At 41.5% G+C, this 144,179-nt stretch overlaps 5 protein-coding genes across 6 annotated transcripts; 2 read left to right on the top strand and 3 right to left on the bottom strand.

Moving 5' to 3' along the window:
* Window positions 1–5,758: 5,758 nt before the first annotated feature.
* Window positions 5,759–13,031, bottom strand: LOC124132094 (protein unc-93 homolog A-like). The gene is made up of 4 exons (XM_046495726.2): window positions 12,919–13,031; window positions 11,006–12,002; window positions 8,914–9,181; window positions 5,759–6,815 (listed from the first exon to the last, which is right to left on the bottom strand). The coding sequence occupies exons 2-4, from the start codon at window positions 11,816–11,818 to the stop codon at window positions 6,502–6,504; spliced, it is 1,395 nt and encodes a 464-aa protein (XP_046351682.2). The 5' UTR covers window positions 11,819–12,002; window positions 12,919–13,031; the 3' UTR covers window positions 5,759–6,501.
* A 13,521-nt stretch (window positions 13,032–26,552) lies between these two features.
* On the bottom strand, window positions 26,553–43,824 carry LOC125379990. Its single transcript, XM_048395939.1, has 4 exons — window positions 43,443–43,824; window positions 41,177–41,267; window positions 27,690–27,887; window positions 26,553–27,105 (listed from the first exon to the last, which is right to left on the bottom strand). The coding sequence occupies exons 1-4, from the start codon at window positions 43,749–43,751 to the stop codon at window positions 26,645–26,647; spliced, it is 1,059 nt and encodes a 352-aa protein (XP_048251896.1). The 5' UTR covers window positions 43,752–43,824; the 3' UTR covers window positions 26,553–26,644.
* A 12,373-nt stretch (window positions 43,825–56,197) lies between these two features.
* Window positions 56,198–60,481, top strand: LOC124132093 (phospholipase A2 phaiodactylipin-like). Its single transcript, XM_046495725.2, has 5 exons — window positions 56,198–56,507; window positions 57,087–57,211; window positions 58,167–58,332; window positions 58,692–58,874; window positions 60,342–60,481. Exons 1-5 carry the CDS (start codon window positions 56,362–56,364, stop codon window positions 60,391–60,393), a joined length of 672 nt encoding a protein of 223 aa, XP_046351681.2. The 5' UTR covers window positions 56,198–56,361; the 3' UTR covers window positions 60,394–60,481.
* Window positions 60,482–76,768: 16,287 nt separating this feature from the next.
* Window positions 76,769–111,919, bottom strand: LOC124132027 (ABC transporter G family member 22-like). Of its 2 annotated transcripts, XM_048396471.1 has the most exons (16): window positions 111,782–111,919; window positions 110,872–110,930; window positions 109,612–109,785; window positions 104,182–104,351; window positions 102,903–103,008; window positions 102,100–102,200; window positions 93,225–93,386; window positions 92,472–92,565; window positions 90,817–90,880; window positions 89,364–89,557; window positions 88,261–88,508; window positions 87,608–87,665; window positions 86,359–86,573; window positions 84,826–84,916; window positions 82,707–82,824; window positions 76,769–81,266 (listed from the first exon to the last, which is right to left on the bottom strand). In XM_048396471.1, the coding sequence occupies exons 3-16, from the start codon at window positions 109,745–109,747 to the stop codon at window positions 81,071–81,073; spliced, it is 1,953 nt and encodes a 650-aa protein (XP_048252428.1). In that variant the 5' UTR covers window positions 109,748–109,785; window positions 110,872–110,930; window positions 111,782–111,919; the 3' UTR covers window positions 76,769–81,070. The 2 variants fall into 2 exon arrangements, with proteins under 2 accessions (XP_048252428.1, XP_048252427.1); XM_048396470.1 differs by lacking the exon at window positions 110,872–110,930.
* Window positions 111,920–117,522: 5,603 nt separating this feature from the next.
* LOC124132026 (ABC transporter G family member 22-like) lies at window positions 117,523–140,216 on the top strand. Its single transcript, XM_046495603.2, has 14 exons — window positions 117,523–117,864; window positions 119,634–119,780; window positions 121,284–121,453; window positions 122,248–122,353; window positions 123,431–123,531; window positions 126,013–126,174; window positions 129,130–129,223; window positions 130,004–130,073; window positions 130,761–131,046; window positions 133,518–133,575; window positions 135,732–135,949; window positions 136,224–136,314; window positions 137,145–137,262; window positions 139,319–140,216. Exons 2-14 carry the CDS (start codon window positions 119,651–119,653, stop codon window positions 139,515–139,517), a joined length of 1,803 nt encoding a protein of 600 aa, XP_046351559.2. The 5' UTR covers window positions 117,523–117,864; window positions 119,634–119,650; the 3' UTR covers window positions 139,518–140,216.
* The last annotated feature ends 3,963 nt before the right edge of the window (window positions 140,217–144,179 follow it).

The raw sequence follows: 144,179 nt of genomic DNA, 5'->3' as shown, positions 1-144,179 counted from the left end.
ACGGTCGTCTAGTCTACAGGTCTCTCCAAGAAGTAAGGCAATTAGTACATCCTTCTTCCTCTTTTTTGGAGTAACCTCCATGTTACAACTTGCATTCTTCAAATGACGAATTAACCCAGCGTCATGGTTGGTTGGTTTGTTGTTTAACGCCGCACTCAGCAATATTTCACCAAATGACGGCGGTCTGTAAATAATCGAGTCTGGGCCAGAAAATCCAGTGATTGATATCATGAGCATCGACCCACGCAATTGGGATCGATGACATGCACCAACCAACTCAGCGAGCCTGACCACCCGATCCCGTTAGTCGCCTTCTACGACAAGCATAGTCGCCTTTTACGGCAAGTATGGGTTGCTGAAGACCTATTCTACACCGGAATCGCCACGGGTCCCAGCGTCATGGTTATTGAGCCGAGTGAAGTAATATGACTTCAATAAAAACGAGGTCGAGGTTACTTAGAACAAGTTAATTGAGTCTGTAACAGACATATAATCCTACATGCAACATTGTGTTATGTGGCATTTTAACTTATTTCTGATGATTGCACAGTTGTTTCATATGAACCGTAACTCTAACTTTAATTGCTGGCGAGCTATGGCTCGATTTATTGTACTGGCAAATAGTTGTTTTGTTTGTTTGTTTGTTGTTTAACGCCGCACTCAGCAATATTCCAACTATATGACGGCGGTCTGTAAATAATCGAGTCTGGACCAGACAATCCAGTGATCAATATCATGAGCATCGATCCACGCAATTGGGATCGATGACATGCATAAACCAAGTCAGCGAGCCTGACCACCCGATCCCGTTAGTCGCCTTTTAGGACAAGCACAGTCGCCTTTTACGGCAAGTATGGGTTGCTGAAGACCTATTCTACCCCGGCATCTTCACGGGTTGGTAGATGACTACTAGGTTGTATACAAATATGTGATATTCTTGTTATTTTACTGTCAATCGTTGACAAGATTTTAGACATTAGTATTGTAGAACTTGTGCTAGTCACGATATGGCTGGAAACGTGACAAACTCTAATGATAGTAGGCGGCAAATTGATTGAGGCGCTCGTATGATATTAACTTGGCACGTGATCTCAACTTGGTTGTGTTTTGACAGTATTAAATGGACAACACAATTCCTATACTTTCTGGAAGGCTGACTGTACCTATATAAGAACGAGACGACGGGAATTCGAAGCCTCCCTCCTACGACCTGAAATCAAACACGATTGTCAATGAATAATCCACAGATTATATTAAAACACACTTGAATGTTTACGAATGCCGTACAATAAGCGGCAGGACCAAGAAGTTGGTTGGTTGGTTGGTTTGTTGTTTAGCGCCGCACTCAGCAATATTCCAGCTGTATGACGGCGGTCTGTAAATAATGGACGATAAACGACAAACAAACAAACAAACAGATGTTAGTTTTTATATAATTGCAGATGCAATTTATGCCAATTAGCCTTGAGTACTTTGTCCGTGTGTGATTGGAACATGCATATTGTATTGATTTTTTGTGTTTCTGTTTTTATCTACTTACAACACATTAATACAAAATTAAACCCTCGTGTGACTCATGTGCTTGTTGTAAGAGACGACACACTTGATCGTGTGTGTCAAGAACATTAGGTACATTAGGTGAAAAAAATATTTTTTAGTATGTGGAGATGTTTCATCTAATATGATGTACTGTATTGGCCTTTAAAGCACTTTGTTTGTTTGTATTGTTTAACGCCGCACTCACTGATGATGAAAGCACATTGGGCGTTCTGCCCCAGGGACGTTTTGCACCCATTGACCCCAAGCACGGAGGCATGACAATCTATATGACGTCACGCTATAAGTAGCTCGTATAGTACATTCAAACCTGTCGAGAGCGTGAAATCGGGTCATACAGCCAATCGTCTGTCAGCTGTGTAAACAAAATGCTGTGATAAACTAGGTCACATATATAGCAGCATTGTCTACTGCAGGCAAACAGTTGTGTACTCAAACCTTTGAGAAGGCCGTCCTCTGTATCCACGAGTTAACACACACATATACAACACTAGCTCACCAACAGGCCCTCAAGATCTTCTCAATGTTGTAAATCAGTATTCATATAAATGCCAGCTTAAGAACAATGTCACGAAAAGCGCTGTTCAAATATTTGATGTGCAGCGTAAATTTACCTGCTCTTAATCACTGTACTTGGGCAGTATGTGTGTTCCACTTCAGCAATCTATAATATATGCAGGTGTCAGGATTAGCTCTGATAAGTCTTCCTCAGAACGAACACAATTAGTTTGTGAAAAGTTAAAAATGTTTGGAGCCATGAATCCAATCCCAGCAAAATGGATCTAGGATCTCCCATGCGGGCTCTATGGATGTAATGTCTAGGGACTATTAACCCTCAAAGGATACGATATGCTGGAAGTTATTCAACGTTATTTCAGTAGAAAAATACAGGGCTTTCCACAATGTACATCAGGTACTGTTGCTGTGTACAACATGGGCTTGATATCTCTCCAATCCTTTATTAACAAACAGTCACTGTTACTACTTGGAAAACTATGCCGGTCCAGTTACAGCTATGTTTTTAAAAAGGTATTCGTTACTCGCCTTGGGCAGTTTAGATACGAAATAGCGTTGGATAACTTCAGAAAACGGTGTGCTTTGTCACCTGTATATAACATGCTTAGACTTGTCAAAAAATACAATCTCTATGCAGAAATAGAAGATTATCTAATTAAATGTAGCTTCCCAAGTAAAAAAGCATGGTCTGATATTAAGGAAAGGATTATGTTTGCAGACCAGGAAGCTGAATGCTCTAAACTGCTATCTAGACTTAACTTAAATAGATATGTTTCGCTACGTAATGATAAAGAACACAGACTCTGGCTGCTTGCACTTGAACGTCCTGAACAGTTCCCAAACCTGTCTCGTCTTGTACGGCTGGGATGCCTAAATATAGAATCTAGGGAATGTCGATGTAGAATTGTAGCTCATGATATTATTAAGCATAGAAGACATAGAAGGGATAAGCATTCACCAACACCAACACCACAATTTACTCCACCACCACCACCACTAAATTGTGGTGGTGGTGGTGGTGGTGGGGTAAATTATGACGGTGGTGGTGGTGTAAATTGTGGTGGTGGTGGTGGGGTAAATTATGACGGTGGTGGTGGTGTAAATTGTGGTGGTGGTGGTGGTGGGGTAAATTATGACGGTGGTGGTGGTGGGGTAAATAATGACGGTGGTGGTGGAGTAAATTGTGGTGGTGGTGGTGGTGGTGGGGTAAATTATGACGGTGGTGGTGGGGGGGGTAAATTATGACGGTGGTGGTGGAGTAAATTGTGGTGGTGGTGGTGGTGGGGTAAATTATGACGGTGGTGGTGGAGTAAATTGTGGTGGTGGTGGTGGTGGTGGTGGGGTAAATTATGACGGCGGTGGTGGAGTAAATTGTGGTGTGGTGGTGGTGGGGTAAATTATGACGGTGGTGGTGGAGTAAATTGTGGTGGTGGGGGTGGTGGTGGGGTAAATTATGACGGTGGTGGTGGAGTAAATTGTGGTGGTGGTGGTGGTGGTGGGGTAAATTATGACGGTGGTGGTGGAGTAAATTGTGGTGTGGTGGTGGTGGGGTAAATTATGACGGTGGTGGTGGGGTAAATTGTGGTGGTGGTGGTGGTGGTGGGGTAAATTATGACGGTGGTGGTGGAGTAAATTGTGGTGGTGGTGGTGGTGGTGGGGTAAATTATGACGGTGGTGGTGGAGTAAATTTTGGTGTGATGTTGGTGGGGTAAATTATGACGGTGGTGGTGGGGTAAATTGTGGTGGTGGTGGTGGTGGTGGGGTAAATTATGACGGTGGTGGTGGAGTAAATTGTGGTGTTGGTGGTGGTGGTGGGGTAAATTATGACGGTGGTGGTGGGGTAAATTGTGGTGGTGGTGGTGGTGGTGGGGTAAATTATGGCGGTGGTGGTGGGGTAAATTGTGGTGGTGGTGGTGGTGGGGTAAATTATGACGGTGGTGGTGGTGGGGTTAATTATGACGGTGGTGGTGGGGTAAATTATGACGGTGGTGGTGGTGGGGTTAATTATGACGGTGGTGGTGGGGTAAATTGTGGTGGTGGTGGTGGTGGGGTAAATTATGACGGTGGTGGTGGGGTAAATTGTGGTGGTGGTGGTGGTGGAGTAAATTGTGGTGGTGGTGGTGGTGGGGTAAATTATGACGGTGGTGGTGGAGTAAATTGTGGTGGTGGTGGTGGGGGGGTAAATTATGACGGTGGTGGTGGGGTAAATTATGACGGTGGTGGTGGGGTAAATTGTGGTGGTGGTGGTGGTGGGGTAAATTATGACGGTGGTGGTGGGGTAAATTATGACGGTGGTGGTGGAGTAAATTATGACGGTGGTGGTGGAGTAAATTGTGGTGGTGGTGGTGGTGGGGTAAATTATGACGGTGGTGGTGGAGTAAATTGTGGTGGTGGTGGTGGTGGTGGGGTAAATTATGACGGTGGTGGTGGAGTAAATTGTGGTGGTGGTGGTGGTGGGGGGGTAAATTATGACGGTGGTGGTGGAGTAAATTGTGGTGGTGGTGGTGGTGGTGGGGTAAATTATGGCGGTGGTGGTGGTGGAGTAAATTGTGGTGTTGGTGTTGGTGAATGCTTATTCCTTCTATGTCTCAGCATAGCATCTTTCCTAGAAAACTGTTTCTCACAATCAGGACACGATGTGGAGTCCATGACGAGTGGAGAGTAAATGAACATTTTCTCAAGAGGAAGATCCTTATACACTCTGAAGATCAGTCTCTGGGATCCAACTGTTTAACATTTTCGGATAGCCCGTCCATTTCACAAACACCTCTTTTACGCCAACTCGCTTTCTTTTCTTCAATACTTTCTCCACTCGCCACACAGTGTCAGCAGGCTTGTCTATTCTCTGTAGTTCATTTGCATAGAAACTGCCTTGTATAGGATCCTCTGCCATATCTTTCAACAGATAGATTTGTATACCATTACGATAGTACCTTCTTCTTATGATAAAGATTTCCTCAGTCCATTTTTCTTGATAGTCTCTTTGAAATGTATGTATCAAATGTGACAGTCTCACTTGATCACCCACTTTAAACTTAAAGGGTTTCTTCATTGACTTCTGTTTGATTTCAACTTTCGATTTGACTGGTTTCACTTAAGTGTCAACGTATTGTTCTCTCCAAGAAATATATGTATGGTCTAGTATACGTGTAACATTTCACTCAGTGATTTACGTGATATTAACAAAAACGGCAAAACCTTTTCTATATTCATAAGAATTGTATGCTACATGCGGGATTCACCATACGACTCCGGCTACATCATGAGCATTTGTTTGTGATCACTATCAAATTGGGATGACACCAAGTGTTCGCGAAAATTATGTTTACTAGACACACCTATAAATAGTATTCGGCACTATATCGACGTGTTTCATAACTTGTTACCCTCAGTATATACAAATATAGTGACAGTCGGATATCCCATGATGGTAACACAAAAGAAAGATTCGCGAAACTATGAGTACATAATCAAATGATGAGGCGACTGAAGGGATCGGGTGGTCAGGCTCGCATGTCATTGTGCCCTATTTGCTTCGGTCGATGGTTACCTTGGTGACAATCAGTGGATTGTATGGTCCGTGTAAATGTTATATTGCTAAGCGTGTCGTAAAACAAACAAACAAACAAACAATCACACAAAAACAAAAGAATACTGATAGGATTATCACGTACATCAAGGCACTGCTTAAATGTGGTTTAATATCCAGTGAGTAAGAATGGAAGTTTTTAAAGAGTGGGTGAGTATGGTTTTACGCCGCCTTTAGCAATGTTCCAGCAATACCAGGGCGGGGGGCACCAGAGATGGGCCTCACACATTGTACCCTTATCGGGAATCGAACCCGGGTCTTGGGTGTTACGAGCGAACGTCTTAACCACTAGGCTACCCGACCGCCCAACCTATAACAGACATATCCAATATTGTATTATAAAGGAAACACAATGACAAGAAGACAAGTGCATATAATTATTCTATGTACCTCAGAAATAACAAATACCATGATTACAAGAGTGAGTATAATTTTACGCCGCTTTTAGCAATATCCCAGCAATATCACGGCGGGGGACATCGGGTATGGGCTTTACTTATTGTACCCATGTGGGGAATCGAACCCGGGTCTACGACATGACGAGCGCATGCTTTAACCACTAGGCTACCCGACCGCCCCATGATTACTAGAAACAATATTACATTCAGTAAAGTACGGTTATAACGAACTCAAAGGGACTACTAATGTTAGTTCGTTATAACCGTAGTTCGTTATAATCATATATACAGCATAACTACAGCAAATAGTCGGGACCAAAAACGTAAGTTCGTTTTATCCGTAAGTTCGTTATAAGCGTGTTCGTTATAACCGTAGTTTACTGTAGTTACGTAAAGTTCACGCCATGGTAATATTATTCACTTCACATCAAAGTTGTTTAGTTAGGACGACTGCACTTTTACACTTTGTTGTCTACAATGAGGTAATCTCAGTGTGACGTCATCCCCTGCAGCTACAGTCACACCATGATGGGCAGAAACGTTGTCCTTTGATTCGGTGATGAGTACAACCTCGAGAACAATGTAACTGACAAGTGCCGCCGTCCACAGAAATATCGCGACATACAACTTGATTCTCAGGCACATCATTCGATCTGTGATGAGGACAAAGGTGAAGCCAATATCACCCATGGCAACAATACTTGAGAAGCCCGCAAGCTGCTGGTGTCCCCCCGAGAAAGCGACGGCAACGAGAGCTGAAAGTAAAATACGTACCATAGAAAGGGGGTTAAGTCACCCTCGATATCGCAGTTATCTGATTAATACCCCGTAAACCAAAAACTTTTCCACAAGCATACGACATTTTGGGGAAGAGCAGAGTCCATTTTGACGTGAACATTTGTATCTCTCTCCATCGCACAGAATTACGTTCGCTCTTGGGTGTATTTCTCGCTTTGCATATCTCCTATCGGTTGGTTGTTGGTTGGTTGGTTGGTTGTTTAACGCCGCACTCAGCAATATTCCAGCTATATGACGGCGGTCTGTAAATAATCGAGTCTGGACCAGACAATCCAGTGATCAATATCATGAGCATCGATCCACGCAATTGGGATCGATGACATGTATCAACCAAGTCAGCGAGCCTGACCACCCGATCCCGTTAGTCGCCTTTTACGACAAGCATAGTCGCCTTTTACGGCAAGTATGGGTTGCTGAAGACCTATTCTACCCCGGAATCTTCACGGGTCTTTCGTATCGGACACAATAAGAATGGGTCAAGGGTATTTATCATAACAGAATGGAGAAATATTACAGTGAGTTGTCGAGGATGGGATTAAATATATCAATACATCCGTTAGTGGGTGAAAATTAGTCTCAAACATCGATTCTTTATAAATTACATTATATGATAAAGATATTATGATATTTTTCGCACTGTACATAGCATATGCCATTAATAAGAATATGTATTGTGCTTGCCACGTGATCGCATCAGACAATATTTATTTCTGATGTATGATGCGGGCACGGATGGCCCAGTCGTCTAAGGCGCCGCAATAAACAAAATTATTCGTTGTTTCGTCCCTTGGGCACGCCAGAAACCTATGGCTGGGTTCGAATCCCGGCTCGACTCAGTTATGTTTCTAGGTTGGTCAGCACCATACCCACGAGTGGTAAATGTCTGAGACCTGCATCACCTCGGTTTTCCTCTCACATTAAGCTGACACGTCGCGATATAACTGGAACACTCTTAAAGGCGGCGTTAAACCAAACTCACTCACTCACTCACTCTTGATGTATGATATTTATTTAGCTGAATCGTTTAGGTTGAATTTTATTAAAATGCTAAATAGACACATTAATACGACCCAATTACATAGACATTCCTCACTGTTCCACACACATTCCTCACTGTTCCACACATGAGCACCCTACACGTAACTTAACATAATGTCAGTTATTGTATCGCGGATATGGAGCGGTGACGTCAAGTAAGATTAAAAATTCAACTGTGAAAGACACGGCGCTATGCAAACAAGGGAATTAATTCCAAAGATGTCTCAAAAGATTACAACAGTTAATTTGGCATGGTAGCTGACAAGTGCGCCCAGCTCTAATAAATGGGAACTAAACCACCTCGATTTGTACAGTTACATTAAATAATAAAGATTTCAGAAAGTTCAATACTCTTAATACATACAAGTGGCCATCCTTTGGCCGTTTCGTCGTTGTTATAAGGTTGCGGTTGATAAATTCAATCATGTTTTATTTAAGTTGTAATTGGAGAAGAGGGGCTTGAACCTTTCGAGGTGAGTGACCGAGTTGGGATTAATGCTGCTTTGAATAGTATTTCATTTATATCATGGCGGGTCAGATTGAGGTTGGAGGAAAGTCAGAAGTGATGTGCACAGCTCTTACACTTTTACTACTTTTGTAAAACCCACGATCACGGGTATTGTGCTGAAAACCGGGATTCGAACACGCCTCTTAGTTGGTTTGTTGGTTGGTTGGTTGGTTGGTTTGTTGTTTAACGCCGCACTCAGCAATATTCCAGCTGTACGACGACGGTCTGTAAGTAATCGAGTCTGGACCAGATAATCCAGTGATTAATATCATGAGCATATATCCACGAAATTGGGATCGATGACATGCCTAAACCAAGTCAGCGAGCCAGACCACCCGATCCCGTTAGTCGCCTCTTACGACAAGCAAAGTCGCCTTTTACGGCAAGCATGGGTTGCTGAATTCTACCCCGGATCTTCACGTGCCACCCGCCTCAGGGCACACCTGTGCACAAAGAAATGGGGCGCCTCAGATGCCACCCGTGTCATTGATAAAATAGTACCACCTTACACATGATTTGACTCTTCCAGATGCCGTCACCAACAGCCCATATTGAAGGAATTATGAGAAGGAGGTACGTTTCTCCAGAAATCGGTTTCCATAGTAACAGAGACAATAGGGTGATGACATCCGTGCCTAGTGTTATGCCCATCAGAGGTTTCCGGCCAGTGTATTTTGCGGCATGGCCGAAGGTGACAGCGCAAATAGAAGACACCAAGCCGTACGTCATCATGACAAAGCCGACCATCTTAACACCGGCAGAGCAGCTCACGTAGGCCTGTAATGAAAACGTTTGTGAATCATTTGATGATAGATGGCTCCGACGTTTTACGTTCGAGACAAAACCTGAGCAATGAAAAAATAAAAATATAGATTTTCAAATGTAAAACCTCAGCTGGATGTTCAGAGAAACGCCCGTCATTTATATCTTGTTCTTTATTATAGTGGTCGGTGGGGGAGTCTCTAGGTTAAAGCGTTCGCTCGTCACGCCGAAGACCCGGGTTCGATTCCCCACATGGTGTCCCCAGCCGTGATATTGCTAAAAGCGGCGTAAAACCATACTAACTCACTCTTTATAACAGTCATCGTCCTTTTCTGAAGTAATGTAGAAAGATGCGAGTTTCCTCATCTTAATTGTTGACATTAACTTAGTCATTCGACGTTTGTGACGTCATGAACAATTGATTGCGTTTTGGCGATAATGTCATATGACATCACGTTGGTTTGGACCTCCTTGCAAACAAAGGATTGAATTCGTACAAAGTTGCCAAGATCAGGAAGTACAAACAATACTGTCCTGTGATAATTCCTGAAACATTATTGATCGTCTCCGTGGTGGAGTGGATAGAGCCTCTGCCCGGAAAGCGGAAGTTCGTCGGTTCGATCCCCTAGTCGCGTAATCACGTCAAGGCGTTAAAATATGGTACTTATGTTACCCTGCCTGGCGCTCGAACAAGGATTTAATTAATCGATTTTGATCATATGTAAGTAACAGTAGAATAAAATACACCTTCCTTATAAATACCATCCTCAATTATCCAGAGAATGTATCTCAATTCTTTTTTACCAATTATATGGAATTTGAATTCAGTTGACTCCATTGCTTCGTTTCAAAACCTCTATCGCCCTTATCGCCGTAGCACAGAATATCACTTGTAAAAATTCGAAAGAATTATTTGAGAAATGAGTGAGTGAGTATGGTTTTACGCCGCTTTTAGCAATATTCCAGCAATATCACGGCGGGGACACCAGAAATGGGCTTCACACATTGTACCCATGTCGGGAATCGAACCCGGGTCTTCGGCGTGACGAGCGAACGCTTTAACCACTAGGCTACCCGACCGCCCCGACAGAACAATGGGAGCGGTTACGTTTACATCTATTTGATAAGACAAGATCACCAGCCGTTTTGAAGACAGAATGTCATTGTTGAAATTACCCGAATGAACATGACCTGTTAGGTCCTGCCCATTAGTCAGCTAGCAGTATAAACATCTCCAACCACACCCTCAAATTCCCCCCTGATTATTCAAGCGTTATGTAATGGCTCGGCGTGACGAGCGAACGCTTTAACCACTAGGCTACCCGACCGCCCCTATTTGATAAGAATGATATATTACGCGTCATACTATTCGAAGTGGACTTATAGCCAAAAAATTAATTGGTTTTTTTTCATAATAGAATTGAGATATATTTCACTGTGTAAGCGAGGATGCATTATGGCCATCCTTTCCTACCTTAGTGAGGTGAGGTGAAATGGGGTTTAACGTCGCGTCCAAGATTATTGCACTTATATAGTGACGTACATGCACGTGTGTGTGTGTGGCTGCTTGTACTAGTCCGGACTGATGCCGATTTATAGTGCTAGCCCACTGAGATACCATGCCGGAGTTTAACATGAATACCCCACTCAGACACAGTATACTTCGAGCCGACCAGTCCTTGTTTTAGCTCCTTAATGCCAAGCGTCAGACAGGGTAACAACAAGTACCATCTTTTAACGTCTTTTGGTATGACGCGGACGGGGATCGAACCCCGGACCTTCCGGTCTCTGGGCGGACGCTCTACTACCAGACCACCGCAGAGGCGGTCCTTTTCCTACCTTGGTAAATCCTGTGAACATGATAGAGGTGTGAACCGCCTGGGAGAGTTTCAAAGGAATCAGCAGTAATAACTTCTTTTGCTTCAAAACCACGCAGCAAGACAGTGATTTCTTTATCGGGCTCTTCTGGTCACTCCCTTCCAGTTTCAACGGTCTAAGAAACAACATGGCTGCTCCCAGCCCAACTAACTGACATGCCAGATAGATCCCCAACAACAAGTTGACCACAGAAGTGTCCGGACGAATAATTTCCGTTGTCTTGTTCTCGATCCCTGGACAATCGTCCGCGCCACAGATCTTTGCCTGTTTCAGATCTGTTTGGTCAGCTGAGCTTTGATGTAGGATAGCAGACGACAAAAAGTTTCCCGTCACTTGGGCTAAACTAAAGCAAGCGAAAAAGATTCCATTATGTTTGCTGAGCGAACCATGGATCCCTTCCTGCTTGCCCTGAATGTCTTGTGTTCCCATTGCGGTGACGTACAGATGTCGGGCAATCCACATGGGCGATAACGTAAGACCTAATAGGACAGACGATGGTATCAATGTCCACCATGCTGGATGAAAGTTACTGAGACAATATAAACAGTGGGCAATGAAGGCAAGAATAAAGGATGGTTTTAACCCTACACTGTGTATATACAAGGGACTGAGCATTGCCGTCACAATGCAACTGGAGTATATACAAGAAAGGGAGGCAACTCCAAGTCCCTTATCCTGGTTAATGCTGCTTGCAATATTTTGTATTCCCTGAAAGGCGGTGAAGACAGCGAAGAATGAAAAGGCGAGGACAGTAGTGTTCTTCATAGGCTGCATTTTGGTGGTGAGGTCGTCGGCGATGCTAATGTCCTTATCCACTATATCGAGGTCGTCGAGGTTCGCTGGATTGTGTTACCGACCTCCACCCTTATGTTGTGACAGTCAGCACAGTAATTGATACATATGTTGAGAAGAGGTACATTAGATCCAGCTGGGTCAGGGAACATCCAGTAATCAACATCTGTAATGTTAAATGTGTGTTAATAAACATTGGAAGCATCAATTTTCAACACTCGTAGGTCCTAAATCTAGGTCACTGCTAGTGGAATCTATATTTTAATAACGAAGATGTAGTTCGCCATCTGTCGCCACGGATCGATGTTCCCCTTTCCTCGATAAGGTTTCACAGCTCGTGCTGTAAGGTTCATCAATGTAGCCCTGGTGTTTACTTGTTAGTTGAAGGGAGGACAGAACAATGGGAGCGGTTATGTATACATCTTTTGGATAGGACAAGATCACCAGCGGTTTTGAAGACAGAATGTCATTGTTGAAATTACCCGAATGAACATGACCTGTTGGGTCCTGCCCATTAGTCAGCTAGCAGTATAAACATCTCCAACCACACCCTCAAATTCCCCCCTGATTATTCAAGCGTTATGTAATGGCAATAAACTCACATTCACTTCAACTCACTCACTCATTTACAGATTCACAGATATTTACTTACTCACTTTTATGATATTGAATGTCGACATAGAAACCTAACCACCGACACTCTAACTCACTTGTATAATATTGGGTGTTTACACATGAACCAAGCCACTGTAAATAATCGAGGCAATAAATCAAACAATCCAGTGATCGACTTCATGCGCATCAATTCACGCAATTGGGACACGATGACATACGATGACCACCCGATCCCGTTAGTCGCCATTTACGACAAGCATAGTCGCCATTTACGGCAAGCATGGGTTGCTGAAGACCTATTCTATGCTAAAGCGTCTATGTATCATAGAGCTTCAATGTACATGTACATCCTCTTGTATATTCCATATTTGCAGCTTTGAAAGAAACGTACGGTCATGCACATGTTACGGTATTGCACCTGCAGAACCCACAGACATACAAACATACAAACATACAAACATGCTCACATTTTCCACTGGCTGTGAAACAAAGGCAACTCCCGCCAACATCTGTGCAGGTATGGGATTCTGAGTTGTATGGCAATGTTTGCGTATAACAGTTGCAGCCGAGTATTGCTACATCGTGGCCATATGCATGCAGACCAGCTTGCCCTGGGAATCAATACGACCTCAAAATGCAACATTGCGCTTGATATATAATCAATCAAAGTCATATGTAAAGGATTTTCATACATGTATATTAAAATATGTATAAAAAGCTGGGTATTGGCAGGTTTTGATATTTTTATGGATCTTACTGAAGATATTTCAGATTTAATCATAATCAAGCGTTGGTGCAGTAGCCTTATGGTTAATGTGTTCGTTCATCAAGGCCCGGATTCGACATGGTTTTCATGTACCTTACCTCTTTGCCACCTTACAGTGAGTGAGTATGGTTTTACGCCGCTTTTAGCAATATTCCAGCAATATCACGGCGGAGGACACCAGAACTGGCATTCACACATTGTACCCATCTGGGGAATCGAACCCGGGCCTTCGACGTGACGAGCGAACGCTTTAACCACAAGGCCGCACGTTACACATTACGAGTATTCGTTACATGGAAAGGGCGCTGTATCAATGCACATGTTATTACTATTTATGCGTTATTATCATGTGTGTGTGTGTGTGTGTGTGTGTGAGAGTGTGTGAGTGAGTGAGTGTGTGTGTGTGTGTGTGTGTGTGTGTGTGTGTGTGTGTGTGTGTGTGTGTGTGTGTGTGTGTGTGTGTGTGTGTGTGTGGATGGATGGATTCGTGTGGATGGATGGGACGATGGGTGGATGTGTTCAGTTTTTTAGGTGTTTTTTTCTGTTTTGGGGGGGGAGGGGGAGGGGGAAGAGAATATTTATCAAGCAATTTCGGGTACAAAGATATTTTTTCATATCCCCTAATATTCAATAAAACGCTTTCCATAATCTTAAGAAAAACCCTGCTAAAAACAGAGTCCACTGTACGAGTCTAACTGTATCAATACAGGCCCGTAGGAACAGGGGCTACCTCAACCTTTTTGTCAGTAGATTCTTGGAATGATTGCACAGGAGCTATAAGTAGGCAGTCACGACCCTATTACACAAACCATAGTCTGAAGATACGACAGTTTCACAAACAAACCGTAGCTCGATCTTAATTCTATGTGTCAACCTTACACGACCGTTGTTGTTTTTTTCCTATTTCTCACACAATTTGTGAGTGCCAGTTTCTTCACATAATCGTCAGATGTAATTTCCAAACATTAACGGTTAGGAAGCTATCGCTACCTTCCTCCACACTGTAACCTAGCTTTCTTTATAGCATGCTCAAGAGTTGTTTAAATCCATGTGTAAGAGCTTTATATAATTAATCCTTGGTATGAGCATACAGCAAAGGTTCTGGATAAACAAGATAGAGCAGTTCCCCTCAACTACCACAAAATGAATCCAATCGCGGAGAGAATCTCCAAAAGTAGACGCATGCTTCGTTATTTTATCGGAATGGTCATCAGACACTTCAAGATGGAGTGAAGTCAAGTTTCTTTGCACAGAATATCTGGTAATGGCTATTAGTGAGTGAGTGAGTGAGTTAAGATTTAACGTCATATCGGCAGTATTTCAGCCATATCGTGACGAGAAGTACATTAATAATACACATATTTAGACAATATAAAAAGCTGTCAACGATGGACAGTACAATAACTAGAATATCACACAGTCTATTAAAACTAGTTGAGAATATATAAAAGTCATAAGTATTAGGGAACAACACAATATAAAAAAAGGCTAGAGATCGTCAGTAACTAAAGGGAGATCACCATACCAGGGACCATGGGGACTTACAGTGCCTTTGCTTCCTGCATTGACACTGGCTGGAGGTAATGGCTTTTAACACGGGTAGAAATGTTGGTACATGTACTATTGTTGTTGGTTTTTTTGTTTAACGCCGCACTCAGCAACTTGTACGAAGAGCGTCACTAAATATACATTCACAAGGTACTACAGATGTCGGACCTGTGAAGGTCTGGGGTAAATTAGGCCTTCAGCAACCCATGCTTGCCGTAAAAGGTGACTATGCTTGTCGTAGGAGGGACTAACGGGATCGGGTGGTCAGGCTCGCTGACTTGGTTGATGCATGTCATCGATCCCAATTTACTTTTTGGTAAATCAACGGATCGTTCCTTGTCATCAAAAGATTAACAGAAAATACGTTGATTGATGAATCACTGTTATCTTGCACAGTGGATATGTCAAAAGTGAGTGTTTACATGTCTAGGTTTACTAAAGCAAAGGGAATACACTCATATCATGGTGTTAAGTGCCGATGTAAAAACAACATACTTTGTTCAAAAGGTTAACCAATAATACGTTGATTGATTGCTCATTGTTATCTAACCCTATGGATTTTTTAAGAACCGTGGACATTATGAAAATAGTTGTCACGTGGGCTTTCTCAGCTGACCTTTTAGACTTGACACCTATGTGAAACAACTGAAACAAACTAAGTGATCAGTTGAGAAACGAACACGGTTTATAATATCCCGAAACGATATTTTAAAATATTTGATTGTTACAGAGACACGTGACATCGAATAAGTTTCTTTGTACAGCTACAGGACGTTTGGGATTGTTCCTTTAAATGGATATTCACGGATACATTCCTCGAAGAAGGAAGCTGCCTAAAATTATACATATAAATTTGTTAGGTTGTAATTATGATATTTGCATTTTCTTTTCCTTCATTTGCTGTAGCATTGAACAGATTCATTCTTGTTCCTCTACGTCTTGGTTGGGAAGTTCTTCGAGGCGCAATAGACATTGTTTTCACAACTCTTTTCCTTTGTAAGCGTGTATATATTACAGTCAATTTGTAAAGTGTGATTCTCTCAGGCAATTTATAAAATGTCTATATTTCTAAATATTTCTATATACTTTGACTGAAAAATCTGTCTATTTCTTTAACAGGTTGACTGAAAATGATTACGACGACCAAAAGGTATTAAAAACATCACCATAAATTATTATGTAGGATTAGAAGCCAAACAATATAGAAATGTACTTTTCATCGTAACATTTTCCGTCTCTTGGTGATGATATTAAACATAAAAATGTTTGGAATTCGTTGTCATAATAATACAGATGGACATGTTTCAGTCAATTTGTAAAATAACTGGATATTTAAGACTTTTAATAAATTTCCTACGTGAAAATTTTGCACATTTGTGACTGTAAAAATATAAACACGATAAAATAAGCAATGCTCAGGTGAAAAATTTACTTTGTGTTGCAAGTCAAAATAGTGTAAACGAAAATCGCACAATTACCAAGCAAGTTTACTTAACAAAACCTCGTCACCATTACCGATGCTACCCACAAAGATACCTACATTTCCTTATTATTTCCAAAACTGTATTTCATTTTGTTGATCAATGTGTCCATACGCCCTTATACTAACAATAAAAGTGACAAATGTGCTCACGAATGGCGCAGCACAGGTCGCGAACTAGTCTAGATTTCTGCTATATCATCCGGGTACTCACGGGGAAAAACAAGAAGAAAGGCAACAACCAGTCCCGGGGAATTGCTTTAAATCAATGCCCCTTTTAGCATAAACTTTCTTAAAAGTTATTTTGACGGTTATTCTGTGGCATTGAAATAAACATTAACAAACTAATTTTAAAATTAAGGATAATATAAATGTTAAGTATTGTACAATGTCTAGGGTTTGATTTGAGCATGAATACATTATGGTAAGGCATCAAAGAACGGGAAGTCAATTCGTCAATTAATCAATATCCAACGTGAGTTATGCAAAATGTCCTTCAGTGTATTTCCCCTGTTAATAGAGCCAGTATCATAAATGTCAACAGGTGTCACTTTTTTGCGTCAACGACTGTGATTTGATCATAGCGTCTGTATATTTCGGGGTACAAAAAGTTACATATCCGAACTGGTGTGTAGGAATAAGTTTGTGAACAAGTAAAGGATAACACTGGGTTGAAGGGTGAGAAATAAAACTCTATTATGAGGTGCTTCAACGATAAGAATATTACTGCTCTCGGCGGAAGAGCCTCGTTCCAGAATTATCAACATAGGTACTGATACTAACGTGATTTATAACAATGGGTTTAGTTGGCGACCATTGCATGAATTTCTGGGTCCCAGCAACCGGTCCTTTTCCCGCAGAGATGACGCCATTCTTCCAGCTGAGCCAAAATGGTCTGTACTCGTTACATGATACAATAGATGATTCAGCATGGGAATCCATGATACTGCACTGTATGCATTCACCAATAAAGGACTTCCTGTTCCCATACCCACCAAAGCCCACTTCATACACATCAGTGGTGTAGGTGTTAGGATTTGTGTGCAGGGCAAAGTTGGCATCGTGGCACGCCTTGACCAGAAACACCACGGTGGAGGTGCCGCCTGTGATTGTGTGTAGGTTGCTGGCAGATATCTGCTGGAAGGTGTATGTGCTGATACTAGGCGTGGTCAGTCTGATGTAGGGACCTGGAAATGAAATGATTAAGACATGATAATAATGAACAGTGAAAGTCACGAAAAGCGTGATCATTTAATTAACGTTGCTTTAAACTGATGTTCAACTGTGCAAGCCAAGACTGCTTACATTTTTAGTAATATACTAGGATCTGATTCGGGTTTCTTTCTTACGACCAGCAGGTTTTGGCAATGAAGGGACCCTGAATCGCTGCACTTCGGCTAACACTTGTCCATGATTACACGACTTGCTATTTCTATGAAACAAATAGTTGCTGACTAAACAAAGCCACAATGATTTTTTAAAGGATCAAGGTTTACCTGTGCAGTTAATCGTGGGTGGACTCAAGCTGCCACGGACCAGGCAGGTGCTGTTGACTCTGGCGACGTCGAGATATACATCTCTGTAGGTGCTGTGACAGGTACAAGATCTGATACTCCCTGCTAACGTGGACTCAGAACTGCAGGTAGCGTTTGGAATCGGGTCTCCTCACTTTGCCACCACCTATTGTTTGGAATAGGTGATGCAGTCATGTGTGTTGATTGGAAGAACAATAAGAGTCACCAGGGCTCATCTCAACACTTTATTGCACATTGGTAGATAACTACACATGTTATACAGATTATTTTATGAATTTTATGATATATTTTTCAAAAACAATAAACATGGAAGTGTAAAAAATGGCATTTGCAAGTCATACTGCCATAACAAAATGGCTAATGCTCAAGTTAATGTTCGATTTGTTGCTAACTCCCAAGATGGACAGAACTTAGTTTTCAACGGGCACAGATTCCAAATTAAGAACAGAAGAAACACCACCATACATTGGCGTTGCTGCAGGAAGGGCTGACCGGCGACAATCAACACTGCACACAACATCATGACGTCCACAACCACCCAGGAGACAACAAAGTTGTCTTTGAAGAGTTCCTGGCAAATTTGAAAGACAGAGTTCGGACAGAGAGCAGACCTGTTCCGACCGAAGTTTGGCTGAATGCATTAGAAGATGCTGATCTTGAAGATGCAAGAGTCCTTAAGTCTGCGGATTATGTGACAGAACAGTGGGTGGAAGCTGACAGGAGAGACGTGTGGAACCATTTTGGGACCCTGGGTTCCAGGACAACCAATCACTCAGAAGGCTGGCACTCCAAGCTGAAGAAATCGGAGGAGACTGCCACCAAAGAGAAGGAAATATCTCCAAATTGACGACAACATCCTGATAGAGAAGGACAACTTGTTGACTGTCAGACTGCCGCCAATTGAATATGCTGACGCTGTGGCTAATATGTTGGATTGTAAACTGAATATTTCTGCTGTAAAGTGAATTTGAAATGTATATTTGTTTATGCAATACGTAATTTATCAATATGAAATATATGAAATTTTATGAAATATATGCTTCTGTAAAGTGAATGTACTGTTGAAATGTATATGAAATGTTATGAATCTGACAGATAGTAATTTTCTCTATCTAGACATGCAACAGACTATAGGTAATCCCCCTATTGTTACCCGCTTAACCACGGTTGACAACACCTGAACCCTATAACAATAGGGGAGGGCACAGTGAGGTGGAATCGTTAAAGATTTCGCTGGAAAAATGAGTTATGCCAACATATAGCTGATAAGGCTTGCTAATTATATAATTATGATAAAAATATCGCACATTACATTTTTTATAGAAAGACAGTACATGCTTAAGCTTAACCTTATCACTCATCTCTCATTTTCAGTGATCCATTCACATAATTCTCACCGCTAGGTTGCCTTTTACGTCCTCTTCGGCAGATAATCGAGACAAATTATTCTCTGGCGTTGACGTTTTACATTTACAGTCATACAATAATATTGTGTTCAGGTATAACTGTGTATATTTATAAGCACTGAAGACATCCATGATAAATTTAGGTTTTGTTAACTTAATATATATGTAAGTATGCTGATTGACAGGAAACAGCTCCACTTGAATGTCGTTGTAATATTGATTACATACATTCTTCGCGTTATACTATACATCTGTAACTTTAACCTTTCACGGTAAACAGACAAACATTTCAACTGACTATTTATTGTTTATTGTATTTTGACAAAAAGGTTCATGGTTAAATACATTATGCACTTGATCGCTGTTCTAGATTTGCTAGCGTCAAGATATTAATAAAGACCTTCCATTTTAACTGTTATCTCCCATTAGTTACACGTCCCATTTGCCAAACACGTCTATATTCCCAGTTGTTACACGGCCTTGGATGAGGCCAGGAGAGGATTAAGTACGACTACGCCTGCTGAGTAATGGACCAGTCCTAACTGGAGTACATAGGATTACCACAGAGACCAAGTGAAATGTTATGAAATGTATCACTCGTTGTACATCTAGTTGTCCAAGTGGATTAGGAAAGATGCACCCAGTTGACGCAGCACACCAGTAAATATTCAAAACAATGAAGTGAGAGCCCGGACATATACTGGAAGCCATGTAGCTTCAATTTATTAATTGGGGGCACGGGTGGCCCAGTCGTCTAAGGCGCCGCGACTCGCTGTGCAGTGTTGCGTCCCTTGGACACACCAGGAACCTACGATTGTGGGTTCGGATCCCGGTTCGCCCGGATTATGTTTCTAGGTTTGTCAGCACCATACCCGTGCCGGTTTCATCGAAGTGGTAAACGTCTGAGACCTGCATCACTTCGGGCTTTCCTCCCACATTAAGCCGATACGCCGCGATATAACTGGAATACTGTTAAAAGCAGCGTTAAACCCAACTCACTCACTCATTTCTGTTGGAATTGATACAGCCTGTTAACGAACTAGCACTTGTTTGGCAGACAGGTATTATTGTGACTTGTTATCTTGTTGTCTCTTGGACCATGGGTGCCCAAGACTTCCTTAATCACAAGTCAATCGGCTTGAATCCCAGAGCCATATTTGAACAGACACCAATCGATGAAAACCTATCAATGATCTGTACGCACACAAATCAGTAATCTGCTTAAAATGAAATATTATGATCCTGGCAAGGGCTCCGACAGGTTTGATATTGATTGGCGTGAATCTAAGTTAATTTGTCGTTTCCAAGTATGAATCGTATACCACATTATTATTATGACAGTAGTCATAGTTTTAGTCTTTGTTTTTCTCGTTCTAAATGGTTATGATTATATTATATATGCATTACCTTTTCAAGTGTTTATATATATTAAGTTGATAGTATGAGTGAAAGATGCATGTTGCCTGTATCAAAACTGTTATTGCGCTCTACATATAATTTCATACTTTAAACTTTACATTGTTTCCTTCATGCTAATTGGCTGAAGGGGTAGTCACGTGATCTGCTATTTTGTAGTTCACACATGTGACCGGACAGAAAAGTTCACACGATGAGAACATTTTTTTGTGAAATTGATCGTGTGAACTTTTGCCGGGGCTACTTTCCAGGGTTTCCCCGAACTCTCGATCGGTGTTTCAAATCAGCTTGTTTTTTTTGTTTTTTTTAATCCCTGCATTTATCAGCGATATGACACGCATGCAACAAGTTCTCTTCTGGCTGGAATTGTTCTCAAACACAGCAAACCACCTCCTCATCATCATATTCTGATCCAGAATCGGAAATGGTGTTTGTTTGATCCGAAGCAGCAGGCTGTCGCCTCAAAGTGCCCGATGTGTAGGGCTGTGACTTGGAGTCCCGCGCAACGCCACACGGTCAGAGTTCCTCTTCTTGGAAGGGACTGACGGTTCTGTGACAGCTTTCTCTCCGCCAACTTGAGCTTAAAAAGTGCATCCTCTCTTTGTTTTAACATTGAAATATGGTCGCCAACTAGTGATTTAAAAAAGATGCACGACTTTACAGAGTTTACAACCCAGACATCATCGGTACGTACGATCGGTTTGATGCAAAATTGCAATCGGTGTGTGTGTGTGTGTGTGTGTGCGTGCGTGCGTGCGTGCGTGTGTGTGTGTGTGTGTAAACATCAGTCTTTATATACATGAACTGACTACTAAAACAAGCCTATAGTTTTTATTCTGTATATTCTGTCGAGTCTCTACATAATATCAGCTTTTTTAATCTTTCTTACAACATGTACAAACGTGAAACCCACACGCATATAGCTATAAATTAAATGAATTCTTGAAAGAGGGATGTGTCCTGATAAGTTAATACCTCACCATAACAATATAACAAGTGTTATTTTCAATCTGTTCCCCTAGATCAAAATCACCAGCATCCAACTGTCGTTCCCGATTCTCCTTCAAACTCAGTTCTGTACGACTAGGGATCGTATTCAATAGAATGCATGTAGGTGAATGTGTTTTGTCCAGGTGACTGCAGCACAGATTACCGGTGCTGTGTTTTCCTTTATTATTCAAGTTCATGTCCCATGTTGTTTGTTACTAATGTTGATTCTTCCTTCATCATACACAAAACGTGTAATATACATTTAAGGGTAACGCTATTCAGGAGGCCGAGGGGGGCACGGGTGGCCCAGTCGTCTAAGGCGCCGCGATTCGCTGTGCACAGTTGCGTCCCTTGGGCACGCCAGAAACCTATGATTGTGGGTTCTAATCTCGGTTCGCCCCGATTATGTTTCTATGGTTGTCAGCACCATACCCGTGCTCGTGGGGTTCACCGAAGTGGTAAACGTCGGAGACCTGCATCACTTCGGTCTTTCCTCCCACATTAAGCTGACACGCCGTGATATAACTGGAATACTGTTAAAAGCGGCGTTAAACCCAACTCACTCACTCACTCAGGAGGCCGAGGTCTTCCATTTACTGCCTGACGAAGGAGGGCAGTTGAAAAGACTGAGGGCTTCTTCAAATGATAATGCCCTGAAAAATAGCGTTACCGTTATTATAGTTAAAATGGATGGAATTTGTTATCAAATACAAAGAAACAACAATATCCGTTTCAAATATTTACTGCAATCAGCGCGAATGGCACTGACCCACATTTGCAAATATGTAAACGTCATAGAACAAACCAAATGACGTCACTATTGAACGTGACATCACCTATCCCTATGACGTCACCTAACAACGGGCGTGATTCTGGCCCGTCGTCAAGCAATATGAGGGCATTATCAGGTTACATTGGCCCGCTCATTTCTGATAACATGCAGGCGGTTTAATGATAATTCTATCCACTTAGCTTTAATCATACAGTTGATTTAAATCCATAGGTTATTACGTTTAAGTTGTAAATGCTGTTCATAAGTGTACTTTAGAACTGAACGTCAGTTTGGATTGGTCCATTAAAGTGGGAACGATTTACAAACGCTGGTTAAACTGTGAACCTACGAGCTTGATATTAACATCAACAAAAGTTCATTCTCTTAACAATTTGACAAACAATATTTAGGATCAATCTAATCTTAAAAATAGGTTAGAGGAAAGTGAACAAAAACATTAACATGATTCCATGCGCCAAGGCGAGCTCAACCTTCAAGTGCGGATTTATATATGACGTCATATAAGTTTGTAAAGAGGTGCATTTCGAGTCGAACGGGAGCATATGAGGATGAAATGCAATTACTGCTGTTAAAATGAAGTTTATGGAACAGTTATGGAAAACATCCCGAGGCATGAATCCTCCCATGGAACCAGCAAATTGGGAATATGACTGTTTTGTGAAGGTGTTGCTTGTGATTGGATAGTCGCAAACCAATTCAGACGATGTGGAATTGGCTTACCATTGAACATTTGTAGAGCCCATTTAGTGTTTTTCATTGTAGACTTGCTGTGTCTTGGTTTCTCCAAATCTTAGGGTTTGGTGGCTGATTCCGGTCATTTCCGAAAACAGGCCATCAAAGTCAATATCGCTCAATAATGCAGATTTCATCGTCTTCACTTGCGTTACTAGTATTCATTAATAGCTATTCCATATCTGAATCACCGTAAGGGCAATCAATTTTGTTTCATGTTGCAAACTACGTCAAACACCAGAACCAAAGCATTTATTCATTTAAAGTCAAAATACAAAATACAAAACTAATTATACCATTTGTGTGCTAAAATGGAGTTATATGCGTATGTATAACGACATGCATTCAATGCAAAAATTAGCCTATTGTAAATGACGAAAACTGTTTTTTTTCTATGACGTCAAAAGGCAACAGAGTGAGTGAGTGAGTTAACATTTAAAGTCACATCGGCAATATTTCAGCCATATCGTGACTAAAGCAATTTATACATAAAAACAACAACATTAATTTAGACTATATACAAACCTGTCAGCAAAGGACAGTAAAATTACTAGACTTATCACAGATATCAATTTTTAAAAATAGTATGTGACCATAAAAAGCTATTACTAAACAGAACAACACGTTGTAAAAACGGGCTATAGATCGCCAGCAATTGAAGGTAGATCACCATACTAGGGACCATGGGGACTTATAGTACCTTTGCTACCTACATGGAACCCAGCAGGATTTACACAATCCCTTCAGTCGCTGGCGGTTGTATGCAAGTTTAGCCACTGATTAAAACTAACAAATATACTACGATTTAAAACCGATGTAATAATAAATGTACTTTGAATGATGTGGTCTTACATATCCTCTCAGGGGGAAAAAGGCAACAGAGAGGTTCCACACGTACCAAGTACAGGGGGCACAACTCCGCTATGCTGAGCACTAGTTTATTGTAACTCAGGTCACCTGGTGAGATTTAGCTGTGGGTAAGGACAATATATTTTCATGGTGTTTTGTTCACGAGGAAACAAACTAGTCCAACACAAATATCAGTATTGAAACTGTTTACGTTTAGGTATAAACAAAACCATGAGAAATGATGAAATCGTACTTCATAAAAAAAAGAAGTAATAACGACATGGATGGCCCTATCTAACCTAAAAATTAGTCCTTATATTCCAACATTCTCCTAACTGTGCAAGTGTAATTTGACTCATGTTGCACCATTATTAATGGCGCACTAGCCGTATCCCCAAATTAATGAAGTACTAAAAACATGACACCATTCTATGCGACGTCGTTGCTGGTTTTATGTCTTTTGACAACGTCGGGGAAAGACGACGTTGGTATTTTGATAAAAATATATATCCCCTAATTTTCGTTCATGGTATGGAAAATCTCGATGTGTAAAACGGAATTTGACGCTTTTTCCATACAACATAAAATGACTGCTTTAACCATATAAATAATGTCTTAAAAAGATAAACAAACGTTTATCTTAAATGGACAAGATACATACCTGTTTGGCATCAAATTTACGTAATCAAATACACAAAAGAATATTTCAAAACAAACAAAATTATATTCAATATTGTACATGTATTTGTTGGTTAGTATGTCATATAAAGAGAGTTCAATTGGTATAGCATTATCAGGATAATCAAATAAGGTTCGACTAACGGGGTACATGGCACGGGTTATATTTTTATACTTTTTATAATTCTTGGAGAAATAAAGAAAACTGTTTAATACCCTATGATCACACGATTTAAGAAAAGGTGAACCAATTGATTATATAATGCAAAACGGGAGGAATAATTCGTATTTCGTTTGTGACAAACGCGCACCTGGCGAATCGTTAGATCTCACTATTCTGTATATCAAACGACATAAAAGACAATTCCAAGACCAAGATAATTCTTCTAGGAATGTGTGCATATATTTTAACCGAAAAATATTATCCATTTTGTTAAAGTAATATATTCAGTTTTAGTCATAAAATAAAATGAAACGTCTATTCATGGAAATTGTTTATATGAACTTATAATATTTATTACACTCCCAAAAATACATACATGTTGCAGTTACATTTAATCTTTTTACACTTGTCCGAAGTAAAGAAATATCGTATATACGACATTATAAACTTATCAATTTCTTATGTAGACAATGTTCCAACAAACATTACGAGACTAGCCAAGGTTATTACATGTTGTGGCCAATATCTACGTATGATATCATATTGAACATTTACAAATATCCAAAGTGAGTGAGCGAGGGAGTTAGCTGGGTTTAACGCCGCTTTAACATTATTCCAGTTATACCACTTAATGTGGGAGGAAAGCCCGAAGTGATGCAGGTCTCAGACGTTTACCACTTCGGTGAAACCCACGAGCACGGGTATGGTGCAGACAAACCGAGAAACATAATTTGGGCGAACCGGGATTCGAACCCACAACCATAGGTTTCTGGCGTGCCCAAGGGACGCAACTCTGCACAGCGAATCTCGGCCCCTCAGACAACTGGGCCACCCGTGCCGCCTATCCAAAGTGTAATTGTTTGAAAAAAATGTATAAAAGATGTGGAAAACCCACATCTGTACACAACAGAATACAATGACCGTGTGTGCTTTCATTCAAGGACCTTCACCTCAAAGGAATTACCAAATATGTACAACAATGTTGACGTATGACATCACTACCGGTGACCGACTTGCTACTCGGATCTCCAAGGGTTGGGTGAATCGAGTAATGGAGCTTAACATATTTGTTCCGTTTTAGGCGACCTTTCAATTTTGACCTTCATTTGAACTGTGCACTTCAAAAATACCGAAAACCCAATATTCTGTAATGGCCATGAGTACCTGTTCGTAAATTTCCTAGAAAAGGATTTCGTCATTGATTGAAACAACCATGTAAAGTGTCAGCCTCACTGGTCCAGTACGTAGCATCCGAGGAGGATGCTTACAGCGCAAGGAAATGCGTTTTGAGAAAATTTGAGAAGAGCATGATCCAGAATGTTGTTCTCCAAAAGGATCAAATGCAATATATATTGAAAAATATGCAACCATTAACTAATTATATGCAATGTACCAAATGTCCATGTTGTTATGGGAAAGGTTTTGTCGCTTTTATTTATACTAACTTGACATTAACTTTTGTAAAAAATAAGTTGACAGTTATTCTGTGCTATTGAAATAATCTTTAAAAAAAAGTAATTTAAGATTAAGGATATTATAAATGTTATGTGTTGTGTATGTGTGTGTATGGGGTTCGATTTGGGCATGAATACATTATTGTAACGCATCAAAGAACGGGAAGTCAATTCGTCAATTAATCAATATCCAACGTCAGATATGCAAAATGTCCTTCAGTGTTATTTCCCCGGTTAAAGCAAGTATCATAAATGTCAATATAGTGTCTCTATATTTTGGAGTATAAAAAGCTGCATATCCCAACTGGGGAGTAGGGAGAAGTTTGTGAACAAGTAAAGATAACACTGGGTTGAAGGTTATTATGAGGTGCTTCAGCAGTATGTCACTGCTCTCGGAAGAGCCACGTTCCAGGATTATTAACATAGGTACTGATACTAACGTGATTTATCACAATGGGGCTTGTTGGCGCCCATTGCATGAATTTCTGGCTTCCAAGCACCAGTCCTTTTCCTGCAGAGATGACGCCATTCTTCCAGCTGAGCCAAAATGGTCGAAACTCGTTGCATGATACAATAGATGATTCAATATGGGAATCAATTTTGCTGCACTGTATGCATCCAGAAATAAAGGACTTCTTGTTCCCAAATCCACCAATATCCACCTCATACACATCAGTGGTGTAGGTGTTAGGACTTTTGTGTAGAGCAAAGATGACATCGTGGCACGCCTTGACCAGAAACACCACGGTAGAGGTGCCGCCTGTTATTGTGTGTAGGTTGCTGGCAGATATCTGCTGGAGGGTGTATGTGCTGATACTCGGCGTGGTCAGTCTGATGTAGGGACCTGGAAATAAAATGATTAAGACATGATAATAACGTTACCACGTAATTAACGCTGCTTTAAACTGTTGTTCCACTGGGCAAGCCAAGGGTGCTTACATAATAAGGAACATACACGCATCTGATTCGGGTTTCCTTCTTACGAGGTTTTGGCAATGAAGGGAGGCAGTAGTTCGCAGTGAATCGCTGCCCCTTCGTCTAACAATTGCCCATGATGACTTGCTATTTCTATGAGTGGGTGAGTGAGTGAGTTGGGTTTAACGCCGCTTTTAACAGTATTTCGGTTATATCACGGCGTGTCAGCTTAATGTGGGAGGAAAGCCCGAAGTGATGCAGGCCTCAGACGTTTACCACTTCGGTGAAACCCACGAGCACGGGTATGGTGCTGACAAACCTAGAAACATAATCGGGGTGAACCGGGATTCGAACCCACAATGATAGGTTTCTGGCGTGCCCAAGGGACGCAACTCTGCACAGCGAATCGCGGCGCCTTAGACGACTGGGCCACCCGTGCCCCCCTATTTCTATGAAATATATAGTAGATAACTGACAAAGGCGACACTGATTTATCAAAGGATCAAAGTATACCGGAACAGTTAATCAAGGGTGGAGTCCAGCTGCCATTGATCAGGCAGGTGTTGTTGACACTGACGACGTCCAGCGGTACATCTCTGTAGTTACTGTGACAGGTACAAGATCTGATACTCCCTGCCATCTTGGACTCAGAACTACTGGTTGCGTTTGGAATAGGGTCTTCGGAACATACATCTGGTTGATAGACATCAGCTGTGGAGTAGAAAAATTCCTTGAAATGAAACTGTATGATTCTGTTTGGGTTTGAGTCTGCGCATGCGCGTTTTACATCTTGACAATGAGATTAATTGATTGACACACCAGACGGAATATGAGAATATTTAAACAGCGACAAGAAAACATTTCAATAATCACAAGAAACCAGAGTCCATTGTATGATTATGACTTTATCATAAGCATGTGTTTATGAATAACTATGAGAGTGATGATGCCATGTTTGCGATAGGTAAACGTATCGCGACCACCTGTGCCACTCGTCACAAACACATGCAATGGCATGCCAATTGTTTACCTTAGAAAACACGGGAACATTGGGTACATGACAAACTCGGACATCAATTTGTCACTGAGGCATTAAATTTGGAAATATCGTCCGCACACCTCTACCTTAAACTTTTTGAAAGCTTTACTAAGGCCTTCAACGTTGTAATCCGGATCAAAAGTGCGGTCGGGTAGCCTAGTGGTTAAAGCGTTAGCTCGTCACGCCGAAGACCCGGGTTCGATTCCCGACATGGGTACAATGTGTGAAGCCCATTTCTGGTGTCCCCCGCCGTGATATTGCTGGAATATTGCTAAAAGCTGCGTAAAACCAAACTCACTAACTCACTCCTGATCAATAACTCTTGGGCAAACTTCGTAAGACAACTTCGTCGAATTAAAATTACTCGATTCACCCAACGCGTGCAGATCCGGGTTAGCACTGGTCTTCAGCAACCCATTCTTGCCGTTAATGGCGACTATGCTTGCCGTAAGAGGCGACTAACGGGATCGGGTGAACAGCTGGCTCACTGACTTGCTTGATGCATGTCATCGTATCCCAATTGTGTGGATCGATGCTCATGTTGTCAATGACTGTAGTATCTGGTCCAGACTCGATTATTGACAGACCGCTGTCATGTAGGTGGAATATTGCTGAGTGAGGCGTTAAACAACAAACAAACAAACACGTGTTAAAATGAAGGCATCAAAGGATGGAGTTGCTGGACTAAAAAGGGAAAATTGACTATTCGAAGTTGAAGTCATACCTCTTGTCAAACAGGATTGAGGATATGTTCTCGTCACTCTTAATATCTATGCATACATTTGTATTTATATATTGTATATCCAGCTCAGCCCCAGTGGAAGGGTATTTGCTATTTGACCGTTATATTGAACGATCACCCATATACCCGAATCTTAACTTAACTTTTTTGGCCATATTCCAATCATAGCAGAAAGTTTGATCTTAAGCATAAAGAAACAGTTCAGCAAAGAGAGGGTACAGTTGGTACCTCTTGTCTTATTGTCTTACCCAAAAATATGTCATCTATGTAATACTTAAATTTTCGTTGTGGTCAATGTGATTCCTGCATTCTGATCAGCTGAATTAATTACATGTTATTGCATGTTTTCCCACCTTAAGTAAAATATTAAGCCACGCCCACGGAAGCTGATCGCTTTCACCACTACTGAATGCCGTGTGTCCCATATTTACAGTCAAAGAATTCCCTTTCGGTTCACATATTATCATACACATGACAATTCAGCTAAATTCGTGCACATTCACCGTCCACACCACAGGGGTAGAATAGGTCTTCAGCAACCCATACTTGCCGTAAAAGGCGACTATGCTTGTCGTAGGAGGCGACTAACGGGATCGGGTGGTCAGGCTCGCTGACGTGGTTGATGCATGCCATCGTATCCCAATTGCGTGTATCGATGCTCATAATATCAATCACTGGATTGTCTGGTCCAGACTCGATTATCTCCAGACCGCCGATTTATTCATAAGCACTATTCATGATAAAACGGGGTTTCGTATACTTTATAAATATGTAAGTTTGCTGATTGACAGGAAACAGCTCCACTTGAATATCGTTGTAATATTGATAACATACATTCTTCGCGTTATACTATACATTTGTAACTTTAACCTTTAACGGTAAACCGACAAATCATTCTCAGGTGGAGTCAAAGGGGAATGACTTGTTTCACAAACCCATGTACATGTGTCTGCAAGTACTGGATTCAACATGCATGGTCATAAGCTTTGATCACACAAAGGCCATCAGTGTGTACACCGTCATAATCTATATTACTTGTGTTAAGTGGGGTGGTGGGTGAGTTGGGATACACGCCGCTTTTAACAGTATTCCAGTTATATCGCGGCGTGTCAGCTTAATGTTGGAGGAAAGCTCGAAGTGGTGCAGGTCTCAGACGTTTACCACTTCGGTGAAACCCACGAGCACGGGTATGGTGCTGACAAACCTAGAAACATAATTGGGGCGAACCGGGATTCGAACCCACAATCATAGGTTTCTGGCGTGCCCAAGGGACGCAACTCTGCACAGCGAATCGCGGCGCCTTAGACGACTGGGCCACCCGTGCCCCCCCCCCCCCCCCCCCCTTGTGTTAAATATAACAGATGACTTTACCCAATTTCTCTGACAGCGGATCTCAATGGGTCTCTTCTTTACGTCCATAAAAAGTATCGATTTCGGAATACCCGAGGCATTGTTAGGAAATTTGTAAACTGCCTATTTATTGTTTATTGTGTTTTGGACAAAAAGGTTCATAATAAAATACATTATGCACTTTATCGCTGTTCTAGATTTGCTAGCGTGGGGAAATTAATAAAGACCTTCAATTTTAACGCTTCTGTTGCCTTTGAAGTTTGTCATCTATAACTGCGCATGTCACGAAATGTAAAAAATTATAGTGAGTGAGTGAGTGAGTGAGTGAGTGAGTGAGTGAGTGAGTGGGTTAAAATTTTTCATCGCATCAGCAATATTGCAGCCATATTGCGATGAAAACAAGTTCATTATTATTAAATACCCGTCAACAAAGGACAGTAAAACTGTAAGTCATGTATCACAGCTTAGGTATAAAACAAACCAGTTCACAATAAACACAAAGAATACTTCAGTAGATTAAGTAGCAAGATGAAACTAGGCTATAGGCCACTGGCATCCAAAGCCAGACCACCTAACTTGGGATCATGGGGACTTACAGTGCTTTTGCTTCCTGCATGATTCCCAGCAGGATTTATGTCATCACTTTGGTCATAAGCGGTCATCTTCATTGCTAACCAATATTAAAAGATCAAACCATAGTCAAGTAATTAAAACACTAGTTGACATCATACACTTTTATTTAGATGGTAATACCTTTAGAATAACGCACTCGGTACGAGTGATTCCGCAAAATATGTCATGAGTGTCGCGAGTGACCTTTGTAATCCCTCGTACCACGTGGGTTATTCCCTTTATTATCAATAATCATATTAAAGGCATATTTCAAGAAAAAAACTGCCATTGGTCAAGAAGGAATTGTTTTGTATCAATCTGCGTGTGAAACAACACTGTCCACTGACTCCAATCGCATAACTCCGTTTGTGTGTTATGCGTGAACAAATATTGTTCTGTTAAAATAATTTAAAAATCACATTATTGCTGTTACATTTCTGTCTGATTACACCGCGTACACTATATAGCATTGATAAAGGAGACAAGTTTCATTCTAAATGAATAATGGATCAAAAATAAGGGAGGTGACAGATTGTCTCCTTGTCTAACGCCAGTTAATATCTATATGCTCTTTATGTCTATCTTCTACGTTCATGTTTAACTGACTTTACAAGCACTTATCAGTGTAATGAGAGAGAGAGAGAGAGAAACATGGTAAAAACATTTGGCATAGTATGATTTCAGAACAAAAGCTTGTACATCCAGCCTTATTAGGCTTATGAGACACATTAAAATACATGTGTATCCATTGTGTAATAATAATAATAATAATAATAATAATAATAATAATAATAATAATAATAATAATAATAACAATAATAATAATAAAGAAATAAATTACTAAAATATTATAAATGTACTATACTAATAAAAATAAAAGTGGTGTTTATCTTTTTTTAAAGTAACAATAATAATTGTAGTAATAATGATAATTAACTAATATAGTTTTGTCATCTTTTAAATATATAATATAGACTTTTAGCTAAAATGTGTTGCAGTGATTCCTCTTGCATAATAAAAATCAATTTGTCTGAGCTGCCTAAATTAAAAAAAGCACTGTTAATAGCAAAAGCTTCTTGTAACAGATCAAAACGTAAGTCATCATAAAAGTTACATTAGATTAAGAAATGGCATTTATCTTCAATATAAGTGGGGGGAGCATCGTGATGATGAGAGTATATACAATATTTACATATTCTTTGAGATAAAGGAGTGGGAGGCTCGGAGTATCGGCCGGTCTCAATATGCAGTGGAAGATTACCGCATCCTTCTATGATCTTTGAACTTTACATTCTTGACATAAAAATCGATATCCGGAAAACATTAATAAGTTCTATAAGTTCGTAATTTATTCCCGTTTGGTTTATTTCTGTCATCCAATACAGCGGCAAGCCATTTATCGTTATCATCAGAAGTGAGAACATTTCTAACATGAGCGATGCATTCTTTCATAGTCAAACCCGATCTCGATAAGAAGTCCACATTAAAATGAGTTAAAACCTTAAGAAATCTTTTATCCCAGGACTGTACTATCTTAGAAGACCATTTGTGAACAACATAGGGGATACGCGAATGAGGCATATTATATAGTCTAAAATATAACCGACAACATTCAGTACGTTGTGTGACCTTCACAGAGCCCCATCCCATGCATATCACCTCTCATAGCAATAACAGATGCATTCTTTTTTACTCCTAGAAATAGTCGACAGGCTTTATTTTGAACCACTTCAATCTCTTTATATGTTTTTAAACCCCAAATACCAGCTGCATAAAATAAAACAGGCTCAACAAGAGCTTTGTAAAACTTGTCAAAGACATCATCAGACCTGCCACCAGCCTGAATAAATGTTGTGTACAAAGCAGCAAGAGCTCTACTGGCTGATTTACATAGTTCTTTTACTATTTTATGCATATCAAGATGTTCATTAAAAATCAATCCCAGATTCTTATAAGTACAAGCATACTGAACAACATGTTCACTGAGGAAGAAAACCCGCTCAGATTTTATGACAGATTTATTCCTAAAATGAACTATTTTTGTTTTCTCTGAATTTATGTTTAAAAATCATTTTTACACCAATTATTTAGAACATGTAACATTTCCTGGAGAGAGTTCTTATCCGCGGCAAGCAAGGCAATATCATCAGCATATAACAATATTGAGAGAGTAGAATCATCAGTTTCAATACCACATTTTAACGCATTAGCTTCAGTGACGAGGTCATTAATATATATGGAAAACAATGTGGGCGACAATTTGCATCCTTGTTTTACACCAAGTGTTACATTTAAAGAATCTCTGATAAAATCATTTACCTTTACGGAACATGTCACATTCATATATAAACCTTGAATAACCTTTAACATTTTGCCATGTATACCGACTGACATTTGTTTGTACCATAGGCACGTTCGATCAACTCTATCGAATGCCTTCTTAATATCAACATAACACACATAAGTTGACAACTTTGAAGTTTGACGGTTGTTAATAACGTTATACAGAGCATACAAGTGGCCAACACAATTTCTGTCAAACCTGAAGCCATTTTGCTCTTCAGCCAATATACAGTATTTTCAAGCCATTTTTGTAGTCTACAGTTCAATATACATGCGTACACTTTACATGGTATGGAAATTAGGGTGGTACCACGATATGATAACGGGTCTGTGGGTACACTTTTGTCCTTTGGCATGGGCTTTATTAGACCGGTTTGGTGATCGATGGTGACACTGAGCGTTCAAAACAATTATTAATTATACTGAATAATAAGTCTATACAGTGTCGGTTACGTAAGACTTCTATAGGAATTCCATCTTGCCCAGACGCTTTCCCCGTCTTCATCTGCATAACTGCTGATTCCACTTCCCGTACAGACACTGGACAGATCCGATACATCGAGCTGAGGGGTCTCAACTGAACCGTTACGCACACGTTCACTTACAAAATCACGCTGAACTTGTGGAAGTCCGTGTTCTGTGTACCGTTATAAAGCGTGCAGTACGAGTTTTTCCAATGGTCTAGTACGACGACAGTATCACTTATCACGGACCCGTCGTGGTCTGACGTTTCCATGGGGATAACATCAGTCGATTTCCTGTCATTTGCTAAACCAAGGTGGCCAATCTTCTTCCAGAAATCTTTCCCGTTATTCACATTCTGAAGATCAGTCAGTTCTTGTTGCTTACAATGTTGATGACGTCTCTTTGATTTCCGGTTTAATTTGTCAACGTTTTTTCTCTCAGTTTGAAAGTCCACAACTAGTGATGTATTATTGAGTACTTCCGTCATAAGGTGTACATTAAAGTCAACTATATCATGTAACTGTTCGTGGGGTACAATGATGTAATCCACCACAGCACTGCCCCTGTGTGACACCGACGTGAAATTATCTTTTCCTAGCCTGCCGTTCACAACACCCATATTGCAGTCAATCAGGAAATCCAACAGTAAGTAACCTGATGCATTTGTGCTTTCCAATATGTAATATTATCCACACCCTCAATATAGTCTGAATTGCTCCCAATTCGTGCATTGAAATCACCGGCAATAATCAGTTTACCAAGGTTCTGGTATTCATGGACATTAAGTAAAAGTGTGTCGAAGAATTCCTCAGCATCACGCGGTCTGCTGGATGTAGACAAAGGCAGGCATGCTACACATAGACACGTGTTTTTCTGCTGCAGATTCACCACACAAATGTAACCACAGCACGTAGTCCTGGACCTTATCAAGTACTTCAACCCGATACTTAGACAATAACGTTTTCTTAATTAGAACTACAACTCCACCCGACCCACGCTTTGCTTTAGGAGGCAAATGTGTCCTGTTATGTTCGTACCAAATGTACCCATCCATGTTAATTCTATCATTATTTCTTAAAAACGTCTCACAAACACATATAATATCATAATCGTAATAACTAATAGTGTTTTCCCTAAATTGTTGATTATCTTCATTAAACAGGGACCATCCACCGACGTTCCACAGTCCAAGCATTAACCCCTAGCTACGAGAGTTGGTCGTGGTCTTCTGTTAAGATATGAATCCACTTTTGATACCATATAGACATTGTCCTTCCCCATCTCCTTCAGCAAAGTTCTCATATTGTTGTTGTGCATTCTTTCCTCTAAAGACGAACTATGCTCAATATAAATGTTGCTGTATTTCCGAGAAGATTTAAGGGAGGGTTGTTCTTTCATATTCTTTGAGCATACCAAAGGGTTTACATCGCCTTACGCGCGTCTGTTTGCCTAATGTATTATACAACAAGGCAATTTATTACAATGCTTTCTACAATGCCTTCCAAGACGAATGTCGCATTTGTATTAAGAGAGGATTAGTTGAAAGAATTCTTTTGTTGACATAGTGGCTTTGCCGGCCTGTAACCGTTCAAAACGTTTTTCGCTTTGCAGCTTTGACTCCGATCAGACGAAGCTGATGTGTATGTGGTAACTCATGACTACGACAAGATACTTTCAACATCTTGCGTTATAAGAAGGATGGTGTTTGAAATTGAAGAAGTTAAAACGTATACGTAGGTCAATGCAGATCAATTTTCTCCTTGATTGATAACCTAATGCTAGGATCTCGCTGTGTTTTGACAAGCAGCGCATGCGCACCACGTAGCCTCCTTTTCAGGTAGCGATTTGCCGTAGCCGATCCAAAACATATCGCTCGCAAGCAAGTAAATTTCACAGTCACTAATATTTTATGATCTTGAGATAAGTTAGCCTATCCGATCAGCATTGCCATTACCAATGCAATATGACATTATCCAACGCTCAATATATCAAAGCTGAAACGTCATATTTCTGTATTATATTTTCACAGAAGAATCCCACGTATCTTTTTGGGAAAACACATGCTTCATCTGGCGTTGTATCAACTGTGGAAGGATTGATCGGAAAACATTAATAATGCACAAGACTGTGTCAGTTTGCAGTTCACGAGTGGCTGATTATTGACGTATCGTCCTTCAGCTTCTATAAGATGCGTGGGTTAACGTTGTTTTTTCTGTCGATCAGCATGGTTGTAAGAGTTTTATTAGCGCTGTGTATCATTGAAGCGCGACACCCAGGGTCATGGCCAGCATGACCTTCGCAAACTTGGTGTTTTGATATGTTTTCGACGTTTACGATCTGTACAGTTTTCCCAACAACATTAAGCTAAGAGGCCATGATATACAATATATCGAAAATTCTGTTCACAAACGGCGTTAAACCCAACTCACTCTCTTACTTGTAGTGTCTGAATACCAGGCATTTTTCAAAGATACTGACATGAAACACACTTTGTGAACAATATTAATAAGTAAGCGAATAAGCCCTTTTCCCTTTCTCAAGTTAGAAATATCTCTCTTGCGAAGCATGTATTTGAGCTTAGCATGCGCAGTGTTTCCTTTGCTCGGAAATTTAGGATGTATAATGTGTCCTCTCGTTTCATTTCCCAAATAATATAACAAATGGAAAATCACTTATCTGCACATGCGTGTCGCTCATGTCAAGCTGATTAACACACTGTGTAAATATTTACCAGTCCCCTGTGACATGACAAGACATGAGCAGTACTCACACAGTGATGGCCTATACATTAAAGTTGTGTTAAAAAATGAAAGCAAGCACATATTGATTCTTTTGTAACGTTTCTGAAAGAGAAAGATCAATGTTACCCTTTGCGGTAACAATTGAAAGTATTTGTGAAGATATATTTTGGGAAGTGAACTCGATAGAAATCGACAAGAGAGTGAATTTCCAGGTTTCAGGCAATTTACCTATATCCGACATTGATGTTACATATTTTTCGTTACAATGAGTGAGCATTGCAAGTCTTGCTGAGGTTTAAGGTGAGGTGAGGTGAAATGGGGTTTAACATCGCGTCCAAGATTATTGCACTTATAGAAGATAGAAGAATCCCTACAGGCTGATCAAGATATCAACTCGGCATACGAGAAACTGACTGAATCAATGATTCATACAGCACGAAATGAATATCAAGTTAAAGAGAATTAGAAGTGAACAGGGTGACAGCAACAATAAACTCTTCTGTGGAAGAAGGTGAAGTGAAATGGGGTTTAAAGTCGCGTCCAAAATTATTGCACTTATATAGCGACGTGCATGTACGTGTGTGTGTTTGTGTGGCTGCTTGTACTAGTCCGGACTGATGCCGATTTATAGTGCTAGCTCACTGAGATACCATGCCGCTGTTTAACATGAATACCCCACTCAGACACAGTATACTGACTCCGAGCCGACCAGTCCTTGTTTTAGCCCCTTAATGCCGAGCGCCAGACACGGTAACAACAAGTACAATCTTTTAACGTCTTTTGGTATGACGCAGCCGGGGATCGAGCCCCGAACCTTCCGCTCTCCGGGCGGACGCTCTACCACTAGGCCACGGAGGCGGTCGCTGAGGTTTAAAGCTTGATAGTGGATAAATATGGAACGACAGGGAATGGTGCTGCAGGTTATGCGGGTACTGTGTTTTGGACCTTAGGCTTGCATCGTTTCGACGACTGTTGTCAGCCTTGTTTAATGTTTTGATGACGTTTGTAATTTTTTGCCTCAAGCCAAGTTTTATGTGTTTACTTTCTTTCCCCGGCACTTTATTCCCGAGATTGTTTTATTTCCAAGTCTTTTTCATTTCGGGTCACAGTGTATGTTCTTGGATGATAATCAAGTTTTGGCTAACATTGTGTAAATATGAAATTTACCGATGTTTTTCGTTTCGTTTCAATCAAAAAAATTAAACTAAGTTGTGAACTTGTTGGCCATAGACGGTACTCATTGACACATAAGCCCGTTTAGCTCACAGATCGATTTCTGTGTATTGTCGGAATTTGATTGGTTACAGCGACATGTTCAATTCAAGATTGTGTATGAATAAAAAAAAACTGACTTCACTTTGGTAATGATTATTTATTATTGGCGGATGTGGGGTAATGATTATTCGTATGTTGTGGGAACATGTTGTGTGAAACATTTGCCCAAAATAAACATGTTTATTATAAACAGTATAGTTCAGATACATAAAATTGTTGCAGATAAACTCCCAATCTCATAAACATGTGGGGGAGTGTACCCACACGTTAAGTATGTTTAAAGTTTTCATATCCACACCCTTTACATTAAACTCACTATAGATATTGTTAAATCAAAACCTGGTAGCAATTCAATGTAGTGCAGGCGCCGCGATTCGCTGTGCAGAGTTGCGTCCCTTGGGCACGCCAGAAACCTATGATTGTGGGTTGGAATCCCGGTTCGCCCCGATTATGTTTCTAGGTTTGTCAGCACCATACCCGTGCTCGTGGGTTTCACCGAAGTGGTAAACGTCTGAGACCTGCATCACTTCGGTCTTTCCCCCCACATTAAGCTGACACGTCGTGCTATAACTGGAATACTGTTAAAAGCGGCGTAAACTCACTCACTCACTCAATGTAGTGCGTCGGTGAAGTCTAGGTTAACAAATACTCAGCACACATGTCCAACTTCAATGGTCTGTGGTAAAGTGATCTCCTCGCCGTATGTTACTAATTGATCATTACGTCACTGATGTGGTCCCTGCACACTAACGAGTCAATGCTGACAATATAAAGCAGTTGTATTATCGAAACATTGAAATATATGCTATTTACCTATGACCGAATATTTCGGAGCGTATGAAATAAAGGATAAATCTAAACCTTGTCAGACACGATTTCAAGGGTAATGAAATATGTGTCACATATGAACAGCATTCACGATTATTTCACACATTAGACAATACATGAAAACGATGGCTATATTTACACACCTCTTTCTTATATGTTCATATTGACTCGAATGCTCTTTCATGACGTAGTTGATGTAAATTTGACAGCCAAATGATACGTTCATTTTAACGCTGGTGTTGGGGGCCTCAGATGACACGTAAATTTCCTAACAGGCATTAATTTGAGAAACCCAGTCCCTTCGTGTGATGTCAGTTTTCTTTGGTCAATCAATCAAAGAAGAACCACCCACGGTGGTACTAGCAGCATATTATACATATCACTGATGTATTACATAAAACGCAATAGAAGATAATATTGCCGGTAAACACGCAGAACTGTCTCGTGTTTACAGTAATAAATATCAATTGTTACATTTATACATGTTTGCAGTAGCTTTTTTTCTGTGAAGATTTTTTTGTTTTGTTTGTTTGTTTAACGCCGCACTCAGCAATATTCACGCTATATGACGGCGGTCTGTAAAATAATCGAGTCTGGACCAGACAATCCAGTGCTTGACATCATGAGCATCGATCTAAGCAATTGGGATCGATGACATGTATCAACCAAGTCAGCGAGCCGGACCACCCGATCCCGTTAGTCGCCTTTTACGACAAGCATAGTCACCTTTTACGGCAAGTATGGGTTGCTGAAGACCTATTCTACCCCGAAATCTTCACGGGTCGTAAAGATAAGAAAAGTTAGATACACGTCGTACCCATGGGATGCCCACTCTCTCCTATCCTAACTGAAATCGACATGACCTTCTTTGAACAGCAAGCCCCTATTACATCACCCATCAAACCAATTTGCTGGTACAGGAAAATCGACGACACCTTTGTCATTCAAAAACAAGACAAAGACCCGACCCTGCTACTACAACATCTAAACCAACAACACCCCCGAGTACAGTTAACCATCGAAATAGAAAAGAAAACTGCCCTTCTCAGATGTCCTTGTTACCAGGACCCCAACCAACAGAAACCAAACCAGTGTCTACCGGAAACCCACCCACACCGATCAATACATCCACTTCAACTCAAACCATTACCTTAGACCTAAGACTGGCATCATCTCTACCTTCATGGCGGTCGTGTAGCCTATTAGTTAAAGAGTTTGCTCGTCACACCAAAGACCCGGGTTCGATTCTGACATGGGTAAAATGTGTGAAGCCCATTTCTGGTGTCGCCCTCCGTGATATTGCTGGAATATTGCTAAAGCGGCGTAAAACTATACTCACTCACTCACTCATGACGAGCCATCAATCTATGTTCTGCTGACCCCGAACCCGAGATCGAAGACCTCCGTGGTCTTCACCCACCTTAACAATTTCCCCCATGATCTTGTCGACAAAGTCATCTCCTCTGTACTTCATCCCACACCCCCATCTGCGACCCCTGATCCTGAATCCGCGCCCTTCCACATCGCCCTCCCATTCATAGGAAAAGCCTCCCACATCATCAACCGCCTCCTCAAATAGCAATCCAATATTGACACCGATTTCACCAGTTACACCTCCCTCAATACCCGACTAAGACCCAATGGCAGAAACACAATCAAGCGCCAAGAACCTAAAGGTGTAGTTTATAAAATAGACTACGAAGGTGAAACATCCCGCCCCTTCAACACCAGAATCAAAGAACACAAATCTTCAACCATCAAATCAGCCATCTCGTACCACATCAGCAACTGACCCAGTCACAACATCAACTGGGAAAACGTCCAAATCCTCTTCCACAACCTCCATGACTTCACCAAAGGACAACTAACAGAAGCAGTCTACATTTGCCAACACAAGCCATCAATCAACAGAGATCAGGGCTATTTGACCCCCTCTGCCTACTATGAACTAATTAAGCAACAATCACCACACCTATATCAACTTTTCCTGTTTCATAAGCTTCCTGTCTTATTGACTTCCACATCATGGGTTCTCTGGCCATCACGTTGTTGCAGTATTAGCCTTCTGTTGTCATTCCTTAACCTACTCGTGTTATCCCACGCATGTATGCAATTGTTGTTACTGGTAATCCACTACTGGTAATCCACCACCTGCTTTATATATTCTGTACAATGGTAAGCAGAGGCACTGTATATTAAGTTGGTCTCGTCGCTATAAGGCTGAAATAATGTTGAGGCAACGTTAAATTTTAACTCACTCACTAATCATTCACTCTTGCTTGACAAGGGTATAAGGGTCGAAACGTCGCCTTAACAGTAATGACAGAAGTCGTTATCCATACATTGTGGCTACTTTGTCATCCATCCACTTCTAAGTAATGCGTATCAAGGAATGCGTCACACAATTCATTAAGTCAACTTTCACAACCAACATACAATAATTCTAACCCTACTTCCAACGGGGGCCACAATCAACTGATTCTCGAAAACAGTGAAGAGCTACTGTAAACTGACGTCTCTCTGGACGCAGATGCTAAATTCGTTTTGTTATTGTCAGATCCAATCTCTCAAATCACCAAAGATGTCTATAAGATCCAAGTCCTACCTTCCAAACACAGCGGCGCCTCAGTCACACGATGCACACTGCATCGCCTCCCTGACGGACACTTGTGATCTGCGCACGGACCCATCAGCTCCTTGGAATAAAAAAAATATTCTTAACAGTTATCTACATTCCCATTGTTAATTAGAAAGTAATTTTGGTAAATATACTGAACCAAATTAAAAACTTCACAATCCTAAAATTTTAACATTTTGACCAGTTATCATTGTGGGCCCTTATTGTGTATTTTAACAGTAATGGCCACGTATTGTCTTCAGATAACACCCGTTTTTGTGCAGGTGAATCGATCAAAATTATGCGCACAGCACTATAGTGGCAAAAGTGGGTTTTCACGTGCAACTGGTCATGTGGCCATAATACCGCACGTGTTTTCAGCCATACTTGTTAGCAGTCATTAACAAAAAAAGAAAAACACAAGAAGACAAAAGTCATGCCACGCCTTTCAAATGTGCAACCTGAACGTGCCATCGGCATATTACAGACAGGAACGTCCGTAGCTGAAGTCGAAAGGACGATGGGTTGTAGTCGACGGACTGTTTATAATTTACAGACGCGTCTACAGCAAACGGTTACCACTGCAGATCGCCCTCGGCCAGGTCGACCACGTGTGCCGTCAGATGCAGAGGATCGTCAGATTGTCTTACGTCACCTCCGTAACCGATTTTTGACGGCTACATCAACCAGAAATGAACTGTTTAGGGGTAGACTGAGTGCGGAAACTGTTCGAAACCGTCTGAGAACTGCTCACCTTCAAGCACGACGGCCATACTGCGGGCCGATTCTGACTCAATTACACAGACGTCAACGTCAATTGTGGGCACAGCGACACTAACGATGGACTCAGAGGAATTTGAATCAAGTCGTCTTCAGTGATGAATCCCGATTTAATCTTCGATTTGCTGATGGTAGGGCGAGGGTGTGGAGGCGCCGTCATGAACGTTACGCCCAGTGTTGTGTACAGGAAGTTGACAGATTTCGAGGCGGAAGTGTCATGGTGTGGGGTGCTTTCTGTGGCAATACACGTTCCAAGCTTCTTGTCATCCGTGGCAACCTCAACTCTGCTGCTTACCGCGACCAGGTACTGGCACCAGAACTTCTGCCTTTTATGGCAGCACATGGACCCGGTTTGATCTTCGAACACGACAATGCCAGACCCCACACAGCAATTTTGACAAGGAATTTCCTTCAGAATGCGGGAGTCAACGTCATGGACTGGCCGTCAAGGTCTCCCGACCTCAACCCCATCAAACACGTCTGGGATGCTCTTGGCAGAAGTCTACGCACTCTCCAGAACCAACCACAGAATTTGCAAGATCTTGGCACCATTTTGCAGCAACAATGGCGTCGTCTTTCCAATCATGTGTTCACAAGCATCACAAGGTCCATGCGGAGGCGTTGTGTGGCAGTTGTCAACGCACATGGTGGCCATACTGAATTTGTGTGCCATCAGATTCTAGTGCTTGGGACTTATGATTTGAACTGTTGATGTTATTACCGAATACCGTAGGTGCTTGGAACAAATTATGGTTACCACCGTTAATTAAAATCCTTCTTTTGACATTAATGATTAAAAATTACCTTCTCTGATACATTTATCCGTTGTATATCATATATGGGATTACTTTTAAAAATGTGAAGTTTTTAGTTTGACTCTTATTGTCAATGCAAAGAGAATAACCAGCCTATATTGTCTGCCGAAACAGATTCCACTTGGTGTAAAGGGTATGCTAATCAAAGCGGTATGTTCGTTTTGAATTACGTCTGATGTGAACAAGTACAGAGAGTTTGCTGGTTATCAGTAAAGAAAATAAGCTTATAAATAAAGAATGTTTTCAACTGTCCATCGCCTTCATGAGCAAGAGTGGATACAGCTTTTTGGGGAAAAGGCGCAGTGCACTTAAAATTTAAAAAAATGAAAGGAAATAAATTAGGAAACAATATGCATCGTTAGCTAAAAACAACAGTTATGTCACAGTTAGTGTTCTTGAATAATAAAAACCACAAAATACCTCTCCGTAAGCATAAGAAATTTCGGCGAGTCCGCTGTACGGTTTCGGCTACATGCTAAGCATGTGATGGTGATGGCGTGTATCCTGCCCCTAAACTGTCAGTATAATGATTTGGTAATGGGTTTGTCATACGGCAACATGACCAGCATGTTTTCAAAAGGGGGTACACACTCCTGCTGTCCCTCTGTGTCTCCGCGTATGCATACAAAACATAAGATATAACACATAGGTATACATACCTTCGGCCAGTGAGAAATATCACCATGTTTCCATCGTGGTTTCGCCACAAGGTCGGTTGGTGCTGTTGAACTGTCTTTCTTGTGAAGGTGGCAAATGTGAAGTACAGGTTCGAATCCGAATGAGAAACAATCAAGATGTGCTAAGCATTCAACGGCACACTCACGTGCAGAGGGCACTCTCCTCTTAATGATGCCAAATAAGTTGTTTTCCAAATAACTGTTATCTGCTATGATACCCGCTTCATTGAAGCAAAGTAGTTGAACTGGACAAATACAAGTTGCTATGAAATATAACATCATCGGCACCATCTTAAAGGATTTCAGTTGATTGTCACATCTACTAGTCACCAGTCATAGTTCGCATCTGTACAGATTCTGTTTGACTGAGGATCTATAGAGCCTTCTAAAGCATCGATTTCCTAGTGCAATTTGCCGCATCAAGTTTGCATGAAACATGCATGGCATAGTCTCATGTTCCAACGCAACGTGTGAAGTTTCCTGTGCAGACATCAACGGGTTTGTCATTTGGTTTACTTGTAGCACCGATAGCAAGTGGTTCCTTTGATCAAAGCCGTGCTGTATCCTTCTAGCAACAGTACGGCTGTGTCAAGGTCAGCGAGGCCCTCTCCCCATTGGCTGCCACAACAGCAGCAAGCCCCGCCCAGTGAAATTTAACATTGCAAACAAGACAAGAGGAATTGCGAAATCAAATGTTTATTCTTGTCAAGTAAATGAACAAGTTTTCATAAACGATAAAATAATCAACAAGGTAGTCAGGGTTTCAAATAATGTTGTCAAGGTTCTAAGCATTGCACACCCATTATAAAACTTCAAAATCGTATTGTCAAGGCACTATAATTAAGTTCTCAATATAACGTTCAAGTCATTTTCTGCGGGAAACAAACTATTTCACAATGTCAAAATTGTAACTTACATATTGAAAACACAGTTCTAGTCGATCGTATCTGAGATTATTTGTGACGTCATGCAATACTCTACGTCACCATCACTGCTCACAATCAGTGCTACAAGTCAGTTACCACACCCTCGACTCGCCATTGGTCAAGTTACAGCATGGTTTGTCTCTCCGCCTCCCGGACCTTTCGCACGTCAATCAAAGGCCGAGCCAAACCTGGCTGTTACCCGTGAAGCTCCGGGGTAGAAAAAGGTCTTCATCAACCCATGCTTGCCGTAAAAGGTGACTATGCTTGTCGTAAAAGGCGACTAACGGGATCGGATGGTCAGGTTCGTTGACTTGGTTGATGCATGTCATTGTATCGCAATTGCGTGGATCGATGCTCAAGATGTCAATCACTGTATTGTCTGGTCCAGACTCGATTATTTACAGACCGCCGTCCTATAGCTGGGATATTGCTGAGTGCGGCGTAATTGGTATACGATGACATGTATCATCCAAGTCAGCGAGCCTGACCACCCGATCCCGTTAGTCGCCTTTTACGACAAGCATAGTCGCCTTTTACGGCAAGTATGGGTTGCTGAAGACCTTTTCTACCCCAAAATCTTCACGGGTCCTTACGCAATTGGGATAAGATGACATGCATCAACCAAGTCAGCGAGCCTAACCGCCCAATCCCGTTAGTCGCCTCTTACATCAAGCATAGTCGCCTCTTACGGCAATCATGGGTTGCTAAAGACCTATTCTACCCCGGATCTGTACGGGTCATAAGGATAACTGTCCAGTGCAGACTTCACGGTTGAACAAACATATAGCTATTGTAATGACCCGTGAGTATTGGATAGTGAGTGAGTTGGGTTCAACTCCGCTTTTGAACAATATTCCATTTGTATCACGGCGTGTCAGCTTAATGTGGGAGGAAAGCCCGAAGTGATGCAGGTCCTAGGCGTTAACTATTTTGTGAAACTCACGAGCACTTGTATAGAGCTGAAAACCTAGAAACTTAATCGGGACGAACCAGGATTCGAACCCACGATTATAGCTTTCTGGAATTCCCAAGGGACGCACCTCTGCACAGCGAATTGCGGCAGCTTAGACGACTGGGCCACCCATCGCGTCGTAAATGGAGAGAACACTTTAGAAGCTATTGTGTTAAAAATGTTACCGACAGATTCTACTATTGAATACGTGATAACGTGAAGTGACTCTTGATTTTCATAGATATATATCTTTCATTATTTATAGTTTGCCATCCTGCCGGCCCGGGTCCATGCAGGAAGCAAAGGCACTGTAAGTCCCCATGGTCCCTAGTATGGTGATCTCCCTTAAGTTACTGACGATCCCTAGCCCATTTTTATATTGTGTTGTTCACTGATACTTATGGCTTTTATATATTCTCAACTAGTTTTAAATCGAATCTATGATATTCTAGTTATTGTACTGTCCTTCGTTGACAGCTTTTTATTTAGTCTAAATCTATGTATTATTAATGTACTTCTCGTCACGATATGGCTGAAATACTGCCGATGTGACGTTAAATCTTAACTCACTCACTCACTATAGTTTGCCATGACAGACCTGTCAATAAATAAAGTGCATTGGGTATTTGCATTATGGTTGATGTAGACAAAGGTTTTATGGTTTACTGCCCATTGTCAATTTCCCTGGCGTATTGAACATGTTTCTGTTATTGTACAATCGACTCTGCTTTATGCAGAGATTTCTACTGGATATGGAAAGGGTTTTGTCGCTGTATTTACTGAAGATGTTATTTTGTTTCAGACACAGTGCCTGGTTTGCCGAAACTGTTAAATGTTTTCGAAAACCTGTCCGATACCTGTGGTTAACAGTAGACTTGGTTGGATAAATATAGTGGTATTTAGAAGCGGTGGCAGCGTATCTGGAAATGATGATAGGTATGAGCGACATTAAATCCACATCATATTAGGCAACTAAATATATAGTCTCTTCCAATACGTTCTTATCTCCCCCCTGATTTATTATCTCCCCTTGCGAACTCTTTCGAAAACAGAAATAAAACGGCCCTATCACGCGCTAGACGTTCACTTCCGGAAAGGTTTTGGAAAATGAACGAAACGAGAACGAAACAGGCATTATTGCAGAGTCCGCTCAAATTATAGAGGGAAGGGGGTAGATGGACGGGTGGTGACATTGCATAGGTTTCCAGCGGATGAATCACTAAAGACAGCGTGGATTCCACGGCTCTAGTTGGTCAAAAAAGATTACAGACACAACACCACCCAGCGCCAATGTTCGGAACACTTCAAGGATGCTCATTTCAGACGGTGTTTCATGCCATCCATTTTCGGGGGTAAACGTTCAACGCGTATCAGGTAAATACCAAATACTTTTCAAAACGATAATCATTACGATATTGTAAAAACAATCAACCAGAATAAGAGAATAATTTTGGAATTGTTCACATATTTTTAGAAACCTCAAAATGTAGAAAATGTATTATTTCGGAGTATTTTTTACTTGTATAGAGAAAATAAATGATTGCAAGGAACATTAGTTATCTGAAATTAGATCTATACTCACACGCAAAAGAAACGCAATTGGTTTTAAGCAAATAGGTAACAAACACGGAACCATAAATTGATACGAGTTTTAGCATGTTGTGAAGCCTGATGGTGTTATCAATATTTTTGGTTGCATTTTGGAAGCCCCGAACAAAAACGCAACATAAAAAACGAATCGCTAAAACGCACCATTTCAATGAATATGTGGGTATCATGCACCAATTTCTCGCGAAATCGAAAATGAACGAACTGTCACGAACTGTTGTGGGTATAAAACTGTGGCCGATTCTTGGACCTACCACTCCTTGGTCAACAATGCCACGCCTTACTCAAATTCAGAGAAACAAGGCTATCGGACGTTTGGAAGCTGGAGAGTCTGTCCAAGATGTTGCCCGTCATTTCAACGTTAACATAACCACATTTTACCGTCTCCTGCATCGATACAATGCTACACAGACCACAGATGACCTTCCTCGGAGCGGTCGTTCTAGGGTCACCACACCTCGACAAGATCGGCAGGTTACCCGTCAACACCAGCGACATCCGTTCCTAACTGCAAGTGAAAGTGCTCGACAGACCATAGGAACACATAATCGACACATTAGCCGTGACACTGTAATCCGACGTCTCCGTTCCAACAACCTCAGATGTCGCCGACCAGCACGTCGTCCTGTTTTCCAACCACGTCATCGACAAGCACGACTTCAGTGGGCACAGGGTCATCGCAATTGGCGTCATTGTGAGTGGAGGCGTGTCATCCATCTTCTCTGAGGAAAGTCGCTTTTGTGTCTCCCATGCAGACGGAAGAGTCAGCATTTGGCGGCGTCGAGGTGATAGTTTCGCTGACAGAAACGTTGTGGAAAGGGATGCATGGGGTGGACCTAGCGTCATGATATGGGCAGGGATTGGACTTAATGCAAGACTTGGGCCCATGTGCTTTCTGAATGTTGGTCAAGGTCGGGGACACGGCGTCAATGCTCAGCGGTATATCGACCAAGTGATCAGACCTCACGTTGTTCCATTTTTTGCACAACATCAACAACACATTTTCCAGCAGGAAAACGCTCGTCCCCATGTTGCCAGAGCTAACATGGCCTTTCTGCAACAACACAACATCCGTGTTCTACCGTGGCCAGCCCTGATCTGAACCCCATCGAACACTTGTGGGATGAGGTTCAAAGACGTCTGCACAATGTGCGCCCAGTCCCTCCAACTGCCGATGAACTACGCACAGCTGCTCTGGGTGTGGGCAGGGCCTTAGAGCCTTCACAAATCGTCTGATCCACTCAGTGTACAGGAGATGTGTGGCAGTGATCAATGCTAATGGTGGTCACACCAGGTATTGACTGACATTTTGGGCATTGACCCGAAACTGTGTAAGCCCTTAACATTTGAAAAAAACAATTATGTCATCTGCCTTTTAATCCATTAAACTGTCCTCAGTCAATTTTTTGTCAATCTTGCCCTATTAGTATTTCTTGTCTTTACTGTTGAAAATAAATAACATGTATGCTGCATACTCGACTTGCGTTTCTTTTGCGTGTGAGTATATATATATTGAGAGAGATAACCTCAAAGAAGCGCACGTAAAATGAGATCATATTCACACCCTACGCGAGCACACGTACGTCTGTGAAGATCAGGAGTGAGTGAGTGAGTGAGTAAGAATGGTTTTACGCCGCTTTTAGCGGTATTCCAGCAATATCACGGTGGGGGACACCAGAAATGGGCTTCACACATAGTACCCATGTCGGGAATCGAACCTTGGCCCTTCGCGTGACGAGCGAACGCTTTAACCACTAGGCTACCCGACCGCCCCCTGTGAAGATCAGGAATGGCAATGACAACATCTACTACTGCAGTGGAATCCTAAAAACCTACCGTAGCGTCCAAATACACCCTGCAGTGTTCGAATGTGTTTTGCTGTTCAATGGTTTTACAGGTACACTGTTCGGAGAATTTCGATGGTCTTTGCTGATGGTGTGGACTTGCAACAAACAACTTCCGGCAATTTAGAATGACTGTCTAAAGAACATAAAGCATGGTTGATATGTATCCGATATCATGGGACTGTAGGAAACTCCCGATGATGAAGTGGTGCTTCAATTTAGGCATGTTCTGTAACTCTCTGCATCCATGACAACTTCTTGCGGTGTTTTCGATAGCATCATAGATTCCCGGCCATCACACATTGCTTAAGCAATACCTTACCATTCCCAAATGACCACTGTGAAATTCCTGAAGAACGTGTTCTCGGAGTTTCTCAGGAACGATGACACAATTACACGACATAAGGACACACTGAAAGAGGGAAAGCTCTGTCTTCCTGCAAAGCGAGCTGAAAATACTTGCCAGCCCTGACCAAAACCTGCCTGCCCACTATAATCATATGTTTCTCAGGATAAGCTAACGGGGTTTCTTTTTGGTAACATTTTATCATTCATCTTTACATGTGAATTAATGCTTATCATCGGGAAATATTTTGAATATTTTCACATATGAAATATAACCCGACCGTCGGGCAGGGGGATTTGAAAATCTGGCAGCCCGAGTTGAAATCAACCCGTCTCGGACGGTCGGGCAGGCAGGTATTTCGAACACTGCACTGTAAGTGGTAGCAGCCCAAAATGGTGACAGATGAAAAACATCGATAGGGTCTCGTGTCTGATCCTCTTCGATACTCTCAGTTGGAAGTCTTGACAACCCATCTGCGTTGGTATGCTTCGGAGTACTCTTGTATTGTATACCATAAGTATATTCTGACAGGAAGATTGCATAGTGCAGAAGCCTAGCGTCTGTGGTAGGCAATACCTTCTCTGGGAGAAATATTGTTAATAATGGCTGATCGTCTGTGATAAGAGTGCATTTCCGGCCAAAGAAATAAGAGTGAAAGTGCCTCCTTGTCAATCTATAAATAGTTTATCTCTGAACTTTTAAGAGATCCTGAGGCGTATGATATTGTTCGTTATTGACTGTTCACTGTGACATTGGATAACACAGTGCCCAAGCCGAAAATTCGACGCATCACAAGCAAATTTCACAGGTAAATCTACATCTTAAAGTAGCAAAACTTTGTCAGACGACATCATAATTTTCACTTTCTCGAAGGTTTTCTGGCATTCATCAGTCCACTTCCACTTGTGATTCCTTTCCAACAGTTGATTTAATGGCCTGAACATAGAAACAAGGCTTGACAAGAACCTGTGATAGTAATTTACAAATCCAAGCACGGATCTAACTTGACTTACATTTACAAGCACAAGCAAGTTAAGAACAGCATCAGTCTTGTTTTGAGTCTTGTCGAGCCCAATCTGATCAATCCTGCGTCCACAATAGACTTGTTTCCTTTTGAAAGAATGCACACTTGCCATCACATTCTTTTAAAAACTTCCTAAAAGTGATCTAAATGTTCGTGCCGTTGATGATCATATAATCAAGAATGCTCTGTTTTTAGCATACATTGAAGTACTTTCTGCCATATCGCTGGGGCGGATGCTACTCCAAATACTGATCTGTTGTATTGATAGAGACCCTATTAATGGTGAGTATTTTCTTTTACTCTTCGTCCATTTCCATCTGGAGATAGGCTTGTCGTAAATCCACTTTCATGAAGTGCTGACCACCACTAAGTGAAGGAAAGATGTCTTCTATCAATGGAAGAGTATACTGTTCAACCTTCAGTTGAGGGATGAGAGTTACCTTAAAATCTCCGCAAATGCGAATCTTGCCTCCAGGTTTCCCTACCGGAACTATGGGTGTAGCCCACTCACTATTTCACTTTTTAGAGGATTCCCTGTTCATCAACCATGTTTACCTCTTCTTCAACCTATGGATTGATAGAGTAAGGCACTGTACAGAATACTGGTCTAGCGTTGTCCTTCAGTGCAGGTGTAGCATTCTGTCCTGTTACCTTGCCAATACCATCTTGAAAAACCTCACTGTATTTCTCCATATAATCTCCCCTTTCGCCTGAAGAATCCTGATCTACCATATGGATAGCTTCACTCTCGATATGATCAACACAGGGCGAGACAAGTATTTTGAACCAGTCATCTAAAAAGAATATCTTCCAGTAATCTCTTCCGAAGACAGGAAGAGCACCATGATGGACCACATATAAATCTAAAGCCTCAGTCTTTTCTCTGTGTGAAACTTCAACTTTCAAAACCCCAACAAGGCTGAATTTCTCTCCGGTGCATGTCTTCAACATACCCACACCTGTCTTCTGAAGAGGAATATCTTAAAGCTGTCCCAGTTTCTTGAGCTTCCGATAATTACGATTGGTATCACAGATAGAGCTGATCCTGAATCTAACTCCATCTCTAACTCTGGGCGGTCGGGTAGCCTAGTGGTTAAAACGTTCGCTCGTCACGCCGAAGACCCGGGTTCGATTCCCGACATGGGTACAATGTGTGAAGCCCATTTCTGGTGTCCCCCACCGTGATATTGCTGGAATATTGCTAAAAGCGGCGTAAAGCCATATTCACTCACTCACTCACTCACTCTAACTCTGTACCTGCAATCACTGGAAAAACCTTCACAGATGGACTTGAGACTCCGCTCATTACTACCTCTGAAGTCTTTCTATTTCTTAAGAAATTTTGCTTGTGAACAGCAAGTGTAGCTTTTTAATGTTTCTGTAATTCAAATGTATCTCTTGTCACAGATTCCATGGCAACAGATATCTTGATGGCTTGATCATATAATACATTTTCTTCAGCTAATAGTCTTTTGTGATTACTCTCATTTTCCCACAAACCAATCTATCTCTTAGTGCTTCATTGAGAACATTTGTAAATCGACAATATTCCGTCCATGTCCTAGATTCAGTAATGAAAGTTTGGATTGTCTCCCCTTCTAGCTGATCCCGCTAAAAGAATCTAAAACGTTTAGCAACAGAGGTGATGGTGACAAGTGATAAGTCAAACCGTTCACTATCTATTGATAACTTTGGACGCGGTTGCTGTAAGTGTACCCAGTAACCCGTATGTTCTCGGTCCAATGTAAGTCAAAATTGCCAAAACCTTTTTTTCGTTCGCCACCTCAATGAAAGTAAATACATGTAACTCAACATAAACTGGCCATGTCTCTACGGTTTCATCAAAAGGATCACAATTAAAGTACTAATTATTACGCACGTGGTTCGCTGCACGAAATTAGGGGACACCTCATGTCATTATCGCATTTACTGTGAAATCCATCATATCGATCAGATATATTTACGGCTCACTAGTTTGAGAACGTGGCCCAGATATTGGTGATGGCGTATATGTCTTCAGACATAATAGGGTTATATAACTCCAGCCCAACCACACAACACTTTAGACGGTAACGATCTGATTTATTCGGCGCTGCGGACTACATTACACATCAATGCTTGGTATTCTTACGCCACTCTGAAAGCTTACTGAAGCGTACGTAATATATATACAGTATACCAGCAATATTCCAGCTCTTTTTCTCTTCTGTAAATAATCGAGTCTAGACCAGACAATCCAGCATTTAATATGGAAATCGATCTATGTAATTCTATTAGGGTAACAAACTCTAAATCACCAATCCTGACTACCCGTTCTCGCTAGTCGCCAGGCAAGGGTTGCTGAAGAGCAGCTCGACCAAATCTTCATGGGGGGTTAACCTGCAAGGCAATAAACACAGTGATTAAGAACAGACTCCTACATTTATAATTTCAAACACAGCTTTGTCACACGATGAACACTGCATCGTCTCCCTGACGGACACGTGGGATCTGCGCTTGGACCCATCAGCTCTTGAAATACAAAATATTAAGTTAGAAAAGAATATGAACCAGATAGGGTTTTTCCACCAGCAGATATCAATAGACAACATGGGTGAAAATAACCTTACATCGATGATCTGATATCAGTCAATAACGGTCAATTCCCTTCAACAAGTTTACCCGCCTGAACTAGAAATAAAAGAGACGAGTGTGACACCTATTTCATATTTCGACATATGCTTGCCGTAAAAGGCGACTGTGCTTACGTGGATCGATGCTCATGATGAAAATCACTGGATTGTCTGGTCCAGACTCAGTTCTATACAGACCGCCGACTTATCGCTGGAATATTGCTGAGTGCGGTGTTCAACAACAAACAAACATAACTGATTGACTGTAACCCAAAGGACTAAAGAGTTTGATCATAGCACCCCCGACCCCCACCCCCCCACCCCTGTGAATCTGGGGTTTCAAAGGTAACATCGGAAACATCATTTATCAGCATCTAAGCATCGCTAAGGTACCAGCAAGATAGGAACCTTAATCTGCAAGAGGTGAGGTGAGGTCAAATGGTTTAACATCGGGTCCAACACTATTGCACTTATATAGCGACGTGTGTGTGTGTGTGTGTGTGTGTGTGTGTGTGTGTGTGTGTGTGTGTGTCGCTGCTTGTACAAGTCCGGACTGATGCCGATTTATAGTCCTTGCGCTCTCTGCCATACCATGCCGCAGTTTAACATGACAGACAGGGTAACAACAAGTACCATCTTTTAACGTCTTTTCCTATGAGGGGTCTAATCTGCAAGATACTCTCTCTCTCTCTCTCTCTCTCTCTCTCTCTCTCTCTCTCTCTCTCTCTCTCTCTCTCTCTCTCTCTCTCTCTCTCTCTCTCTCTCTCTCTCTGTACAACGCCATGCTTGAGTTAATAACCACTAGCTACGTGGAGAGATGTCACGTTTAAGCTTGAGCTACGCAAAATGAAATACCCAATCCCAATAACATGTTGATCAGTGGGCGTCAATATCACTGTGAATGCAGGTTAGCCGAGCATATGCTATTGTGCTCTTTTAATGTATTTGCCACAAGCAGCCATGACGTCGCCCTCATTTACCAAGAGAAGCGGCGAAGCGTTATAATCTCAAAGTCAACGTGTATTCGTAAACATGCCCTCTTGACAAATGCCCTGAGAAGTACGTGGCCTGTCCCCATTTCGCCTACACCTCATTTCGCCTACACCCTTATCAAAACACCCTTATCAAAACAAATTTACAGCTGACTGCACATAAGTCAAGTGCTGTGTTACCTCTAAAATAATGAACTGACCCAAAAGAAGGTTAAACAGACAAGACAATCTTAAAGCTTCATACATTGTTTAATAGCTGATATTTACGTTATGCAGTAATAATAATAATGACTCATGATTACTGTAGCTTTAGTACATATCCAACGGCATCAAGAAATTGCATTACAGTTAAACAGACAAGACAATCTTGAAGCTTCATACAGTGTTTAATAGCTGATATTTACATTATGCAGTAATAATAATAATGACTCATGATTACTGTAGCTTTAGTACATATCCAACGGCATCAAGAAATTGCATTCCACTAAGAAGCTGTGCGGTGATAGGCTTCTTTACACCTTAATTATTAAATAAGATATATTTACTAAACAAGATTTACTTGCACATTCAAAACAACTAAGGATTAACAGAATGACCAAGTCAAACTAGAGTTGTGAGAAGTTGTCATAGGTTGTAAAAACTTCACTTTGAACCTCTATGCCGCTTGGATTAGATTAGAGTTTGGATTAGTTAACAGCCTGAGATGGTCAATGCCCATTCATATAATAGGGGTGAGGCAATTAAGCATTTGAATTATTGTAGGCGAAATGAGGGCAAGATAAGTACGTGCCCTTACGTAAAAGATCTGTATAACACCTTCACTGAATGATGTAACGCTGTACTTGGATGTCCCGCCATACCAGGGGGGACGATGCGTGTCTAAAGCCACTTAGACAATGGTGATGCTGTCAGGTGTCTAAAGCCACTTAGACAATGGTGATGTTGTCAGGTGTCTAAAGCCTCTTAGACAATGGTGATGTTGTCAGGTGTCTAAAGCCACTTAGACAATGGTGAGGTTGTCAGGTGTCTAAAGCCACTTAGACAATGGTGAGGTTGTCAGGTGTCTAAAGCCACTTAGACAATGGTGAGGTTGTCAGGTGTCTAAAGCCACTTAGACAATGGTGAGGTTGTCAGGTGTCTAAAGCCACTTAGACAATGGTGAGGTTGTCATGCCATGATAAACGAAATCCATCAACTGTCAAATGTCATGTTTGCCATTAATACATTGCAGTGAAAGCCCTTTTGACTTATAGAAGTAATATCACACCTTTCAAAGCATGAAAGTATAATGAAGATTAATTAATTGCTTTGGAATTACGTATCTGTGCCTTAATAAACTCTTAAAATGCAACAATCTGCATTACCCTGTGCAATCCATAACAAACCTTGCCAGTTTCAAATAGTAAAGAAACATTAGGCAGATAATTGGATAAACCGAACAGAGTTCCTTGATAACCAGTGATTGTGTAAAGCGAGTGTTCCTTGATAACCAGTGACGTGTACAGCGAGTGTTCCTTGATAACCAGTGACTTGTGTAAAGTGAGTGTTCCTTGATAACCAGTGATTGTGTAAAGCGAGTGTTCCTTGCTAACCAGTGACTCGTGTAAAGCGAGTGTTCCTTGCTAACCAGTGATTGTGTAAAGCGAGAGTTCCTTGATAACCAGTGACGTGTACAGCGAGTGTTCCTTGATAACCAGTGACTTGTGTAAAGCGAGTGTTCCTTGATAACCAGTGACTTGTGTAAAGCGAGTGTTCCTTGATAACCTGTGATTGTGTAAAGCGAGTGTTTCTTGCTAACCAGTGACTCGTGTAAAGCGAGTGTTCCTTGCTAACCAGTGATTGTGTAAAGCGAGAGTTCCTTGATAACCAGTGACGTGTACAGCGAGTGTTCCTTGATAACCAGTGACTTGTGTAAAGCGAGTGTTCCTTGATAACCAGTGATTGTGTAAAGCGAGTGTTCCTTGCTAACCAGTGACTCGTGTAAAGCGAGTGTTCCTTGCTAACCAGTGATTGTGTAAAGCGAGAGTTCCTTGATAACCAGTGACGTGTACAGCGAGTGTTCCTTGATAACCAGTGACTTGTGTAAAGCGAGTGTTCCTTGACAACCAGTGACTTGTGTAAAGCGAGTGTTCCTTGAAAACCAGTGATTGTGTAAAGCGAGTGTTCCTTGCTAACCAGTGACTCGTGTAAAGCGAGTGTTCCTTGCTAACCAGTGATTGTGTAAAGCGAGAGTTCCTTGATAACCAGTGACGTGTACAGCGAGTGTTCCTTGATAACCAGTGACTTGTGTAAAGCGAGTGTTCCTTGATAACCAGTGATTGTGTAAAGCGAGTGTTCCTTGACAACCAGTGACTTGCGAAAAGCGAGACGCAGTTGACAGATAGCTGGAGGGTGTTGTGCTAACCCGTCCAGCCGACCTTGACTGAACAATACCGTGTAGGGGGTCAATCCCTTCAAAGCCAATCAGTCATTGTTGATCTATCCCGTCTGTGCGAGCTGCTGTGACTGGGTGACGAATTGACCAAGCACGACTTTCAGTCTGACGAGGACGAGTTAACGTCCTGTGTTGGGTCCCATGTCAGTGGTCCTGGAAGAGGATGAAGCCTGTCTTTGCCGTCGTGGTGGTCTTGTGCGTGTCTCGGTGTCTCGGGTGTGAAGGGGAAACGTACTGGTCAGATGGGCTCTCCGTCTTGAAGATCTGTCGAGATGCCGGGCAGTTGTCCTGCACAAAGGTTGATGCAAGGTACTGCGCATGTCCCTATCTGCCCTGTTTTCTTGTCACAAACATTTACATATAGTTCTCACAATATTCTCACATCTATTCTCATCGTCTTTAATGACTCGCGTCTTCCCTCTCACATCTGTAGTCAGATCTACTCTCATATCTACAATCAGATCTACTCACACATCTACAGTCAGGTCTACAACTCCTACTGTCAGATCTATCATAGGCTATCATAAAAAAAATATTTCGTTTATTACACTAGTCGTAGGGTCACAGGTGACCCAGTCGCCGCGATTCGCTGTGCAGAGAAGCACGCCAGAAACCTATGATTGTGGGTTCGAATCCCGGTTTGACCCGATTATGTTTCTTGGTTTGTCAGCACCATACCGTGCTCGTGCGTTTCACTAAAGTGGTAACTTGCGTAAATTCTATTTTCCCAGCACATAAAGCTGACACGCCGTGATATGACTGTAATACCGTTCAAAGCTGCGTTATCCAAACTCACTCACTCTCTCACTGATCGTATTGCTCAGGTGGCTGTGTGCAAGTCAACTAAAGTAAGCACGCAGGTTAATACAGACCAATCTTCACTTCCAGCGATCTTCCACAGACCGGTGACGTGGAACGGGTCAGTTCAGAGCGTCTCAGCAACATGTTGGCCACATGTGGGTCTACCCCTAACATCCGCCACAAGAGGTGGTCCATCTCAACTATCTACCCAGGTAGGACATCAGTCGTGTCTATTCGTATCATTTCGGGACATGGTGACCTCAGCCCCTCTCGTGGCCATGTTTTCTGTTTGTTTCCGTCTTGACACAAAACTTAGTCAACCACACCAGTATTTGTAGCTTACATGGCTATTTTCTGAGCATGCCATTCAAAACCACATATCATTCAGTATGGTAAAACAACTGTTAATGTAGAATACAAACCATACCTTCAAAATTAATTATATACCATGAAGAGTTGCGTCCCTTTGACGCGCTATTGGTTCGAATCCCGGATTGCCAAGACCATGTTTTGGTTTGTCAGCATTACGCCCATGCACGTAGGTTTCACTGAAGTAGTAAATGTCCAAGACCTACATCACTTCGGATTTCATCCGGGGGCATGGGTGGCCCAGTTGTCTGAGGTACCGCGATTCGCTGTGCAGAGTTGCGTCCCATGGGCATGCCAGAAACCTATGATTGGGGGTTCAAATCCCGGTTCTCCCCGATTATTTTTCAAGGCTTGTCAGCACCATACCAATGCTCGTGGGTTTAACCCAAACGTCTGAGACCTGCATCACTTCGGGCTCTCCTCCCACATTAAGCTGACACGCCGCGATATAACTGGAATACTGTTAAAAGCGGCGTAAACCCAACCCACTCACTCACTCGGATTTCATCCAGCATCAAACTGTCTGAGTTATATGACCATAAACCTTATAATATACTCCAAAACTCTTTTCCATAAGCTTAACAGTCTAATGTATGATTCCGACTGTATCATGAGCATGTGTTTGTGAATACTCTCATATGGTGATGATACCAAGTATTCGAAAAAAGGTGAGCGTATCCCCTCACTGGTGTCACCGATTACAAACACATGCAAAGGCAAGTCAGTTGTACAGCTGAAAGAACACATGGTACATATAACTGCAATACTGCTCCAACTCACTCACTCACCCTGACCCAGGTACAAAGTGGTGTGGAGGCGGAAACACGGCCAGTGGCTACAGTGACCTGGGGTCACTCACCAGGACGGACAGCTGCTGTCGCACACACGACAACGACTGTGCATACGACATTGTCAAATCCATGAAATGTAAAGGAACGTTCTGTATCCCGGTACCATGGACAAGGTATGTGTTTGTTTGTTTGTTTGTTGTTTAACGCCGCACTCATCGATATTCCAGCTATATGACGGCGGTCTGTAAATAATCGAGTCTGGCCCAAACAATCCAGTGATTGACGCATCGATCCACGCAATTGGGATACAAGGACATGCATCAAACCAAGTCAGCGAGCCTTTTAATAATTTTTGGGATTTTTGAAAAATATTTTTTCGAGTTTCCACAGCAATGACTTGAACTTGGCGGTAGTGCTCGTTTCCGGAGCAGATCTTGAAAACCGTTAATATTTCTTGCCTTGCACACAACAAGACATGTCATATTGGCGGGATATGAGTACTTCATGCTTGTTGTGACACTTTATATTACAGGCTACACTGCAGCTGTGACGACATATTCAACGCCTGCCTCAAAGATGTCGCCAAGTCCGGATCCTCCAGCTCCGCCGAGAAGACGGCTGCCAACGCCATAGGCTGGATTTACTTCAATGTCATGGGGCAGACTTGCTATGTAAAACGCACCACCAAGAAACTGGTCTTCAAGAAAGGGAAACTGTGAGTGTTTGTCATGTAACGTGCGACTTCCTGTATTGCAAATAGTTTTTGTTATATTTGGTATTCTCAAAGCCGTATATTTGTGCAGCGTCGGGCAACAGACACTTACTTTATCTATGCAAATTGTGCGAGTGGTGGGTGCAGGAATTGCTTACCCTTTCAACGAACACCTGGTGTCATCATTGATTCTCAGTGATCCATTCATATAATGTTATCCACATATGTGCCTATGCGCTCAATGGAATCTGTTTTGGCGGATAATAGTCATTCTCTGGCGTTGGTGTTTTGTTATATCTATTATCACTGTATTCTGCACTTCTGATTAAAATAAAAAAATATTCTGACATTTTTTTGGCTCTCAAAAACCCTTCTCTATAACAAAACACACTAGAAGTGGAAATGCCCTATATTTCATTTAATAGAACAATGGCGTTTCAATTCAAATACAATAACATTGAATATACTCCAACACAAAACTGGGTGTGATTATATTCTACTTTGTCATTTTGAAAGAACATTACTGGAAAATTATTTCTTATTCTTTGAACATTCATATCCATGTGTGCGCTGTCCACACAGGTTGGTCGAGATGTCTGGTTAATTCCATCCCTAATTACCAATGTTAAGCACTTGATTGGGGGGGAATTAGGGATGCGAATTTCTTTTTGATCTCACTACTCATTAAACCAGACCTTGGTCTGTCTAAAACAGTGGTCAGACTCGCGGACTTGCCGACTTGGTTGATGCATGCCATTGTATCCCAATTGCGTGGATTGATGCTCATATCAATCACTGGATTGTCTGGTTCAGACTCGATTATTTACAGACCGCCGTCATGTAGCTGGAATATTGCTGAGTGCGACGTTAAACAAGAAACAAACTTAACAAGTGTTTGACTGTACCTACTGTTAGAAGACTGTTCAGTTTGGAAAGCCATATAGTATAGAATTAAGTTATCAATAAATATGTATGATAACAGTTCTTTTTGTCTTTGAGTATTGACACACCTCCGTGGTGAAATGGACAGCGTCTGCCCGAAGAGCGGAGGGTGGGTTAATCTATCCCCCAGCCCGCATCGTTGCAAAATATAATAAACTGCGGCAATGTATTTCAGTGGGCTAGCACTATCAACCGACATAAGACTAGAACAAGTAGCCTTACAGACACATGTGCAAGCCAGCACGCACGCACGCTCGCTCGCTCGCACGCACACACGCACGCACGCACGCACGCACACAAATACGCGTCGCTATATAAGTGCAATAATCTTGAAAGCGACGTTAAACCCCATTGCACCGCACCTCACATTGATCTATGAAAGATAGTTATACAGGCAAGGTTGAGACTAACATTCAAATCCAATACATGTCAAATAATACACGTATGAATTACAATATTTATCAAAGCCTCATAATGTACATGCACTTTGCTTTCAAAGCTGATACAAGTCTTGTGTCTTTATTGCAGGATGTTAGTGAAGACAAGCACAGCTGTGTGGCAATCTGTCAAACGCTTTTAGATGAAAGAAGAGTGTTCTGTGCATGTAAATATCAAGTATTGAGCGATATCATTTGCATTTCTACAATAAATATTTAATTTACCCAGTGTGTTGTTTTCCTGTCTTAGGTTCTAATATTTTTTTCCGATAATCGCTGCTTTCCGATACAGAAACACTGGCTCACTTTTGACTGCTGTGAATACTCAAGTATTTGTGTCAATATAAACACACCTGGAGGTCGACACTTTAAACAAGTGAAGGAAATCCTTGCGATACCGCCATCACAGAACACATACATACTTATTTTGGCCCCATTTTGTTATATAGCTGGCCTGAAAATAATGAGTGTTTAAAGGTTCAATTGTTTGACTAGAGTATGCCTTGAAACAAACAAAACGTATTCTGGCCGTGAGATGCTTAAACAGTTTAGTGAGCATCGTCAGTACGTCACAGGTTTGTTTCTATACACTTGTTCCTCCATCACCACATCGTCAGTACGTCACAGGTTTGTTTGCATACACTAGTTCCTCCATCATCACATCGTCAGTACGTCACAGGTTTGTTTCTATACACTAGTTCCTCCATCAGCACATCGTCAGTACGTCACATGTTTGTTTGCATACACTAGTTCCTCCATCACCACATCGTCAGTACGTCAAAGGTTTGTTTCTATAGACTAGTTCCTCCATCACCACATCGTCAGTACGTCACAGGTTTGTTTGCATACACCAGTTCCTCCATCACCACATCGTCAGTACGTCACAGGTTTGTTTCTATACACTAGTTCCTCCATCACCACATCGTCAGTACGTCACAGGTTTGTTTGCATACTCTAGTTCCTCCATCACCACATCGTCATACTTCACGTGTTTGTATACACCAGTTCCCCCATAACAACAAGGTCAAACTTCACAGGTTTGTATACAATAGTTCCTCCATCACTTCATCGTCAGTACGTCACAGGTATGTACACACTAGTTCTTCCATCACCACATCGTCAGTACGTCACAGGTTTGTATAAACTAGTTCCTCCATCAACACATCGTCAGTACGTCACAGGTGTGTATACACTAGTTCCTCGATCAACACATCGTAAGAAGGTCATGTGTTTGTATACACTAGTTCCTCCATCACCACATCGTCAGTACGTCATGTGTTTGTATATACTAGTTCCTCCATCACCACATCGTCAGTACGTCATGTGTTTGTATACACTAGTTCCTCCATCACCACATCGTCAGTACGTCATGTGTTTGTATATAATAGTTCCTCCATCACCACATCGTTAGTACGTCATGTGTTTGTATACACTAGTTCCTCGATCACCACATCGTCAGTACGTCATGTGTTTGTATACGCTAGTTCCTCCATCACCACATCGTCAGTACGTCACAGGTTTCTATACACTAGTTCCTCCATCACCACATCGTCAGTACGTCATGTGTTTGTATACACTAGTTCCTCCATCACCACATCGTCAGTACTTCACAGGTTTGTATACACTAGTTCCTCCATGACCACATCGTCAGTACGTCACAGGTTTGTATACACTAGTTCCTCCATCACCACATCGTCAGTACTTCATGTGTTTGTATACACTAGTTCCTCCATCACCACATCGTCAGTACTTCACGTGTTTGTATACACTAGTTCCTCCATCACCACATCGTCAGTACGTCACAGGTTTGTATACACTAGTTCCTCAATCACCACATCGTCAGTACTTCATGTGTTTGTATACACTAGTTCCTCCATCACCACATCGTCAGTACGTCACAGGTTTCTATACACTAGTTCCTCCATCACCACATCGTCAGTACGTCATGTGTTTGTATACACTAGTTCCTCCATCACCACATCGTCAGTACGTCAAAGGTTTGTTTCTATAAACTAGTTCCTCCATCACCACATCGTCAGTACGTCACAGGTTTGTTTGCATACACTAGTTCCTCCATCACCACATCGTCAGTACGTCAAAGGTTTGTTTCTATACACTAGTTCCTCCATCACCACATCGTCAGTACGTCACAGGTTTGTTTGCATACTCTAGTTCCTCCATCACCACATCGTCATTCTTCACGTGTTTGTATACACCAGTTCCCCCATAACAGCAAGGTCAAACTTCACAGGTTTGTATACAATAGTTCCTCCATCACTACATCGTCAGTACGTCACAGGTATGTATACACTAGTTCTTCCATCACCACATCGTCAGTACGTCACAGGTTTGTATAAACTAGTTCCTCCATCACCACATCGTCAGTACGTCACAGGTGTGTATAAACTAGTTCCTCCATCACCACATCGTCAGTACGTCACAGGTGTGTATACACTAGTTCCTCGATCAACACATCGTAAGAAGGTCATGTGTTTGTATACACTAGTTCCTCCATCACCACATCGTCAGTACGTCATGTGTTTGTATATACTAGTTCCTCCATCACCACATCGTCAGTACGTCATGTGTTTGTATACACTAGTTCCTCCATCACCACATCGTCAGTACGTCATGTGTTTGTATATACTAGTTCCTCCATCACCACATCGTCAGTACGTCATGTGTTTGTATACACTAGTTCCTCGATCACCACATCGTCAGTACGTCATGTGTTTGTATACGCTAGTTCCTCCATCACCACATCGTCAGTACGTCACAGGTTTCTATACACTAGTTCCTCCATCACCACATCGTCAGTACGTCATGTGTTTGTATACACTAGTTCCTCCATCACCACATCGTCAGTACTTCACAGGTTTGTATACACTAGTTCCTCCATGACCACATCGTCAGTACGTCACAGGTTTGTATACACTAGTTCCTCCATCACCACATCGTCAGTACTTCATGTGTTTGTATACACTAGTTCCTCCATCACCACATCGTCAGTACTTCACGTGTTTGTATACACTAGTTCCTCCATCACCACATCGTCAGTACGTCACAGGTTTGTATACACTAGTTCCTCAATCACCACATCGTCAGTACTTCATGTGTTTGTATACACTAGTTCGTCCATCACCACATCGTCAGTACGTCACAGGTTTCTATACACTAGTTCCTCCATCACCACATCGTCAGTACGTCATGTGTTTGTATACACTAGTTCCTCCATCACCACATCGTCAGTACGTCACAGGTTTGTTTGCATACACTAGTTCCTCCATCACCACATCGTCAGTACGTCAAAGGTTTGTTTCTATACACTAGTTCCTCCATCACCACATCGTCAGTACGTCACAGGTTTGTTTGCATACTCTAGTTCCTCCATCACCACATCGTCATTCTTCACGTGTTTGTATACACCAGTTCCCCCATAACAGCAAGGTCAAACTTCACAGGTTTGTATACAATAGTTCCTCCATCACTACATCGTCAGTACGTCACAGGTTTGTATAAACTAGTTCCTCCATCACCACATCGTCAGTACGTCACAGGTGTGTATAAACTAGTTCCTCCATCACCACATCGTCAGTACGTCACATGTGTTTGTATACACTTGTTCCTCCATCACCACATCGTCAGTACGTCACGTGTTTGTATACACTAGTTCCTCCATCACCACATCGTCAGTACGTCACAGGTTTGTATAAACTAGTTCCTCCATCACCACATCGTCAGTACGTCATGTGTTTGTATACACTAGTTCCTCCATTACCACATTGTCAGCGCGTCATGTGTTCGTATACACTAGTTCCTCCATCACCACATCGTCAGTACGTCACATGTTTGTATACACTAGTTCCTCCATTACCACATCGTCAGTACTTCACGTGTTTGTATTTACTAGTTCCTCCATCACTACATCGTCAGTACGTCACAGGTTTGTAGACACTAGTTCCTCCATTACCACATCGTCAGTACGTCACGTGTTTGTATACACTAGTTCCTCCATCACCACATCGTCAGTACGTCACAGGTTTGTATACACTAGTTCCTCCATCACCACATCGTCAGTACTTTACGTGTTTGTATACACTAGTTCCTCCAGTACCACATCGTCAGCGCGTCATGTGTTCGTATACACTAGTTCCTCCATCACCACATCGTCAGTACGTCACAGGTTCGTATACACTAGTTCCTCCATTACCACATCGTCAGTACTTCACGTGTTTGTATTTACTAGTTCCTCCATCACTACATCGTCAGTACGTCACAGGTTTGTAGACACTAGTTCCTCCATTACCACATCGTCAGTACGTCACGTGTTTGTATACACTAGTTCCTCCATCACCACATCGTCAGTACGTCACAGGTTTGTATACACTAGTTCCTCCATCACCACATCGTCAGTACTTCATGTGTTTGTATACACTAGTTCCTCCATCACCACATCGTCAGTACGTCACAGGTTTGTATACACTAGTTCCTCCATCACCACATCGTCAGTACGTCACAGGTTTGTATACACTAGTTCCTCCATCACCACATCCTCAGTACTTCATGTGTTTGTATACACTAGTTCCTCCATCACCACATCGTCAGTACGTCATGTGTATGTATATACTAGTTCCTCCATCACCACATCGTCAGTACGTCATGTGTTTGTATACACTAGTTCCTCCATCACCACATCGTCAGTACGTCATGTGTTTGTATATACTAGTTCCTCCATCACCACATCGTCAGTACGTCATGTGTTTGTATACACTAGTTCCTCGATCACCACATCGTCAGTACGTCATGTGTTTGTATACGCTAGTTCCTCCATCACCACATCGTCAGTACGTCACAGGTTTCTATACACTAGTTCCTCCATCACCACATCGTCAGTACGTCATGTGTTTGTATACACTAGTTCCTCCATCACCACATCGTCAGTACTTCACAGGTTTGTATACACTAGTTCCTCCATGACCACATCGTCAGTACGTCACAGGTTTGTATACACTAGTTCCTCCATCACCACATCGTCAGTACTTCATGTGTTTGTATACACTAGTTCCTCCATCACCACATCGTCAGTACTTCACGTGTTTGTATACACTAGTTCCTCCATCACCACATCGTCAGTACGTCACAGGTTTGTATACACTAGTTCCTCAATCACCACATCGTCAGTACTTCATGTGTTTGTATACACTAGTTCGTCCATCACCACATCGTCAGTACGTCACAGGTTTCTATACACTAGTTCCTCCATCACCACATCGTCAGTACGTCATGTGTTTGTATACACTAGTTCCTCCATCACCACATCGTCAGTACGTCACAGGTTTGTTTGCATACACTAGTTCCTCCATCACCACATCGTCAGTACGTCAAAGGTTTGTTTCTATACACTAGTTCCTCCATCACCACATCGTCAGTACGTCACAGGTTTGTTTGCATACTCTAGTTCCTCCATCACCACATCGTCATTCTTCACGTGTTTGTATACACCAGTTCCCCCATAACAGCAAGGTCAAACTTCACAGGTTTGTATACAATAGTTCCTCCATCACTACATCGTCAGTACGTCACAGGTTTGTATAAACTAGTTCCTCCATCACCACATCGTCAGTACGTCACAGGTGTGTATAAACTAGTTCCTCCATCACCACATCGTCAGTACGTCACATGTGTTTGTATACACTTGTTCCTCCATCACCACATCGTCAGTACGTCACGTGTTTGTATACACTAGTTCCTCCATCACCACATCGTCAGTACGTCACAGGTTTGTATAAACTAGTTCCTCCATCACCACATCGTCAGTACGTCATGTGTTTGTATACACTAGTTCCTCCATTACCACATTGTCAGCGCGTCATGTGTTCGTATACACTAGTTCCTCCATCACCACATCGTCAGTACGTCACAGGTTTGTATACACTAGTTCCTCCATTACCACATCGTCAGTACTTCACGTGTTTGTATTTACTAGTTCCTCCATCACTACATCGTCAGTACGTCACAGGTTTGTAGACACTAGTTCCTCCATTACCACATCGTCAGTACGTCACGTGTTTGTATACACTAGTTCCTCCATCACCACATCGTCAGTACGTCACAGGTTTGTATACACTAGTTCCTCCATCACCACATCGTCAGTACTTTACGTGTTTGTATACACTAGTTCCTCCAGTACCACATCGTCAGCGCGTCATGTGTTCGTATACACTAGTTCCTCCATCACCACATCGTCAGTACGTCACAGGTTCGTATACACTAGTTCCTCCATTACCACATCGTCAGTACTTCACGTGTTTGTATTTACTAGTTCCTCCATCACTACATCGTCAGTACGTCACAGGTTTGTAGACACTAGTTCCTCCATTACCACATCGTCAGTACGTCACGTGTTTGTATACACTAGTTCCTCCATCACCACATCGTCAGTACGTCACAGGTTTGTATACACTAGTTCCTCCATCACCACATCGTCAGTACTTCATGTGTTTGTATACACTAGTTCCTCCATCACCACATCGTCAGTACGTCACAGGTTTGTATACACTAGTTCCTCCATCACCACATCGTCAGTACGTCACAGGTTTGTATACACTAGTTCCTCCATCACCACATCGTCAGTACTTCATGTGTTTGTATACACTAGTTCCTCCATCACCACATCGTCAGTACGTCACAGGTTTCTATACACTAGTTCCTCCATCACCACATCGTCAGGACGTCATGTGTTTGTATACACTAGTTCCTCAATCACCACATCGTCAGTACATCACAGGTTTGTATACACTAGTTCCTCAATCACCACATCGTCAGTACATCACAGGTTTGTATACACTAGTTCCTCCATCACCACATCGTCAGTACGTCATGTGTTTGTATACACTAGTTCCTCCATCACCACATCGTCAGTACTTCACGTGTTTGTATACACTAGTTCCTCCATCACCACATCGTCAGTACGTCACAGGTTTGTATACACTAGTTCCTCAATCACCACATCGTCAGTACTTCATGTGTTTGTATACACTAGTTCGTCCATCACCACATCGTCAGTACGTCACAGGTTTCTATACACTAGTTCCTCCATCACCACATCGTCAGTACGTCATGTGTTTGTATACACTAGTTCCTCCATCACCACATCGTCAGTACGTCACAGGTTTGTTTGCATACACTAGTTCCTCCATCACCACATCGTCAGTACGTCAAAGGTTTGTTTCTATACACTAGTTCCTCCATCACCACATCGTCAGTACGTCACAGGTTTGTTTGCATACTCTAGTTCCTCCATCACCACATCGTCATTCTTCACATGTTTGTATACACCAGTTCCCCCATAACAGCAAGGTCAAACTTCACAGGTTTGTATACAATAGTTCCTCCATCACTACATCGTCAGTACGTCACAGGTTTGTATAAACTAGTTCCTCCATCACCACATCGTCAGTACGTCACAGGTGTGTATAAACTAGTTCCTCCATCACCACATCGTCAGTACGTCACATGTGTTTGTATACACTTGTTCCTCCATCACCACATCGTCAGTACGTCACGTGTTTGTATACACTAGTTCCTCCATCACCACATCGTCAGTACGTCACAGGTTTGTATAAACTAGTTCCTCCATCACCACATCGTCAGTACGTCATGTGTTTGTATACACTAGTTCCTCCATTACCACATTGTCAGCGCGTCATGTGTTCGTATACACTAGTTCCTCCATCACCACATCGTCAGTACGTCACAGGTTTGTATACACTAGTTCCTCCATTACCACATCGTCAGTACTTCACGTGTTTGTATTTACTAGTTCCTCCATCACTACATCGTCAGTACGTCACAGGTTTGTAGACACTAGTTCCTCCATTACCACATCGTCAGTACGTCACGTGTTTGTATACACTAGTTCCTCCATCACCACATCGTCAGTACGTCACAGGTTTGTATACACTAGTTCCTCCATCACCACATCGTCAGTACTTTACGTGTTTGTATACACTAGTTCCTCCAGTACCACATCGTCAGCGCGTCATGTGTTCGTATACACTAGTTCCTCCATCACCACATCGTCAGTACGTCACAGGTTCGTATACACTAGTTCCTCCATTACCACATCGTCAGTACTTCACGTGTTTGTATTTACTAGTTCCTCCATCACTACATCGTCAGTACGTCACAGGTTTGTAGACACTAGTTCCTCCATTACCACATCGTCAGTACGTCACGTGTTTGTATACACTAGTTCCTCCATCACCACATCGTCAGTACGTCACAGGTTTGTATACACTAGTTCCTCCATCACCACATCGTCAGTACTTCATGTGTTTGTATACACTAGTTCCTCCATCACCACATCGTCAGTACGTCACAGGTTTGTATACACTAGTTCCTCCATCACCACATCGTCAGTACGTCACAGGTTTGTATACACTAGTTCCTCCATCACCACATCGTCAGTACTTCATGTGTTTGTATACACTAGTTCCTCCATCACCACATCGTCAGTACGTCACAGGTTTGTATACACTAGTTCCTCCATCACCACATCGTCAGGACGTCATGTGTTTGTATACACTAGTTCCTCAATCACCACATCGTCAGTACATCACAGGTTTGTATACAATAGTTCCTCAATCACCACATCGTCAGTACATCACAGGTTTGTATACACTAGTTCCTCAATCACCACATCGTCAGTACATCACAGGTTTGTATACATTAGTTCCTCCATCACCACATCGTCAGTACGTCATGTGTTTGTATACACTAGTTCCTCCATCACCACATCGTCAGTACGTCATGTGTTTGTATTCACTAGTTCCTCCATCACCACATCGTCAGTACGTCATGTGTTTGTATACACTAGTTCCTCAATCACCACATCGTCAGTACGTCACAACCTTGCACTCACTACATTCCTCCATCACCACATTTTCAGTACTTCACGTGTTGGTACACACAAAATTTTCCCGTCATTAATCAATCACTGGATCATTTTGCCCAGGCTCAATTATTTTCAGGCGACTAACATCATACAGCAAGAATAATGCAAATGCTGTGCCAAACAACGAACAAACATCTCCATTTTAAAATCAACATTTATTTGAGTGACCAAAACGAGCATCTAATGAGTACAAGAACATAAATACAACAAAATATAGAAAACGTCTTGAAATACATCCGAACACAGATGTATGTGGACCTGCAAAACCAAAACTGGACAAGACCACTAAACTCAGATCTTCTACTCCCATAATACCTCTCTGCATCAAGATCTGAGGACGCCTTCAAAGAGGGGCACCTCAGGTAAAGGCTGAGCGAACTCTGACTGCACAATCCAAATGAAGAAAACGTGGGTTCTTCAGCCAATCAGCTTCAGCAAATTTTGACTGCCCAATCTAAATGAAGAAAACGTGGGTTCTTCAGCCAATCAGCTTTAGCAAACTTTGACTGCCTAATCTAAATAAAGGAATTGTCGGTTCTTCAGCCAATCTGATGTTATGTTTCCAAAACAATATGGCTTCTTTTCCAACTCAGGATTCCGCCTTAGTAATTTCGATTTTAACAAAAGGAAACCCACACAGAACATGAAGTCTTCCTTCAATGGTGCCCCTATACTTTCCACATTTCCTGGAAGCAGTCATCAGGTAAGTCCTCAGATCTTCTCGCTGGGAGTTAAGGATTGGTGTAAAACATTTGATTTTAGTGAGATTGATAACTGGATTACTGTGATCACTGTGTAAGAAAACATGTTAGAAAACACCAGGTAAGCATCTCTAAAGCTATGTCATAGGTTCCGATATATTCATACATCATACATACAGTAGTGACAGCTTCATCGACCTGATTCTCCAGGGTTACATCTCCATCCAAACAGGACACAAACCCTGGACCCATGACATTCATCACCATGGCTTTGCTTGGAGCCTGATTCAAATGACTTCATCCTAAAAATAGCCATCTATCAAATTACTCATATGAGTTTCGTTTGTTTGTTTGTTGTCTTACTGTCAGTCAGCGGTCCAGACAATCCAGTGATTGATATGATTTTTGTTTATTTATTTGTTGTTTAATGCTGCGCTCAGCAATAACAGAGCTATTTGACTGCGTTCTGTAAATTATCGAGTCTGGACCAGACAATCCAGTGATTGACATCATAAGCATCGATCCATGCAGTTGGGATAAGATGACATGCATCAATCAAGTCAGCGAGCCTGACCACCCGAATCCGTTAGTCGCCTCTTACAACAAGCATAGTCGCCTTTTATAGCAAGCATGGGTTTCTGAAGACCTATTCTAACCCAGGTCTTCGCGGGTCGATTGATATGAGCATCGATCTACGGAATTTGGATATGATGACATGCATCAACCAAGTCAGCGAGCCTGACCACCCGACCCTGTTAGTTGCCTCTTCATGCATAGTCACCAATTAGGCAAGCATGGGTTGCTGAAGACCTATTCTACTCCAGATCTTTACGGCAAGCACTGGTTGAAGACCTGTTCTACTCCAGATCTTTACGGCAAGCACGGGTTGCTGAAGACCTATTCTACCCCAGATCTTTACGGCAAGCATGGGTTGATGAAGACCTATTCTACCCCGGTTCTTTACGCCAAGCACGGGTTGAAGATCTATTCTAACCCGGATCTTTACGGCAAGCACAGGTTGAAGACCTAAACTACCCCGGATCTTTACGGCAAGCACAGGTTGAAGACCTATTCTACTCCAGATCTTTACGGCAAGCACGGGTTGCTGAAGGCCTATTCTACCCCGCATCTTTACGGCAAGCACAGGTTAAAGACCTATTCTACTCCAGATCTTTACTGCAAGCACAGGTTGCTGAAGACCTATTCTACCCCGGATCTTTACGGGTAACTCATATAAGAGAGAATATTTTTGTAAAAAGACGGAGATAAGGAGAGAATAAGATGGTGAAGTCACTCCCTTCCAAAACGAAGCTATGTGGGGAATGTGTCCAGGGTTGCTGTCAGAATGTAATGGAGATGAAACATACTGGACAATCACAGATACAGCTGTATATACTGAACATGTATGTTTTTTAAAAAACTTGAGGAATAAATCAACATTTCTTAAATATTAAAATATATTTAGATGCAATTTGTTTCCATCTGTCAATAACATATAGAGATTAAAAGCACATTTTGTACATTTAGAAGACTAAAATTAGACATCAGCACTATTCATCTCCTGTCGAAGGACAAGCAAAACCAACATACAAACGTCAACACAGACATTGATGCAAATATTTGGCACTTTAGTAAGTCTGCATATTCATAGATGTTGTGTTTATGTCAAAAAACAAAAACCCATCACAGTGTGTGACTTAGTCAGGACAGGTCTCACCCAAGCATCAAGTACTACACATGAAATAAATGCCCATCCTAACTCGATAACTAACATGTTCAAGAACAAATTTCTAAACATGAGTAAGAGCTCAACGTGATTTGAATAATGAAAAAAGTAACAAAATGTTAAAGAGACATACACTTACCAAAGATTGACTGTCCAAATTTTACAATCAGCAGCTCATTATCTTAATAACACATAAAAATGATATTAGAAACAGAGGACGTTTCTGCTTCATCCAACACCATAAGGATTTTCAATTGATCTACACTTAAGTTATCACGGTTACTAATGCCTTGATAATATTCAAACAATAGACAAAATATGAAATCGGACAAAATCAAGTTTATGGCAACTGGTAGAAGATCACATTGGACAATGTCTAGGTCCCCCATCACCTGCACACGACTGGATGAAGTCCAGGTGAGCTATATTTTCTGGATCACTCACTTGTCAGATCTACAAATGTCGAGACTTTCAAGTTACCATTACTCTTCAGCGTTGTTTCAATCAGCATCAGAAACATGTGGTATCAGACGCATATGACCTTGGTAACATCACTATCTTCAGTACAAAATGTCCCCAAGTTTTTGAGTCCAATTTACAGTGACTTTCAAATAACTTGTAATAATGACAGTGTTCCTCACCCAACTCAACGAAGTCTCTTTCACTTTCCAACATTTCCCTAGATCTGTCCATCGCCTCATCACTATCCACATGTATTAACCCCACAGGCAACATTTTGCCCACTGCTCTCAGGACACAATCATCTAAAAACCAAATGCCCAGTACAGATATCTGCCCAAATGCCCAACGTCGATATCACTCTCCCCTTTACAGGGAACCAACCTTAGCACAAATCTCCATATGATTCCATCTTTTGATGCAATCCATTACAATTACCCAAACCGGTATCACATTCTCATCCCAAAAAGGATTCTATCTTAACACAAACTCTTCACAACTATCTCTCGCACAATTCCACTCTCCATAAAATCCCATCTTCGACACAATCACATCTTAACACAATCCAATACTTGACACAATCTAAAACTCGACACAATGAAATACTTGACCTAAGATGAAATCCAAACCTCAACACAATATAATTCTCAACATTCCATTCTCAACAAAATCCCTTCCTCCACATAATCCAGTTCTGGACCCATCCTATCTTTGACACAATCAATAACTCAACACAATGAAATACTTGACGCAATTCCTCCTAAGATGAAATTCAAACCTCAACACAATCCAACCTTCAACACAATCCAATTCTCAACACAATCCAACTCTTGATACAATCCAACTCTTGACACAATCAAATTCTTGACAGAATCCCATCCTCAACACAATCCAATTCTTGACCTAAAAAAAATCCAACTCTTGACAGAATCCCCTCCTCAACACAATCCAATTCTTGACAGAATCCCATCCTCAACACAATCCAATTTTTGACACTGTCCCATCCTCAACACAATCCAATACTCGACACAATCAAGAACTGGACACAATCAAATTCTCGACACAATCCCATCCTCAACACAATCCAATACTCAACACAATCAACTACTGGACACAATCCAATTCCCGACACCACCCCATCCTCTGAAGTTCCACACAATCGGGGACTACTATTCTGCACACAATACAATTATCATCATGAACAAAAACGGAAGGGTTCGCCCTACACAAAATGGGAATACTCACAATATTCCTAATACTGCTACTTGCCCTATTTCATTAACAATAAAATGGACAAACCTCATATGAAATGGTTAGGAATTGTGGTCACGTCCATAACAACTAGTTAAATCAGTAACATATGAGCTTCATAATTGATATGTCTAGTTTGTTGGTTACAAAAATAAACCATCTACACACTTTGTAGGGCAATATATATATTGTGGACATCTATCATCACAAATCACACACTCACTCTAATGATGGGATGAAAACATGTCAAATGTCTGACAATATCCAATCATCACAAACATGGTAACATCAGGATGATCAAAGCATTAAGTCCGCCAATGTCACCACTTGACAAGTCTGTATACACTACGTTCCTCCATCCCTTGTGAATACATACAACGGACATGTGGCGAGGCTCTAGTTTTAACCAACAAATGAAGCAAAGGCTTTGTTCCAGCAAGGGTGAATCAAGTGAGTTCTCAGAGCAACCAATGCTCAGAATACACCGCACACATACCATTGTGTCTCGCTGGACGACACACGTGCCACAGCTTTGCTTCAGATTCAGGCAAAGGGGAGGGCTCGTTTGATATTCTACCATGACATTTTAGAATCCTGTAACCTGATTGGTCTGCCATCAGTATTGAGTCTATGGCAGAATGGAGATAAATCTTCTGTTTTTTCAGTGGAGAGGTTTCAAACTTCGATTTGATACCTGTAAGTTTTTCAAATTTGAAACCTCACTTTTTCAGATTCAGTTGGAAATGAAATTTACAGGCATCAACTGTAGGTTCAACACCTCTAAATTGAAAACACACAAGGTTCATCAACTAATAATTTTACTGAAAAGATATGTGTCACAACTATTCATATGTATTCACATGTGATGGAGGAAGTTGATCTGTACAAAACCACGCAGTATTAACGATGTAAGTACGTCAAATTCTACAAGTACTTTGTGATATATATGCTATACTTACAGGCATAAACATAATGACCAAGAATTACTACAGAACACATGTCCAAAACTGTAAAAACAGCATATTCAAACCATCATAAAACCAAGTTAAAATTGTTGCCATTTACTCAAACATTCCAAGCTAATTTTAATTATGATGTTGTTTAAAGATTTCTGACGAACCAAAATGTTTGGCAGGTCGAAACAAAATAAAATCATTCTGTGTATCTGACTGACAAAGAACAAGCAAATATATTCCAACAGAAATACTTTGTCTCATTCTTCTGATAACCAAAAGATGTGATCTAAATCATGATTACATTATATGAGAATCATTGTTTTGTTTGTTATTTAACGATGCACTCCGCAATATTCCAACAGTCTGTAAATAAATCGAGTCTGGACCAGACAATCCCGCGTGATGAGCATCATGAACATCCTTCCATGTTGTTGAAATGACCCAAGTCACTAAGCCTGACCACCCGATGCATTCAGATGCCTCTTTCAACAAGAACAGGTAGCTGGGGATCTATATTCTTTACAGGGAATATCCATGGATTTGAGAATAAATCAGAGTCAGTGTCAGGGGAAACAACAGGAAAACAAGTACCTTGGCATTACAAACAAAAATGAAGTGTTTGCCAGGGCACCGTTCCACAAAGTGATCTTTGCACTATGATTGTCGTAAGTTTGGGAGTTACAAAGTTTAAACGCTAAGATCACTTTCTGGAACAAGGCCCTGGATGTCCTGAAACACCTGGTTCGGCTTCTTCTCACTTCATACGTCTTGGAGCAGTGACCTAAAATACCCTGTCACTAACAACAGTCAAAGAAGAGTTTACTGCAACTTTTCAAGGTGTCCCAAGGTTTGTTGTATAAAAACATCAGACACTGTTGTAAAGTTCATATTCCCTGAAGAACTAGTTCAGAGGCAGGTTCTAAGATCTGAATGAGTGAGTGAGTTGGGTTTAACGCGGCTTTTAACAGTATTCCAGTTATATCACGGCGTGTCAGCTTAATGTGGCATGCATGAGTATGCATGAGTATGCCGCTTTTAGCAATATTCAAGCAATATCAGGACGAGGAACACGGGTCTTCTGAAAGATGAGTGAGTGAGCGCTTAAACCATTGGGCTACTCCATTCCCAGTTATGAGGCATATTGTGGCTGATCTTACCATGGTAAGTTTACCAATTTTAGATTTTATAGGAATATCACCTCTATGAGGGTAAAATTGACCCGTACGATAGTAAAGTGTAAATGACTTCTTAAGATAAAGTGAGTGGATATCTGCCATGAATAAACAATTTTCCATACACAGGACTCCATAGACCTGACACGATTTTTCTTACAATTCTGTACCGCTTGCTTCACACATACCAACTGTTAGACAACTGGCTTGCTAACAAACTGGTATTTCCATACACATTACAACATCCAAGCAGGGGAAATAACTCTTCCACATCAGGTGACAACCAGTTACCTCCCTTGCAACCAGTTCCCTCCCCTTAATGATCTGTGATTACACCATAAAGAAGATTGTGTACATGCAAACAAGATGACTAGAATAACAGAAAAATACAAGACAAATATAATCAACAAAAACATTAACGACCAAAGCTTACAAAAAAGACTAACTGGAAGACAGGTAGAAGCTGTCGCAAACAAAAGTTGATGACAAGCATAAAATTAAACAAACAGAAAATGCAGTTTTTCATCATTTCGTTTAGATTTCTTATCAAAGACGATGGATTCTGCATCTAATTCTTGTACATCATGTATCACCCATTTTTTGCAGGATTTCAAGATCTCCCACAATATCAAATGATCAATGTCGGAAACAAGGTTAAATCACATGAAAGTTTATATCAATGTTTAATCCCAAATTGTTGAGATTATTACAAATGTATTACCCTTATACTGTTCCTAGCTGCCACCATTCATCAGGACACTACAGGTGCAGCATCCTGCGGCTGGGCAAGGAACACCTCAATGCAGAATGTCTAGTGCATAGAACAGCATGAATATATGGGCATCACAAAAGCATCCAATAAATAATGAATGGTTCTCAAAGTATGACAAACAGTGAAAAGAGCTGCACTGCTCATTGCTAAAGGTAAAAGCTATAATTAATAACATATCGCAATATCAATACATGCCTAAAAATAACATATAATAGGACTGTCAAAAACAACGAACTCAGCCCTATCAAAAGTCCAGATACAAAACATTTGGGAACAAAAACACTTATTGTAAAAACAATTACTTTCAAGTCTTGGAAGTGATACACATAAGGAGGAGAATGTATGGATGTCAACTTCTATTATGAGGAACACAACGTTTCAGAGTATATGCTTACTCCTTCATCACCTGATGAGTGAGTGAGTATGGTTTTACGCCGCTTTTAGCAATATTCCAGCAATATCACGGCAGGGGACACCGGAAATGGGCTTCACACAATGTACCCATGTCGGGAATCGAACCCGGGTCTTCGGCGTGACGAGCGAACGCTTTAACCACTAGGCTACCCGACCACCCCTCATCACCTGATGAAGGTGTAGGCATATACTCCGAAACATTGTGTTCCTCATAATAAAAAAGTCGACATCCATAACTTCTCTTCCCTAATAATTTTCAATACCTGATATATTGAGTTTTTTACAGCTGATTGAGTGAATGGGACTTTAGCTGGTTCTCATGCTGACACAAAAACACTCTCTACAGTGGAACCCAATTATTGAGGACACTCCTTTTGTGGACAATCAAGTGGGATAGAAAATGAGTTACTTTCCAGATCCTGAAACGCAGACTTATAAACAAAACAACATTCTGCTATAGTGGGGTGTCCAGATTAACAGGGTTATACTGTAAAGTTTGTCTTCATACAGTGTCATTATATTTCAACACATCGTAAAGCACTAATCTCACTAATATCGGATCTTTTTCTCTGATGAAACCCCTCCACTGGACGTCACATCAGCTTTACGATTTAATCAGTCAAAATTGAATATATTGGGAAGTTCCAAATGAAAAAAAACTTGCTATTATCTTCTTGTGAACATTTTATACATCCTGTCGCTTCTGAGCACCAAGTTCTGATTTTAATGTGACTGGTTAAGCACCAACAAAGAAATGACAACCATCCCTTGTTCTTGCTCATAGCAAAACATGAATATCTGTAACCATAGCAACTGACTAACAGAGACTTGGTTTAAAGTACTAGTTCAAAGTGTCTGTCATCCTCGCTTATCCAGGGTATGATATCTCCAACTTCTGATAAATACCCTGGGCCCATGCGCTACAATAATCAAGGTAGAGTGTGTGGCAATTGTTCATAGTCTGAGATATCTATTGTCACCGGTATCACACAGCACCGCCAGGGCACACAATGATTAAAATGTCATAAAACTGGAAGTTTCCTACACACACAGGATACTACGACAGTGTTTGAAATAAAAAAGATTGTCTGGCTGCCATAACGACCCACAAATCTTTAGAAGCTGCAACCCTGACCTAACTCTTCGGGCCCTGACTTAAAAAAAACAAAAAACTGCAGCTTAATGTGCTAAATACATCGACACGCAAATTTACTATAGGCCACAAGGACCCTTCAAATTTTAAAACCACGGCCCGACACGATATCTACCTGCCACAGGCCTACGGGCAGGCACTTATTTCGATCACTGTACTGAAACACTTTGAATCTCCATCTGATGTGAAACAGTTCTGAAACAATGGAACATATTTGGTTCTTAGACATGCCCCATCAGCAGAACCACACATTCATGACAAGGTCAGAAATTCCGACTCTTTGTTAAAATAGGCCATGGCCAGACAGTCGTCTTATAATTTGGCATGTTTGGTTTTAGTGCTACGTTAGGTTATACACATACACAACAGGCTATCAAAAGCTTATCATCTGAACCGTGGAACTGGTGCCACAACATTTGTATCTTTCGGTACAGGAATTACCCCTACCCTGCTGCCTGCCCGAACCAGTTTTCCCTGAATCAAGTTGGATTTCGAGCATTTTTAGGGGGTGGTTCTTTCTGCTGTTGTAGATTTTCTTGGTCAATGTCTAGCGGAGATGTCCTTTGCAATCAGTAGATTCATAATTGGACTTCTATCATTGATGTTAGTAACGAATGTAATGAAACACAGAAACACAAAAGTAGGTTTTGGTGTTAAAATAGGGACTGGTATGAGTGAGTGAGTGAGTGAGTGAGTGCGTGTTATCTTACTGTGGGGGGAAACCCTAAGTGATGCAGGTTTCAAACATTTACTACTTTGGTGAAACCCACGAGCACAGGTATGGTGCTGACAAACCTAGAAACATAATTGGGTGAATCAGGATTCGAACCCACAACCATAGGTTTCTGGCGTGTCCAAGGGATGCAACTCTGCACAGCCAATTACATCCCATAATAATTCTTGGTGACTATGAACAATATTGGTAGGCGTGTGAGATGGGCGGGTGACTGAAGGTGGATATACATGTAGAAATACTACAGAAATAAAACGGCTAAGCATTGGCTTCATGATTAAAAATGAACACCTTTTTCCTCTGAGGGTACAATAACAAGAAATAAATGCAATGGAATCTCGACCAAGCAACAAATACAAGATAACAACAATACTAAAAGCATTCCACAGTACAGTGGAATCTGTCATGACCAGACTTCCTTGGGACCAACAGGTATGTCTGGATTAGGCAGAGGTCTGGATTTGTGAGAAAATAGCGGGAGATAAAGAAATAGGATAATGTTGCAAGCTATATTCAGGGCAGTAAATGTGGTCTGGTATTGACAGAAGTCTGGATTAATCAGGGTCCTGTTTTTGCCAGAATCCTATGTACAGCCCATGCATCACTGGTTCTACCTGAAGCCAGCAGGTGAGCCGGTGTCCGGACCCCTTATGACAGTCAATGAACTGATATGATCGTAAGTATGAGTTACGACAGTCAATGAACTGAGATGATCGCATGTACGAGTTACGACAGTCAATGAACTGAGATGATCCTAAGTACGAGTTACGACAGTCAATGAACTGAGATGATCGCAAGTATGAGTTACGACAGTCAATGAACTGATATGATCGTAAGTATGAGTTAGGACAGTCAATGAACTGAGATGATCGTAAGTATGAGTTACGACAGTCAATGAACTGAGATGATCGCATGTACGAGTTACGACAGTCAATGAACTGATATGATCGTAAGTATGAGTTAGGACAGTCAATGAACTGAGATGATCGCAAGTACAAGGTACGACAGTCAATGAACTGAGATGATCGCAAGTATGAGTTATGACAGTCAATGATCTGATATGATCCTAAGTACGAGTTGCGACAGTCAATGATCTGAGATGATCGTAAGTATGAGTTACGACAGTCAATGAACTGAGGTGATCGTAAGTACGAGTTACGACCGTCAATGAACTGAGATGATCGCAAGTACAAGTTACAACAGTCAAAGAACTGAGATGATCGCAAGTACGAGTTACGCCAGTCAATGAACTGATATGATCATACGTACGAGTTCAAAAAGTCAATGAACTGAGATGATCGCAAGTAAGAGTTACAACAGTCAATGAACTGAGATGATCGTAAGCTTGAGTTACAACAGTCAATGAACTGAGATGAGATGATCATAAGTACGAATTACGACAGTCAATGAACTGATATGATCGTAAATACGCGATGCAACAGTCAATGAACTGAGATGTAAGTACAAGTTATGACAGTCGTAAGATCACTTTGTGGAACGGGACTTTCTGTTGGTGATTCATGCTCTGATTCATGGATGAGATGTACAAATCGGTTATATTGATCAATGAATACCCAGAGAAGACCCTGTAACTTGGGACACTGCCCTAAATCGTGGAACTATTCATATCAGAGGCACAAGCCGAGATTTATCTAGAGTTCCAAACTAAGTGCCCTATCATTTTGTAGGATTCTTTTAGAGTTCATATTTTCATAATTTCACAGGAATATTAACATCGCAATCAATGCAATAATGTAACTTAGGCATTGAAGCCTCTTAATTTATGGGTCCTTCAGTGAAATACATGTCACCTCGACAAAGCCATCACGTTATAACCATACTAACAGGAATTGGGAATTTTAATATTTCCCACTCTGGAAGTTTTAGCAACATTCGCTGCAGACTTGGGGCCAATACTAGGCCTCCAGGTAAACCCCTGCACTATATATACAGTCAACTGTTCCTTGAACACTTGGAGACTACTGCTTGTCCTCTCAGCATAGACATGCACCTGACAAAGCCTCGAAACGTTGTGTATATATACAGACGTCCCATCCTAATATCCTGAACTCATGAACCACAAACTTCTCAGCATCTACCAAAGACCTTTTCATGTCAGTGTTAGAAATCAAAAGTGTCTTTGTAAAGTACTGTACAAAGATGTATTTTCACCCCAGAAACCCCAAACTTCTTTAATTTCATATGCTTTCCATGTTCAAAATTACACATTGCACTTAAATTCTCATTCTATGGATTTCAGTTGGCTAGCAGTGAAGTAACTGCTCGTATTTCCCGCTATGAATAAGGTCTGGATTGACAACATTGCAGGAATAAGATATTTCTGATCATAAAAAAACCTTTTTGTTATGGCTTGATAATGTAAGTAATCGAGCTGTCACTGGATTTTCATTGATTGGCAGAAGAATGCTGACTTAGCATAATGTCGGTAATATCCGAACTGTTTAAGGATTCAAACTATTGGTCATATGACTGTATGAAAGACTGAAAGTACAGAGCCTGTCTAGCATCAGTGGGGCTTGGTCCGGAAGCGGAGGACCCAGTAGCCAACGATCCGGAACATGATGGTGAAAATAAGTAGTGCCAGCACATACAGGTACATTGGCAGCTTTGTGCCTGAGTCTATCAACAACATCTCAGCTGTGATGAACTCGGTTCCATTCTGGCCACATCTGGGGTACTCTGTGACTGTCACATTGGCACATCTGAAACATTGGAATATAGCTGTGAGTGGTAGGGTGTGTGAGAGTCATGTATATTTTAGGACACTGAAAGAGGTACTCATGGACTTGTTTGTTTGATTGCTGTTTAACACTATTCTAGCCTGGATCTTCACGGATTGGTACTCATGGAGTGTGTGGAGAGTCAGATATCTGCATACATGGGGCACGGAGAGAGGTACTCCCGGAATGGGTGGGGTGTCGGAGAGCTCCAGGATACACAGGGCACAGAGAGAGGTACTGATGGAATGGTTGGGGTGTCGGAGAACTCCATTATAGACAGAGCACTGAGAGAGGTACTCACGGAATGGGTGGGGTGTCGGAGAACTCCAGGATACACAGGGCACTGAGAGAGGTACTCACGGAATGGGTGGGGTGTCGGAGAGCTCCAGGATACACAGGGCACAGAGAGAGGTACTCACGGAATGGGTGGGGTGTCGGAGAACTCCAGGATACACACAGCACTGAGAGAGGTACTCACGGAATGGGTGGGGTGTCGGAGAGCTCCAGGATACACAGGGCACAGAGAGAGAGGTACTCACGGAATGGGTGGGGTGTCGGAGAACTCCATTATAGACAGAGCACTGAGAGAGGTACTCACGGAATGGGTGGGGTGTCGGAGAACTCCAGGATACACAGGGTACTGAGAGAGGTACTCACGGAATGGGTGGGGTGTCGGAGAGCTCCAGGATACACAGGGCACAGAGAGAGGTACTGATGGAATGGTTGGGGTGTCGGAGAACTCCATTATAGACAGAGCACTGAGAGAGGTACTCACGGAATGGGTGGGGTGTCGGAGAGCTCCAGGATACACAGGGCACAGACAGAGGTACTCACGGAATGGGTGGGGTGTCGGAGAGCTCCAGGATAGACACAGCACTGAGAGAGGTACTCACGGAATGGGTGGGGTGTCGGAGAGCTCCAGGATACACACAGCACTGAGAGAGGTACTCACGGAATGGGTGGGGTGTCGGAGAACTCCAGGATACACACAGCACTGAGAGAGGTACTCACGGAATTGGTGGGGTGTCGGAGAACTCCAGGATACACAGGGTACTGAGAGAGGAACACAGAATGGGTGGGGTGTCGGAGAACTCCAGTATACACAGGGCACAGAGAGAGGTACTCACGGAATGGGTGGGGTGTCGGAGAACTCCATTATAGACAGAGCACTGAGAGAGGTACTCACGGAATGGGTGGGGTGTCGGAGAACTCCAGGATACACAGGGTACTGAGAGAGGTACTCACGGAATGGGTGGGGTGTCGGAGAGCTCCAGGATACACAGGGCACAGAGAGAGGTACTGATGGAATGGTTGGGGTGTCGGAGAACTCCAGGATACACAGGGTACTGAGAGAGGTACTCACGGAATGGGTGGGGTGTCGGAGAACTCCAGGATACACAGAGCACAGAGAGAGGTACTCACGGAATGGGTGGGGTGTCGGAGAACTCCAGTATACACACAGCACTGAAGGGATGGCTGAAGATGGAGACGTATCTGGCCCAGAACAACCAGGGTGGAAACTGAGTGGTGTAGAAACCTCCTGAAACAGACAAGTTCATGCACTTCTAATAAAACCTACACTGTATTTAGGGCTATAGCATTTAAGTAAGCACTGGTAAGGGCTGAGGAAAATAATATGGTTCAGGGACTGTAAGACAGGCTAGGATCAGGATTTGTTTTTTGTTTGTTGTTTCACGCCACACTCAGCAATATTCCAGTTATATGATGGCGGTCTGTAAATAATCAAGTCTGGACCAGACCATCCAGTGATTGACATCATGAGCTTCGATCCACGCAATTTGGATACGATGACATGTATCAACCAAGTCAGCCAGCCTGACCACACAATCCTGTTAGTTGCCTCTTACGACAAACATAGACCGCCTTTTATTTAGTATCAGTGAGTGGTTGGTGTAACACCACTTTGAACAGTATTTCAGTTATATCACTGTGAGCCTGATGAGAGAGGAAAGCCCACTGTTGGCAGGGAGCAGACAAACCTAGAAACATAATCAGGGCAATTCTTGGGAGTCAAACCAATGATGACAGGTTTCTAGCAAGCCAATGCACATAAAACTGTGACATGGACAATGACTGGGCCACCCGTGACCACTTAACCACACAAACATATCCAATAATAAACAATGTTGAATCCACCTTATGAAGTCAAATACTAAAAGGATGTACTAAAATACAATCACAATGACCACAATAATGCAAGATAATAAAGTTGTTAAATCACTTTCCTAGCTCCTGGGAGAATTCCCTATTTATCATTGTTAGACCTTGTATAAACAATGGGTTGATGGCTTGCAAAAGTGTGCCTGCGTGCGTGTGTGTGCCTGCGTGCGTGTGTGTGCCTGCGTGCGTGTGTGTGCCTTACACCAGGAACTGAATGGAAACACTGACACTAATGCAAAGCCATGGATAAGCAGCGTATTTGAATAAAATTAACTTGCGTACAGAAATGCATGTATTTTATGAAAAACTCAAATGTATAAAAACAGCACTGGTAAATACCCAATGAAACGAGCAAATTTTCTTTCCGAGTTAAACATATATTTAGAACCATTATATACATCTAAAACCATATTTTATTTTATTTTAAATCTCAAAATGTTTACTCATTTTGGGAAGACCCAAAAGAGTGATGAATAGATGAGTGAAAAAATATTGCTTACCCAATGAAAAATGTAATAAACCAATTAAATAGAAACCGTCGAGTACAAAGTTAAGTTTTAAAAAAAAGGTATCTGGAGCTCTGCAACTGGTGTATGACAACATGCAATCAGCTGTCACCGAGACTGAGCACTGATCCATGTTTGTCTACTTTAACACCAAGCATAAGTTGCTGGGAAACAATTCCATCCCACTCAAATAATAAGCCCTTGCTTGTTCCACCAACAGTTACATGGGAATTGTTGGTACAATATCATTGATATCAGCACCCTGCTTGTCTTCAAGACCCGTAAACATCCGGGGTAGAATAGGTCTTCAGCAACCCATGCTTGCCGTAAAAGGAGGCCATTCTTGCCGGAACAGGCGACTAACAGGATCGTGTGGTCAGTCTTGCTGACTTGGTTTATGCATGTCATCGTATCCCAATTGCATGGATCAATGCTCAAGTCTATCACCGGATTGTATGGTCCAAACTCGATTATTTACAGACCACCTTCATAGCTGGAATATTGCTGAGTGCGGCGTTAAACAACAAACAAACAAAGCTTGTCTTCAACAATATACATAGGGAGATTTTGTTGGATTGTTTGCGTCCTTGTTCTTTAACGCCACTCTCAGCAATATTCCAAATATATATGGCAGTCTATAAATAATGCCTTCTGGACCAGACAATCCAGTGATATATCGTGACGGCCAGGCCACACCATCAGGGTCAGTACGACAAGCATGAGTTGCTGGGGACCAAATCTAACCTGGAATCCAAGGGTGTATCATTTGTAACACTAAACATGAACATTCCCTGACCTGTGAGAAGCAACAAGTCAGTGTGATGGAGATGGTTTATGGTGGTAGCCATTTTTACCTAGGAGCAGCATTGTGAGCATGGAGGTCGACGTGAAGGTCAAGGCCAGTTGCATGTTCCAGATCCACGCACCAATTAACAGACCAATTCCCTGGAAAAAAAAAGCATCCAAATCACACACACAGAATCTTGTGTTTGTTGATGCTTTAATGGCGGCCTGTAAGTAAGCATGGAGAAGACGCACAAGTCATTGATGTAATGAGTGATATCCCAGTCTCTGTACCGCCCAATCCATTGGAAGATTTCTTATAAACCAATGTACAAAACTTTCATCAAAGAATAAAAAAGTGTGTCCAATAAAACCTTAACCCCTGGTATATCCTACATCAGCTAGCAACCAGCAAAGTACATTATCCACAAGTTGGTACAATTTTGAACATTTTGATTTTTTCTGCGCCTCAAGTGCACTGTCATAAAATGACTAGTTCCTTAAATAGTTTTGTCTTAAAAATAATGATATATCAGAGTGAGTGAGTGAGTGAGTGAGTATGGTTTTACGCCGCTTCTAGCAATATTCCAGCAATATCACGGCGGGGGACACCAGAAATGGGCTTCAACATTGTACCCATGCCGGGAATCGAACCCGAGTCTTCGACGTGACGAGCGAACACTTTAACCACTAGGCTACCCAACCGCCCCAATGGTGTATCAGAAACTTTGAACCAAAATGTCGATGTATATAAGAGGGTATGTCTGTGATAATTGTTACCCTTGCTTACAGATTCTTGCCATTTAAGGATTGACTGTGTATCTTTTTCGGTTCATTGAGGTATGAATCGGAAAACAGATGTGCAAACTGTGCAGTCTGTAACGAACCGGAAGAAATATGTCCGGCAGAAAGCGGCTGTTTCAAATAACATGGTCAGTTACCGCCAGATTCAAACATTACTTCCCTGATTACGGTAAAACAAAGTTGGAAAAATGCTAGTTAGAAATGAAACCCGAAGACATGAAAGTTGAACGGAAGCAAGCGGGGAAAAAAACAGGTGAGGGAGCCTGCACGTTTGCTGTTTCATTCATTCTCGGCCTTCAGTTTCAAAGGGTAGTTTGGACAATGAATATGCATGAAAGTCGCTAAATGTCCTGTGCATGACGATACACGTGAGCAGAAAGGGAATTCCCTCGACTGTAATATTGGGATTCCCCGACATTCCGCAGTAATAAAAGTAGTGCACCTCGGTGGGCGTGGCTTAATTTTTTACATTCATTGGGAAATGAATGCAATAACACGTGACCAATTCAGCTAATCAGAATGCAGGAATTTCAATGAACACAACCAAAATTTTATTATAATAGTTGTAAAACTAATTTATTGATTTTACCTACTGACAAAATACTATCTACTGACCACATCATATAAATATTGTCATACAGGATATTTATTTTTCATTTCAGCCAGCAATAAAATCTGTAAACCAACTATTAAAAACTTAATGGCTTATCAGAATAAGATTCTCATGGCTTTCAAATGCTTATTTCTCAAGAATGGAAGTTGACTAGACACTTTCTAGGATTGAGAAACAATATCTGTACCTGTCCATTCAGTGCATTAAGAATGATGATGCCCATTGTTGCGAAGAACTCGGCCACGCCCTTCATCCCCGCCATCCAGTAGATGATGGTGGTGGCCACGGACGGCAGGATAATGACAAGTGGCAACTCACTGGTCATCTTGGCCAGGTAGTACGCTGACAGTCGATACGACCCCGCTGCCCTCTCCTTCAGGATGATTGGCCGCTCGGAAGGGACTGTACACACAAATAGATTTATTTTGCAAACTGTTTCAAATACAACTGGGAACACCTTGTAACACAAGGACTTATCTCCCCTATTTTAATACGCAGGAAAATACATTCTAGCTGAGATCTCATTTACAGTCTTCCGATTTGATTAATGGAAGGCTCAATACTGCAATTTCAAAATATCAGTCAGGGCCCACTTGCACAAAGCCATCTTAGTGCTAAGATCATCGTAACTTCCATACTTTAGCATAGGGTTACAATAGTCTTAGCGCTAAGATCGTTAGTGCAAGTTGGCCCAGTTCTTGTTTTGAAGAGTCATTCTAATTGCTTATTGATTGCAAGTTCATTAGCATAAGAAATTCTGTGGTGAGTTGGTGATTAAACATGTTAAAGAGATGGCGACATCAAAAGAAGCTATGGTCGTGAATGGGTTCATCAAAACAGAAGGGACATGTAAACACATTGGAATATCTAGGATCCTAAGGCCGAGAACGTTTGGAATCCCCCTTATCCTGACGTGTCTTGTTTTCTGGTCTGTCATAGAGTATTTACATTTTTTAACGTAGGTATGTCTCAAATCTTAGATATTTAATCAAACTGTCCAAATAAAGGAAGAGGAGTGAGCATTTTATTGTGCTAGACACAATTGATAACAATCACACCAAATTCACACCTTACTGTTGAGGCATACTGTATCATGCTGTATGGAGATTAGATATATCTTTTTTCAGCTGCAGCTACAACACCAGATACTTTTTTAATTAAAACTCTTCTAAGAAAAACAACCTGAAACAATGTAATTTTTGTGGCAGACAATTTCTTTTGTTTTAAACAATGTGAAGCATAATCATGAATAACTAGTTTTTTCAATAATTTTCTGGGACAAATTTTTTTTTTTAATAAAATCCCAGGTGCTCCTCCCCCAGAATATCAAATGGTCGGTCCTTTAGAATTTTCAGTGAAATACAATTTGCAACACCAGCTGCTGTTGTTGATAGGTAACCAATGGACACAGACATTATAATGAACCACATCCTTACATGATGTTATCCCGTCAAACACAGGCGACAATCCCCAGAATATCACAGTGAAGAAAATCTGAAAAATGAGATGTGGATTATGTGAACAGCAGGCGAAGGAAGGGGTATTGTCAGCAATAGATGCTGATCCAGCTCCAGGTCATGAAGAACAGATCTTTTACGCCATAACAATACCCCTGAGTGAGTGAGTGAGTTGGGTTTAATGCAGCTTTCACAGTATTCTACCACGTGTCAGCTTAATGTGGGAGGAAAGCCTGAAGTGATGCAGATCTATGAAGGGTGTGTCAGAGGACTATCCAGAGATTAATCTTGCTGCTTATCACACAGGTTTTATTACAAAATATATCTTGATTATCGATCAGATCGGTGTGACTGGGGACCGCCATTTTGTTTGAAGCAAATGCAAGTGATATGAGAGATGGATTGTGATTGTTCAATAGGAGAGACATCAAAGGGACATAACTCTTAAAAGCCACTGGATATGAAGCTATGATGGCAAAAGGGTCCAGGGCTGAGTCCTAATAGCATCCAGTTCACTACCCTGACTCATCAAGGATGATACTGGCCAACCTTACCATGCCCATCCTATCACGGATGATACTGGCCAACCTTACCATGCCCATCCTATCACGGATGATACTGGCCAACCTTACCATGCCCATCCTATCACGGATGGTCTTGTGAGTGCGCTCCATCTGGAACCACAGCAACCCCACCACTATGGCCAGGACCAAGGCATTGGAGATGGCGTACTTGGACAGGATGCGGCCCCGAGATTGCTTGAATGTCCGCCAGTTGAGCATTTTATACTGAGTCCAGAAACATGTTGGCCACCGGGACATACTTTCAGGGGAGAAAACATCAGTTTTAACACATTCCACATCAACACCATCTTCCAGATCTGAAACAGAAAATCACACCACACCAGATTATATTTGTTGTTCTACTTTAGACACAAAACCTACTCACAACTTTCTCAAACATTTGGAGTCTTTGTTCTAATCAAGCATGTTAAGTCACTCAACTTCATAAAGAACAAATCGAAAAGAATAATCTGTGGAAACGATGTTTGCAATGTGAGGAAATGCATTTGGAGAGAATTTAGGAGTATGGCCAAGTTCAAAGATTAAACATAATTGCTGGAACCAACTACTAACTACAAATATACTAAGTTTCATAACACTTGAATGAAAAGGGACGAGTGATAGCCATTTATCTGATTTTTCAATATGTCTGCTGAATGGCGGTATTCAAATCAGAAATTTGAACCTCTTAAACAAATTTTGGTGACATCATTGGTGGGAACAAGCTTTTGAAGGTTCAGCTTCATTGATCCAATTGAGCTACATTGAAAGATTAGGGAAATTCCAGCCTCGTTCTGCAGTCAGTTAATTTCCTTGCCTCAGGAAAATGATCTTCTAGTCTTTAATAAACTCCTGGCTCCATGCAGGACATCAGTCGACCCATGGAGATGCGGGGTAAAATAGGTCTTCAGCATCCCATGTTTGCCCTAAAAGGCAACTATGATTGTCGTACGAGGCGAAAGGAATCAGGTGGTCAGCCTCGCTGACTTGGTTGATGCATGTCATCGTATTCCAATTGCATGGATCAATGCTCATGGTGTCAATCACTGGATTGTCTGGTTCAGGCTCAATTAGTTACAGACCGCCGTCATATAGCTGGAATATTGCTGAGTGCAAACAAACAAACAAACAAAAGGATGTCAGTCATCAACCTTGTATTAGCTGTAGTTCACCTCTCTTTGTGTAGTTGATGGCGACGCAGGCAGACTTGGTGACATCATGTGTGTTTCCCCCGGGAATAAAGCCATTCTGGGGCTCTGAGTTGTCCGCCTCAAACTCGTACAACATGGACGGAGAGTCAGCACCGCTGGTTTTGTTCCTGTCATTGGTATTCCATCTTAGTTCTAATGGCCAGTCCTCTGTGAACCTGTGACATGAACGTACCTTGAGTTTAGCCACTACCACCCACGACAGGACCTGAGTCTCTGTCCACAGCTCAGGCACAAACTTCATTCAGCAAAATCAACTTTGTTTATACCGTATTCGACGTAATAAGCACCCCACTCTAATAAGCGCCCACGGCGATATTTGCTAATATATTGGCTAGTGAACAATCCCAATTAGTACGCTTTCGATTGATAAATGTACATGACTTATTTATTTGTCTATAATACGCACTCGTGTTTCAGGCTGTCAGTATAAACCACGACATTTACGATCTTTCAACTCTGTTTCTTTTCTCACCAAAATAATAGTCTAATAAGAGCCCCCTATTTCTAATTTTGAGAGCGCCCTGGGCCCTTATTACATTGAATACGGTAATATAAGTTGTAGCAGTATCACGAGGGGTACATGTGGATTTATGTGTCCCGAGTTATGTTTTATACCATGAGCCGGAGCAAGTGGTATAAAACCTAATTAGGGATGCACAAAACCCCATGTAGCCCTAGTGATCCCGCTACATAAATTTATCTAACAGACATGTTTCAATCTGACACTGTAAAAGAATCAAAACAAATTCAAATTTGATAGGAAGTAGCTGTTAGATTGAGCTTAGGTTAACTTGTGATGTGTCACGTGACTTTCACTGACCCAGAATAGGCGTTCAGCTTTTGGTGTGTGGAATGGGCCTGGTCAGTCTGTTGACCCCAGGTTGAGTGAGTGAGTGAGTACGGTTTTACGCCGCTTTTAGCAATATTCCAGCAATATCACGGCGGGGGACACCAGAAATGGGCTTCACACATTGTACCCATGTCGGGAATCGAACCTGGGTTTTCGGCGTGACGAGCGAACGCTTTAACCACTAGGCTACCCGACCGCCCCTGACCCCAGGGTGACAAATGTCCCAACATGAAAGTGAGTGTCTTTATTGCAGGTTGTTATGACGACTGACCTACACAAGTGTAAATATTGGCCTGGCAGTGTCACTTGACTTTAGACCCAAGTCTGGCAGTGCTGGTGTGACTTCAGACACGACCAATGGAGCATGATAACTGACTCTGACACTTTTCCAACACAATGCAGACGATCTAACATGCAACCATTAAATGTTTGTTTGTTGGATCACAGATACTTTCCTCCCCAAACCCCAGTACACCTAACGTACGTGACACGCGTCTTGTTTCATAGCATCCTACATCTGTCTTGTGATCTAAAGTGTAATCAACTGTTACCATGGTTACCTACCTCTTGTTCTCTGCTGCTTTCAGGATGGTCTGCAATGTTGCTTCGTCCTTCTTCACCGTCTCCACTGAAACCATGGCAACAAGAGTGTGGATTTAGTAGTATCAACATTCGTGATGGAAAATCGGACAACTACACGATAGATAAGGATTCAAACACGTAATAAAAAATATAAAATAAATATTCATATTGTTATGTTACATTGTTGGTGGGATATGTTTTCTGATCATGCAACTTCTAGAGTTTAACACAAAACTGTTACGGACTGTATGACCGATTCAAAATACTTTAAAAAGCATAGCCTGGAATGGAAGTCGCAAATTTGAAACTGGTACCCGAAGCTTAAGAAAGCTGCTTTCTAAGTGGCTAACGTCGACTTCCTGTTGGTCATTTCATTGGTAGGTTGATTAATGAGTGATTTCGGTAATTGGTTGCAAATTAGGTGTGTCGGAGTCGGAGTGCAAGACTGTCGGACTAACGGGTCTAAATAGCACTGATTTAATCAGTTCCCATCATTAGTGTCGGATAAAGCCGATTGTCGGATTAACGAGTGTCGGATTAACGAGACTTGACTGTATATTGATACAATTGACAACAATAAATAGACACAGGCTTTGTTCCACATCTGACATTTGACGTTTGAACACTGTTAAGCCAAGAAAATTAAAGGATAATCTTTATCAGAGTGCAAAGTTGTCTTTTGTTTTGACTAATGATCTGTAACCTTAGGTTCCGGGTACTCTACCCTTCTACCTATGGTCACTTCTACTTATCAACTACTCCTTGGTTCTAGGGATGATGTAGCTATCTCAAAATCACAAGTCAGATGGTTTGCTCCAGTCCTTTTTATTTATGATAGAATCAATCATAAATATGTACACATGGTCTTCAGATATGTTCTTGTTGTTGCCTGATATAAATACAACACATACCTAGATGATGGTTGAAGAGCCTGATGGTTTTTCTGATGAACGTTAACTCTACTTCTTTTCTGACTCGGGATCCCAAAACCACAGTGAACCTTTCTGTTCAGCTGTATGCTCCCGACTCCCCACACCACTCCCGGACAACTAACAAAATACTATCGATGATAATTTTAGCTCCTCCCTCCAAAATCACATTTGACATCATGAGAAATGAGTCATAATGGTCATTCCCCAATTTCCATAGTAATTAGTTTTACCATCAAGCTTTTCGAACTAACCAATTTGATTACCTCTTTAAGTCATTGGTCAACTTGGACATACTCATCTTATCAAATTCCCTCAGCTACTTCTGACAGACTGGAAGACGCCGAAAAGATACTTATTCATGTTATTTAGACATTCCAATCAGGCAGTAGTACTCAGAAATGTTTGATCACCACAAGTCTAACCATTTTGTTCCATCTATCTATCTCCCTTCTGACATTCCCATTTCAAGACCAATTCTACTAATTCATTGTACATTGTACTAATGAAAAGTTTATACTCTATCACTTAAGAGAAGCAAAACCCATAATCACTTGCCCCAGGGGTGATGCCTCACACTGCTCAATCACTTCTCTCATATGGTCTATATGTTACCCAAAAGCTTAGTTTAGTTAACTACATTTTAAGTAAATACCAAAAACCCTTTCTCTAAAATACCCTGGTTATAGATCCCCCATGAGTAATTACATATAAAGTCAGCTGGGTTGTAGTGTGGCTCACACATCAGACCAACTCCTTCAAAGAAATCTAGAGTCTTCTCAGCAGCACCAAAATAGGCAACCTGAAAGATGAAACAATCCCATTGTAGTAACTAGGTGAGAAAGTCACATCACACGTTCTAGAGGACCTGCACATGCTCAAGAAGAAGACACATCAGTACTTTACAATAACCACTTTATTTGTTACCATGGTTACTGTGTGGTGCGGCTTAAATCGAGTGAGTGGGATTAGGCGCTTTTCTAACAGTAATCAAGTCATATCGAGATACGTCAGCTGGATGTTGAGGGAACTGAGATAAGTGACCACAGGGGTAGCTTACTAAAACCATACACAAGTGGGTACAGGGCACTTAATACAGCGAATACGATACATGCACTTTGCTTCCTGCAAATACTCTACGCGCACAAATTATCCCTAAACCAGCAGTCACTCACACTGATCCCAACATAGATGTTTACCACTTCGGTGAAACCCACGACAATGGGTATTGTGCTGACAAACATAGAAACATAATCGGGATTCAAACCCATGATTGTAGTTTCTTGCATGTCCCAGGGACGCAACCCTCCTCAGTGAATTGCGGCACCTTAGACAACTGGGCCACCTGTGCCCTCCATTGACCCCAGGAGAAACCACTTAAGGTATTCATACTGCTCCCTACAATCACCTCTTTATATCTGGGAAGAGAGAATCAATATGGAAAGAACTGCTGTAGTTTACCTGTCCCTTTGCCAGGAGAAGAAGCCTTGTGAACATGTGGAAGATCTGGCTGGCCGGCTGGTGAATGGTGACGATGATGGCCTTGTTGCTCTCCGCAGTGTACTTCTTCAGCAGCTGCATCAGTGTGTAGGCTGTGCTGGAGTCCAGCCCTGATGTCGGCTCCTGGAGACACCATCATCATCATCATCATCATCATACTCATATTAATTAACATTTGGAATATGCTGAATCGTCATCAATCATCCTTCATAATCTATTAACATTTGGAATATGCTGAATCGTCATCAATCATCCTTCATAATCTATTAACTTTTGGAATATGCTGAATCGTCATCAATCATCCTTCATAATCTATTAACATTTGGAATATGCTGAATCGTCATCAATCATCCTTCATAATCTATTAACATTTGGAATATGCTGAATCGTCATCAATCATCCTTCATAATCTATTAACATTTGGAATATGCTGAATCGTCATCAATCATCCTTCATAATCTATTAACATTTGGAATATGCTGAATCGTCATCAATCATCCTTCATAATCTATTAACATTTGGAATATGCTGAATCGTCATCAATCATCCTTCATAATCTATTAACATTTGGAATATGCTGAATCGTCATCAATCATCCTTCATAATCTATTAACATTTGGAATATGCTGAATCGTCATCAATCATCCTTCATAATCTATTAACATTTGGAATATGCTGAATCGTCATCAATCATCCTTCATAATCTATTAACATTTGGAATATGCTGAATCGTCATCAATCATCCTTCATAATCTATTAACATTTGGAATATGCTGAATCGTCATCAATCATCCTTCATAATCTATTAACATTTGGAATATGCTGAATGTCCCCACTGATGCTTACAAGGCTACATTTGTTCTGGGATAGAAAAGGTCATCTGCAACCCATGCTTGCCGTAAGAGGCGACTAACGGGATCGGATGGTCAGGCTTGGTGACTTGGTTGATGCATGTCAGCATATCCCAATTGCCTGGATCGATGCTCATGAGGTCAATCATTGGATTGTCTGGTCCAGACTCGATTAGTTACAGACCGCCGTCATATAGCTGGAATATTGCTGAGTGCGGCAATAAACAACAAACAAAATTTATTGTTTCCACTGTCAATTGATCAGTGTGCATTCGAAATTATTTTCAGCTCCCTGGGGATCACACAAACAAAGTTGCCTTGTGAGGTACTAGAAGGTAAACAATGACATCTCATATTTCGAACAAATACACTTGTCAAACTTTAGCATGTTAAGACATGAAAATTTCAAATTTTCTGTGATCTGCCCATATTTGTTTGATTGCTTATTCATGTTATACCACAGAGGCCTGTAAATAATTCTGTCATGGCCAGATGAACGTTGATTGACATTATGAGTCTCCAGGTGAACATTCAAACACTGGACCACAGAGGCGTTCTTTCAGCTACCACTAGACCACAGAGGCGTTCTTTCAGCTACCACTAGACCACAGAGGCGTTCTTTCAGCTACCACTAGACCACAGAGGCGTTCTTTCAGCTACCACTAGACCACAGAGGCATTCTTTCAGCTACTACTAGACCACAGAGGCGTTCTTTCAGCTACCACTAGACCACAGAGGCGTTCTTTCAGCTACCACTAGACCACAGAGGCGTTCTTTCAGCTACCACTAGACCACAGAGGCGTTCTTTCAGCTACCACTAGACCATAGAGACGTTCTATCAGCCTGTGAACAGTAATAACCAGTTGCTAATGGTTGCTAATTATTTGTATCCATCTGCAATTTGTACGCACACAGGATGCAACATGCTGCATTGGTATAAACTGGTTCAACTGCTTTTAGCTAACTGTTCACGCTTTTAGCTAACAGGTCACACTTTTAGATAACAGTTTACACTTTCAGCAAACAGTTCACGCTTATAGCCAACAGTTCATGCTTATAGCTAACAGTTCGCATTTATAGCTAACAGTTCGCACTTATAGCTAACAGTATACACTTATAGCTAACAGTTCACACTTATAACTAACAGTTCGCACTTATAGCTAACAGTTCATGCTTATAGCTAACAGTTCACACTTTTAGCTAACAGTTCACGTTTTCAGCTAACAGTTCACACTTTCAGCTAACTGTTCATGCTTTTAATTAAAAGTTCACGCTTTTAGCTAACAGTTCATGCTTTCAGCTAAGAGTTCATGCTTATAGCTAACAGTTCGCACTTTCAGCTAACAGTTTACACTTATAGCTAACAGTTCACGTTTTCAGCTAACAGTTGACGCTTATAGCTAACAGTTCACGCTTTTAGCTAACAGTTCACACTTTAAACGAACTGTTCACGTTTTAAATTAACAGTTCACGCTTTCAGCTAACAGTTCATGCTTTAAGCTAACTGTTCACTCTTTTAATTAACAGTTCACGCTTTTAGCTATTGAAATTTTGTTATGAATGATAAACTTTTACAAACCTGTAGAGGTTATGAATTCTCTGATGAAATCCTCCTTGGGGCACTTATTGCATTTTCCTGGCTCAAGAAAATCTACATGACATAGTTGTAACCATTTTCCTTAATAAAAATTGTTACCACACAAAAAACTTTGTTTTTGTATGATATACGTCCACCCTTATGGTGCCTCACCCTCCACGGCGCGTCACGCCAAGGGAAGCAACTCTCACCCAAATCACTTTCCATATGACTAATGCTGACGGAATGTGGGGAGGCGGGTGGCCGTGCCCCAAGGAGGATTTCATCAGAGAATTCATAACCTCTACAGGTTTGTAAAATTCTCTTTCAGATTAAATCCTCCTTGGGGCACTTATTGCATCAAGATAGACTCCTAAAGATAATCTAGGAAGTGGCATCCGTCAGCAACAAGCGTGCATAAAATACATTGTATTTTGATTATTTCAATGAATAAACAAGAGTTCAATAAATGGAACCAACCTTATCGTGAGGCACCACCGTCGAAAGGCGGGGGCTGGAGACAGGGCGTTATCGACCATACACAATGAAAAGAGCCATTCTTTGTGGCTCATCATATCGAGAACTCGAGACACACACACCCCCCACCCCACCCACTTTTTTGAACAAGTGATATTGGGGGCACAGATCACGAGAGACTATAAACCCGCACAGAGCTAGGCCAGAGGGTCCCCGTAATCGAAGGAGTGCATGTGCAATTACGATGATTATCGACTAGTAATGGCTGGTATTGTATCGACCGTAGAAGATAAAATCCGGACCGTTACTGAGCAGTGTTATAACCGGTCCGGGCGGTCTAAAATCTCGAAGGCTCAATCGGCTAGAGATGTAGTACTTTGCCCAGTTCGGAGAACTGACTGACCAAACCGAGCACGCTCGCTTGAGTGTTTGTCGAGTTGGTAATGTTTGATGAACGTGCTCGGCTGGCTCCAAATAGCCGCGGAGCAGATCTCCTCAATGGGCAGAGCCGCAGCATACGCTTGTGTCGTAGCCACTGCTCTAACCGAATGAGCCTTCAACTTGGTAGGGGGGTCCCTGCCTTGAAGCGTGTTCGCCGTACATATAGTAGAGACTATCCACCGCGAGATAGTTTGTTTGCTCGCAGGTGAGCCAGCCTTCCTACCGCCATAACAGCAAAATAGTTGATTATCCTTACGGATACCCTTAGTTCTGCTGATATAGGACTTAAGGGTCCTGCGGACATCCAAGACATGAGCATGTCTTGTAGTGGTCCCCGATGAGGAAGGCTGTGAAAGAGCAGGTAGCTCAATAGGAGCCATCACGTGGAAGGCGTGTGCGACCTTAGGACGGTAAGAGTCCGGCAGGCGAATACTGACCCTGTCTGAGTAGGGCTCAGATCTGACTTCTTGAGATTGACTATCCACCCTAGAGTGATCAGAATATCTATCACTTGTTGTGTAGCTATCTGACTCAGGGATTGCGATAGAGCTCTTAGTAACCAGTCGTCGAGGTACGGATGGCAGAACCGACCTTTTGACCTGGCCACTTGGGCGGGAATCAACATCAGCTTGGTGAACACCCTCGGGGCCGTAGCGATCCCGAATGGTAGAACCCTGAACTGATAACACCTCCCGTCGAAAGAAAACCTGAGGTATTTCTTGAACTCGGGGTGTATGGGTACGTGGAGATAGGCGTCTTTTAGGTCTATTGACGTTAGCCATTCTCCGGTCTCGACAGCTGAGATCACCGAGCGCAGTGTCTCCATCCTGAAGGACGGTACCTCTATAAGTTTGTTCAGCCTTCTCAGATTGAGAATAGGCCTGAACCCTCCGTCTTTTTGGGTGACTAGGAAATATGTCGAGTAGAAGCCCTCGCTTTCCTGTCCCACGGGAACCGGTTCGATCGCAGCCTTCATAAGAAGTGCGTCGACCTCGGCACGGAGGAATTCCGCCCTCTCCAGGGTAGCAGGCACCGGAGTGTGCTTTATCCCGGAGAAGGGGGGCGGATGATGTTTCCACCGAGGCAAATGGCCATCCCTTAGAGTGGACAGGGTCCAGGGATTGGATGTGACTGTCTCCCATTCCTGCAGGAATAGAGCCAGTCGGCCGCCTACGGGGACATCCGGCTTGAGGCAGCGGACCCCGGCTGTCGGCAGTTCGAAAACATGCGACCGTGGGTCCGCCCGGGGCGCTTCGGGCGCTAATGGGAACCCGATGGGTTCCCGGCCCCGCGAAAAGGCTGCTGGCCTCGACCAGCTGCCCTGCCCCGGCCCCTGCCTCTCTTGCTCCTCCCGGCGCCCTTACCTGAAGGAAGCGGCTGCTTCCAAGCAGGTGCAGACTTCTGACCCGGCGCGTCAGCGTAGGAGGAAGCAAGTGGAGAGGTCCGCTTACGCGGTTTAACGCATGGTACCTCCAACAAGGCCTTAGAATCCTTGATGGAGGCATACAACTGTGCGGCCTCTCGGACCACCTGCTGAGCCCCAGGGAAGAGGGTGGCACCCATCTTATAAGGCAAAGCAAGTAGATCCTGGCGTGTGGAAGCCGAGTATTTGGATACCGACATCCACAGCCTGCGCATGCCCATGACTGCGCACATCATCTGCGAGGCACAGCTACGAATAGCGTCCCTCGCAAGATGACTATGTACCTCCGTAAGTTGCGCGGCCAACTCCGAAGAGTCGGCCGGCCCCTCTCCCGCTAACTCCCTCTGTACGGCCGACAGATAAGCGGAGTGTACGGACACCCGGAGCTGCTGACATGCGTTACGATATTGCTCCTGGAAGCAAACGTAAGCAGCCTTCAGCTCCGTACCGCACGCGGGAAAGGGTGGCAACCGCCGGCCCTGCTTGACCTTAGCCAAGTTGGGTAACGGAGGTCCAGACGCATTCGTCCACCACCGGTACCTCAAAATCACCATCCTCTGCTAACGGGTACCGCTTAATAAGTTCGGGCAGGTCGAACTTCCTGCGGGCACCCGACAACAGAGGGTTGATGACTTCATGCACCAATGAAGACAGAATACGGAGCCGCACCTGGGGCGCCTTGCTCGGAGCAAAAGCGTCCCCCGGAAGGCGGAACTCAGTCGGATCCGACTGGGGCATGGGCGCAGCCACCTGAGGCAGTACCTGGACAATCTTGTCCCGTACATGCCTCAACGAGGAAACGAAGGAAAATATTCCCGAGGTCTCCGAGTCGTCTCCCCCCTCCTCCATCCACTCCTCCTCTCTCGATTCCGAGCCGAAATTAATCGACTCTTCCCCGAGAGAAGAGGCAGACGAAGTCGGAAGGGGACGCCCGAAGGCCTGGGCCTTCGCATCCCCGGGCTGCACCCGGCCCGAAGCCGAGTCCCGGTCCCGAGGTGCCGGGGGTTCAAGGGAACCCAAGGGTAGCAGGCACCGGAGTGTGCTTTATCCCGGAGAAGGGGGGCGGATGATGTTTCCACCGAGGCAAATGGCCATCCCTTAGAGTGGACAGGGTCCAGGGATTGGATGTGACTGTCTCCCATTCCTGCAGGAATAGAGCCAGTCGGCCGCCTACGGGGACATCCGGCTTGAGGCAGCGGACCCCGGCTGTCGGCAGTTCGAAAACATGCGACCGTGGGTCCGCCCGGGGCGCTTCGGGCGCTAATGGGAACCCGATGGGTTCCCGGCCCCGCGAAAAGGCTGCTGGCCTCGACCAGCTGCCCTGCCCCGGCCCCTGCCTCTCTTGCTCCTCCCGGCGCCCTTACCTGAAGGAAGCGGCTGCTTCCAAGCAGGTGCAGACTTCTGACCCGGCGCGTCAGCGTAGGAGGAAGCAAGTGGAGAGGTCCGCTTACGCGGTTTAACGCATGGTACCTCCAACAAGGCCTTAGAATCCTTGATGGAGGCATACAACTGTGCGGCCTCTCGGACCACCTGCTGAGCCCCAGGGAAGAGGGTGGCACCCATCTTATAAGGCAAAGCAAGTAGATCCTGGCGTGTGGAAGCCGAGTATTTGGATACCGACATCCACAGCCTGCGCATGCCCATGACTGCGCACATCATCTGCGAGGCACAGCTACGAATAGCGTCCCTCGCAAGATGACTATGTACCTCCGTAAGTTGCGCGGCCAACTCCGAAGAGTCGGCCGGCCCCTCTCCCGCTAACTCCCTCTGTACGGCCGACAGATAAGCGGAGTGTACGGACACCCGGAGCTGCTGACATGCGTTACGATATTGCTCCTGGAAGCAAACGTAAGCAGCCTTCAGCTCCGTACCGCACGCGGGAAAGGGTGGCAACCGCCGGCCCTGCTTGACCTTAGCCAAGTTGGGTAACGGAGGTCCAGACGCATTCGTCCACCACCGGTACCTCAAAATCACCATCCTCTGCTAACGGGTACCGCTTAATAAGTTCGGGCAGGTCGAACTTCCTGCGGGCACCCGACAACAGAGGGTTGATGACTTCATGCACCAATGAAGACAGAATACGGAGCCGCACCTGGGGCGCCTTGCTCGGAGCAAAAGCGTCCCCCGGAAGGCGGAACTCAGTCGGATCCGACTGGGGCATGGGCGCAGCCACCAGAGGCAGTACCTGGACAATCTTGTCCCGTACATGCCTCAACGAGGAAACGAAGGAAAATATTCCCGAGGTCTCCGAGTCGTCTCCCCCCTCCTCCATCCACTCCTCCTCTCTCGATTCCGAGCCGAAATTAATCGACTCTTCCCCGAGAGAAGAGGCAGACGAAGTCGGAAGGGGACGCCCGAAGGCCTGGGCCTTCGCATCCCCGGGCTGCACCCGGCCCGAAGCCGAGTCCCGGTCCCGAGGTGCCGGGGGTTCAAGGGAACCCACCTGGCTCTGGGCTAGAAATCCGCTAGAGGAAGCCTCGGCCTCGGAAGAGGCGTCTGGCTCCGCTAGGGAGAACTGTGCGTCGGTAGTGAACGGGCCAGTGCCCGCCACCCCTCCGCTGGGGAGCGACCTCGAGCCGGCGCCGAAGCCCGGTCTGAGTTCGTCCCCGAGACCAAGTGGCCTGCCTCGGCCGACGCCGGGCATATCACAAGGTCTCGAAGCCGCGTCCGGCGCCGACAACGGGGAAGGCTCGGTCCGCAACTCCTCTCGGAGCTGAGACTTTACCTCCTCCATCATCGACGCCATCTGCGACCTCAACAAGGCAGAGATGTCTGCCAAAGACGGTGCAGGAGAGGGTGCAGTGACGGGGACCCTAGAGCCTTCTCCCCCGGCCCCCGGGGAGGGAGCGGAGGAGACAGTCTCAGCTGCCTTTTTACCCTTTCTTACTTTTTTTGAGGGGGGCGGGGCGGTCTTTGCCGATCTAATGTCCACCCCCGCCTTCAATAGACCCTTAAAGTGTAAGAGGTCCACATTTCTCTTTTTCTGCGCCCGTGGTGTGAATGCAACACAGATCGGGCATGACCCATCGTCATGCCCGTCTTCGGCCAAACACTTTATGCAGGTATCATGCCTGTCTTGGGGGGGAATCGAAGCCGAGCACCCCGTACACAGTTTGAAGGTCTGTAAAAAAGACCGTAATTTTTTAGTTTGGCGGGAAGGGTAATAAAGTGTATCAGTGCGATTGAAAGATCGGAAAGATACGTGCATAAATTGTGTAACTAGAAGCAAAGGCGTAATTTAGAATGCGATTGGTAACGCGATACTAATAGCCAATGTCGTAGTATAATTATAACACCAAAGTGGGCGTGTTCGCGCGAAGGTGTAGAAAACCCGTAAAAAAGGTAAGTGTAATTTAAAATAATTAACACACCACCTTGGGTTTATTTAAAGGAAAAGATTGTAGGCTAAAGCCCGATGATATAGATTAAAAAACCGAAGCCGTTTTTGATGGCCCTGGTGTTACATATATCATACGTGGCACTACAAAATGGACGCTACGACGGCCTTATTTCAAAGGTATCGTACACGTGTCACATAATTACAACTTTATAACTTTACAATGCGAGGTATTACGCCTTTGCATGAAAGAAATGTACCATACATACAGTTTGGTCTGCCATGGTTCTTGTACGAACGATTATCTTGTCTTTATATTGTCTTGAAAAAAAACAGCACGTCTGTCTTTGTCAGATGACATAAGGAAAGTGATTTGGGTGAGAGTTGCTTCCCTTGGCGTGACGCGCCGTGGAGGGTGAGGCACCATAAGGGTGGACGTATATCATACAAAAACAAAGTTTTTTGTGTGGTAACAATTTTTATTAAGGAAAATGGTTACAACTATGTCATGTAGATTTTCTTGAGCCAGGAAAATGCAATAAGTGCCCCAAGGAAGATTTAATCTGAAAGAGAATTTATATATCTGCTCATCCTAGTTTGGGCAAGAGTAATTTACTTCATGAAATCCACTACATATTTTCCCTTGACCAATGAATGCAATGTAGTGTCATCCAATCGCAACCATCAAGAAAACGCCTTCATAGCAACACCCGGTAACCCAGTCTACATACATCTAGCAGCATGATGTCGGGGTCCGTGAGCAGCTGGCAGGCGATGCTGGCTCTCTTCTTCTCCCCTCCAGACAAACCTCGCTGGGCCTGATCTCCGATAGCTGAAACATCCAGAACATTAGTGACTGTTTAATGTCAAATTCATTTCAAAACAAAATTTGGATATTGATTTCATTTAACCATTTCTCATAACGAAAACTGTGGGGAAAAAATTACCTGTATTTTTTCACTAAACCAATGCAAATTTACACATTAAGAATCACATGTTGATATTCTGCACTGTATTTGCTGAATTCTGTGTCAGAGTTCTGTACGAAAATGATTTTCTGCAAGATAGGTATAATTTTACACTGAGTGAAATGAGTGAGTGAGAGCTTGAGTGCTCGAGTGAGTGAGTGAGTGAGTGAGTGAGTGAGTGAGTGAGCGAGCGAGCGAGCGAGTGAGATTGGCATTTATTGTCACCTCTAGTCAATGCTTTAGAGCCCAATACAATCGCACAAAATAATTTACTCCGAAACGAAACCTTCTGCATGAAGATCTGTAGAGACCTCCTTAGGAGTGACTGAGTGTAAACATAATACCATATGAACAGTCATTCAAATAAAACACAAACTGGATAATAGCAACAACTTCTTGTTAGCGGGGCCACATGGAACAGAGCGAAAATGGAGCAAAGTAATTATTCTGATACATATCGTATCGTGACTCCAAGAACGTGATACATCTCGTATTGTGTCTCAAGTATCACAATATGCATCGAGTCATGAACCTGACACCCCGAGAATACACAGCCATGTACTCACCTGTATTCTTGCAGTCCTCAAGGTCAAGGGCATCAATGATCTGGTCAATTCTCGACAACTTTTCAGAACGAGGCATCTTGTCAGGCAGGTGGATCATGGCCGCAAACTGATGAATACAGAACACGCCATGAATCACAGGTGGGTCAGATGCAGGCATTAAACATCAACAAGTGCTTTCACTAACACAGAACTTTACACTTGATATTGATAAACCAATAAGATAAAACCAGGGCTCCAGATAATATTTTGAGCCATTGAGCAATGTTGATTATTTACTCACAAATTATCATTTACATTCGGTATTGATAGTTTTCTTTGGGGGTATTCAATATGAATTTACTCCCTTTTTGTCTATTCAGGAATATTGCGCCAATGATTTTTTTATTTTTAATTAATTCTGCTTAAATTGATGTTTCCTGCGACCTATAATTTGTATCTGTTTGTGTGCTAGATATCTAATTAACAATAAGCAAGATTTATTTGCATTTTTCCACTGCAGTAGAGTTCATTTATCCTTTTCATGTAACTTTTGTTTTATATAAATTTCTCAAGGATATTTGTATGCAAGCAACTCAAATCAAATAGGTAAAGGTGATATGTTTTTCTGTATTTGCATAAGCATATCTGGAGCTCTGCATAAAAGTTGTATTTTAGAGGTTAAAATGTAATTTGATTATTTTGTAGCCACAAATAACCTCATCCAAAATGTTAAACAGAGCATATGACCATTGTCAATACTTCGCGGGTTTATCTCCACTCCGTTCCTCCATTAACCATGTCAACCATGAATACACACAGCATTCAGTTTTATCATAACTTTTCAGGTAATTCTTGCATTATTTCAACTGAATCAAGAAGCGATTTGTCTCTTATTTTTCGCGATGTTTCAATATTCATAATGTCTGAATGCAGGCAGGAACTTTGAGGATGGGCAGGTAACTCTCATGGGTCACCTGCCCGACTGTCTTGTTGGGTTTTAAAATTATTTCAAACACTGGTAACGGAGACCTGTACATTGTGTAAACAAACCTGTGAAGTATAGACAATAACTTGGCAACGAGGTCATCAGGTAGGTGTCATATCTCAACCTCGCTTGACTCTCTGTGTCATTCAGAATTGGGTGGGTACACTCTGTATAATCATAATTGTCACATCCTATACACATCGATTAATTGGACAGTAGCCATTTTGTCCTCTAACGGGTTCTTTATCATGTGATCATTGAATGGAGAGGACAATCCAGTATTGGACACTGAAAGTGAAACAAGTACAGACTTACATAAAGAGTCTCCCACAACGTCAGTTTGGAGAAGAAGAGGTCCTCTTGCAGAACATAGCACATTCTTTGCCGCAATAGTTTCGTCAGCTTCTGTTGGTTCACAGTTATCTCCCCTGATTGTGCAGTTGTTCTCCCTGCGATTGTATTTAGCATTGTCGTTTTTCCCGAGCCTGTAAAAATACACAGGGTATTTATCATGTAAAAGGTGAAACTCTTTATTCAATATGTTGAATTTTGATGAATACAATGTCAATAGGCTCATTAAATGCTTGAGCGAGTGACCAATGCCACTTTGTTTTAGCAATATCACAGCAATACCAGGACTGGCAACACAAGAAATGGTCTTCACATCGCTACAGAAGTGCAGTATTCTTGAACATGATGCTAAACACCATTTCACCTCACCTTTAAGAAACAGGCTGCTAAGAAATCCAGGGCAGTATGGTGCCAATCACGGGACGTAGCTGGATCTATAAATGTGTAATCCAGCCGTAGAAACTAACATTTACTAAACTAATATTGTTTGGTGGTCTCATACAAGGATTTCTAATCCTGTAGTACACTTAGCACTAGGGGTGAAACAATACAGCAAGGTCACTATACATAGGTCACGACACGATACATATCGCAATACATATATACTACTCAAAGGAAGTTAAGGATCACCCGATTCTTTCATAATGGTAAAGTTAATCTGTAATGACATGAGAGATTAACTATAGTAATATGAAAGAATCAGGTGATCCTTAACTTCTTTTGAGTAGTATAGTTTACATCAAATCACACGGACACTTATTGGCAACATTTATTTCAGAGCAGGTTCAAAAGGAAAAGCGAGCTTTAGACACATGTTTGTAGTGGCTATGTTTAGCAATGTTTAGTAGTGTATTTGAAATGCTAATTACAACACATTTTGTGATATCTGACTGACAAAAATGCCAGGGCTCATTAAAGGAGTAGTACAGCAGTAGAAACTAGCATTTTTAGGCCACTAGTCTGTAGTTCTAGCATTTTTAGGCCACTAGTCCTTACAATGCTAACATACAGCATAACCTTTGAAAATGGCAAATTTCTACAAGTTCTTGCGATACCTTAACTATTGGACAGTTTGGCAAAGAAGAACTACAGAACTAGTGCCAATTTCTAATGCTGCAATCTCAGAATTAGTACTTTGTGTGTGTGTGTGTGTGTGGGGGGGGGGGGGGGGGGGGGTAGGAGGAGAGGGAGAGATACGTAACATTCTCCAATGTCGTGCAACTATGTCACACCAAGAGTATTTTATTTTGACCTTTCGCATGTTTAGCAATCAGAACGGAATGCCCTAACAATTGAAGTGTTTATCCTCGATGTATGACATCCACACTTTTAGACACGCAATAGATACTAACTGGCCACCAATGTATTACATGTTTGCATACCGATGTGCGTGTAATAAAGTTGTTGATCATACATGTTATAAGCATGCTTTTCAGTACAGTGACAAAGGACCAGTAAACATGGTAAACAGAGGGTGGCAGTTTATACAGCACTCCTTTGAAAGAAACACAAGTACCGTATTCATCACAATAAGCGCCCAGGGCGCTCTCAAAATTAGAAATAGGGGGCTCTTATTAGAATATAATTTTAGTGAAGTTGAAAGATAAATTTCGTGGTTTATGCTGACACTGACAGCCTGAAATGTATATGTACGACTAGTATATTTTTCCAGAAATTAATTGCCCAGAAATTAAGGGTGCATATAACACACGAATGTGTATTTTACGTGAATAAATAAGTCTTGTGAACATTGATCAAACGGAAGGGGTACAAACTGGGATTGTTCACTTGCCAATATATTAGCAAATATCGCCATGGGCGCTTACTAGAGCGGGGCGCTTATTACGTCGAATACGGTACTTCAGTGGTGAATTAGGAGAGCTGTGGGGGTAAGGGGAGGGAGGGAGAGTAGAGGGATGTGTGTGAGGTTCAGTGCCCCCTCCCCTTGCAAATAACATATAGATCTCAATGACAGCTTCTTGCTATTGAAATATTTGTGTATACTGTCTCTTACAAACCATCACAACCCCGTCTGAAAGACCAGCTGAGACCCCCAATACTGTAAAATGAACCTGTATCTTGTGCAGGTATATTAATGAGAGTTTGATAACAAATTACAAGCTTTTGTGAAAGAAAGAAATTAATTTTATTGAATGCATGATACAAAATAAACATTGATCTTTATATATGTTACAGTCAATGTGTAAAATGATTGAAATTTTGACTTAGGCAATTTACAAAACACCAAACTATTTCATTCATTTTACAATTATTTTTCTGTCAGAACTGACAAAAAGTCATAAGAGGTTCAAAAGGGCTGAAAAACACCACAACAGACTAACAATGGTGGGATTAGACATTTTAGAAGCCCAATAATGATACCATATAGCAAAACCCTGAAAAAAGGGCAAATTTCTACTAGTCCTTGCATGCCTTGTGATACCTTAACTATTGGCCAGTTTGGCAAGGACTGTAGGACTAGTGCCAATTTCTAACGCTGCACTGGGTGATGAAACAGAGCATAAAAATGTTTAGAATTTGTTGAATATATAATACATGGAAAAATAATTATAAAATGACAAAAATAAGTTGGCGTTTTATAAATTCAGTCATTTTACACATTGACTGATTTTACTCATTTGGCCGTAACATACCGGTATATAATATTCAAAATTCATAATTTTGCCACAGCAGAGCAGCTGACATAGAAATAACTGAAATCCAGTTAGCTATTTGAAACATGACTGGCGAATAAAAACTTGCATGGATGGCTGTGTCTGCTTATCTGCCAATTATCTCTCAATAATCATGATAATGAATAGTATAACATGAAAAACATGACAGCAATCTGGCAACATTACACAATTAATTTGGAAAATCCACATATTACAGCCACAGAAGGCCCAATAAAATTTTGTACAAATTCAAGGACTCAATTCTATCAAGTAAATTAAAAAATGAATTGATACCAATTTTCAATCTCTACAATTAAGATTATATTATTAACAGTGTTCAGTTCATTGTTCTCTGGTAAATACATCCAGTTGGTCAATTACCACACAAACACATATCAATGTTATTTGGGGAGGGGGTTCAAATTTGTTCAACTGGACATTGCACAATGTCATAAATATTATTAAACATTTGGTGTATATTTTGCTGTTATTAACATGATCAAGAGGAAGTCCATGAAGCATGTAGTATGGAGATCGTGGAAAAAACAAGGGGCTGATAGAGTTCAATGAATGACAGCGATTTGCCTTTGTCTTTAATCTTGTGAGTCCTGTGGCATCTTGGTAATATATTTTGGGGTCTCAAACATTAAAAGCCAATGAAATGGAGTCTGTAGTAATTTTTTTAAAATTTTCTGTATCAAAGCTAAGGGTGCTGTTGTTTGAAGTATTCTTAGCGCTAAGGTGGTCGTAACGCCCATACCTTAAACATAGACTTATGATAGATGTAGCGCTATGCTCGTTTTGTAAAACGACACCTAGGGCTTAATTTTAAACAAAATATTCGGTCTTCAAGAAGTGATACATACTGATTATTTTACAAGCATGCATGTCACAATGGTCACACTGATTTTACAAAAACGAGTGTCAGAATTCTTGTATTTCCCAAGCGAGAGTGAGGGTAATACAGTGATCCCTCGCTATTGGGCTCTTAGATATAGCGCTATCTCGGTTACGACGCGCGGTATCGCATGGCTCCCAAATTTTTTGTACACTTTTAATACTGAAGTTTTACACAGCCGTGATTGTATTGTTGTTCGTTGTTCATTTGCACATAACGCTTCTCATTGCATAATCAACCGTTTATCGCTGAATGGAGTTCTAAAAATCTGTTTGAAAACATCCGCGGCAAGTCCCGGAAATACGATTGTTCTACTAGTCAACTTTTCACACTATACATCCTTTGATCTTAGAAGCGCATGCATGCAATAAAAGAGAACCACAAGCGAAGTTTATTTTCTTAATTAGTGGGCAATCCAATTTGAGGCGACACTGTCAACTCACATGTAGTTGCTGTCACAACACGGCGGTCATTCCTTTTGATTCAGATCAAGTAACCGTATCAAACCAGTTAATCTGGCTTGAATGCGTATCTATATTTGTATGAATGTGTATGAATGCGCGTAGTGCTGGTCAAAACTTTCGTTTTCCGTATTTTAAGCAACATGACCAATCAATGCCACTGAATCACTCTGTACTTGTGAAATGAATTGTGATTGGCTCTTCACTCATAGCGGCTGTTACTACCATTATCAATCAATATTTTCATGTATATAGACTACATTCACATTGAATGTTACAGTTAAGGCTTGTAAATAATAACAAACGGCGAAAACATAATGGATATATATTTTTACACTATGAACGGTAAACAACTTGTATCATTACAATGTGCGAGACAAGTCAAAGATCATCAGATCATGAGATTGGCCGAGCGCGCTCCCCCACCTCGGCCTCGGTTAAACAGCTCATCGTCTATAACGCCCACCAATTATTTGGACCCCATTGGTAGCGTTGTAGCGAGGGACCACTGTACATGAATTCCTGCAAAGTTACTTAAAATCAGTATGACACACATCCAAGTGCAATGTCAACAATCTTCGACGTCATTCTGACCTTGTGTCACATTAAGATTCGAACGTCAACAATGCTGTCTGGATGACGTAAACAATATGAAGTGAAGTGTTTTAGAATGGACAGGTATCTCGTGTTTATAAAATAAAATAACTGATGGCTGTAGATACTGTTTGCATGAGGATTAAGAATGCGGAAAGAATTTGTTGTGGCTACTAGTGCCTCCGTCGCCACAGGACATATACAATAGAAAATGGCATTCTTGAATTTTATGTACAATGCCTCGTGGGCATGGTTATTTTCATTAAAAGTTCTTATGGTAATTGTTATTTCATGTCTTGATAACATTACACTTTGAAATGAAACAGTTTTCCCCATTAGTTGCATGTTCCACTATGGCTAAAAGACTTCCTGTTGTAAAATCAATTGGCAGTATTCGGTGAATTCCATTGACTGTATCTTACAGATGTTTGACGAGAATTTCTAGACTGCGTGAAATACATTAAAATGTAATCGCATCTTTCTGTATTTTGACTGAGTATCACAAACATTATGTAAGTCTTGCATTTCAAATGGAAGTGGAAATAATTTTTTGTGCTGGTTGTTGTGAAAAAACTAGCAGACAATCTTTATTTCTCATAAATTGTTGAGTAATAAACACAAGACATGCCTAAATTGAAAATGGCACACCTTCAAAATAGGTCCAGTGTCCTTGGGCACACCTAGTTTTAATTTTCTAATTTCGAGCCCTGAATACACTGGGCAATCAAGGATGGAACTGAGTCAGAAAATCCCAAATCCTACTCACCACTCGGCCCCATGACAGCCAGGATCTCTCCATTGTGGACTACACCGCTGACTCGGTCCAGGATGGTGTTGGACTCAATCTTAACTTCCAGATCCTTGAACAGAAACTCCAGTGGCTCCGACCGTGTCAGCTTCATCTTCTTCGTTACTGAGTCGGTAATCCAGTTCACAAAATCTGAAACATGATCAATGATATGAACACACAATGTCATTTAGAAAGTGGTCAAATGTAACAAATGTTATATTTGGGATAACACTTTCAAAGTAAAGTGATCAGGATTAGAAATTCCTTGTATTAGAGTACCAAACACCATAATGGCAGTTAGAATACACTTCTGAAGGCACACTCAGAATTTTGTCCTTAAAGATACCTTGTAATATGTGTTATGCCTGATTGTAACAGACCAATCACATGAGCACATTCTACAACCACAGAAACTCTAAAGCATACTTCTAGTACTAATAATACTTCATACTTGCTAAGACTGTCAAATACAACTGATTCATTTTATCTTAGCCATTTGATTCTTGTGTACTCTCGTTCATCATATCCAATGATTAAAGTTTGTCAAGTGTCTCCATTGTGTTCTCCCTCTCTCGTTGTGACTGGTAACCATATGGAAAGTCACTCATAACCTGATAACATATTAGGGGCTTGTCCAGAATTATGATTTGAATATTTGTAAATTTTGTTAAACATGTTAAAGACAATTGATACTATGTTAATGAACACATTACCAATTCTAACATACATTTTTTCACAATTCCAAATTCTAAGTTCCTCATTCCCTAATAACAATTCCCTGTTAACAGGGAGAACACAATTTTTTGCCATGGATTTTGATGTGAATGTGTTTATGAAATCCATTAGCAGAATAGTATGATTAGTGAAGCCAAGCTATTCGTCTAACTTGATTTGCAAACATGTGATGTGTTAAAAAGCTGCCTGCCTGTCTGTTGCTGACTGTTAAGTTAAAACAAGCATTCACTCAGTTTAATGATGATAACAATCACTAGATGATTGATGTGAGGCAAAGCTATTCGTCTAACTTGAGTTGCAAACATGCGATGTGTTAAAAAGCTGCCTGCCTGTCTGTTGCTGACTGTTGAGTTAAAACAAGCATTCACTCAGTTTAATGATGATAACAATCACTAGATGACTGATGTGAAAACACCAATGATTAATTTGAATATGTATTGATATGTATACATATATAAGCAGAGTACTGGTAGTTTCTTATTTGGCCATGGTTATGCCTACCCCTGGTATTGTGGTTAAGTGCTCCGCTAACACATCATCAAATTGGCTTGACCACACAGCTGAATAGAAAAATGAATTGTCAAACAGATGAGGACTAGATTGTAGGGTTAAGGAAATGTCTTGGATATGAAGTGACGTGCTTACAATCTGACATTGTATGTTTGTTTGCCATTGAAGGCCACACTCAGCCATATTCCAGCTGCAATATCCTTGCCTGCATAGAATCCAGGCTCAACTACACAATCCACGCAGAGATTGTTATTACATGTATTTTGATCAATGATCCGCGATATCGAGGGTACAATAATATGCAATCAACCAAACCACTCGATCCAATAATTTGCCTCTTACGACAAGCATAAATTGCTGGGGACCAATTCTTAAATCGGACTCCGCCAAGGGTCACTCTGACATAGACGGTGTCGGCTTCCTTACATAGCATCATCAAGAATATAGCACAGGTATGCCGTTGACAGATAATTGTCGTAATGAATCAGTGTGTGTATGTATACATTATAAATAAACATGTTATGAACATGATCAATACAAGAGAGTGAATGTTGCTTCAAGCCCAAGTCAGCAAAATTGTAACCTCATACCGGCTGATTTTATAATCGTGGGTTATCGACTTTAGAAGTTTAGTAAATCTATGCTTTTAAAGATTTTCAATCATAAGAGTTCTTAGAAAACATTTCATTGGAACGACTTCCATCATATGGTAACCATACTGGAAAACATCTTGACCCCAACGATTCGACTTTAACAGTTATGAAGTTACCTCGTGTTTCGGCGTTCTATATAAAATAGCATTTATGTAGACACCGGTAAAATAGCATTCGGCTCAGACAATATTCATTTTCAGTCGATTAAACCTGTTTGTGAACCGGTTCATCAATTGAAAGCGACTTACCTGCAGTGCCTTGATCACACAATCAACGCTACGGGAACTGAACATGGGCATTTTACATTTGAAAACGCTCTCAGCTGTGACATTATTTTTTGTGACTTTTGCCCTCTCCAGGAAAGGTAATTTGATATTCTCCTGTCACTGAACGTGCTTCCGGAAAGGGCAGATAACTCTAAATGTACAACGGATGATGAACCGGATCATAATCGAACCGTACCACATAATTACTATTCCAATTGAATAACACATTCAGACGTTTACAGGTTTGGTGAAACTCGCGGCCAAGAGTGTGGCGCTGATAAAGCAAGTATCGTACTCTGAGCGTATATGGTAGTCGAACCCACGACTAGCGAGTCCTGCCGGGAGCAGGTCAAAACGCCCTCATGTCAGAACGGCCAGAGTGAAAAAGTCAAAACGGCCACAAACCCACAGTTAGTGAGTGAGTGAGTTTGGTTTAACGCCGCTTTTAACAGTATTCCAGTTATATCACGGCGTGTCAGCTTAATGTGGGAGGAAAGCCCGAAGTGATGCAGGTCCCAGACGTTTACCACTTCGGCGAAACCCACGAGCACGGGTATGGTGCTGACAGACCTAGAAACATAATCGGGGCGAACCGGGATTCGAACCCATAATCATAGGTTTCTGGCGTGCCCAAGGGACGCAACTCTGCACAGCGAATCGCGGCGCCATAGACGACTGAGCCACCCGTGCCCCCAAACCCACAGTTAAAACGGCCACTAAAAACATCATAACTACTACAACCGATCCTGGCACAACTACGGTAACTAAAATAAAGTGAAAAACTATTGTAAGACAGCATCTTAAAATAATAAGTGAGTATATTGTCAAGAAAGGTGAAATTCTTCATATACACTGTACAGACTGCAAGTGTATTCTTTCTACTACAACTATAAGCGAATAAAAGAACAATGGTTTAAGCATATGAATTGTAAGGATATATATCATTCCACTGTGGAAAGAGAATGGGAGGTGTGTGTGTGTAGGTTAGAGTCGTATTAATATTGAGTCGCATTTTTGGCTAAGGGTCAGCGGTCGCATGCATTCAATTGGAGACTCAGTAAATTAAAGATTTTCGGTATTTTTAGAAAAGCTGGTTTGTTTTGTTTGTTTGTTGTTTAACGCCGCACTCAGCAATATTCCAGCTATATGACGGCGGTCTGTAAATAATCGAGTCTGGACCAGACCATCCAGTGATTGACATCATGAGCATCGATCTACGCAATTGGGATACGATTACTTATATGATTACCGCTCCAGCAACAAAACAAACACAAATTTGGTTACGGAATGCAAATTGACACATAACAGATGCAGAAACGTACAAACTAAGAGAATAATTCGAAGAAAACAAAGACAGTTTCCACCATTGACTTTTCAGTATTTTTACCAACTGTATATGATAGTCAAAGCACATATGATTACATTTGGATATTCATTAAAAGAGTAAATGTCCATGTCTATGCTACACATAGTAGCCGTTTTCGCCAGAGAAATCGGTGACGTTTTGCTGAGGTGCCGTTTTAGCCTGCACCCAATGTCCATAAATGTTAAGCTTACGGTATAAACGTTTCTTTACTTTTATTTGTTATTATTTCGTCGTATTAACTGCCTCAGTAGGCTCCGATCGCCTTGTTTAATATTCAAATGATCTAATGATCAATGATATTCTGATAACATGATACAATGAAATATATACTGACGTGGTTTTGCTGGAGCCGATCACTTACTTCACTTACGCTAAGTTTCAAGTCTATAGATTGTTTGTGTTGACTGAGTGTTTTTGTGAAGCAGTTTTTCAAACTTCAGAAGATGGAGAGACAGAAATTTGATGAATCATGAAGTGAGGTTGGGTACAGAGAATGACATCGATAAATACCAAGGACGGTGCCCAGTCAAGGAAGCCAAACAAATCAGTTAAACTGGTGCTGTTTTCGCGCAGTTTGACGCTTTGGGGCGTGAACCACTCTCCTACCCAGAGTTCCATGCGGCCGGCAGCCAGCTAGCATAGTACCTCTGCCACAGGCCAGCGCCATGTGACGATTCGTCACATCTTTCACAGTCCATTCAAGATATTGCATATGCTTTTCATCCGTTTCATGTTTGACAAGTCTACACATTTTCATAAACAAATGTCAAAGAATGGTTAACTTTCATTGAGAAAGTATGCAAATACGTAAAAATCTACTTGTTTTTGCGTAGTTATCCTATGTTTACATTGGTTGTACGGCTCCACGTGCTGTCATCGAAGCCCAACGGAGAGCTAGCGACACGGTCACTTTAATGCATAAATATATATTGTCATGCAACTCACTGTCGCAGTTGTAGTAGCATATCTATATAGTTATGCAAAACAATATGTAAAGCGCCCCCAAATACTTGCATTAGTCCGTTCTATACTGATTTCTGAAAAAGCGCGTTTGTTTACAAACAAGAGAAAAGTCCGGACACGTGATATGCAAATTAGCCTGTGGCAGTGGTGTTATGCTGAGTCACCACTGCGACGGAGTGTGGGCGTGAACCTGATCGTTCATGTACAGATACAATAGAGAAATAGACCTGAATAATGATTTATTACAGATTACATATAAATATGGAATTATAACACGGTAAATCTTAAATATCAGATGAAAATTAAAAAAATATTACAGTAATCTACTCCACCCACGACTTACCGAATGAACCTCCTGTCCTTTTCAGCTTGGATATACAAACTGAATTATATTGTTGTCCATAATAGATGAGGGTTTAACGTGGCGTTCAATATTATTGCACTTACATAGTGACGTGCATGCGTGCGTACGTGTGTAGTGCTAGCCTACTGAGATACCATACTGCAATTTCACATGAACACCCCACTCAAACACAGTATACTGAAACCGACCCGAACAGTCCTTGTTTTAACCCCTTAATGCCGAGCGCCAGGCAGTGTAACAATTTTGTCAAGTTCCGTCTTTTAACGTCTCTGGGTATGATCGAACCCCCGACCTTCAACTCTCCAGGCAGACGCTCCACCGCTAGTTTATGGAGGCGTCTTGTTCATAATACTGTTGTTGAGATAAAGATGCAAATCCAGATGGTTTGGGTTTTTTAAACTATGATTTTTTACAAAGAAAAACACCTTGCAGCAATGTTATTCACGTTGAAGGTAATTTCTTATTTTTAAACAGTCTGAAGCATATTTATTTATTTCAAGAATTTTCGGGGACAATTTATTTTTTTCGCCCACTCAAAAGCCCATTAGAATAGTAGGTACCATTCAATACCTACTGGTTAGTTTGAACAGGTTAGGCCTTTCTTAAATCAGAATGTATTTCTTGAAACCTTTGGTCGGTGGTCGAAAGAAGAAAAACAGCTTGTGTTGAAATGTCTGATTAATATTCATATTAACATATCTGATAACCTTTATTTTTGCTCAATTTTTTAATTAGGCAAATCCCGTGGCCAAAGAATGGTTGTTATTATCATACCGCGTCAAGTATTTTCTTAACTGCATACGTAAATCTGTCTACACAATCCCGCTGACGCCTGTCAAATGACTATAAAATCAAGGGCATTTTCCAAACAACATTAAATGTGGTACACACAAAAAATATTTGTTTAAAAAAAGTTATGATGCTATGTTGCTTTAAATAGAGGAAGCACATTTTATTCAAGACTTTTAAAAAATGGCGATATATAAAAACTTAACGAGAGGTGCGGCGGCCTGTACAATATCACAAAACACGCACGTTCCGCGTGCACTAACAGTGAAGAGTCGGTTTTTTTCACGTACTGAAATGATAAATTACCTGTGATCAACACCCTTCAGCAGAAGCCGTTAGCAGTGAATCTGAGAACAGATGTGGGCGCAACACGTTTCCATACTCTGCCGGGCGGTGTTTGATACCATTCTTCCTCTCTCGAATAAATATACGCGTTATCTCTAGATTTTAATTAGTTTTACAAAGGTTAGAATGAGTGTATGACCTGGAAGCCACAGAACAATTATACCCTGGCCACAGGAATTCTTTGTTGTACAATAAAAAATAATATCAATTTTCATAACTCATTTATCCTTCGCTTGACTGGTCCAGATTAAACTACACATCACACCAGCTTCCCTGCATAGTTTATTGATTACAGCTGTGTAGAGCTTCATGCACTCATTACGTGTTCATTTAGACTGTCACATATATTTAATTGTTGACAGACTGTCTCGTCTGTTTTATAAGTGAGTGAGTGTGTTTGGTTTAACGCCCCTTTTAACAGTATTACACATTTATATCGCGGCGTGTCAGCTAAATGTGGGAGGAAATCCCGAAGTGATGCAGGTCTCAGACGTTTACCACTTCGGTGAAACCCACGAGCACGGGTATGGTGCTGACAAACCTAGAAACATAATCGGGGCGAACCGGGATTCGAACCCACAATCATAGGTTTCTGGCGTGCCCAAGGGACGCAACTCTGCACAGTGAATCGCGGCGCCTTAGACGACTGGGCCACCTGTGCCCTCTCTGTTTTATAAACTTGTATGATGACGAACATTGTGTTACAATGCAACAGGTACCTGATTATTTGACTTACATACTTTAACACTAATAGTTGATAAATGATTGTGGAGAAATCCATCCGTATGTTTCATTCATCAACTTACACATCACACATAATTCATCAGCTATCAGCAATAACTTCATTGATTATGATTCTTTTCTTCTGTTTTAAGTATTTTATTACATTGATGGTATAAAGTCAGCTTTATTCTGATGCCCCGATCGTCTTACGTGCGTCAATCCGCTGTTGCGTCCCATGGACTCGCCAGGATCCTATGCTCATGGGTTCAAATCCCGGCTCGTCACGACTATGTGTCTAGGTTTGTCAGCACCATACCCCTGCTCGTGGGTTTCACCAAAGTTCTAAGACCTGCATCACTTCGGGCTTTCTTCTCACACGGGTATCAAGCTAACATCCGTGATCAAATTTGAATACTGTTCAAAGCGGCGTAAACCTAACTCACTCACTTACTCTGATCAGGGGCGGTGGGGGTAGGCTAGTGGTCAATGCGTTCGCTCGTCGCGCCAAAGGCTTGGGTTCGATCTTCCACATGCATGGGTACAATGTGTGCGAAGCCCATTTCTGGTGTACGCTGCCGTCATATTGCTAAAACTGGCATAAAGCCTCACTCAATCACTCTTACTCACTCCAAGTCACGATATGGCTGAAATATTGCCGATGTGACTTTAAATATTAACTCACTCACTCACTCACTCACTCATCCACTCACTCACTCACTCAGACCACGTGCTCTAGATCTGAGCGAACACTGCAGTACACCAAAGAGATTATGTGAATATGAAAACGCATGTTTTTTTTATGTTTGTTGTTTGCTATGATGTACAAATGTTCCAGGTAATCGGAAAATTAACGGCATATCTGCCACATTATGGTGATTCATAAAGGTAATTGAAATGTTTGATGTCCTAATTGTGTTAAATGATATATTATTATTACATGATGGAATATTACACGTGTTTGGTTTTAAAAAATAAATATAGAATCTATTTTGTCCCACGGGCCAAGCCAACGATGTAAATTCCAAAAGCCAATTCTCTGTATGAAAATATATACTTACATTCCCTTGTTGTGCCAGCGAAGTTAGTTAGTTAGTTAGTTTCCACAACGAATAGAAATCACTTTTAAACATCCCCTTTAGTGCTGTGCCGGTATGTCCGCATTTTAAGGTCAAATTACACAATGCCTGTGAAATGTCACCTGGGACCGGCTGAAAATGTCACAGCATCGGTTTTCCCAATTAGCAGATTAATTCGAAATGACAGTTTGAATATTCATCTCACGTGGTCTTCAGTATTTCAGTACTTAGAGAAATAGTTTCAGTTCCCGTACGTGACACGAGTTAATACCTTCTAGGCCTATATAACGCAGTGTCACATTGCACACGATCCGAAGTTCTGTTTAATGAATAACGAGGTCTAATCGAAACTGTTGCTATTTATATTATCCCGCTCAGAAGGATCATTGATCTCGCAGATCTAGTTGAGTGGACGCCCGGCGATCATTAAGGATATCAGGTAATGTTTCTATTTGGGACTTTCTGTTTTACAGACGGGCCTACCGTGGTTACAGCCAGTTACGGATCAATTTATTTATCACACTTTTATTGGGGTCTAGTCCTTTTTGGAATGGGATCAATACTTTTCTGCATGTGTTCATCAATGGGCTTGTGCACTTAATGTTTGCATTTATAATTTGTTTTTTGTTTAACACCGTAATCAACAATATTTCACTTGTCAGGACCGGACAATCCAGTGATTGACATCATGCACATTGACCTAAGTAATTGGGATATGATGACATGCATCAGCCAAGTCAGTGAGTCTGACAACCGGATCAATTTTGTCGTATCTTGCAACAAACATGGGTTGCTGAAGACAAATTCTGACCCGCATGTTTGCCTAAACGTAACTTGGTATGGTATGCAATCCAAAAGGGTTGTGTCTTTTTGGGTGTTCCCAATTTTGAGATGTATAGTTAGATTTAATATGTATTAAATTATTTTTGAATGACACATAAATTTGCAAGCCTCAACTGTTCCCCAGCCCATACATATTATTTTGTTTGTTTGTTTGTTTGTTTGTTTGTTTGTTATTTAATGCCACACTCAGCAATATTCCAGCTATATGACTGAGGTCTGTAAATAATTGAGTCTGGACCAGACAATCCAGTGATTGACAACATGAGCATCGATTTATCAATTTGGATACAATAACATGCATCAACCATGTCAGCGAGCCTGACCAACCGATCCCGTTAGTCTTCAAGCATAGTCACCAATTAGGGCAAGCATGGGTTGTTGAAGACCTATTCTAACCCAGATCTTCACGGGTCGATTGATATGAGCATCAATCTACGCAATTGGGATACGATGACATGCATCAACCAAGTCAGCGAGCCTGACCAACCGATCCCGTTAGTCTTCAAGCATAGTCACCAATTAGGCAAGCATGGGTTGCTGAAGACCTGTTCTACCCGGGATCTTCACGGGCCTAACATATTTTTTGCTTTGGTTAAGTTCGAAATACTCCTGATAAAACCATTTTGTTTTTACTCAGCCTGAACAACATATTGGCTTTTACATGTTTAGAAGGAATTTTGCCCATATTTTAATACATTTGTGTAGTAACATTGCTCCTTTAGCACATAGAATGTGATTTTGTATACTCTTTACCATTACCCAATATGCGAAGTTGTGAAGAATTAAGTGGTTTAGAAAGTTGTTAAAAGAATCTGACAACAATTAACTTGTGTTGAAAGTTTACGATAAGTCATATAAATATCAGGATGTGCTTTTTTAAAGTAACCAAACTTTTGTTAAGGAACCAAACCTTCATATCGAGTTAAGTCATATCTCATGTCTAAACATGAAAAATGTAAAAGATTTGTTTTTTCCAATTATGAAAATATTAATCTTTAAGTGGATTTATTCCAACTATAAAAATTGTTAGCACTTCAAGTATCGATGAGAATCATTTCATGTGAGTAACTACTTTGTGGATAAAGGGCAGTGGTTAAAGCGTTCGCTTGTCACGCCGAAGACCCGGGTTCGATTCCCGACATGGGTATAATGTGTAAAGCCCATTTCTGGTGTCCTCTGCCGTGAAATTGCTGGAATATTGCTAAAAGCGGTGTAAAACCACACTCACTCACTCACTCACTTTGTGGATAAAAAATTACCCTAGAGCATGGTTGCCATGTGGCATATGTGATATACCATATTTAAAAAAACCAACATTTTAAAAACAAATAAAACATTATATTAAATTGTTCTGTTTTGTTTCAGGAGACATTGATTTTAAGATGAAGACCTCAGGACCAACTGAGTTATGTTTTACGGACATTAATGTGACAATTGATGCGAAGGAAATCCTCTCGGATGTTACTGGAGCAGTCCACAGTGGGGAGATACTTGCCGTCATGGGCCCAAGTGGTAGGAGCATTATTTTACTGTGCCAGACACTCTACATTAGGCTAGTTTCTTGCTTATAAGTATCGTGTATCAGAAATTATTAATTTACACAGGGATTTGTCTGGACCTGATTGTCTGGACCGATATTGAACCCCGAGTCTGGAAAAAAGACATTAAACATTCCCAAAGTAGAGGTAGTTAGTGAGTGAGTTTGGTTTACGCCGCTTTTAGCAATATTCCAGCAATATCACAGCGGGGGACACCAGAAATGGGCTTCACCCATTGTACCCATGTCGGGATTCGAACCCGGGTTTTTCGGCGTGACGAGCAAACGCTTTAACCACCAGGCCACCCGACCGCCCCTCCCAATTTAGAACTAAGAATTTCCCAATTCATGTTACTCTGTATTCATATTTAATAACATATTTTTTGGCTTTGTAGAAGAAACCTGTACTCACTTATAACAAGACCAATAAATATTAAGAGGTTTTAATGCTTCGTTTTATGTTATTGCATTAAATGCAATCTCAAAATACCTATGAATTTAAGAAAATAAATTTTCTCAATTTTGAACAAAATATTTTTTCCCAATTTGCCTGTCATGGGTACTTAGTTAGCAATCCTAGATAAATCCCAAGTTATCTTGAGCTTTTAGATATCATTTTATTCAACTTGCTAGCCTGGCTGAAAGTATACTACACTAGGCTACATCTGCCCAGAGAAGGGAAGGTCGGCAGTTCAATCATTGGCCGTGACATACCAATAGACATTAATGAGGTTACCTAGCCTGGTGCTCAGCATTAACAAAATAAAACCATGACTGGTCAGCTCAGAGTCAGTTTGCTGTCTGAGTGGGGTATTCTTGTTATACATGTGGCATGGTATCTCATTGGGCAAGCACTATGAAACCGACATTAATCTGGGCTGGTAAAAGTAACCACACACACACGTTGCTATATATGTGCCATCTTGAATCCTAAAACCCAATTTCACCCAACTTCATTCAATTAAGAATTGACTATAATATATTTTGCATTTATGGATTTATTGATGTACAAAATTGGTGCACACTGTATAAATCGGTAAATATGTCACATAAAATATAAACGCAAAGAAATTGCTAGGATAGGTCTCGTGGAAAACTGGTGCCTTTTGATAGTTTGGGATTTTCAACAAAGATATGTTTTGATTTTCCACTCCAACAACTTTGACTTAGGCGCTGATGGTGCTAGTGTTTAGTGCTCGTTTCCGGAGCAGATCTTGAAAACCTTTCAATATTTCTTCACCAAACTTGGCACACATATAGGTCTTTTTTTATCATGATGTAATTAAAAGAATTTAAGATTTAATTAAAAAAACCTTCAATAATATTATTTAATGTTCAAATGTTTACTAAGAGATAATTAATATGAAAATTGAAAGATGGTAAGATCTTAATATTTTGGATGTTTTTAAGTTCATGTCAGAAAAGATCTCAAGTAATGGAATGTCTCATTGTTTAATCACCATTTTTTATGTTGTTAGGCTCGGGGAAGACAACTCTTCTGAATTCTGTTGCGGGTAGAGTGGCGAGAAAATCAGGGGAGATAACTCTCAATGGTAACAAACTGACCCGGAGACTGCGGAAAAACATGTGCTATGTGATGCAGGAAGATGTCTTTTTGTGTAACCTTACACTTAGGGAAACTTTGTATGTAAGTAAATCACGCATCGAGCCTGTATTTGTTTGCAATTATTACAGATACCCAACAGGCCCATGGCAAAGAAAAACAAAATAGCAGTTTGTGGACAAAGTATTGATTTAAGCAACATCACTTGGTTTTCACACCTTATTTGATACTGCCTATTTCTTCCTTGATTAGGACGTCCTCAGCAACCTATGCTGGACTCGACAGGCAACCGACAGTCTTTGTGCCTCAGTTGATGGTGTGTTCTCCAACAACATGGATCGTTGATCACAGTATCAATCACTGGATTGTCTGGTCCAGTCTGGATTATTTGCAGACCATATAGCTGAAATATTGCTGAGTTCAGCATTAACCAACAGATATTCCAACCTCACTCAACTTGACTGTAATCCTTGTCTGTCTTCGCCACACTTGTACAAATCGGTTTCACCAAAGATTCTTTACGCATCGCCAAATGTGTGTAGAAAAAAAAATTTCAACTGGCGACTTTAAGGTAAAGTATTTCGACCCATGAAGATCCAGGGTGAAATAGGTCTTCAGCAGCCCATGCTTGCCGTAAAAGGCAACTATGCTTGTCGTAAGAGGCGACTAACGGAATAAGATGGTCAGGTTCACTGACTGGGTTGATGCATGTCATCGCATCCCATTTGCGTAGATTGATGCTCATATCAAACACTGGATTGTCTTGTCCAGACCCGATTATTTACAGACCACCCTCATATAGCTGAAATATTGCTGAGTGCAGCATTATACAACAAACAAACAAATGTAAAGTATTTTAAACAATGGCCATGATATAGTTTGCAGCTATGGTACAGTTACCGGAGAAGATGTCCTACCAAGAAAAGATGTCATGTCTACAAGATATTCTAGACGCACTGGATCTGAACGCGTGCAAAGACACAAGTGAGTTGCCCCTGGCACCAGTCCCTCTTTCCTTTGTGAGTTAAACAACAACAGGGAAAGAAATGCTCTTGAGTGACGCTTTACGCAGCTTTTAGCAATATTCGAACAATATCATGGCAGGGGACACCAGAAATGGGCTTCACACATTGTACCCATATGGGGAATCGAATCCAGGACCAACACTCTGACCACGAGGCTAACCCACTGCCCCTTTCAAGGATGCCTCAGGGCAGTCCTGTTCAGATTGGCCTTTAGGAATCTAGGTTTGCCTTCCAGAACAATTGAGGGGCGGTCGGGTAGCCTAGTGGTTAAAGCATTCGCTCGTCACGCCGAAGACCCAGGTTCGATTCCCGACATGGGTACAATGTGTGAAGTCCATTTCTCTTGTCCCCCGCCGTGGTATTGCTGGAATATTGCTAAAAGCGGTGTAAAACCAAACTCACACACTCACTCACTCCAGAACAACTGTTTTCATTCATCTGTGAATGTCATTTCACCACAGCCTAGTCTTCTCCTTTCCTTATGATTGAGTTTTCTAATACCATGTTCCGGTTCTGAATAAGGATTATCTTGTGAACCATGCTCTCCTCTGAACATGTTCACATGGTAAACGTGTTTGTAAAGTTTACTTTTGCGAAAGAAAGTAAATTTATAACTAAATTTGATATCGAAGATACTGAGTCACAAACTGGAGATTAGACATGGAGACTGGGGTTTACTGACACTAGACATGGAGACTGGAGTTTACTGAGATATTAGACATGGAGATTGGGGTTTACTGAGACTAGACATGGAGACTGTCATTTACTGAGACTAGACATGGAGACTGGAGTTTACTGTGACTAGACATGGAGACTGGAGTTTGCTGAGACTAAACATGGAGACTGGAGTTTACTGAGACTAGGCATGGAGACTGTCATTTACTGAGACTAGACATGGAGACTGGAGTTTACTGAGACTAGACATGGAGACTGCCTAGACATGAGACTAAAGTTTACTAGACAGGAGCTTCTGTGATGCTGTGACAGGCACAGTGTTAACGTTGCAGGGAGTAACACACTGCTGTTTGTGTTCCAGGAATGGGTGGGCCGGTGGAGCGTGGGTTGTCAGGGGGGGAGAAGAAGCGGGCCAGCATTGGCTGTGAGCTGTTGATGGATCCTGACATCATGCTGTTGGATGTAAGTGGCTTCACGCATATTGACAGAACATAATTTATTAAAATTTAGTTGTTTTTTCAGCCAATGTGGATTAACTGCATACTATGAAAGTATGAAACTAGTCCTAGAAACAGTATTGTGAATGAATATGACTGGACCAAGTGTATTGACTAAGCATCATATTTATTCACCTGTATCAGAGCCTCATGCCTATTCCCCTGTGTTATCAGAGCCTCATGCCTAGTCTGTGTACCAGACTGATGACAGTGTGAGTTGTTAAATAAATCTTGAACGATACAGCTTAAACACCTAGCTTCATTGAAGCGATCGTAAGGTCACTACATCACCAGTCCTACACCTTGACACATCACATGTAGACCCATCCACCGGTCCACAGGTTTTTGAAGCACTTTCCACTGGTCCACAAGTACACCATATCACTGGTCCACAAGTACACTATATCACTGGTCCACAAGTACACTATATCACTGGTCCACAAGTACACTATATCACTGGTCCACAAGTACACTATATCACTGGTCCACAAGTACACTATATCACTGGTCCACAAGTACACTATATCACTGGTCCACCAGTACACTATATCACTGGTCCACAAGTACACCATATCACTGGTCCACAAGTACACTATATCACTGGTCCACAAGTACACCATAACACTGGTCCACAAGTACACTATATCACTGGTCCACAAGTACACTATATCACTGGTCCACCAGTACACTATATCACTGGTCCACCAGTACACTATATCACTGGTCCACAAGTACACTATATCACTGGTCCACAAGTACACTATATCACTGGTCCACAAGTACACCATATCACTGGTCCACAAGTACACTATATCACTGGTCCACAAGTACACCATATCACTGGTCCACAAGTACACCATATCACTGGTCCACAAGTACACTATATCACTAGTCCACAAGTACACCATATCACTGGTCCACAAGTACACCATATCACTGGTCCACAAGTACCCTTTATCACTGGTCCACAAGTACACTATATCACTGGTCCACCAGTACACCATATCACTGGTCCACAAGTACACCATGTCACTGGTCCACAAGTACACTATATCACTGGTCCACAAGTACACCATATCACTGGTCCACAAGTACACCATATCACTGGTCCACAAGTACACCATATCACTGGTCCACAAGTACACTATATCACTGGTCCACAAGTACACCATATCACTGGTCCACAAGTACACCATATCACTGGTCCACAAGTACACTATATCACTGGTCCACAAGTACACTATATCACTGGTCCACAAGTACACTATATCACTGGTCCACCAGTACACCATATCACTGGTCCACAAGTACACTATATCACTGGTCCACAAGTACACCATATCACTGGTCCACAAGTACACCATATCACTGGTCCACAAGTACACCATATCACTGGTCCACAAGTACACTATATCACTGGTCCACAAGTACACCATATCACTGGTCCACAAGTACACCATATCACTGGTCCACAAGTACACTATATCACTGGTCCACAAGTACACCAAATCACTGGTCCACAAGTACACCATATCACTGGTCCACAAGTACACTATATCACTAGTCCACAAGTACACCATATCACTGGTCCACAAGTACACCATATCACTGGTCCACAAGTACCCTTTATCACTGGTCCACAAGTACACTATATCACTGGTCCACCAGTACACCATATCACTGGTCCACAAGTACACCATATCACTGGTCCACAAGTACACTATATCACTGGTCCACAAGTACACCATATCACTGGTCCACAAGTACACCATATCACTGGTCCACAAGTACACCATATCACTGGTCCACAAGTACACTATATCACTGGTCCACAAGTACACCATATCACTGGTCCACAAGTACACCATATCACTGGTCCACAAGTACACTATATCACTGGTCCACAAGTACACTATATCACTGATCCACAAGTACACTATATCACTGGTCCACCAGTACACCATATCACTGGTCCACAAGTACACTATATCACTGGTCCACAAGTACACTTTATCACTGGTCCACAAGTACACTATATCACTGGTCCACAAGTACACGCCATTGATGCATCATCTGTGGACTACTGGATACCGAAAGGTGTATAAGAAGTTCCAAAACCTACACTACATTGGTGAGAACAACCTAGCTTGAAACCAGTCACTGATATAGATGAGATTACTCAAAGGTATCACAGAGGGGCGGTCGGGTAGCCTAGTGGTTAAAGCGTTCGCTCGTCATGCCGAAGACCCAGGTTCGATTCCCGACATGGGTACAATGTGTGAAGCCCATTTCTGGTGTCCCTCGCCATGATATTGCTGGAATATTGCTCAAAGCGGCGTAAAACCATACTCACTCACTCACTAAGGTATCACCGAACCCCAGTTTTTAAAGTCACAGTATTAACCTGTGTTTTCTGACAATCGCATCTACTCACCCACTCTTCCAGGAACCCACCACTGGGTTAGACTCCAGCACAGCCTGCGACCTGATGACTCTACTGAAGCGTTACACCTCGGACTACAACAAGACAGTCCTCGTCACCATACACCAGCCTTCCAGTCGCATGTTCTACATGTTCACCAGGCTCATGCTGCTAGCCAAGGGCAAGGTCAGTCTACAAGTAGACTTGTCGTGGTTCCAGCAACAAGGGATGTGTTGTTACTGCGGGCTTGGGTTCTTATTCTCGTCAACTCAGCAACGGAAGATGATAAAGCTGCTGCCTTCCTTTCATTTCATGATTCTCCTATTGACCAATCAGATTCCACCTCTCGTATCACTTGCATTTGCTTCAAACAAAACGGTGGCGCCCAGTCAAGACGATCTGATCAATAATCAAGATCTATATTGTGATAAAACGAGTCTTACATCGCGAAGTGCATCAAATCACGAGAGCACCTTGATTAAAAACATGAAAAGATATAGAAAATATCTGTTGACAACGAGTTAGCAGTGCACATGCTTTGCAAATCCTGCAGTCGACCTAAATCTGCTTGACACTTTACGAGCCGGATTTCGATTTCGGGGCGCAATTTTGATTGGACTATGCATAGACTCGTTAGGTCAGCCAAAATGTAACTCCAAAATACCAGCCTAGTTCGGCAAGGGTGGAAACTGGACTTTTATAGTCAGTTAACTCACTTGCCTCGGGAAGATGCATGCAATGTAGACTTCATTAGAACTAATAGCATACAGTGTATATAGGATGATCAGTGTCGGTTGGACAGGACATGGCTTGGGTGAATGCTGGGGAAGACACCATTTGTCACAACCAACAAGCAGTTTATGTAAAATAACTAGATTTAGGTGGAAACAGCAACATATACTCATATGTGACATACATACATATAGTTCATACATACATATAGTTCATACATACATATAGTTCATACATACATATAGTTCATACATACATATAGTTCATACATACATATAGTTCATACATACATATAGTTCATACATACATATAGTTCATACATACATATAGTTCATACATACATATAGTTCATATATACATATAGTTCATACATACATATAGTCATACATACATATAGTTCATACATACATATAGTTCATACATACATATAGTTCATACATACATATAGTTCATACATACATATAGTTCATATATACATATAGTTCATACATACATATAGTTCATACATACATATAGTTCATACATACATATAGTTCATACATACATATAGTTCATACATACATATAGTTCATACATACATATAGTTCATACATACATATAGTTCATATATACATATAGTTCATACATACATATAGTTCATACATACATATAGTCATACATACATATAGTTCATACATACATATAGTTCATACATACATATAGTTCATACATACATATAGTTCATACATACATATAGTTCATATATACATATAGTTCATACATACATTTAGTTCATACATACATATAGTTCATACATACATTTAGTTCATACATACATATAGTTCATATATACATATAGTTCATACATACATATAGTTCATACATACATTTAGTTCATATATACATATAGTTCATATATACATATAGTTCATACATACATATAGTTCATACATACATATAGTTCATACATACATTTAGTTCATATATACATATAGTTCATATATACATATAGTTCATACATACATATAGTTCATACATACATATAGTTCATACATACATATAGTTCATACATACATTTAGTTCATATATACATATAGTTCATATATACATATAGTTCATACATACATATAGTTCATACATACATATAGTTCATACATACATATAGTTCATATATACATATAGTTCATACATACATATAGTTCATACATACATATAGTTCATACATACATATAGTTCATACATACATATAGTTCATATATACATATAGTTCATATATACATATAGTTCATACATACATATAGTTCATACATACATATAGTTCATACATACATATAGTTCATATATACATATAGTTCATATATACATATAGTTCATACATACATATAGTTCATACATGCATATAGTTCATACATACATTTAGTTCATATATACATATAGTTCATACATACATATAGTTCATACATACATATAGTTCATACATACATTTAGTTCATATATACATATAGTTCATATATACATATAGTTCATACATACATATAGTTCATACATACATATAGTTCATACATACATATAGTTCATATATACATATAGTTCATATATACATATAGTTCATACATACATTTAGTTCATATATACATATAGTTCATATATACATATAGTTCATACATACATATAGTTCATATATACATATAGTCATATATACATATAGTTCATATATACATATAGTTCATATATACATATAGTTCATACATACATATAGTTCATATATACATATAGTTCATACATACATATAGTTCATACATACATTTAGTTCATATATACATATAGTTCATATATACATATAGTCATATATACATATAGTTCATATATACATATAGTTCATACATACATTTAGTTCATATATACATATAGTTCATATATACATATAGTTCATACATACATATAGTTCATATATACATATAGTTCATACATACATATAGTTCATATATACATATAGTTCATACATACATATAGTTCATACATACATATAGTTCATACATACATATAGTTCATATATACATATAGTCATATTTTGATTTTCACCATTTTTTCACTGTTCTTTTCACTGTTCTCCGACTAATCCGTAAAAGGCGACTATGTTTGTCGTAAGAGGTGACTAACGGGATCGGGTGGTCAGGCTCGCTGACTTGGTTGAGCATCGTAACCCTTTGTATTTCAGAAAGCATTTAATTCAACGTTCAGTTGAACGTGGGAGGTGTATGACTCAGGGCCCCGTTTCACAAAGCTGTCTTTACGCTAAGGTGAGGTGACTCCCATACTGTATCACTGGCTTACGATAGTCGTAGCGCTAAGATCACTTTGTGGAAGGGCCCTGGTTAGTTGTGTATAAGCTTCCATGTATTCAGACTGTGTTGTTTCTCTGTCCTGCAGGTGGCCTACTTCGGCCAGGCTGACAAAGCTCTGGATTTCTTTGCTGATGCTGGGCTGCCGTGCACCCCACACTGCAACCCGGCAGACTTCATGTGTAAGTCAACACAACAATAAAACCATCCTGCACTGTCCAGGGGATTTTATCCCCATTTTGTGATAAGTATTGTTTGTTTCTTGTTAACGCCGCACCCTCCAATATTCCAGCTATATGACGGCGGTATGTAGATAATCGAGTCTGGACCAGACAATCCAATGATTGATATAAGCATCCATCCACGCAGTTGAGATACGGTGACATATTTCAATCAAGTCAGCGAGCCTGACCATCAGATCCCGTTGTCTTACGACAAGAATAGTCGTCTTTTACGGCAAGCATGGGTTGCTGAAGACCAATTCTACCCCGAATCTTCGTAGGCACCCTGGACCTCTTCACCGCTAAGCTTCATTTTGGAAGTGATATCATCATCTCCATCTGGCTTTTCACTGATCCTGTTGTGCAGTGGAACTAAATAGTTTTTAGCTGGTTTAACTTAAATGAAAACTAATCAACTACCGGTACATATGAATGACTTACCTGTTATAACCAAGGTTTCAAAGAAGTTGTCACAGAGCAGTCACATTTTATGGATAACAACTTCTTTATTATACTGTAATAGTAATTGTTATCAATAAATTGTGACACTTTTTTATCTGTTATGTTCAAATAATTCAAAGATGTTACAGGCAACACACACACACACACACACACACACACACACACACACACACCACACACACCACACACACACACACACACACACACACACACATACACAAATAATACTAATAATATTTACTTACTTATACTTATCTGAAGCTGTGGTTGATGTTGCAGTGGAGATGCTGAAGCGGGACGATGACACTGTGGGGAGGCTGGTGTGTGGATCACAAGGGAGCACTTCCAGGTACCCATTAAACAACTCCTTGTGGAGCTTTAATGAAAGATGATAGCTCAAGGGGGCATGGGTGGCCCAGTATCTTAGGAGCTGTATTTGTAGTTCACTGTGCAGAGTTGCCTCCCTTGGACGTGCCAGAAACCTATCATCCTCGACTGGCGCTGATTATGCTTCTAACTTTGTTAGCACTATACCCATTCCCCCTGGTTTCAAAATCAGAACAATAGGCAAAATTATCATTATAGAATTCATGCCATTTAATTGTTGTGACATCTGTTATGTGTTCATCATGTAGAAACTGTGTCGAATTCGTAATTCATTGAACCAACAACACAAGAGATTATGATGTAAAATCAACCATTTTGTACTTCTAACCAACTTACAATGCATGCGCAATGGAACACTTCACGCTTGCTGACACTCAACAGTGCCGTAGCCAGCCAGGCGTGCAGGGGGGGCAGTTGCCTCCCTGGATTTTTTATAGAAAACATAAGTAACTTGATACTTATACAAATATTTGCCCTCCCCCATCAAAAAAAGTTAACTATGGCCTTGCCCATACAATGCAGAATAAATACCTAAGATTTGCCAAAAACTACATCAATGTGTATATTTTTAGACATGTAAGCAGCATAGAAATATGGTTTGTGTATGCTGATTAAAGTGTTGTTTTTCTTTGTTTTATGTTCCTCCAAGAAATGCCAAAGTCATTAAATCTACACAACCATGCCAGGAAGCCAGCTTTGTATTTACACCTAACCTTGACCCTGACCTTGACCCTGATCCAGAGCAAGGCAGCCGCTATCCCACCAGTTTCTGGACCCAGTACAAGATGCACATGTGGCGGACGTACAAGCAGTCACGTGGTCGGATCCTGTCCATGCATTCAATCATTGGCATGCTGGCGCTAGCCGTCATCGTGGGGTTCATCTGGTTCCAGATCCCCAGGACGGCGGACTCTGTGAGAGACAGGATGGGGTTGGTGAGTTGTGTACACACACTATATGTCTGAAATATTACTGAAGGAATATCAAATTTGAACTGCATATTTGACCATTTGCTTATCGTGCATATACCGTATTCGACGTAATAAGCGCCCAGGGCGCTCTGAAAATTAGAAATAGGGGGCTCTTATTAGAATGTTATTTTGGTGAAAAAAACAGAGTTGAAAGATAAATTTCGTGGTTTCTGCTGACAGCCTGAAATGTTTATGTGCGACAGATATATTTTTCAAGAATTAAATGCCCATAATTAAGGGTGCACATAACACACGAGTGCGTATTATACGCGAATAAATAAGTCTTGTGTACATTGATCAATCGGAAGGGGGGCTAATTGGGATTGTTCACTAGCCAATATCTTAACAAATGTCGCCGTGGGCGCTTATTAGAGCGGGGCGCTTATTACGTCGAATACGGTAGTTGGAAATTGGTGAGGGTGGCATGAAACAACACACACTCATTTATATAAGTAAGAATACCCTTGACACCTGTGTTTCACTCATATGTGAACCTGTTGTTTTTGTTTAATCTAGAGTGGTGGGGTAGCCTAGTGGTTAAAGCGTTCGCTCATCACGCCGACAACCCAGGGTCGATTCCCCTCATGGGTACAATGTGTGAAGCCCATTTCTGGTGTCCCCCGCTGTGATATTGCTGGAATATTGATAAAAGCAGCGTAAAACCATACTCACTCACTCACTTAATTTTCTGTATGTTAGGGATTGTCATTCTTTAAAAGGAGATAGACACTAGACACTAGACAGACACACCCCAATTGGCCCAAAATCTGCATATGTCAGTAATAATTAATAAATACCACATTTTAATTATAGTTAATATTATATAAATAGAAGTGACTTTAATATATGATTTACATATTTGCATTGAATACAAAGTTAAAACACCTCTGAGTTTAAGAAAATAAGAACTTTTTAAAAATCCCTGTTTTTGACGAAATAATATTTTTTTCAAAATTTCCTGCAAAGCTCACTTTGTTTGGAATCTTAAATTTGATGTCAAATGAAAATCAAACAAATGTTTTGACCATGAAGTACAATGTAACTGTACCCAGTAGGGGCGGTCGGGTAGCCTAGTGGTTAAAGCGTTCGATCGTAAAGCCGAAGACCCGGGTTCGATTCCCGATATGGGTACAATGTGTGAAGCCCATTTCTGGTGTCCCCTGCCGTGATATTGCTAGAATATTGCTAAAAGTGGCGTAAAACCATACTCACTAACTGTACCCAGTACTGCCCTTGCGCCACTCTCTACATTTGTTCAGGGCCCTGATGTTCACACCAAAGACCTGGGTTCGATTCCCCACATGGATACAATATGTGAAGTCCTTTTCTGGTGTCCTCCACTGTTATATTGGTGGAATGTTGCTAAAAACGGCCTAAAACAGTACTCACTCACTCTCCCATCTGTCTCCCTGTTGTAATGGTGTAATAACCCATGAAGATCTGGGTTAGAATTGGTTTTCATCAACCCATCCTTCTCTCCCCCCTTGAAGATCTGGGTTAGAATTGGTCTTCAGCATCCCATGCTTGTCGTAAGAGGTGACTAACACGATCGGGTGGTCAGACTTGCTGACTTGGTTGATGCATGTCATCGATCCCAATTGCGTGAATCGATGCTCGTGAAATCAATCACTGGAGTGTCTGGTCCAGACTCGATTATTTACAGACCACCGTCATATAGCTGGAATATTGCCGAGTGCAGCATTAAACGACAAACAAAAGATATGGTGTCATATATTCTTTTACTTGGAACACTGAGCTTTTGTGATAGCAAATTTCTTGTTCATTTGTTTGTCGCAAGCTGAAGGTTTCAACTCTTCCCCCATTCAGGAGCAGTTAGGGGAGCCCAGTGGTTATAGTGCAGTCTTCTCATGCCTAAGACCTGGGTTTGATTCCCCATGTGGTTACAACGTGATACCCATTCTTGCTGTCCCCAACAATGACATGGCTGGAATATTGCTAAAAGTGCCAAAACTCATGACTCTTTCACTTAATTTCTTAACACTTTCATTTACTGTATTTGATGTAATAAGCGCCCCGCTCTAATAAGCGCCCATGGCTATATTTACTAATATATTGGTAAGTGAACAATCCCAATTAGCATCCCCTGATTGATCAATGTATACAAGACTTATTTATTTGTGTATAATACGCACTTGTGTGTTATATGCACCCTCAATTTCTGGGCAATTAAATTCTGGAAAAATATATCTGTCGTATATAAACAGTTCAGACCGTCAGCATAAACCACGAAATTTATCATTTCACCAAAATAATATTCTAATAAGAGCCCCCTATTTCTAATTTTGAGAGCGCCCTGGGCGCTTATTATGTCGAATACGGTATTCGCTCTGTCACTCACTGAAAGAGTATTCACTGACTGACTGTTTGTTTTCACTAACTCTTTGTTTTCACTAACATTTTGTTTTCACTTGCAGTTGTTTTTTGGTATTGGTCACATGGGCTTCATCACCATCTTTGATGGTATTGTCTCTTGTAAGTGTAACCATGGTAACCAGAGAAATCATAATGTTATAATTTAAAACCTCAGTTGGTTGTTTTCATGGCAGTGCTTTTTGTCCTTTTAAATACAAAAACCAGAACAATTCACAGCTGACCCCTTTTTCAAGCCGAGAGAGCCTGGAACACAGTTTAACCAATTAACAGTGGTTTAGGGTTTTGAGGTCATGTGCTGGTGTCTACTATAATACAGATATGTTTAAATCACCATCAAATTATTTATCATCCCAAACTGGCTTTCAGGGGAGTTATAGCTACAATAATATTTCCGCACAATGCTTTGCAGACCATTGTGACATCATCAGTTACATGATATCAATTATCAATTGGTTAGCTGTACTTTTTACACTCGATCTCGCTGTTTGTTACAGTTTACAGACTGAAAAAGTTGGAAAAATGATTTGAGATGATACAGGAGAAATCACACACTCAGCTCGAGATAAGCTGTGTGTTTACATTAATAAACTAATTTTTGATTTGTGTACAATACACATGAAATATATAAAAAAGCTATATTTACAAATTGTAGCCATTTCAGTTTGCGTACTTGTATTTCTTTGCACATCTTTATTCACTGATCAAATGCAGGATTAGTTTGTCGTTAAACGCCAAACTCAGCAATATTCCAGCTATAGGATGGTGGTCAAATGCAGGAATGACAAATACATGGACCCAACCGCTGTGAATAATGCACAGAAGTGGCGTATTGTCACTGAGACATGTATCGCTGTTGTGACACACTTTGGGCAGCACAATGAGGTCTTTGCAGTGGTTAAAAAAAACCAATAGATATTTCCAAAGGAGTAAAAGTATATTGAAAAGTTTTCAATGAAAACCAAAGAAACTATAGCCGACAATGTAATTAAGAGGACTGAGGTGTGAAGATGGTGTAATACGGTTTGTTCTCTGTAAAAGATATAGATGGCATCAATATTAGTTGAAGTTATGTCGAGCGAGCAAGAAGATCTCCTCTTGGCTGTGGGGTGACAAAAAGTGACATTTAAAAGTGTCCACATCACACCCCAGTATGCGTATGAGATACTACTGGTAAGACAACCAGGAGTAGAGTGAGAGAAGAAGCGTATGTAGCAGGGCGTGGAGTCATCCCACAGATGACATCCTTACCTTGTCAGCTTGCTGACGGGGTTAACCTCATTGGTCATGTGGACAAGGCGTCCGACCTCGGATCAGAAGGTCCATGGTTCGAATCCCATCACAGGACTCGGAAATTTTATGGCCGCTACATAGGCGCCCAACGTGGGGCTGAGCACGTTCATATCAAATTTGAGCAAAATAAGCCTCAGTACCCTACTATGCGGCCCGGGACGTGCCTTCCGTTGACAAGGGAGTATGTAGCAGGGCGTGGAGTCATCTGACACATGACATCCTTACCTTGTCAGCTTGCTGACGGGGTTAACCTCTTTTGGTCATGTGGACAAGGCGTCCGACCCCTGATCAGAAGGTCCGTGGTTCGAATCCCATCACGAGACTCGGACATTTTTATGGCCGCTACACGTACGTAAAAGGAAATAGAGAATAGGTGTAGAATAATAACATTAGATATATCTGGTGACACTCTCAGTTCCCAGTGTGACTGATGCCTTGTGAGTAAATACTCAATGGCTACAAAAATGACCTTATAAAGCTCGCACAAGTTGAACTTTCCTATCAGCCAATCATCTTTTAGAGAGATATTGTGTCGGAGTAAAAAATCTGATTATATTGAGATTCATATTTTTTGTTTGACTAAGTTGTGACCTGAGCGGATGTACGTATGTCAGCTGTATGGTGTTGATATTGCTGAGTCAGCCTTTCTCCAATACATATAATTTAGGTCCAGGGTCAAACCTTGGGGTCGGCCTATTTCCCAGGTCTGCTAATACTCTGTAATGGTTTGTAAAGACAGTTGAAACAATAGGTAAAATATTCATCTGGGGTCATGCTGTTTTCAGTTCTACAAGTTGTCTTTAGTCCCAGTTTATCCTTTATCCTTTCCAGTCAGTTTAGGTATATAATGATGTAATAATTTCAAATTAAAATAAATATTCTCATATCATTACAACAAATAATGTAAGACAAATGAACTGTCTCATATTACATTCACAATAATTAGGAAATGTTCCTGATTGTAGTTTCTGAGGAACGCCCTGTTCACTTGAAGGAGCGAGGAGCTGGAATGTACCGACTGTCCTCGTTATATCTGGCCAAAATTACCAGTGAGCTGCCCTTGACCTTTCTCCTGCCGGCGTGCTACTTCACCATCAGTTACTGGATGGCGGGACTGCGACCCTTGGCCGACGTCTTCTTCGCCTCACTCGCCATAATGATCCTCCATGTCCTCAACTGTAAGGTAGGGAATATATGGATTTCATTTTCTTGATTAACGCTCATGTTTATCAACCTCTGGTTTGTGTGACCCTGATTCTGATTACTAAGATTTGCTCTTGCTGACTGCAGTGTAAATATGCAATGTCTTATCTCTCAAAATCTCTCGCACGCACACACGCACTCACATTGCTATATAAGTACAATAATCTTGGAAGCGACGTTAAATCCCATTTCACCTCCTCACCTCACCTAACCTCACCTCACCTCACCTCACCTCATGTATGATTGTTGTCCAGGGAATTGGTTTCATGATCGGGACGGGAATCTGGAAATTCCGGCTGGCCCTTACCATCACCAGCACCACGATGGTGTCCTTGATAATGGTTGGTGAGTACATCTGCACTAATCAGCGATTACATCAATGCACAATACACTATCAACCTATACCCATATTTGCGTAAGTGGACCGTCACACACACCAGTGATAAGCACCTCTCTCTCGCTGACTTGTTGTCCTGATAAACACTTGAGTATGCTGGTCATGTGCCATGTCTTCAGTCACCGATTTCTTCATCCGTTTTCCTGTTTCAAGGTAATATCAAAATCCTCTCTCAGTGGGTGGTGGTGGTGGGGGGGGGGGGGGGGGGGGGTTGGTTCTGGACCCTCTGCATCCCCACTAGGGACACATACAGAGAATCTCATCCGAGGGACTTTCGATATCAAATTAATATATCAACACGAAATGAGGCTTGCTCATGACCTTTAACTTGTATTTACGTGTGTTGACTTGTTTGATAGCAAAAGATACTAGGGTGAATCACCATTTATCATCCAAAAGCTTTTTCAGTTTGTATACATTAGTGTTTTGAGTGTAAAAAGTACAGCTAACCAGCTCAATGAGATTAGTGATGTCATTTGACTGTGAGGTAATGTAACCGATGACATCACACACAAGATATGGTCTGCAAAGCATTGTGATGTCATTTGTTGTAGAGTTGTCTCCATGCAGATGTTGTTTGATCTCACCCAAGTTATATCTGCCGTGGAAGCCTGTTTCGGAGATAAATGGTGTCAGAAACTCCTATCAGTCCTTAGCACTTATGTGTACGAGAATATAGTCCAGATTGTTCTTTCCTATGCACAGCTTTACCTTTGAGAAATTTGGTGCAGAAAACAAACTTGTGGCAGTTTCTAACCCAGTCCACTCGGTTCCCCAGGTGGGTTTTACATAACTATGATGCCGCCATGGCTGTTCTGGTCTCGGTACCTGTCTGTGTTCGGACACACCCTCAGTGCCATGTTAATCCTGGAGTTTGCTGACTTCACCCCAATTCCGTGAGTATCTTCAGTCTAGATGTTAACTAGATCCAACTTATGAACCGTCTAAATGTAAGAAATGTCCAAAAAAATCAGGAAACATTGGCAAACCTTATAGTGAAACAATACAGTGTGTCCCGGTATAAAAGGAATTTGATAAAAGCGTGCAAGAGAAAGACCACATGCAGCATGCACACAACTGAAGTCATGACATGTAAAATTAAACAACCTTTTATCACCTGCCCCGGTAGCTCAGTGGGAAAACAGTGGGTTACAAAACTTAACACTTTATGTTGCAGGTTTGATTCATGTCATGGAATTTTCATGTGAAAAAACATTTGTGAATTTTAAGCAATGAAAAAGTAATAGTATATTCATATCCAAAGGCCAGTTTATATCACTTCAGTTGTTAAACCTAGGTCTTACAATTCAAAATGTAAAACCTCTGAGCAGGTTTCACTTGAAATTAGTACCTCTCACAATACAATACAAATACAATACAATACAATAGGCAAAGTGGCAGTACGTTTGTATTGGCAGTTTGCATCCAAGATCTCTCAGTGTTTGTTTGTGATTTCAAGTAATAAGGATTCATTTGTGAGCTATTGTTCCTTAACACTGATCTTTCTTGTTGCAGAATTTGTTTGGACATTTTCTTTGATATATGGCCAACCCCATACTAAACCATGCTTAGCTCTTTAAAATCGGATAACTGTATCAGCTCATATGAGGTAAAATGAAAATCTGGTGGTCAGGCGCTGTGACTTGGCTGATGCATGTCATTGTACCCTGGCTGCACGGTTTATTGTGCACAGTATCAATCACAGGATTGTCTGGTCCAGATGTAATTATTTCAAGGCTGCCATCTCGATTATGATGAGTTCAGAGTTGAATTACAATCAAACAAATTGATATGGACAGTTATTATCCCCCGCCGCGCGAAAGCGCGAAGCGGGGGATATAGTATTCACGACCGTCCGTACGTCCGTCTGTCTGTCCGTACGTCCGTCCGTACGTCCCACCTGTTTGTTGCCGCGATATCTGAAGAACTAAACACTGGATTGTCTTCATATTTGGAACTATGGTGTATATACAGACTCCGCAGACACCAGTCGGTTTTGGTGACCTTGATCCCATTTTCAAGGTCACAGCAGACAAATCTGCTTTTAGAGTTGGAAAACGGTGTTGCCGCGATATCTCAAGAACTAAACACTGGATTGTCTTCATATTTGGAACTATGGTGTATATACAGACTCCGCAGACACCAGTCGGTTTTGGTGACCTTGATCCCATTTTCAAGGTCACAGCAGACAAATCTGCTTTTAGAGTTGGAAAACGGTGTTGCCGCGATATCTCAAGAACTAATCACTGGATTGTCTTCATATTTGGAACTATGGTGTATATACAGACACCGCAGACACCAGTCGGTTTTGGTGACCTTGACCCCATTTTCAAGGTCACAGCAGGCAAATCTGCTTTTGGAGTTGGAAAACGGTGTTGCCGCGATATCTCAAGAACTAAACACTGGATTGTCTTCATATTTGGAACTATAGTGTATATATAGACTCCACAGACACCAGTCGGTTTTGGTGACCTTGATCCCATTTTCAAGGTCACAGCAGGCAAATCTGCTTTTAGAGTTGGAAAACGGTGTTGCCACAATAACTCAAGAACTAAACCTCTCGATTGTCTTCATATTTGGAACTATGGTGTATATACAGACACCAGTCGGTTTTGGTGACCTTGACCCCATTTTCAAGGTCACAGCAGGCAAATCTGCTTTTGGAGTTAGAAAACGGTGTTGCCGCGATATCTCAAGAACTAATCGCTGGATTGTCTTCATATTTGGAACTATAGTGTATATACAGACACCGCATACACCTGTCAGATTTGGTGACCTTGACCCAATTTTCAAGGTCACAGCAGGCAAATCTGTTTTTGGAGTTGGAAAACGGTGTTGCCACAATATCTCAAGAACTAATCGCTGGATTGTCTTCATATTTGGTACTATGGTGTATATGGCGGGGGATATTTCGTCACTCTGTGACAAATACTTGTTTATTTTTTGTTCCAGATGTTCGAATGTGACGCTGGACACGTATCCCCAGTGTGGTCGCAATGGTACAGAGTTTGTAACGGCAGAGGTAGTGCTGGAGCAGGTCGGGACTGTACTTCCTATGTACATGTATGTTATGGCCCTCTCCGTAACGCTAATAGTTTACTTCTCTGCCGGCTACGCAATTTTTAGGTTTCGTGGAAAACCAAAGTCATGAGATGCCTTCAATCCTTATATTGTTGATTTGTTACAATCCATTCCTTCCAGTGATTACAGAGCAGCTATTCTAAAACATGTATGACAAATCTTGCCATCAATGAGTGAGTGAGTGAGTGAGTGAGTGAGAGGGTGAGTTTGATTTTTCGGTAATATTCCATCAGAATATCAGCAGGGGACACCTGCAGTGGGCCTGGTACATTATTTTTGGAGGGGGCACGGGTGGCCCAGTCGTCTCAGGTGCCGCAATTCACAATGCAGATTTGAATTGCTTGGACCCTACCCGTGCTCGTGGGTTTCATGAAAGTGGTAAATGTCTGAGACCTGCATCACTTCGGGCTGACCTCACACATCAAGCTGACACGCCCTGACTGGAATACTGTTCAAAGTAGTGGTGGGACCATACACCGATGCACCGGTGAATCGCGATTTTCTACTTCGCGATACAAGTATCGATCACAGTCGCACACCAAGTAAAAAATATCGATTCTGACCTTACATGTTTGCTTTAATAACTGTCCCAATAAACACTAATCAGTAGTGCAAGAGTGAAAACATTAATATTTCCATCTGTTGCGCCATACTTGACACTGTCAACTGTAAATCATCACTGTGCCAGGTATTTGGCCATCCTGTCTATGAAAAAGATGGCTTACGCTCCACAGATAAGAGTGAGTGAGTGAGTGAGTATGGTTTAGCAATATTCCAGCAATATCAAGGCGGGAGACACCAGAAATGGGCTTCACACATTGTACCCATGTCGGGAATCGAACCCAGGTCTTCGGCGTGATGAGCGAACGCTTTAACCACTAGGCTACCTGACCGCCCCCACAGATAAGAGCACATGCAAGTATCGTGATACATATCGGGTCATGAGTAAGGTATCGTGATACATATCGGATCATGAGTAAGGTATCGTGATACATTTCGGGTCATGAATAAGGTATCGTGATACATTTCGGGTCATGAGTAAGGTATCGTGATACATATCGGATCATGAGTAAGGTATCGTGATACGTATCGGATCATGAGTAAGGTATCATGATACGTATCGGATCTCACAGTTGATGTATCGTCCCAGCCCTAGTTCAAAGTGGCATTAGACCCAACTCATTTTCTCCCTGTTTTACAGGAGAACCTACCCTTGTTTTGTCAAATGAGGTCAGTATTTTTACCCAAGAGTATTCTTATTTATTACTTGTTTTCTTCTCTATGTCATTTAAAGACCTTGTGCAGCCAAAAAATTTGAATTAATTATGTAATAATTATCTGCATATTCAAGGTGATTAACTTCACACAAAGAGTGTAGCTCTAGTTTCATAACACTATCATGCAATATCCACATGTGATACAGACTTCAATGATCATTATAAATTATTTTTTATGAAATAAATATGTTAGAAATACATGTGTTGTTGTAAATGGGTTTTTGGCAAGTTTAGGATGTCAGTGAAGTCTGAGGCTCAATCTCATGAAAATGTTATACATGAATACATTGTACAACAAATCTCGGACAACCAGGTCTTCAAGACAATCAAGAAGCAGGATACCTGAGTTCATGCGCCAATCAGATGTTGCCCTTTTTAAATTGATCCATCTTCATTTGTTTCCATCTGTTTTGGATGACATATAAAAATATTTCTATAGTGGTACTCCTCTCTGGGTGTAGAGCCTGTGGCGCTCAGAACCAACAGGGTGGAGAGAATGTCAACAACACCATATTGCCACAAATAACCAACACAGACGACATAAATGTCTGAGATGACATGATAAGTATGTCATGCGCCCACGATTGATCAAACGTCCGTTTATACGCGTGGAGTGGCCGATCAGTCTCCTAATGACAAACCGAGGGAGCCTTGTATGGCTGTTTGAGGGAAAGGTCAGGACCTATGCAGGGTGGTGATGTTTTGTTGCTGGAGGTAGTCAGTTACGATACGTCCAGTGCGTTAGCCAGTGCGATTGGCCAGTGCGTTAGCGTCTTGAAAGACAATGGAAAGACCAACAACATATGACGCGGAACCGGCACCATCCAGTATGTTGTCTCGGTTGTACTGTCCAGTCACACTTCCATGGACAATAGGGGGCACGGGTGGCCCAGTCGTCTAAGGCGCCGCGATTCGCTGTGCAGAGCTGGTCCCTTGGGCACGCCAGAAACCTATGATTCGAATCCCAGTTCGCCCTGATTATGTTTCTAGGTTTGTCAGCACCATATCCGTGCTCGTGGGTTTCACCGAAGTGGTAAACGTCTGAGACCTGCATCACTTCGGGCTTTCCTCCCACATTAAGCTGACACACCGTGATATAACTGGAATAATGTTAAAAGCGGTGTTAAACCCAACTCACTCACTCACTCACTCCATGGACAATATGCAGTGATGTTCTAGCGGCCATGCATAGTGACGCCGCCCCATATCTTTACGTTCCCTTACGTTGACCTCCGCATGACCTTCGTCAGGACGCCCTTAGAAACGTCCACGCCTGTCCAGAAAGTCTGGACTCATCTGTAAACATTATAAGAGATCATGGGCGATTCAATCGTCAAGTGCAATGTCTCGGGTGTAGTGGGGTGTTCCGGAAACGTTCTATCTCCGGCAGCCATTTTTCAAATCTGATCTTTCTTCTAACGAGAGATCATAACATCAATTTTACATTTCATTATTCCCAACATTTTGGGAACTTCACCGCTTATCAAGACCCTAAAGATATCCGTACTCGGGGAGCGACATGACAACCACACTCCCATGAACACATGTGAGTGAATTCGATTAAGAAAAATGTATCTCAAAAAGCAATTACTCAAAGGTGTAATGCGTTCAAACATATTTGAAAAATGTGTGATTCGTTCATTGCCCTTGGCGTAATCCGTTCTTCAAGGTCACAGGGTTAGTTACTGTCGGTGCCCCTCCTTTCAGCGTTAAGGATAATCAAGATATAAGTGAGTGAGTTGGGTTTAACACCGCTTTTAACATTATTCCAGTTATATCGCGGCGTGTCAGCTTAATGTGGGAGGAAATCCCGAAGTGATGCAGGTCTCAGACGTTTACCAGTTCGGTGAAACCCACGAGCACGGGTATGGTGCTGACAAACCTAGAAACATAATCGGGGCGAACCGGGATTCGAACCCACAATCATAGGGACGCAACTCTGGGCCACCCGTGCCCCCTCAAGATATAAGAATAAGTTAAATCAATGCAGACGAGTGAACATGCTAGAAACTATCTAAATGAAGAAAAATGGTCAAAAATGTAATTTGACTGTGATATTATCAAAGCAACAGCATTGTTGAATTTATCGCAATAAACAGCAGTGAATTATCGGTACTACCATTATTTCGGTATTTTGGTGTGGTGGCATATTACGCATATATGCATCTTGTGTGCACAATTTAGTTGGTATATTCAGACATTTATATATTAAAAGTACGGTTGTTGTGGACGTGTTTGCTTCTTTTCTGGTGTAATCTGTTCAATGGAGCGTGTAATTGAGATCTGCCGTTCAGGGGTTCCACACCGTGTACACTGGACTACTCTGCATTACAGAAAGTCAACAACATTCGCGAAAAGGTTTGGTTTGTTTGTTGTTTAAAGCCGCACTCAGCAATATTCCAGCTATATGACGTGGTCTGTAAATAATCGAGTCTGGACCTTGATCGATACATTCGTGACCAACTCGTGTTATTCCGAGACAAGCCGAATAGCGACTCGTGCCCCGCTCATTGCCATTTTTGCGACCGGGTTCCGTCGGGCATACCTAAAACTCGTTGCGTAATGGTTCACATATATTTCCCCATATATTATATATATTTCAGATGCAATTTAAAGCACATCGGGACATGCGGAATTATACAGTATGATTGAACACATTTAACTGTGTCTTGGGTATATTTTTAGATGCAAGACATATGTAAAATCAAAAATTATTTCTGAGGGATTCTTTGACGAGGAACTTGAAATCACACGCGCATTCTGATTGGTTTGTCGTATTTTCGCACATAACATTCATCGATAGGGGGACGAGTCCTCTTGCAGGTTACGGAAAGGAGCGAGTGGTGACGAATGTGATCGATATTTTGAGCAACGATCCACGCCATCGGGATACGATGACATGTAACCAACCAAGTCATCGAGTTGACCACCCCATCCATTTTGTCGCCTCCTACGACCAGCACGGGTTGCATGTGAACAATTCTAACATGGAATCCCCAGGGTGTGAATAGAAGGAATGAGTCCTCGGGCTGATCGACTGCGGGCTTTATCTCGTTAGCGAAAGTAATTGAGATGATTTAAAAACAAGAAATACAAGAAGAGCGCCATTACCATTATGATATCATCTTATTAACATAACGGGACCTCCTTTGATAAAGGCCCGTGAAGATCCGGGGTAGAATAGGTCTTCAGCAACCCATGCTTGCCGTAAAAGGCGACTATGCTTGTCGTAAAAGTCGACTAACGGGATCGGGTGGTCAGGCTCGGTGACTTGGTTGATGCATGTCATCGGTCCGAATTGCGTGGATCGATGCTCGTGTTGTCAATCACTGGATTGTCTGGTCCAGACTCTATTATATACAGTCATATAGCTGGAATATTGCTGAGTGCGGCGTTAAACAACAAACCAAACCAAAACCAAATCCTTTGATTAAGGACAGAAGCTTTGTTTAACT

The sequence above is a fragment of the Haliotis rufescens genome, unplaced genomic scaffold, assembly GCF_023055435.1.
Source record: "Haliotis rufescens isolate VD_foot unplaced genomic scaffold, xgHalRufe1.0.p SCAF_15, whole genome shotgun sequence".
Lineage (NCBI taxonomy): Eukaryota > Metazoa > Mollusca > Gastropoda > Lepetellida > Haliotidae > Haliotis > Haliotis rufescens.
The sequence above is the reverse complement of the archived record's forward strand: the minus strand, read 5'-3'. Positions and strand labels throughout refer to the sequence as shown.

Excerpts from the sequence above, each read along its gene's own strand:
- LOC124132094 (XM_046495726.2), bottom strand. The coding sequence starts at position 11,818 with ATGCAGCCTATGAAGAACACTACTGTCCTCGCCTTTTCATTCTTCGCT. Across the intron at positions 9,182-11,005 it reads TGTTCACAGGATTTACCAAG|GCCTACGTGAGCTGCTCTGC; the intron begins GTAGGAAAAGGA and ends TTTTCATTACAG. Across the intron at positions 6,816-8,913 it reads CTGGAAGAGTCAAATCATGT|CTCTCGTTGCCGTCGCTTTC; the intron begins GTAAGGTGGTAC and ends TTTTACTTTCAG.
- LOC125379990 (XM_048395939.1), bottom strand. The coding sequence starts at position 43,751 with ATGGTGCCGATGATGTTATATTTCATAGCAACTTGTATTTGTCCAGTT. Across the intron at positions 41,268-43,442 it reads ATATTTCTCACTGGCCGAAG|GAGCTGATGGGTCCGTGCGC; the intron begins GTATGTATACCT and ends TTTTATTCCAAG. Across the intron at positions 27,106-27,689 it reads ACCCTTGATTAACTGTTCCG|GTCCCTACATCAGACTGACC; the intron begins GTATACTTTGAT and ends TTTTATTTCCAG.
- LOC124132093 (XM_046495725.2), top strand. The coding sequence starts at position 56,362 with ATGAAGCCTGTCTTTGCCGTCGTGGTGGTCTTGTGCGTGTCTCGGTGT. Across the intron at positions 58,333-58,691 it reads ATCCCGGTACCATGGACAAG|GCTACACTGCAGCTGTGACG; the intron begins GTATGTGTTTGT and ends TTTATATTACAG. Across the intron at positions 58,875-60,341 it reads GTCTTCAAGAAAGGGAAACT|GATGTTAGTGAAGACAAGCA; the intron begins GTGAGTGTTTGT and ends TCTTTATTGCAG.
- LOC124132027 (XM_048396471.1), bottom strand. The coding sequence starts at position 109,747 with ATGAAGCTGACACGGTCGGAGCCACTGGAGTTTCTGTTCAAGGATCTG. Across the intron at positions 86,574-87,607 it reads GTTTGACGGGATAACATCAT|TCCCTTCCGAGCGGCCAATC; the intron begins GTAAGGATGTGG and ends TTGTGTGTACAG. Across the intron at positions 84,917-86,358 it reads TTAATGCACTGAATGGACAG|GGAATTGGTCTGTTAATTGG; the intron begins GTACAGATATTG and ends TTTTTTTTCCAG.
- LOC124132026 (XM_046495603.2), top strand. The coding sequence starts at position 119,651 with ATGAAGACCTCAGGACCAACTGAGTTATGTTTTACGGACATTAATGTG. Across the intron at positions 119,781-121,283 it reads TGCCGTCATGGGCCCAAGTG|GCTCGGGGAAGACAACTCTT; the intron begins GTAGGAGCATTA and ends TTATGTTGTTAG. Across the intron at positions 133,576-135,731 it reads CTTTGATGGTATTGTCTCTT|TTTCTGAGGAACGCCCTGTT; the intron begins GTAAGTGTAACC and ends TCCTGATTGTAG.